Source organism: Balaenoptera ricei, chromosome X (genome assembly GCF_028023285.1).
Source record: "Balaenoptera ricei isolate mBalRic1 chromosome X, mBalRic1.hap2, whole genome shotgun sequence".
Taxonomy (NCBI): Eukaryota; Metazoa; Chordata; class Mammalia; order Artiodactyla; family Balaenopteridae; genus Balaenoptera; species Balaenoptera ricei.
The window spans coordinates 91,007,102-91,151,280 of record NC_082660.1 but is presented as its reverse complement, the minus strand read 5'-3'; the positions used below and the strand labels follow the sequence as shown (position 1 = coordinate 91,151,280).

General features: G+C 40.8%; 1 protein-coding gene across 2 annotated transcripts; it reads left to right on the top strand.

The window, feature by feature from the left end:
* The first annotated feature begins 30,251 nt into the window (after nucleotides 1-30,251).
* PCDH19 (protocadherin 19) lies at nucleotides 30,252-133,637 on the top strand. 2 transcript variants are annotated; one of them, XM_059910294.1, is made up of 5 exons: nucleotides 30,252-32,398; nucleotides 36,003-36,330; nucleotides 85,089-85,147; nucleotides 92,344-92,513; nucleotides 132,761-133,637. In XM_059910294.1, exons 1-5 carry the CDS (start codon nucleotides 30,252-30,254, stop codon nucleotides 133,348-133,350), a joined length of 3,294 nt encoding a protein of 1,097 aa, XP_059766277.1. In that variant the 3' UTR covers nucleotides 133,351-133,637. The 2 variants fall into 2 exon arrangements, with proteins under 2 accessions (XP_059766277.1, XP_059766276.1); XM_059910293.1 differs by having other exon boundaries at nucleotides 92,341-92,513.
* The last annotated feature ends 10,542 nt before the right edge of the window (nucleotides 133,638-144,179 follow it).

Genomic DNA, 144,179 nt, shown 5'->3' with positions numbered 1-144,179 from the left:
TGAGAGTTCCAATCTGACTCTGCCTCTTACTGTAGAGTCTTGGGCAAGTTTTTTTTACCCCTTGTGCCTCAGTTTCCTTCTTTGTAAAATAGGGATAATAATACCTCATGAGTTGGTTGTGCAGAATGAAAAAGATAATGCATGGAAAGTCACTGGTAGAGCATTTGGCACATTAATAAATGGTCCCACATGTTGTTATCATTACAATGAATATAACAACACAATTATAATAAACATTGGTAAAATAATAATTTTTCCTAAGATCACACTTCTCAGGGAGCTATTTATCCACTTATGCTACAGATATGGCACTATTAGCTATTGGATGGTATTTTTCCTTGTACCTAAAACAACCTCCATACATTATTACACACCAGATCACTTGAGTTGCAGTGATTTTGTGAGAGTGATGCAAAAGAACCTGGAAATTTATCACAGGGCCTGGTATATAGTAGCCCTTTAATTAGTGGTTGCTGTTATTTATAAGCCATTATTTCTATATTCCTTGGTTGCCTAGCATTGTGCTGAGTACACAGGTGTTCAAATAATGTCGAGTGAGTGAATGAATAAATGAATTTAAAACACAAAGTGGTCTTGTTCAGTTACAGCTAAAACAGAGCCAAATGAGTTAATACTGGACTTTGTCTCTGACTATATCCCCCTGTCATTTGAACCAACCTGAGAGGAGAAACCATGCCTTCCCTTTCCTTTGTGTCCTACTCCCACCCCATTCCCATTGGTCACTGTGCTTAGTTCAATTCTTTGTACAACATGAGCAATCAATAAATATATGTTGAATAAATTACCAGTTCACATTGTCTAGAGGCTCATTTCTAATAGATCAAATTCCATGATACCTCAATGACTCACACGTGCATTACTGTCATTGTTCGAAGGGGAAACTGAGTCTGAGGGCTCTGGAAATTTGATGATGGAACTTCATGATGCTGGTTTAAATTTGATACTGGGCATATAGCAGGAACTCAATACAGAGTTGTTGAAAAAAATGAATGAATATTGAATTAATGCATCCTTCACTCTTGCCACTAGATGCTTCTCTTTGTTACCATACGTCTTAGCAGGGAAGTCCACAATATTCATTTCTTTGTTTTTCAAGTGCTTAGAGCCAAAGGCATTGCTTAGAGGCTCCCTTGGGCAATGGCAAGGGACTTGTTGCAAGTCCCTCAACAAAAGCTATTTGGCCTGTGAGTCATCTGATGTTTCATTTTCCCACTACTGTTCTGCCCAAGGCAGCAAGAAACAGAATCTGCTCAGCCTTGGCTGAGTGGGCTTTTGTGCCTGTGGGTGCAGCCTCCTAGAGATCCAGCAGGGTGGGGCTCCACTTCTACCTCCAGAGACAGTAGGCCCTGAAAGTGTGCTCTGATTGAAATTGAGATCTTCCTTGAACTAACAGTGGAACCTGGTTAACCCCATTAGGTCTGTGGCTTGAAAACTATAAATAGAATTTGGGTCCCACCATCTAAAAAAAAAAAAAAGCCTTTTGTTGTCAGGATAACTATGTGTTAGTGGCCTGGGTGAGGAGGAGGCAATTCTGTTTAAGGATGTTAGGCATGATTTAAAGGGTTTTCTATTGCTTATAATAGGTTTTCATTTTTTGCTGATTGAATTTATTTACATCTGTGGCTGGTGTGCAAGCTCCCAGTTGGGAGGGGGTATGTGTGTATGACCTTTTTAACTTTGTAGCACTTTAATGCAAATGAAATTTAAGGGGTGGAGGAGCAAGCAAAACCAACTTAACAACAATGAAATCATTTTCTAAATATGTTTACAATCAAATATCTCTCTCAATAATTTGATTTGTAGGAAATGGCAGAGGGCAGCATTTTATACAGAAGCTTTTCAATAATTCATCCTCTTCTCATTGATGTGCAAGCCTTTGGCTAGGTTGGTGAGTACAATAGGTGCTCTGGCACGAGGGAGAAATTCATTTGAGCCCTGAAATCGCTGTATCCCCTGTCTGACCCACCCATCTAATGCTGCTTGTCCTGTGACTAGAGCCTTTCAACCTTACTAGGCTCCTAGTAAGTTTCCCTCTTACTGGGAGCATTTAGAGATTGTGCTCCCTCCTCATTTAATTTTTTTGGGGATTTATATTTGTACAGTCCCTATTAAGCTACTCAAATGATTATACTCCTCTGTAGAAACTTCTGGAAAATTGACACTCCCCAAAGTTAGCTTTCAGGGTCATGGAGAAGTGGAAAAGAGCGGGAAGTGGCAATTCGGGGAGAGTCTTCTGTTAGTTGAAAAGATAAGCCTCTCACAGTTATTCAAGGTCAAGTCAACTTGAATACACAGAGAGTAAGTTGACCAGGAGGCATTTTAAATCCTCCAAGCTAGAGCTAGCTTCAAAAGTAGTCTTTTTCCTGGGAACTTACACTCTTGTGGTGGCTCCTCACAGAGAGTCTGTTAAGATGGACTCTCTCTGGTTCTTGTGTGGGGATGGGGGAATCCTTTTCAAGCTAGTTCCTGTTTTTTTTTCATGGACAATGGAGCAAGAGGAGGCAAGATAGCTGGAGGAAGTGGGTAAGAAGAAAATGGCATGGTGTGCCCAGTCATCTCTATTAGAGTCCCAGAGTCTTCAGGCAGCAGTGCGCTGAGGCTTTGGCCCTGAGAGAAGACAGTGATTACCTCCTCCGTAATAAGAGACAGGAGACATGAAGTTTGCTATTGTGCTGCTGCTGCTTGAAACTTTGTGAAGCCATTGATCTGACTTCAATGAACCATAATACTATTGATTTGGTGTCAGTTCACTGGTAGGCACTTGAGTGACAGCCTGAGTGGATGTGATGTTACATTTAAAGTGTCCTTTTGTTTGCTTTCTAGTTGTCAAAACCTTTTGATAGAACGTGTGCTGCCAAGTGCCTGTACTGTCCTTATTAGAGATCAAGTGTCAAGAGATGTGCTGCGTCATTAAACAAAATGGGCGGCTCTTGGCCAAATTCTATGGGTCAAAAATGTATATTTGGTTAGCCTGATTCTCTCTGCCTAGCTCTGAGGGGCACAGTGTTGTGCCCTCTTAAGCTGGAGAGGGTAGAAGCAAATCAGCCTTCACACAGCCTCACCCCAATCTTATTGGTGGCTGGGATTCCTGCCATCTCAACTGCATTCCTGGCTATGCCAGGACTGAGAAAAGGTTTTACTAGGCATGAAAACCCAGCAGGTTGAAAATTATCGTGGGCCATAATAAGGGAAGTGGGGAAAGAATCAGTGGAATTAGCCTGACACATTCTCCCAGGTTATAGCTCCAAACCAAGCTTCATATGGGCACAATATGTGAAGTAGTGCCCCAGTGAGGATGTGAAGTGAGAAAAACTGAGATGTGTGAACTGGTGGAGAACATTCCTTAGCGGATTTCAGTCAGTCATTACTTGTTATTCAGTGGTTATATATTGAATACCTGCTAGATGCCAGGCATGGTGCTTAGTACTAGAGATATATTAGTGAACCAGAATGACATGGTGCTAAAACACAGTTTGGTAGGGAGAGAAGGACCAAATGAGTTTAATGAAAAAACCTAGATGTAATGATAGAAAAATGGACACAGTGCAGTGCAGTGGGAAAGACATGGACTTTGTAGTCTGGTAGATCTGCAATTGACTTTAAATGAGCTGTTGTTTGTTCTTGAACAAATTATTGATGCTTTTCTTTGAGCCTTAGTTTTCTCCTCTGTAAAATGGTGACAATGATAATATATACCTAAAAGGCTTGTTGCCAGAATGAAATGGGAATATGCATATAGAGGTCTGACTCAGTTCCTGACACTGGTAGGTACTTGATGGCAGTGGGAAAGAGGAGTGGAATAAAGGTGGAGGAAAGCACACTGACAAGTACATGGAAGATCTTGAACAAAGGTGAGCATTCATGGCCAGTTAGGAGACTTGCAGTAATACAAGTGAGAAATAATGAGGTCCAAGACTACAGTGGTGGCAATGGGGATGGAGAGGAAGGGACATGTGCTTACATTACAGAGGTAGAACAGATGGATGTGGGAGTGAGGGAGATGCTAACCTCCATGTTTCTGACTATGATAATTGGATGGATAATGGCTCTCTTTATGAATTAGGGAATAAGAGAAGGGGGGAATTAGAATAAATTAAATATGAAATGTCTGTGAGACACCCAAGTGTCTATGATATGTCCAGTAAATATGTGATTGGATACATAAGTGCAGAGCTCAGTGGAGAGGTCAGGCCCAGAGATCCAGATTTGGAAATTATCAGCACGTAGATTGAAATTTTAGCTATGACATATTTCATGAAGAGAGAATAGAGTGAGAAAGGAAGAGAGTCAAAGACAGATTCATGGGGCACAATTTGGCAGCCTCATCCTCCAACGTTCAATACTTTTTCTACTTTTCCAGAGAGGGATTTATGGGGTTCTTTATGCCTTTTGTAAAATTTTTCTTTTGTGTAACTGATTTGTGAGTTTTCCATGAAATGCACAGGTAGCTGGCATTTCTATTATGTCTGTTTTTTTTTAGCAGATGGAACACAAAAGTGTAGGGACCTATCATGAAATTGTCAACATCACCCAGCCAGCACCAAACTCAGGGCTCCTTCTAGCCCACCTGCCCATGTCTATTCCTTCTTTATGGTCCTTTTTGAGATGGATCTGTCTAGTCCTTTGAGTCTGGATATGGCATTGTGAATCACTCATACCTTGATCTCCTCATCTATGATGACATAGGTTGTTATTTAGGGTTGTTCATGTTGGGAGGGGAATGCAAAAGTAGGGAATGGGAGACCTCTATTTTTGACCATGAATTGTCACTGTAGACAGAGGAAACAAAAAGAAATCTGTGGGAGTTGACGACACCATACAGTTAGGAAGAAAAGAAAGAGGAGTTGAAGAGAGTAAAGCTGAAATAAGTGAACATGTTGTTGGAATAAAAAGACACTAAGGAAAAAACTGTTCAAAGAACCCAGGGTGAAGTGAGAATCCCAGGAGCCAAAAGACGAAAGTGGAGGAGGCTGTGAGTACATGTATGCATGGCAATAGGCTTGCTTATTTCCCCTTCAGTTTATTCAGTTTGTTAGTGAAGGCCTAGCAGCAGGAGATGTGCAGTCCATTTACGAATGACAAGGACCGCTAATCTAGGGTTTACCTATGCTTGCTGGAGGTGAAAGCCCCTGCTACTAAATTATTTCAAGTGAATACAGAGCTCAAGCAGAGATCTAGTTGTCTGTCTGGGCCAAGTGTTTGAGCTAATGCTTCAGCCCATGACAGTGGAAGTAAAATCCTGAACTGGATTTCCATACTTGTCTAATATAGACTCAGGCAAGAGCCCAGGATGAAGATTGAAGCCTCTGTTTGTTTAAGGAGGCATGCAGAATTTCAAGGAGCTTCATTTCCATGACTGAGCAGCTGAAATGTGACCCCTAATCACACTGTGAGGCTGAGTGCGTTTTGTACTGGCTAGTTTCAGAGGGGAAACTTTAACCTTTTTGGCACTAACCTACATAGAACTCATGCCTTACTGCTCCAGTACTTTTTTCCATCATTCCCAGTGAATCAAGAAATCTCAGCTCCCAGCAACAAGAGGTTAAATACTGGTTGATGCGACTGTTTGCTTGCTTGGTTTTTCTCCTAATCTCAATGCTGGGAGCGGTGCCTGCTTGGCAGATCTGGATCCCTGCACCATCTCAGAACAACTACAGCCATGAGTCTCCAACCCACAGCCTCTCCACAGGGTCTTTCTGCTTGGCAGACCTGCTATGGCCTGGTAAACAGGGCTTACCAGCTAGCATCTGCTCTCTGGAAACTGGTCATAAAGTCTCCCCTCAGGACCCCAACTAACCTGATGTAGACAGACAGGAGGCTTCTGGTAGGACCAATGGGTAAAGGCCTTTGTAGAAAGAATCATTCAACTCCAGACACCCAGATTTTGGAGGTCATATCCTCTTCCTCACATATCTTTTAAAAATGTTCCCATTGTCAACATGGTAAACAATTTCTTACCTATGTGCTTCAGTCCTGGCCAGATTAACACTTAGTGGCTCTAAGTGCTAAAAAGCTTATGATTCTCCCCATATGTAATTCAAAAGTGAAAATAGGCTAAACTGTAAAATAAATGTAAAAAGTCCAAAATTCTTTTGATTTTGACATAATGAGCATCCTGCTTTCTAAATAGCAAATATAATATTATTTAAAATTTTTGTGGTAAATTTAGATAATCTGCCGTTGGCCCCAGGATGACCCTAACAGACTTAGGGGAGACAGGCTACTTCTGCAGAGACTACTTGAACTCCATATGCAGAGATTCCATTTTTCAAAGCTCACAACCTCCTTTTCCATCTCATTTTAGAGACTGTTCCAACAAATATCTCCTTGCAAGGTGCTCCAAACTGATCCTAGTGAGCCTACATCCTTACTCAAATTGGCCGTCTTTCTCTTCTGGAAAGTACCAAAGAAATTCCAACTGCACAGACTGGTTTGAGTCATCTGAGCTAACTGGTTCTCTCTTAATGCTTGATTAGAAAAATCAATCTGGTTAATCAAAGAAGAGGATCACTCTGGCACCCTTAAATCTTCAAATTCACATCTTTCCTTGAAGGTGTGGCTTGGCACCCAGCTGTTGTTTGGGAGAACTTCTACCATTATTTTTACTTGGGTGCCTAATTTTCATATAAAACAATTCTCTCTTTCCTTTGAGTAAAACTATTACTGAAGTGTAAGTGGTTTGGGCTGAAAGAAAGGATGGATTTTCTCAGTCTTGTAGTGTGGCAGAACAATCCATCATTAAGTACAAAGATGGCCCAAAGGAAACTACTAAAGGATTAGCCCAAAGGAGTATTCCTTGATTTGTTCTCTGTGTTGTTTTTTTTTTTTTCATTTTAGTGGAGGTAAAAGTATTGCTAATGGGAGGTACACCTTTTCCCACAGGAGCACATGGAACACCAACAACCAACTTCACTGAACCACGTAGAGAGATAAAAAAGCCTCCAGCAGAAGGAAGCTATAACCAAGAACACTCTGTTTATTTAACTTAACCTTAAAGCTTATTGCTGATTAGCTGTAAATAATGATAAACTTATTGGTATACTTCCATATATGTAGGGTTCAGAGAAATTGAACAGGGCTCACTGTACCATGTATTCACTTGCTAAATGGTTTTGAATACAGAAGAAGCTACTTGAAGTAGCCAGAGACTGATCTCATTACCCTGGCCTTGGGTTTATGTTTACTCAGTGGGAACCTAGGGGGAGTGTTTGGATGAATTCTTATTCTGGAAAAACACTACAAACTCTCTGTTTCACTGATTATGGCTCAGTAGGATTATTTCTATTTAAAGGACAGAACATTTTATTTTTCAAAAGTGATTACCTCTGAAACATCTATTATTTATATTAAATAATGTAATGTATATGTTGGAATGGTTTATAGAAACCCAGACTGTAGTTTTGTAGCATGCAATCTTTTGCTTTCTTATAGTTATCCCTCCTACAGCAAGCAGCCAACAATAAATATTAGTGAGTTTGACTCGTATTTTGGAAAGGGCAACAAACTACCTTGCCATCTTCCAAACTGGTTCTGGAATCACAAATGTGGATGCATACTTCCACAAGTACACACTGTTTCCCTAAAAGGAATATCTTATAACTGTGTGATAGACATGGTGGGAAAAATGATCACTAATTTACTGATAAGGAAACTGAGGCATGGGAAGATTAAGTGACATTCACAGGGTAGTGCCCCCCACTCCAATTAATTTTCACCTGGAACTTGTGACTGTGACCTTATTTGGAAATAGGGTCTTTTCAGACATAATCAAGTTAAGATGAAGTCATACTGGATTAAGATGGTCCCTAAATCCAATATCTGATGTCCTTATAAGGAGAGGGCCATTTGGAGACACAGAGACATAGAGGCCAAAGGGAAGAAGAACAAGTGATGGCAGAGGCAGAGATTGGAGTGCTACAGCTACAAGACAAAGAACTCAAAGGATTGCCAACAACCACCAGAAGGTAGAAGAGAAGCATGGAGTAGATTCTTCTCTAGAGCCTTCAGAGGGAGCATGGCTCTGCCAACACCTTGATTTCAGACTTCTAGCTTCCTGAACTGTGAGAGAATAAGTTTCTGTTTTAAGCCCCAGCCAGTGGTAATCTGTTACAACATCCCTACGAAACTTAATAAGCCAGGGTTGCATAGGTAGTGAATAGTAGGTCCATGGATGTGGTTAGGCTTTTCTGAACTCTAGTGCAGTTTTTCCAAGACGCCTCAATGCCTCCCTGTGAGTGCTTCTTCTCCATCCACTCTCATTATCCTTAGTAAAAATAAGTTAGGGAAATCATTATCTTTGTGATTTATGGCATTTTGTGTTTCAGGGTGTTGTAATTATGGGGAGGTAGGTAACAGATTTGAATTTTAAGAGGACTGCAGTATAAAAATCCCATAGATGCTGCCCAGAGGCAAAACTTGCTATATTGGGCAATCCACGTCGTGTAGAGAACATGTTCCTCCTTTCTGGTTTTCCCCACTGAGACTATCTCAAAACAGAGATGTAATGAGCACTATCTATCTCTGCTGGTAACCTATGATACAATTATGATAATGATAATGATAAACTCTTATTAAGCGCCCACAGTGCAAGGTGTTACTTGCTCAAAACTCATAAAAGCCCTGGTCCCCACTGTCATAGTGTTTATCATAGTATTGGCACAGTGTGGGAGTTGGCATTTTGTGGTCAGTTAATGCTTTATGCTGATCTGCTTGGACAACAGATCACAGTCCTTCACACTTCCAAGTTTTTGTTGTGAGTTCCTCTGCTGTCTCAGGCCCTCATAAGCCCACTGTGCTTGGAGACCATAAAAATTATAGATTCTGGAAAATTTGGCATTGCCGTAATCATCAAATTATTTGAGCCCACTTTTCTCACCAATTTACTGATCACCAATTTACTGATGAGGAAACTGAGGAGTGGGCAGATTAAGTGACGTTCCCAGGAGTAGTGGGCTGAACGGTGCTCCTTCTCTCAAATTCACTTCTACCTGGAACATGTGAATGTCATCTTATTTGGAAATAGGGTGTTTACAGATATAATCAAGTTAAGATGAGGTCATACCAGATTAGGCATGTTGCTTTGGTTGTTCTGAATTATTGGATTTTTATAGGTTTCATTGATTCTAGATTTCCTTGTTATGGCTCATTTAAGCTAGCAGCAGTCCTGTTATGAGGAGCAGCTGGTGATGGTCTCAGAACCACATATCTTAGCGTTGGAAGGGACCTCAAGATACCACCGTGAACCACCTGCTTTAGGGTGACTAATCTATCATTGTTTTCATTTTACAGAAAAAATAATTGAAGAGAATTTCAGTGACCTGATAAAGATAACACATTTGGTTAGTAGCAGATGATATCCAACATTTTTGAGTACTTTATATGTGTCAGGCGTTGTGCTAAGGATTTTATGCACACAATCTCATTTAATTTCCACAATAATCTTATGAGGTATCTCATTTTAAAGAAGAGAAAACCGAGACACAGAAAGATTAAGTAACTTGACCAGGGCAGTACTGCTAATAAGTATCAGAATCAGGTATCTGAATATACATGGTGTGGGTACCACTGTGACCCCAGAAAGTCTGATTCCAGAGCCTATGCATTTAATCACCATGTTATATTGTTTAATGATCAGAGAGAACCAGGTCCTCTTGCCTTGGTGGTTTAGTGAAGTGGTTCCCAACCACTGTGCAGGGTCTATGAATCTGTATATACTTCAAGCATTATCTGTAGACTAAAAAAATGTGATAATTGAATGTTTTAAAATTAATATTGATCTTGTTTGGATATACTGTACATTCATTTAAAAGCATTATTGAATTAAGAATGGCTTTGGCAGCTGCCAGGTGTCTGCTCCTCTGGTGAGACAGGGCAAGGAGACACTCTTCTCAGCTCCTTGCCTGGGTGGGCAAGTCAGGCTCTAGGGACGGCAGAAATCCTTGTTTGAGGGTCCCACCGAGTTCCCCGGTCAGAGTGCTGCAGCTGAGTGGAGCAGCTGCTTGGAACTAGTGCTCAGGTGCTGCAGAAATACTTCTTGGAATCTGACATATCACTTTGGGACCTTTGGCCAGCTGCTCCTGACTTGGCCAAATGAAGGCTCAGACTGTCCCAGTCTCTGAACTGAAGAGAACCAACACTATTAGCATATTTCTCACCACCATGAATGCAAGGTATTTCAATGAAGAGTATCAGAAGGACATCTACAAATCCGAGACTGGCATGTGCAAGTTCTGAGGAATGGTGGAATAACCCAATGAATCTGGGTGACCTTTGGAGACAGCTGAGACAGAGCTACAACAGGGCAGTGGCTGACATCTAACTCATAGCCCATCTTCTCCAGCTGTGTGGCTGACAGGATCTTGGTGCTCCGGCCAGTTGTCAGACCTGAACTTCTGAGGTGGGAGAGCTGAATTTAGGACATTGGTCCACGAGAGACCTCCCGGCCACATGTAATATCAACCGGCGAGAACTCTTCCAGAGATCTCCATCTCAATGCTAAGACCCAGCTCCACTCATTGACCACCAAGCTCCAGTGACGGACACCCCATACCAAACAACTAGCAAGACAGGAACACAACCCCACCCATTAGCAGAGAGGCTGCCTAAAATCATAATAAGTTCACAGACACCCCAAAACACACCACTGGAGCGGTCCTGCCCACCAAAAAGACAAGATCCAATCTCATCCACCAGGACACAGGCACCAGTCCCCTCCACGAGGAAGCCTACACAACCCACTGAACCAACATTACCACTGGGGGCAGACACCAAAAACAACAGAAACTACGAACCTGCAGCCTGGGAAAAGGAGACCCCAAACACAGTAAGTTAAGCAAAATGAGAAGACAGAGAAACACACAGTAGATGAAGGAGCAAGGTAAAAACCCACCAGACCAAACAAATGAAGAGGAAATAGGTAGTCTACTTGGAAAAGAATTCAGAGTAATGATAGTAAAGATGATCCAAAATCTTGGAAATAGAATGGAGAAAATACAAGAAAGATTTAACAAGGACCTAGAAGAACTAAAGAGCAAACAAAAAATGATGAAATTAAACACTAAATAAACAAACAATAAATGAAATTAAAAATTCTCTAGAGGGAATCAATAGCAGAATAACTGAGGCAGAAGAACAGATAAGTGACCTGGAAGATAAAATAGTGGAAATAACTACCACAGAGCAGGATAAAGAAAAAAGAATGAAAGGAATTGAGGACAGCCTCAGAGACCTCTGGGACAACATTAAATGCACCAACATTTGAATTATAGGGGTCTCAGAAGAAGAAGAGAAAAAGAAAGGGACTGAGAAAATATTTGAAGAGATTATAGTTGAAAACTTCCCTAATATGGGAAAGGAAATTGTCAGTCAAGTCCAGGAAACACACAGAGTCCCATACAGGATAAATCCAAGGAGAAACATGACAAGACACATATTAATCAAACTATCAAAAATCAAATACAAAGAAAATATATTAAAAGCAGCAAGGGAAAAACAACAAATAATATACAAGGGAATCCCCATAAGGTTAACAGCTGACCTTTCAGCAGAAACTCTGCAAGCCAGAAGGGAGTGGCAGGACATATTTAAAGTGATGAAAGGGAAAAACCTACAACCAACATTACTCTATCCAGCAAGGATCTCATTCAGATTCAATGGAGAAATTAAAAACTTGACAGACAAGCAAAAGCTAAGAGAATTCAGTACGACCAAACCAGCTTTACAACAAATGCTAAAGGAACTTCTCTAGGCAGGAAACACAAGAGGAGGAAAAGACCTACAATAACAAACCCAAAACAATTAAGAAAATGGTAATAGGAGCATACATATCGATAATTACCTTAAATGTAAATGGATTAAATGCTCCAACCAAAAGACATAGATTGGCTGAATGGATACAAAAACAAGACCCATATGTATGCTGTCTACAAGAGACCCACTTCAGACCTAGGGACACATACAGACTGAAAGTGATGGGATGCAAAAAGATATTCCATGCAAATGGAAATCAACAGAAAGCTGGAGTAGCAATTCTCATATCAGACAAAATAGACTTTAACATAAAGATTATTACAAGAGACAAAGAAGGACACTACATAATGATCAAGGGATCAATCCAAGAAGAAGATATAACAATTGTAAATATTTATGCACCCAACAGAGGAGCACCTCATACATAAGGCAAATGCTAACAGCCATAAAAGGGGAAATCGACAGTAACACAATCATAGTAGGGGACTTTAACACCCCACTTTCACCAATGGACAGATCATCCAAAACGAAAATAAATAAGGAAACACAAGCTTTAAATAATACATTAAACAAGATGGACTTACTTTATATTTATAGGACATTCCATCCAAAGACAACAGAACACACTTTCTTCTCAAGTGCTCATGGAACATTCTCCAGGAGAGATCATATCTTGGGTCACAAATCAAGCCTTGGTAAATTTAAGAAAACTGAAATCATATCAAGTATCTTTTCCGACCACAATGCTATAAGACTAGATATCAATTACAAGAAAAAAACTGTAAAAAATATAAACACAGGGAGGCTAAACAATACACTACCAAATAACCAAGAGATCACTGAAGAAATCAAAGAGGAAGTAAAAAAATACCTAGAAACAAATGACAAAGAAAACACAATGACGCAAAACCTATGGGATGCAGCAAAAGCAGTTCTAAGAGGGAAGCTTATAGAAATAAGATCCTACCTCAAGAAACAAGAAACATCTCAAATAAACAACCTAACCTTACACCTAAAGCAATTAGAGAAAGAAGAACAAAAAAACCCCAAAGTTAGCAGAAGGAAACAAATCATAAAGATCAGGTCAGAAATAAATGAAAAAGAAATGAAGGAAACAATAGCAAAGATCAATAAAACTAAAAGCTGGTTCTTTGAGAAGATAAACAAAATTGATAAGCCATTAGCCAGACTCATCAAGAAAAAAAGGGAGAAGACTCAAATCAATAGAATTGAAATGAAAAAGGAGAAGTAACAATTGACACTGCAGAAATACAAAGGATCATGAGAAATTACTACAAGCCAATTAAATGGGCAACCTGGAAGAAATGGACAAATTCTTAGAAAAGCACAGCCTTCTGAGACTGAACCAGGAAGAAATAGAAAATATAAACAGGCCAATCACAGAACTGAAATTGCAACTGTAATTTAAAATTTTCCAAAAAACAAAAGCCCAGGACCAGATGGCTTTACAGGCAAATTCTATCAAACATTTAGAGAAGACCTAACACCTATACTTCTCAAACTCTTCCAAAATACAGCAGAGGGGGGAACACTGCCAAGCTCATTCTACGAGGCCACCATCACCCTGATACCAAAACCAGACAAAGATGTCACAAAAAAAGAAAACTACAAGCCAATATCACTGATGAACATAGATGCAAAAATCCTCAACAAAATACTAGCAAACAGAATCCAACAGCACATTAAAAGGATCATGCAGCATGATCAAGTGGGGTTTATCCCAGAATGCAAGGATTCTTCAGTATATGCAAATCAATCACTGTGATAAACCATATTAACAAACTGAAGGGGAAAAAACATATCATCATCTCAATAGATGCAGAGAAAGCTTTTGACAAAATTCAACATCCATTTATGATAAAAACCCTCCAGAAAGTAGGCATAGAGGGAACTTACATCAGCATAATAAAGGCCATATATGACAAACCCACAGCCAACATCGTTCTCAATGGTGAAAAACTGAAACCACTTCCACTAAGATTAGGAAGAAGGCAAGGTTGCCCACTCTCACCACTATTATTCAACATAGTTTTGGAAGTTTTAGCCACAGCAATCAGAGAAAAAAAAGAAAGAAATGGTATCCAAATTGGAAAAGAAGAAGTAAAACTGTCACTGTTTGCAGATGACAAAATACTATACATAGAGAATCCTAAAGAGGCTTCCAGAAAACTACTAGAACTAATCAATGAATTTGGTAAAGTAGGAGGATACAAAATTCATGCACAGAAATCTCTTGCATTCTTATACACTAACGATGAAAAATCTGAAAGAGAAATTAAGGAAACACCCCCATTTACCACTGCACCACCAACAACAAAATACCTGGGAATAAACCTACCTAAGGAGACAAAAGACCTGTATGCAGAAAGCTATAAGACACTGATGAAAGAAATTAAAGATGATACAAACAGATGGAGAGATATACATGTTCTTGGAATGGAAGAATCAACATTGAGAAAATGACTATACTACCCAAAGCAATTTACAGATTCAATGCAATCCCTATCAAACTACCAATGGCATTGTTCACAGAATTAGAACAAAAAATTTCACAATTTGTATGGAAACACAAAAGACCCCGAATAGCCAAAGCAATCTTGAGAATAAAAAACAGAGCTGGAAGAATCAGACTCCCTGAGTTCAGACTATACTACAAAGTTACAGTAATCAAGACAGTATGGTACTGGCACAAAAACAGAAATATAGATCAATGGAACAGGATAGAAAGCTCATAGACAAACCCACGCACATATGGTCACCTTATCTTTGATAAAGGAGGCAAGAATATACAATGGAGAAAATACAGTCTCTGCAATAAGCGGTGCTGGGAAAACTGGACAGCTACATGTAAAAGAATGAAATTAGAACACTCCCTAACACCATACACAAAAATAAACTCAAAATGGATTAAAGACCTAAATGTAATGCTAGACACTATAAAACTCTTAGAGGAAAACATAGGCAGAACACTCTATGACATAAATCACAGCAAGATCCTTTTTGACCTACCTCCTAGAGAAAGGGAAATAAAAACAAAAATAAACAAATGGGACCTAATGAAACTTAAAAGCTTTTGCACAGCAAAGGAAACCATGAACAAGACGAAAAGGCAACCCTCAGAATGGGAGAAAATACTTGCAAACAAAGCAACTGACAAAGGATTAATCTCCAAAATATATAAGTAGCTCATGCAGCTCAATATCAAAAAAACAAACAACCCAATCCAAAAATGGGCAGAAGACCTAAAGAGACATTTCTCCAAAGAAGATATACAGGTTGCCAACAAACACATGAAAGTATGCCCAACATCACTAATCATTAGAGAAATGCAAATCAAAACTACAGTTAGGTGTCACTGCACACTGGTCAGAATGGCCATCATCAAAAAGTCTACAAACAACAAATGCTGGAGAGGGTGCAGCAAAAAGGGAACCCTCTTGCACTGCTGGTGGGAATGTAAATTGATACAGCCACTATGGAGAACACTATGGTGGTTCCTTAAAAAACTAAATATAGAACTACCATACGACCCAGCAATCCCAATACTGGGCATATACCCTGAGAAAACCATAATTCAAAAGGAGTCATGTACCACAATGTTCATTGCAGCACTGCTTACAATAGCCGAGACATGGAAGCAATCTAAGTGTCGATCGGTAGATGAATGGATAAAGAAGATGTGGCACATATATACAATGGCATGTTTCTCAGCCATGTAAAGAAATGAAATTGAGTTATTTGTAGTGAGGTGGATGGACCTAGAATTTGTCATACAGAGTGAAGTAAGTCAGAAAGAGAAAAACAAATACCATATGCTAACACATATATATGGAATCTGAAAAAAAAAAAGGTCATGAAGAACATAGGGGCAAGACGGGAATAAAGATGCAGACCTACTAGAGAATGGACTTGAGGACACGGGGAGGGGGAAGGGTAAGCTGGGACAAAGTGAGAGAGTGGCATGGACATATATACACTACCAAATGTAGAATGGATGGCTGGTGGGAAGCAGCTGCATAGCACAGGGAGATCAGCTCGGTGCTTTGTGACCACCTAGAGGGGTGGAATATTGAGGGTGGGAGGGAGACACAAGAGGGAGGGGATAGGGGGATAGGTGTATAAGTATGGCTGATTTACTTTATTATACAGCAGAAGCTAGCACACCATTGTAGAGCAATTATACTCCAATAAAGATGTTGAAAAAAAAAAGCATGGCTTCTTGTCATGATTCATTTTATTAAATCAGTGACTACTAAAAGAACAATGCTCTTTTGGGGGAGTCTGAAATATTTTGATCTGGGAAGGAGTCCTTATATTCATGAAGAAGATTATGAACCACGGTTTAGTAGAAAGAGAGCTCAACTTCGAGTCAGGTGGACCTAGGTGTGAGTCTTGCTTCTGTTTTCTTCCTGGCTGAGTGACCTTGGGCAAGTCCCTTAACTATCTTAGCTTCATTTTCCTCACCTGTAAAGTGGTATTCTATAAGTTATCTCACAATATTTTTGGGATCTCAGCTTTAATAGTGTACGTGAAAGTCTTTTATAAAAAATAGAGTTCTCTAGGTATATAATGAGATCATTATTATTCCTCTGTTATACTCAAGGGATCAAGTTTGGCCCTGGACACTTCCTTATGTTCACTTTTCCTGTGGTCTTTCTGTATACCTTTTATCACTATTGTAATGCTAAGCTGGGGAACAGGTCGAATTCCAAGAAAATAATATCCATCCCTGGCATGAGCTAACTCCACTTTCTAGTCATGCCTGAAATAGCAACTTTTGTGAGATGAAAATTTTATGTGGCAGAGAGGAAAAGAAGATGGCATTCCAGCTCTTCTGTGGGTTTGACTTCACCCTTCTTCTTTGAGTAGGTCAAAGTTATTCTGGGATACCCTACATCATTTTTTCTAGGCTGAGAACTAGGGTTGGAAGAGTGGAGCCCAGCCAAAGAGAGGAGGAACGACTCTGTCTCTTTCTCTTATGTCTCTCCTTTCCTAGCTTTCTAATCTCTTTTGGGTGCACTATTTATTGAAGCATAATTCCAAAAGAACAGGCTAGATCCATATCTGGCCTTTGTGAGTGACATGAAAATATTTTCAGGTCTACTGAGTACACATACTACTGTGAAGTGGCCAGCCAAGGGCCACTGGTGAATCCAAGGGCCCTGTTGAAGTTGTGTCTAGATGAGAGCAGGGACAAGCTTGAAGGAAACTCAGTTACAGCCATGAATCTATTTTAGTATGACTTGGTCACTGCTTTGACTTTCCATTTCCCCTTTGAGCCTAGTCATTTGTAACTGCTGAGATGCTCCGAGACTTAGCATGAAAAGGTTTGCCTCAGTTTCTGGAGCTAGAGCTGTGCTGCCACCACCTGGAGTTGGGGGGGATTTCAACAGCAGTTCTTACCTCACTCCCAGCAGCCAGTCATCTACAGGCAGAATGTTCAATCTGCTCTCTTGTCTAAGAAAAAATTCTTTTCCCTGGAAGCTTCTTGATTCTTTAGGAGGTGCTCGATTATGGAATGTGGTTTGGTTTCTAAACTATTGAATGAAATTTACAAGTTTGGAAGTAATGAATCTTTAAACAGACTTCTTATACTCTTCACCAGCCACAGCTATCCATTATGATTAATGAAGCAGTGCATTAGTAACCTAGGTCTGACCAGTGCTAAGGCATGACTAATCTTGTGGTCCAACTGCTCTTCAACTCTTTTTGTTAACCTCTTGCCTGAGGACGTATAGGTATCAAGAGAGACTGAGTGCCTCCTTGTCAATTACACTAGGAGCCCACAGTCAGTGCTTTATAAGCCCTGGGAAGTATGGAAAAGCTGGTTGGCTGCTCTATCTTCTTATCGTCAACCTATACTGAGAGCCTTGCCAATTATCTCCTTGGTTCCATCTACACTGCTATTTGTGTGTCACCATAGTCCATCTTCATGTGAGCCTTGGCAGAAAATAAAGATGAACTTAAGTGCTTGATCCGCTATGTTCTTTGTTGTCAAGGAGAGAGGAGGGGTTACCTTTTTATTGATAAGTGAAACCTAGTGCAAAATGGGGACGTCTTATAGAAAGGAGTTGTCTTCTGAACTTTGGAGTTGGTCCACATGTCAGGCCTAAAGCAATTGCGTGGGTAGCACCAAGAGAGCTATCATCTGCTGGATCCACTCTCAAAGTCAGACTTGCTTTATGTTCACATGGAAGAGGTTGGTTCCTAGTATTGGTCATCTGGGTGTTCTTAAACACATTTAATTTTCATTATGCCAAGACAAGGCTTAAAGAAAGATGTCATAGGCTTGGAACACACCATACTTCTGGTGTACTCATGAGCTCTGACAGAGGTCGAAATTGTGGGAGTACACAGGAGAGTTCCAGGACCTTCTGTCCCCAAGGGTATGCAAAACATAGCAATACATGGTTTTACAGATATACTGTCAGGGTTCCCAGAATTAATAATTTTCACTTCTACCACTAGGTCTTATACTAACCTCTGCCTCCTGGTCTTTTCCTTATACTGTGTGATCTTTTGACAAAGTTCTTACTGCTTTTACTGAAACTTTCCTGGTCTAATCGCTAGCAAACATCTTGAAGAAAATCAGGTTTGCTCAACAGGCCATCTCTTGGCATTTTGTGAATTCTTATCAATGTAGACTGCCTTAGTTGGTTTTTAGGTCTCATATTAAATGTTACTTTTGCAGAGAGGCCTTTCCTGACCCTCTGTTTTAAAGTTAGTTTCTCCAACTTCTTCTTTGGTATAGTAAGAAAACATGCTCTAGAGCCAGATAGATCCATTCCTTGGCTCTGCCCACCACTAACTGTGTTACTAAAGGCAAGTTACTTGGCCTCTCTGCATCCCAGTTTCCTAGTAAAATAGGCAAAATAATAGTACATACTTCATAGTGTTGTTGTGAGGATTAGTTATGGTACATAAAGCATTTAGAACAGTGCCTGGCTGTCATCATCATCATTCTCATTATCATTTCAGTCCATGTTTGTATCTTTTATATCACTTATTATAACTTTAAATTGTTGTAGGTGTCAGTTTGTCTTTTTTATTTTTCAGTCTCTCTCTCCCACTGTTCTGAAAGTTGTATGAGGGTAGAAACCATGTTTGTGTTTGCTTGTTCATTCTCCTTTCCTCAGTGCCCAGCACATAGTAGGAGCTCAATAAATATTTGCCAAGTAAATTAATGATAACTTAAGGAGTATTTTTAAACTGCTCAAATATCTCTTTCTTCCAAGCTCTTATTATCATAAAATCTCTTTATAACAAGAAGACTCCCAGATCTCAATCAGTAGAACATTTTATTTCAAGGAACATTTGCTACAAACAAAATGCCAGGGCAACATGTTCCAGTCTTCTATGTCAGCCTCTTCCTTTTTATTATTGCCTTTGCCTTCTCCAGCTATTTACAACTAGATCTACTAATGAGACCCACCTCTAGGTCCAGACCCAGAGCCCACTTAAATCATTTGAACCATAGCTAAGGCAAAGTGATTGAGGATTTAGTCTAGGGTATGGAAATTTTGAAGGTACACACAATTAAATAATTTAAATGTGCCGTGCAAACTGTAAAGACACCTTTACCCTAACATGAAGTGTATTAGAGATGTACTCTAGATGTCTGTGTAGCCTCCAAGTCATAGACCCTACTCACTGTACCCTCTGCCACAGCCAGATCTCCTGGAACCAACTAAAGACTCTACCTGTGCATTTTACCTGGAATCATCTGCTGATGGATGGATGTATCCTGTCCTCTTCTTCCCTGAAATATTTTGGTACTTCATGAATTCCTTGGACACAATGCCTTAGACATCCATCTGCCATTGCTGATACCAGCCTCCTCTGAATTGCAATACCTCTGGTCTCAGTGTTGCCACCCATTCTCAGCCTGGATCCTGAGCTCGCTCTAGTTATACTGCCTTGGTATATGTTGTACTGGAATTTGACTTGTGTAAGAATTAGTGAGTTAACCTAAAATGCGGGTAAACTAGAGGAAGGAAGAGGAAGCCAACCTGATTTATTTCCAAGTGAACCACATATCATATAAATGATATTTAGTTACTACCTCATTCAAAACCTTTGATGACTCCACTGGCCTCTAGTATAAGGTTCTAATTCTTCATTCTAGCAATCAAGGTCTTGCACAATAGCCTCTACTTACTTTTCTAACCTCAACTCCCATTACTCTTACAAAGCTTCTGTGAGATCCTAGAGGGCAGAAGCTTTCTCTTTTTTACTAGTAGCCTGGCACTTTAAATTGTATCTGTTAGTACATATAACAGCTAAAAATTATTGAGTTCTTTACTCTGTGCTAGGCATGTAAAACATGAAGTACTTTACAGATATCACCTCACTTTACAGGCATCATCTCATGTAATCCCCCCAACTTTATGAAATAGGTACTACACTAATTTGCCCAAGGTCACCCAGCTAGGGAAATGTTAGAACCAAGAGTTGAGCCCAGATCTGTTTAGCCCCAGAGCTTGTGCCATTAATAACTACATCATATTACTTCGATGGTGTCTGTAGAAAAAATACTTGAGCCAAACTATACTCTTAATTGTTTGCCTAACACAGTGAACTTACTGCAGCTTATGTGCCTCTACAAACACCCTTTCCCTCGCCTGAAAGACTTTCCCACAGCTTCTAGGTCTTTAGCCACTCCTTTGGACTTAGGTTATTTCAATGCTGAGTACTGCTGTTTGGATACATGATAAATACTTCCTTGTATTTGTAGTTCTACTTTTATGATATCCATAGCTAGACCCTAAGCCCTTGGAGGGGAGGATTCACGTCTTACACTGTTACGTATTGTCAGTCTTAAGCATCAAGTATAGGAACTTAGATCAATTAAGTAATATTTTCTGTTGGTGATGGCTTAAATGGGGATGAAAAAAATAAATTGAAGTAAGGCTCATGATTAATTACAGTTGGCAAGAGACCTACATTACATAAGAATGTATCAAAACATGAAAGTCCTTTCATGTGCAAATATTAGTTACTGGGATGAGAAAGTGAAGAAACAGGGAAGAAATAGTTAAATAGTCATCATCATAACCATCATCCTTACAAGTAAATCTGCTTCGGAGGTTGAATTATCCTACCACCTATCTTAGACCAATCTATGGGAACTTCCAGAAATCAGAAATTAGTTGCTTAGGCTGGACATAATTATTTTGCATTTACGGAGTAATTTACATTTATAAAACTGCTTTATAATAATTACAGTGTTCACAGGAGATCAAACAAGACTGAACAGGAAACCTGGGAGGAACTTCAAAGGCTTCCTGATGACCAGGGACTGCCTATGGTAGGAAATCTTTGGTTAAACTCTATGTAGATCTCTTTTTCTCAAGAGAGGATCAGATTTCATTGATCTCCATGTTCCAAAGCTGTTCATGAACCCTGCTGTTCTGGATGTGTGACAGCTATTTATTTCTCAGGGAAAAGGGAACTAAATTAAGCATCTTTATTTTACTCTCCTTGGCTAGAAAAATGTAATGCTATATTGGAACAGGTTAATGGTCCACTAAGTAATATTCAGAGCCCTGAGTTATAAAGGAAGAGAGGCCCATGCGTGAATCTTCTCTAACGTATAAGAAAATATGTGAAATTCAGAGTTGTAAATTTTCTTCTGACTCTTGTAGGTGATTACATCTGCTGGGGTTTTAATCTGGTGATTTCACAGACTACGAGGTCAAGTATGGTACTCCATTAAAAAAATACATATATATATATATGTATTTGACGACATAACTTTCTATTCTCTTTACATTAGGAAGAAGAGTCTGTGGAAGATGTCTTCATATACATTGACACTGAAGAGAGAAACTCTATCTAAATTTTTTTCCCCCCAGATAGCCCTGATCTCTGCTATGGAGCATGCAATTTGATTAGCTTGCTAGTGCTCACTTATATTGCATGACTAACAAAATTATTAATAGCTATAAGATTATTCAGGTCCTTAAAGATGCAGTCACTATGCTTCTCTCAGTGGTCTCTCACAGCAGCAAATTCTAAGCTGCTAAGAAGTTGCACACTGATTTTAATTTTAAATGCATTTTCCATTAATTTAATTGAGCCCACTCTTGCTCTTCTGCAATGGCACCAAGAATCAGAAGGGCTTTCCTGTCTCTCTCACCACACCTCCACGGATGGAAGAAATCAGACGCGGATTTTCTCCCTTCTCATCTTCAGGCTGAGCCTGTCTTTTTCACTTTACGGTTTCTTCCTGAATGACCCTGTTCTTGACCCTGGGCATGCAATCTGAGAGCTGCATGGGGGTGGAGTGTGGGGAGGATGTTATGGAGCTCAGCAGATGGATCCCAAGAGCACAATGGCTTACCAGCCCTTCCGTGATTGTTGCCAAAACGCCTTCCTGTTTTCAAAAGTGTCTTGCCCCCTGCTCCTTTGTTTTGCTCTGTTAGGAGACTGCAGTTCCGATTTTGCTAGGGACCAAAATCTGCTGTTTCAAGGAAATGCAGCTGCTTGCTTTGGTGGGTGACTTGAGAGAGGGAATTTTTCTACCCTCCCTCCCCAACCTCCTTGCTACCCCACCCCCACATGAACTCCACTGGCTGGCTCATCATTTCATAAAACATTGCTTTTAGAAGCTGACTATTTGCTTTTGATTGTTTGGCTGGGGCTGCAACGAAGTCATTGATGGATCTCATTTTGAGCTATCATCTCCTGTCCACTCTTTTCGGTCAGCCTTCCAGAACTGATTGCCTCTTCCCCCAAATGAAACTGCACAGCCAGATGGCAAGGCTTTTTCAAGTTCTACTGTTTCCCAGGGCAGAGAACACGCAGAGCTGCCTGGGCCTCAAGCTGGGCCAGCTCTCCTCTAAGATTGTTGGTTCTCTTACCAGCCTATCATTAGGCACAAGACTTAATTTGATCACTGCTGCCTAGCCTGGTATCCCTGAGTAGATATTGCCTGGTACTGATGTCATTGCATTTTGTGATCTTTGCTGAAAGGGACCAGACACGCTCAGCCCAGCTGGTTTCTCCTGTGATTCAGGACACCCTCTTTCTCTACTCCTCCCAAGTCCCAGCTTTTGGAAGAAAGGTCTTTGGTTCTCTCTGGCCATTCTGGCCTCAGCTGCAGGCAACAGTCACAAATTAATATGCGTTCCCTCCCCACGTCCATTACACCAATATGCAAACTCTTGGACCCCAAATCGGGATGTTTTCCCTGCTGGCAAGCCATTGTTTTCTTCTCATTCAAAAAAGGTGCATAATTTCTCTGCTGCTAAGGTGATTTTTCTGTCACTTCTGCTCTATCTGTCCCCTTTATGGTGTTCTCTCTGTCTACTTCTGGGATCTCCCTCTTTCAGTTTATTCTCCACTGCCCCAGGGCTTGTCAACCTGAACAGATATGGTGCATTGTGCTGTTAGAGGCATACGTGACATGCCTTTGGTACTTACATTGCTAGCCCAGGTACTGTAACTGTAGCTGTCAAACTGGTAGTTCTTCATGTTTATTAGTTTTCTTTCTTTCCTTCTTAAGTTGACATTAAACCAACTAGTAAGTTTCCTAGTTCAGTGATAAATCAGTCAGTGGAGCAGCTAGAACTCCCAGGGAGCTACACAAGGCCTCTCCTGAGTTTTGGGAGAAGCTTTGGAGTAACCAAGAGCAAACCTAGGTCCAGCCTGGTCACCTAGGACGAAAGAGTATACAACAGGTCGGGGGTCCTCACTGAAATCATCTTTTGCCCAAGATATCTAGAGAAGCACAGGAAGCTGGCTCATCAGATTGACTTTTGTGTTCCTCTTTTCACCAGCTCTTTGGCTATTATTGTCTATTTGAACTTAAGACAAAGGGCTGCTCTAGCGTGGAGTTCACACACTTACCCCAGCTCCATCACCGTATATCTCAAAGCCTTGAAAGATCTGATTTGTTTTTTCCAGTCCTGTGGACATCTCCAAAAAGAATCCAGCCTCCTATAAAACCAGGCAACCAGATAGATATTTTTTTTAGTTTAGAAAGCTGATCTTCAAGGTCCATCCTGTAAGGCTGATATTTTGGTAAGGGGTCTTTCAGCACCATCAACCATTCCTTTCAATGATATTTCTGCGTCTTTTCCTGCTCCACTTGAACCACTCCAGAAATAGCAGAAGAGACTTTGAGAGAAGTCTAGGCTGGGAGTCAAAAGCCAATCGTGTCTGGAGCTCTAATCTAGGCAGTTACATATGGTATAGGGGTCCCTAGAATCCACTTACTAGGTTGCAGTACTAAAATGTGGGGATAGCAGTGCAAAAAAATGACTTGGCCTAAAAGAGAGCATCCCTGGTCTGTACATTTTCAATTGTCTCTTCTTTTTAGCATTCACTTTATATTTCAGTTGGTTTTTGAGGTCTTATTTGGTGATGATTTTTTTCCAAGTTGTCAAGAAAGTATTTCTTCTGGTGGTAGTGGGGGTGTGGAATGTCACTCTTACCCTCCTCCTTGGGATGAGAGAAGCAGCAGTGGGAAGGATGGGCATGATCTGATCAGAGTGCCTTTGAAGGGAGAGCTTTCTGTTTTCAGAAGTGCTGGTGGTGGGGAACAATAACAGTTGGTATGAGTTTACACCTAGGAAAATAGTGTTTGGGATCCACTTGGAGAGAATTCACATGAAAAGGTTCAGGCAATAATGCCGTGAGCTCAAATGGTGCTGTCAAAACATCACAGGTAGTCACTGCAGGGTAGTGCAGAAGGTGTTAGAGAGCAGTGTCATTTATTGAAATGTATCTGCTGATTTAGCTTTTGCTAATTAAATAGTCCCCATGATGTGTGTTTATGTAGGGACCAGTTATGAGTTTTGTAGCAGCAGGGGTTTGGCCCTTTGGGAAGTGCCATTCCTAATGAGAGGGGTTAAGCATGGAAAGGACTTGTGCATAATCTGTTCAGGAATGCGGGTCTCGTCAAAATGGGAAGACTTGGACTGATTAATAGCTTTCCGTCTCTTTTTCACCACTGTTCCCTACCTCTCTGTGTTTCTTGGAAAAGGCAAGCATCAGGGTCATGATGAACAATTTTAGCATGTAAGGAACACTTTCTCTACCCTTTGTTTTTCCTGCTACAGCTCTCTGGCTGTCATTATTATCCTTTGTCACAGGGTGGGATTGGGGGTGGGGCTTGGGAGGAAGAGAGGAAAAAGTACAAGGGACTCAAAGACTTTCCTTGTCCCCCTTCCCTTGTCTTCCTGGTATTTCAAAAGTGTCATAAACAGCATCCAGGATGGTGGAAAAGCACCCCACCCCTGCCCAGCAGGCCTACATCCCTGGCTGCTTCTCTTAAGGCCTTTCCTTGTGATGCCTGGGAGTGTGTGTGTCTGTATATGTGTGTGTGTGTGTGTGTGTGTGTGCACGTGTGTGTGCACGTGTGTGTGCTGGGGGCTGTTAACTAGAAATTGGGCAATTACTTTGGGCAGAAGGGACAGAATTTCAGGAAGCTGTCAACATGATATACCTCATCCTAGTTCTTCCATTTCCATTCAGCATTATTTCAGTGGCATGGCTGAAATTTTAAAGATAAAAATATCTTACCAATTTGATTCTGGCCTCAGAACCAAGAGCTGTCTTGGTCCAGAGAGCTGGCCCGGGCTGCACAGCACTGTAGTTGATACCTAGGGGGGCCTAGTGTTTCTCAGCAAAGTTGGATCAAAAATACTGAGGATGGTCACTAGATGTCCCTCTTGTGTCTCTAAAGAGGCTGAGGAGTGGGGGGGGGGGGGCTCCCTTCAGGATTGAAGTAAAGGGAAGCTAAGACTGAGGGAACTTTCTTTTTGTTTTTATTATCTACACCCAGAACGGTTTTATTCAATTAATTAATAAATTCCTGATCATGAAGGTGTTTTCGGCTACTCACTTAGTCAATAACATTGTTGCGGTACAATGATCAAGTGTGTCTATGAGCAAACATTGGTGGAGTATAATGATAAAGTGCGTCTATTCGCAAAAAATACGTTCTGAGAGCAAACGGCGGCGGCCTTAGGGTTATCTGTAGAAGCTGATCGCGGGGGATGGAAGAACTATTTTTTTGGAAGGGAGGTGTCCCTATCACTTTGAGCTTGGGGGTGATGGGAAGGTAGGAAAGCAGAGGCACCCGCCCCTGCCTCTCTCCATACCTGGCTTCCATAAAAGCGGTTTAGTATACCTGGGAGTACTTGGGGTGCTCTACTTGGAAAGGAGGGGCGCATTGAGTGTGAACGGGGAACAGGACCCAGGGAACTACGTGTGATCTCTTTAGCTAAGAGTGCATTTGTCTTTCAAATGCAGAACAGGTCTTTACAATGTGATTGCGCTTACAAAGGTAATGACATTGTACATGAATTGAATTCTCCTATTTATCTTTAAAAGACAGCAGAATATAGACATTCTATTAGCACTCCCCAAGGTAAGAGGTCCTCAGCCCTCTTATCTTGTTGTGTGCATCTTTTCAGATGCCACGGCAATGTTAATCATTTTACCTGAGTAATTCTTCCATTTCTCGTTACCTGGGGGATTGTTAATGGCCGAGACTACTTCTCAGACTCTTTGCTCCCGCTCAATCAAGCCGTGGAGGCGCCAGTTTACTTTTATTGATCAGCGGGTTCCTGACAGCCTTTGCCACAAGGAAGCAGCATCATCCTTTTTTAACTTAAAGGGGAACAGATCGCCTTAAAGTTTACAGCTAAAAGCTTCTAAGCATGGCATTCAAACATTTTAGTATGCAGCTAATTGTTCTGTTTAAATAGTCCAAGCAATATTTTAGAAAGCTGCCAAACGCCGAACTCATATCCCGTGATCAGATAGCAAACCCATTTCAAATGCCTTTTTAGGCCTTTTTAATTAGACCAAGATGCACTTCATTCCCACTCGCTGACATCAAAGGTAAATAACTGTGATAAATCAAATGGAGCCCTTCTCTTTACGGAGCGCGTGAGGTGTGCCCGCGTTGCCTGCCATGTTGTCACTCTCCTCCAGCAGGGTCTGCAGAAAACCGGGCGGGCCGCGGGGCTCCCTCGAGCCACAACTCTGCTGTTCACCCGCACCTCTAAACGACCAAATTAAATGATACTCAATGCAGATGCTTCGATTTTCTCCTACATTTTCTGGGCTGAATCGCATCCTAATGTGAGAGAGTGAAACGACCCCCACGCGGAAAGCGGAGCAAGCTCTCCGCGCCCTCCGCTTGGTCTCAGATGCACGTTTAGGGGGTCTCAACCTCACTCCCGAAATAATTCCTTTCTGTAGGAGGAAGCTGTCTTCTTCTTCCCCTGCCAAGGTAAAGGCTGCTAAACTAGCTCCTTTTGGAAAGCGAAATATTTTTTTAAAGCAGCTGGGTTGCTCTCTGCAAGAAGATGGCAGTTTTGAGAAAACCTATTATGTGTTCAAATGCCTTTTTCCCTTTTCTTGTTTAATGTTTTTTAAAGGGCAAAAGTGAGTCTCATTTTAAGCACACAGACTCGGGCCAACGTCGCTGGGCTAATTATGACTTTGCTCACCCAAGATTCCCAAATATCCGAGACGACTCACTCAGAAGGGAGCTTTACTCTTCCAAGAATTGTGAATTCAGAAGCCGGTCCCCTTCACCCCCAATCTGTGATGGAAAAAAACACCCCAACTTGTTCGGCGAAGTGCTTTTTATTCTTCCCGCCAGTGACCTTAATTAAGAGACTCAGAACGGGGCGGGGAGGAGTCCCCTCTGTCCCCAGGGCGCCTTCAGTCCAGAAGGCAAGCCGAGTTTGGTAGCCCCAGCCACGCTGGCCTCCCGCTTCTCAGCACTGGCACACGCCAGCCACTGTCGCCACCACCGCCCGAGCGAAGCTGGCAGCCCCCTGGGACCGAGGCCCCGCAGGAAGGCTGGGGCGCCCAGAACACCGGCGCCGGCTCCAGCTGCCAGCGACCTATGTGGACTGCGCGCCAGCTCCGCAGCTCCCTCTGGACTCGGGGCTCTCCCGGCTTGGCGCGGCTTGGTGCGGCTTGGCGCGGCGGCGCGCTCCACCAGCTCTTCTCAAACGTACAGTTTATTTATAGGGAGCTAAATTCTCCAGCGGGGTGGGGTGAGGGGCAACGAATTGTGTCCAGCCCTCTCGGCGGCTCACTCCCTGCGCCACAGATCTCATTTGATTAACAAGCAACAGACAAGAGCGAACCGAACCGGGTCAGGGGCCCTGCTTGGGCCGGGGATGGAGGGGGAGCGCGGTGCTGCGTCTGCCGGGGAAGGAGGGATAGGGGTGACGGTCCGGGAGGATGGCTGCCGTGGTTCTTAGCTGAAGTGAAGAGTCACCGGCCAAGAGCCGGATGAATGACCACCTCTGGGGCGCTTTCTCCTTTCCGTTCTTCCTTCCACTACCCGAGAAGGAGAAGAGAGAAAGACAGAGAAACTGACTGACAAACCCAGGGCGAAGAGACAAAGAGGGAGGGGGGAGGAGGCGAAAAAGAATATGAATATGAATATTATATTCAAGATATGAAGATATGAGAGGGAGATAAACACGCCGAGAGAATCAAATCCTGCAATCTCTACAAACACGAGAGGCGCGCAGTTCCTGGGGAGGCTCAGTTGCAGCGCCAGCACGCTCCTCTCCTTGCTCCACCCTGCCTTCTTGCCCCTGCTGGGCCTGCCCGCCTGGCCTCCCCTGACTCCTGCTGCGGCTCCGCGGGCTGGGGTACCACTTGGTCCCGCCAGTGTGTAAGTTTCCGGCTGGCCCCGCCCCGCCCCCTCCCGCGCATTGGCCCCGCCCCAAGCCCGGAGCCCGCTGGGCTGCGCGCTGATTGGCTAACGGCTGGCGTAGCCGGGCTCGGCAGCTCGGGCTTTCTCCGGCTCTCTCCAGACTCCACGGCCAGTAGTTTGCGGCATCGGCAGGAGCAGCAGCAGCAGTAGCGGCGGCGGCGGGCGCATTGGGTAGACGGACGAGCGGGCACAGACGGTAGCACGGCTCCCGCGCGCCATGCCCCGGTTGCCCGGGGGACACTGGCACCCGCGTCCCTAGCCTGGCGCGGGCCCTTGGCGCGTTACGCTCGGCGGCATTCCGGCTGAGCGGATTTATCGGCGATCCGAAACCTCCCACCCCTGCTCGCTCACACTCCCCACTCACACTCCCCACACCACACACTCACTCTTCCTTTCTCTCACACATTCACACACAGCCCGAGACAGAAAGAGACAGCGAGATAGACCTCCCGAGTGCTCGAGCGCCCGGGAGGGAGTGAGCCCAACGCAGCGCGGCCAGCGCCTCTCCAGGAGGATGGAATCAAGACGCTCCCGCAAGTAAACTTTGGCGGCGACATAACCGTCGACCGTGGCAGCTGCTGAGGCGGACCCCAGCGACATGCAACTGAGCTAGGAGGGCTTCCTACCGCGGCGGCGGCGGCGGCGGCGGCCCTCGGAGCGACACCCCAGCCCAGACTGAGGGAGGAGGAGAAGCCCCTGGTACCTGCGGCGTCGGCCCCGCCTCTCCTGGCCGGTACTGTTGTCGCTTTTCCTCCCCTCCTCCCCATTCCCCGCCCCCCGGGCCATTGGAAAGACCCGGACTTCTATTTTCTTGGACAAATTGCCATCGGCCTGCTTTCACAAACTTGACGTGGAGGCTCGGGCTGCGTTGGTAACTGTGATTTTCGAGACGAAAACGCCCGCAGTCCAACTGCTCTGTGGGGGTGGCTCCGTGCCCACCTCCGATCCTGGACACACGCGCCCCTCAAGCCTTCTGAAGCCAACCACACTGCAAGGGAGCGCGCTCTCGTCTCGGCCGCCTCTCTCCCCTCCCCCTTCTTCTGCCGGCCCGGGGAGAGCCATCCCGCTCAGCCGGATACTCTGGCGGCTGCGGCGCTTGACAGCAACTCAAACTCCCTCCTGCGACCCCCCTTTCTCCCCAACAGGCCTCGAAAAGGCCAGCGTGACCCCCCCGGACCCCGGAGGGCGCGTTCCAGGCGGGTCCTGTCTCCGCAGTGATCCAGGAGCACTGGGGGGAGGTCCTTGCGCATGCCAGGTGCACAGACTACGCGATAGCCAGCGCCAGTGCAGGTGCGCCGCGGCGGGCCGGGCAGTGCCTGAGAGGCTGTACCCTCACTGCACTCCCCGCTTTCGCCTCAAGTGCGGTGAGGACTCAGCAGCGCGTCGACCCGGCCGCTCAGACGCCGTCCGACCCGCAGCCCTGCGCCGCTGCGGCCAGTCGAGCCCGGCTAACTTTGAAGGGGGAAAACTGAGTAGCCGGGCTGGAGGGAGGGGGCTCGGGGCCGCGCGGCGCTCCCTCGGCCCCCCGGAGCCCCCGGGCCCCCCGCGAGCCCTCGCCTGGTCCGCCGCAACCTCAGCATTGGAGCCGGCGCGGGTGTCCCCCCCGCGCCGCCGGACCGCCCTGGGCGGGACTCCTCCCGCGGCCTCCGGGGCCCCGGGGCGCGCGCAACAGGCGGCCCAAGTCGGCGGGAAGCTGGAGCGCCGGCGGCGTCGGCCTCGGAGGGGTGTGGAGAGGCGAGGCCAGGCAGAGCCCCGCGCAGCCATGGAGTCGCTCCTGCTGCCGGTGCTGCTGCTGTTGGCTGTACTGTGGACACAGGCGGCCGCCCTCATTAACCTCAAGTACTCGGTAGAAGAGGAGCAGCGCGCCGGGACGGTGATCGCCAACGTGGCCAAGGACGCGCGCGAGGCGGGCTTCGCACTGGACCCACGGCAGGCCTCTGCCTTTCGTGTGGTGTCCAACTCCGCTCCGCACCTGGTGGACATCAACCCCAGCTCGGGCCTGTTGGTCACCAAGCAGAAGATCGACCGTGACCTGTTGTGCCGCCAGAGCCCCAAGTGCATCATCTCGCTCGAGGTCATGTCCAGCTCAATGGAGATCTGCGTGATTAAGGTGGAGATCAAGGACCTGAATGACAACGCGCCCAGCTTCCCGGCGACACAGATTGAGCTGGAGATCTCAGAGGCGGCCAGCCCCGGGACGCGCATCCCGCTGGACAGCGCCTATGACCCGGACTCGGGCAGCTTCGGCGTGCAGACGTACGAGCTCACGCCTAACGAGCTATTTGGCCTGGAGATCAAGACGCGCGGCGACGGCTCACGCTTTGCAGAACTCGTGGTGGAGAAGAGTCTGGACCGGGAGACGCAGTCGCACTACAGCTTTCGCATCACTGCGCTCGACGGCGGCGACCCGCCGCACCTGGGCACTGTTGGCCTCAGCATCAAGGTGACCGACTCCAATGACAACAACCCTGTGTTTGGCGAGTCCACCTATTCAGTGACCGTGCCAGAGAACTCACCTCCCAACACGCCTGTCATCCGTCTCAACGCCAGTGACCCAGACGAAGGCACCAATGGCCAGGTGATCTACTCCTTCTATGGCTACGTCAACGACCGCACTCGAGAGCTCTTCCAGATCGACCCGCACAGCGGCCTGGTCACGGTCACTGGTGCCCTAGACTATGAAGAGGGCCATGTGTACGAACTGGATGTGCAGGCCAAGGACCTGGGGCCCAACTCCATCCCGGCACACTGCAAGGTCACCGTCAGCGTTCTGGACACCAATGACAACCCGCCGGTCATCAACCTGCTGTCGGTCAACAGCGAGCTGGTGGAGGTGAGCGAGAGCGCCCCCCCGGGCTACGTGATTGCACTGGTGCGGGTGTCTGACCGAGACTCCGGCCTCAATGGGCGCGTGCAGTGCCGTTTGCTGGGCAACGTGCCCTTTCGGCTGCAGGAGTACGAAAGCTTCTCCACTATCCTGGTGGATGGACGGCTGGACCGCGAGCAGCATGACCAGTACAATCTCACGATCCAGGCGCGCGACGGCGGCGTGCCCATGCTGCAGAGTTCCAAGTCCTTTACCGTGCGCATCACTGACGAGAACGACAACCACCCGCACTTCTCCAAGCCCTACTACCAGGTCATTGTGCAGGAGAACAACACTCCCGGTGCCTATCTGCTCTCTGTGTCGGCCCGAGACCCCGACCTGGGTCTCAATGGCAGTGTTTCCTACCAGATCGTGCCGTCGCAGGTGCGGGACATGCCTGTCTTCACCTATGTTTCCATCAACCCTAACTCGGGTGACATCTATGCGCTGCGATCCTTCAACCACGAGCAGACCAAGGCATTTGAATTCAAGGTGCTGGCCAAGGACGGCGGCCTGCCCTCGCTGCAGAGCAACGCCACTGTTCGGGTCATCATCCTCGACGTCAATGACAATACCCCAGTCATCACCGCCCCACCCCTGATCAACGGCACCGCTGAAGTCTACATACCCCGCAACTCCGGCATAGGCTACCTGGTGACCGTTGTCAAAGCAGACGACTACGATGAGGGCGAGAATGGCCGGATCACCTATGACATGACAGAGGGCGACCGCGGCTTCTTTGAAATAGACCAGGTCAATGGCGAGGTCAGAACCACTCGCACCTTCAGCGAGAGCTCCAAAGCTTCCTACGAGCTTATTGTGGTGGCCCACGACCATGGCAAGACGTCTCTCTCCGCCTCTGCGCTCGTCCTAATCTACCTATCCCCTGCTCTCGACGCCCAAGAGTCGATGGGCTCGGTGAACTTGTCCTTGATTTTCATTATCGCCCTGGGCTCCATTGCTGGCATCCTCTTTGTCACTATGATCTTTGTGGCGATCAAGTGCAAGAGAGACAACAAAGAAATCCGGACCTACAACTGCAGGTAGAGCCAACTTTTCTTTCTTTCCTTCTTTGTCTTGGGTGAATAATGTGTATCTGTGTCTCTGTGTGAAAATCCCAGTGCTTTTGTTTCCTATTTAAATGCATGCACCTTACTTACAGCGCTTCTTTTTGGAGGGAGGGGGGAGTTTATGTCAGCCCAACTTGATCAATTCTTTTGAACTGACAGTTTTCTGGAAGACAATCATTTACTGTTCGAATGGATTCTGTCACATAATGATGATGAGCAGAGAAGCAATTATCATTTTAAAATTTGCACAGCTGTCTCCATGAAGTTATGGCAGAAGAAATTTAATATGAGAGAGAGAGAATGATTGATTGATTTTTAGCAGAACCTTGAAGTACCGCAACTTGATTTGGGGGCTGTAGCGTTTTGGGGACAGGTACTGAAAGGGAAGGGAGTACTGGCAGCTGCCTTGTCCTGTTGTAGAGAGAAACTCTGAAGAAAGCCTGTGAGTGGGAGTCTAAGGTAGGAAACAGAGTTGGGGGAAGAGAGAACAGGAATGTGTGGGGAAGCAGGTGATTAGAGTTTTTTAGTGTGTTCTTGGCTTATTTTGTATCCAGTCCCCAAACATCTGGCTATGTGAAGTGAAATTCTACCAGTCATCTATATGTTTTCAAATATCTGGTTATTGGGTAGAGACCAAACATCCCAATGAGGAACAGGACTTTTGCATCCAGATGTTTCACTAAAAGTAGCAATCTTCTGGAGTTGATGGTTCTTTCCTCTAATGTGGAACTCTGCTGTGGCCCTAAGAGCTGGTCCCTACCAGTGGATGTCACTATGGGCTATGGTGTTACAGTTTCCCTTGAAATGTGTGCAGGATATGTGTGTGGTATGCCTGAGAGAGAGGGAGGTGGGGGAAGGAGGGAGGGAGGGAGGGAGGGAGGGAGATAGAGCGAGAGAGAGAGAGAGGGAGGGAGGGGGAATAGAAATGTGGAAACTGGAATGACACATAGTAATTTTTTTTAAAAAAAGATTTCCTGATAAGCACTTTGGAGGGTCTTGCTGAAGCCCTTCCTTACAATATCCAATTTAGGATAATACATGTAATTTTTTTTCAGCAGTGTCTCATTGAAACGGTTGAAAAAAAAGTTGTTTCTTTAGTTTGCTGAAAATGAATGATGCTGCTATTTCCAACCAAGGTGTATGTGTGCTTTCAATACACCTACACATCCAGCGTGTCTTTTGTGCCATCTGTGCTTGCATATTAATCAGTCAAAATATGTTCCTGTAGGTCCAATTTGTATTTGACATCAACAGAAATGCACACTTCTGTGAATCAGAGCCCCCTGAATATGTAACAGCCATGCAATTATTGTTTCCCTTTTACTATTCTCTGCGTTACACAAGTTAGTAGACAAATGCTAACCACACATGAATATCAATCAGGTGCCATAAAAGAGCAGCTGCAATGCCTCATAAATGCTTTAATCCTGTTGCTAGTGAAATGGCCATGACTTTTCTTTCCTTCAGCTCCGAGTCATTTCAGATGGGAGAAATGGAAATTAATATTACTCTTACCTTTGAAACCTGTGACTGCCAGTGGCAATTTTTATAAGAGAAAAATGAGGGGTCTATAAAATTTTATTTATATGGAGATAATGATAGAGGGGACTCTTTTAAGCCATTTCCTCAGCATAAAGTAAATGCATAAGACCCTTTCCTTGATGAAAAGAAATCAGGTTTAAATAGAGATACTGAAGGCTTTGCCACCTCTTGGTGATGTATGACTCAAAGTGAGAGCTCTTTCTGAGAGCTTGCCAGGGAGATCATTAAACAGGGAGGAGAGCATTTGAAATGAAAAGAAAAAAACAAAAAAAGTGAATCTCAGTGCTCTCCAACTTCACTCATATGTGTATTTTGTAAAGAGCTCTGTTTCCTGCGCTGGTTTGGGATTAATGAAGTACAGTTTAATTAAATAATTGCTCGATACAGAAAGGGCTGTGCAATGAATGCCTCAGCTGAATAATTGGACGGGGCATTGCCAAACTTACCCATCGTGGGTAAACAAAATGATTAGAACTTCCCATTGATTCTAAACGATTAGAAAAGAAAATCAACCCCAGTCCTGGGGTCTTTGGGATTTTATCTGCTCCCAAGCCCCAGTAGCATCAGCTTGCCCTCACTGCAAGTCTGCCTGAGCACAGAGCGAAAGGGTGAGGGGAACGCAACTGCTCAGCTCTAGGAAGATCCCTGGGACAGAGCAAGAATGTGCCTCTGGAGATATGCAATCTCCTGGTCTGCTCACTTTTTAGAAACCTAAAGTTTAAGAGCTTGTCTTTCCGTGTATTAAGCAGAGGTTTCTTGTTCTCAGCCTCTGCAGAGCCTCTTCCTGAAATGCATTCATTTATGATACTTGCGAGATGATCTGCACTTGCTGCTTGAATTGGGCTCCCTTTTTATATGCAGACAATTAGCTTTGTCGAGGGAGAATACAGGCACAGTCTTTCCCTTGTAAAGATCAACCTGTATTATTTATTAACCCTATTGTTTTGCTGATTATTGCTCAGAAATGGAATTTCCAGACAATAAGCTGAATCATTATGTGCAAAGTAATAAATGCCTTTGAGAATCTGGCTACATTTAAATGTATTTCTTTCGACAAGTCTCTTAATGCTTGGTGTCTTCGGTGCACGTTGCTGGGTCTGTGTCAGTGTTCATTAAATTGAGCTCTTTATGTTCCAGTGGCAGCACAGCTGCTTGTAGGTACACCTGAATGGAGAAGGATGCTGAATGCACTAACCTTTAAATTCCTTTGCAGTAATTGTTTAACCATCACTTGTCTCCTCAGCTGTTTTAAAAAAGGACAAAACAGCAAGTGTCTGCATTGCATCTTGGTTTCTCCCATTAGCGAGGAGCAAGACAAAAAGGCTGAGGAGAAAGTGAGCCTGAGGGGAAAGAGGTAAAAAGTCTTTCCCCCTCCTTCAAATGGGTTTGGCTATCAGATTTCTTGAGGAGAGGTGGGGGTGGGGTGGGGAGCAGAAGGGAGCAGGGCTAGGGCAGGGGGAAGGAGGGTGTGGAGGAGAGGAGCTGAGGATTTGTCAAAGGACAGGGTCTGATTTGCTCCAGTTCAAAACCGATCAGTTCAGTCATCAAGGAACCTGATTGGGGGTGTTCGTCACATGGCAATTGCTTGGAGGAGCTGGAAAGGGGATTCGTTTTGATTTCTTTCTATCTCTTCTTCTGTTAAATTAGGACTAGCTTCTTATTTCACCCAGGAGTTCCTTTGGGTTCCAAAAAAGCTCCAGGTTTGAGCATTTTCATGCTTTCTCTCCCATAGGCTCAACTTTCCTCGTCCCCACACCCCTGTTAAATGGCCACTCACAATGAGAAATTCCAAATCTAAAGTATAGAAACGTTGGGGGGGGGTAGTGGGAGGTTACTATGTTTAATATAAAAACTTTACAGCTCTCAGTTTGTTTTCACATGTAGAAAGCACAGGGAGAAACCTGATGATGTAATGCACCAGGATAAGAAGCTGGAGCGGAGATGGGGTGCAGCCCTCTGAGATGCTTAATGTTTATTAATCGATGCATGGTTTGGGAGGGCGTTAGCGATACATGCTGCCTTTTCTGTCACATAGAATCGCTGAGTACTCCTATGGGCATCAAAAGAAATCAAGCAAGAAGAAAAAAATCAATAAGAATGACATCCGCCTGGTGCCCCGGGACGTGGAGGAGACAGACAAGATGAACGTTGTCAGTTGCTCCTCCCTGACCTCGTCCCTCAACTATTTCGACTACCACCAGCAGACCCTTCCTCTCGGCTGCCGCCGCTCTGAGAGCACTTTCTTGAATGTGGAGAACCAGAATACCCGCAATACCAGCGCCAACCACATCTACCATCACTCTTTCAACAGCCAGGGCCCCCAGCAACCAGACCTGATCATCAACGGTGTGCCTCTGCCCGAGGTGAGTGCAGCTAAGCGGCTCTGTGCGGTCCTCCCAGGCCTCTTTCCCATGCTGCTTGCTGGACCCCATCAGCCTCTATGGTGGCACATTCCCTGGCAGGGGTGGGAGAACTTCTCTGCCTAAGCCCATTTCCGAAGTCAGGGTTTGCTACCAGTGTTTCTTGGGGCAGAGGGTAACCCAACATATTGAGCCTTTGTAGGGGTGGATGTTGGGAGTGGGAGCTCAAGGTCTGAGCCTTTGAAATATCTGTATGGTATTTTGGCGTAATACGAATTGTACCACCTGTTGCAAATACAGTACGCTTGCCAGCCTGTTGTACCAGTACTACAGTTAAAGTGGCTAAGAATCAACAAGCAGTCTTAAAGATGGATGAGCCCTAGAATGCTCGGGGGCCAGTTTCCTAGTGTGAGAGTGATTCAGCCTCCTGAAGCCCCCTTTTGCTTTTTCTTTGGTCATATACGTGCTTTGCTGAGAATATGGATGGGCCGGTTAAAGGGAGGCAAACAAAAATATAAAAAAGCCACATTGCTATTTCTTAATAGTTCTTATGGTGACATTTGACAAATGAGGAGGTTGAAACTGTCACTAATAATGAAAATTTCAGGAATTAACTATGTATTTGAGTTAGCTCTGTTTCTCTTTACCAGGAATGAATGTTTTCAAATGGAAGCATTTTTTTTTTGACACTACATGGTCCGGTGTTTGCTGGCTATTGAAATATTTCAGGGTAGTAGGGTAGTAATGTGGATGATGGTAGGTTGGTGGCTGGGTGGAAGGCTATAAATAACAGCTCTTAAGTTAATTTCATTTTTCCTTGAATTGCTTAAGTCCCTCTTTGGTTGGAAATTTAATGCACTGGGAGGCATATGCCCTCTTCCAGGCCACTAATGAAAGGAATACTACATACTTGGAGACCACTTCACAACCATTGTCTTCTTTGATCCTTACAGTCAGGTATCTTAATAGGTTGTCCTTCAGTAGATGATGAATGGAGGTCCAGAGATGCTAAGGGACTTGTTCAGACTCACAGGGCAGGGATATCAAGAGAGAGAGAGAGGAAGGACTAGATTGCAGGGCTCTATAACTCTGGCGAGTGCTGTTTCGGTGACACTTCCCTGCCTCAGAAATAATTCAGCCTGACATACCTGGGCTGGGATGCATATAAAATGGCCTCATAGTATTTATATCAATTTCATAAGGCAAAGGGTTTTAGGACCACTTTTATCGACTGCTCCTCTTAGTTCCTGAAAAATATTTCTCATCAGAATTAATGGGGCCAAAAAGCAGTGCTTTTCATGAGAAACTGATGATTTTCTTCTAGCAACAGAGACACCAATATTGTCAATCTATAAATCTATAAATAAGGATTTATTGAAAATCCAGTATTATGCTAGGTAGGCTCAGTTATAATTATGAATATCAGTGGATACTACTAGGGACTAGACCATAGACTTTCTGGAGGACTACTCATGGACCACCAAGAGTTCAACAATGGAGAGGGAGAGGTAGTGCTATGTAGTGGAATCAGATACACCATGATTTTGAATCTGGGGGACATGTCTTGCTATGGTATCCCTCTGAATCTCTGTTTCCTCATCTACAAAATGGGTACATCTGTCATGCAAGGTTGGTCCAAGGAATAATATGACATTATGTAATGTAAGGGGTCTGACACGTAGGTACCCCCTGAATCGTAGATCTCTTCACCAGACAGTAATTGGAGGGTGACTATTGTAATGGCCTGCATACCTGAGTGTAACTCCCTAGGCACTTATAACCAAAGAGGAATTTAGGCTGGTTCTGTATAGAGAAGATCTACAAAGTGGTGCTGTTAGAGTATTCATACTGGACTTTTAAACAATGGAGGTAAAAAATGCCAAGGTTTTGGGTTAGGTGCTGACTGCTGCTGCCTGTGGAGATGGACAAAAGAATTGAATCCTGAGGGCTTGGTGACTATGCAATCAATTCAAAGTAGTAGAGAAACATAAGCCCTGGTGTCTATGGGATGTTTTGAGGGGGCAAGAGATATATGACTATGTCTGCATGGTTTACTTGAGAGCTTGGTGTTCTTTCTGAGATTCTCCTGTGGACAAAATGAAACAAAGTATTGCTTCAGTTATTTAGAAAAGCCATTGAAAGTCTGAATTCTGATCCTATCTCTGACTCACAAAGCAAGATACTCTCTTATTTAACAAAGTCATGCAGACCTAGCGTCTAGGGCTAGTCAGGGCCAAGACAGCATATATTAGGCACGGTGAGGTTGTGTATTTCTAATATGCAGTCCTGGAGAGTTCAACTGACAAACCCATTCAGAAAGGAGAGAGACCCACTCACAGCAGAGCATGAATCAGGCCATTTAAACCTGCATCTGTCACAAAGTCCTGCGTGGGGAAAATGACACTTCTCCTTTTCTTCCCATACCAGAGGCCCTTGAACATGGACTAGGTAGAATACTTAGGTACAGTGAAATCTGTAGAGGAGTAGGGATGATTGATTCATACATTCAACTAATATTTGTTGTGTGTCTATTCTTTGTAAGGTTCTGCTGTAGGCTCTGGTGTTAGAGAAATGAAAAAGATGTCCTCTGATCTCAAACAATGCACATTCTAATGGGGGAGATAAGCAAATAGGTGATTTGCGGTATGGAGTGATAAATGCTATTATCAGGTACAATGGGAAAGTCTCCATTACTAGGATAATAATATCAAAATGTATTTCCTACCTTTTCTTTATATTTTTCCTAATTAATTAATAAATCCATCTAAGAAACCAACAGTTATTAAGCAATTATAGCACAGAGTGTTAAGTGCGACCATGTGATACATATAAGATTCTGTGGAAATTTCTGTATTAAATCTTATTATGTCATGTACATTTTTCTCTATATTATTTCATTAAACCATTTTTTAAATTTGTTCATTAACCCAACCCAGGAGCATTTATTGCACACTTAGAACACGCCAGACACTGTATAACTTGCCGAGGGTACAAAAATAAAACACTTGATCCTTGACCCCAGGGAGCTTACAGGGAGACAGACAAGTAAACAGGTCATTTCAGTTCAGGAGAACATCTCTTTACTGAGCACATGTTACATTCTTACTCACCAGTCTGGGACCAAAGGTCACTACGCATTAGGTTCCTTTGCTGGGCTACCTTGTGGACAAACTCACTCCCTTCATTAGCTGCAGCGTCGGTTACAGGGCTTACTGGCAATGGCATTACAGAGGAGTGAGAACTGCTCCCCTCACAGCGCTGCATCACACTTTGAAGTTTATCACCATGGCATTAAATCAAATCACTAAGCATTGTTTGAGTGTCCACTGTGTGCTCAGCTGTGTGGCAGGTACCATGGGGATCCCAAATAAATATAAGATGTAGCATCTGCCTTCAGAGTTCATAGTCTGGTTGGGGAGCTAAGATCACCCACATGATTTCCCTGTAAGCAACACAAAAGGGTTTCTAACCTCGAGTCACTTTGCAGCCTGCCTAGTACTCTCCTGCTCCTCCTTCCCTGGCAGTGCAGCCATCATTTATATGTAGATTTACTGTTGAGCTCTCAAGTTTGGTGCTCATGTGAGGGTAACTTTTGCATCAGTGTGCAGACCTAGCCACATTTGAACATTGTTGGCTCTAGAAACTGAAGGGAACGTGACTTTAAAGGCAGTTAGGTAGGAAAAGGCAAAGGGAATGGAGCACCGAAACATTCAATATTAAAAAACTCAAATTAAAAAATGCCTCACCGAAGAGACTGGATGTTTGACCATTTCACCCCTCCTGAAGGCAGGAAGAGGTCCCACCCAAGTCTCTATTACCAGCAGAAGAAGTGAGTTGCATTGGAACTCAGCCTTTAGAATTATGGAGACCATCTTGCCTGGAATTCTTTATCTTCATTTACCTGTCCTCTGATGTTGGTCAGGAGATCAGCTGTGTGGATTTTGTGGTTTTGTACACAAATTTGAGGAGGGAACGTGGAGAATGCTTTTGCTGTTTACAGAAGACTTCTGTAGAATTAGTGATGTCAAGTATCTCTTAAATATTTTAAATTGAAGGTGAGATTTGCATTCTTTGGCATCCTGGTTTATTTAGCCCATAGACTTAGTGTATATGTAAGTGAATGTGTGTGTGTGTGCACATGCATATGGGTGTATGGGGTGGGGGGAGAGTGAAGAGAGGGGAAAGGAGGTTGAAAACATAGATAATGGAGAAGAAAGTAAGTAGTTTTGTCAGTTTGCTAAGACTTTTCTAAACTTAGTCCAGTTTTTTTAGAGACTCCTCAGTACGGCAAATAATTTTTCTTCCAATCTTATGGAATGGTGGCACGCCTCCTGGGTGTCTCTGTATGCTACAAAGTATTACTCCTTTGTACATCAGCATTCCTGCATTACCCTTTTTGTCACCCAGGCCATGGTCATTGTTGAAGGAAGAAAATGAAACTCATTTCTTCTGCTGGTAATGGAGACTTGGGTGGGACCTCTTCCTGCCTTCAGGAGGGGTGAAATGGCCAAACATCCAGTCTCTTTGGTGAGATATTTTTTAATTTGAGTTTTAAAATATTGAATGTTTCAGAGCTGACAATTCTAAGAGAGTGATAGTGGGCAAGAGCTTCCAGAATTCTAGTCATAGAGTGCATAGGGATTTAATTTTGGTTTCAAACTCCATCTTGAGCTCTCTCTTTTTATTTCTCCTTCTTTCACTAGCAAACTGTAACATCTTTGATACAAGACATCCTCAGGGTGTGTGCGTGGTCTGCTATGGTCACTCACGGAGCAGTTTCATAAGTAGCAGCGCGGTAGCAGTGGATGAGTTTGCAGGACAAGGATGTATGTGGCAGACCGAATTGAATGCTTCCAATTATCCTACCGAAAGTCTCAGTGCATGTTATCTTAGTGCAAATAATGAAACTAAAACATCAGTTAGGCTTTGAAGAAAAATAAGAAAGAAATAGCATGCTTTGGTTCCTAAAAAGAGTTTTAAAAGTTAGGGATTTGCAGTGATTTGAGTGAAACTCTGAGCTAAGGAGCTAGAAAAGCAGCCACAAACCTATGAGGTGTCAGATTCAGAAGTCACTAGAAAATTAATAGGTACAATGAGGCTGGTTAGGATAGCAAGGTAATGACACAAATCGCCCCCTCCAATTAAAACAAACCAACAAATGCCTCAGCAAGCAATTTTATTATTCCTTGTTTTGACAGGGTCTTGGAACCATCTGAGTCTTATCCCTAAGGGTCAAAAGTACCCCTCAGGCTGCAGAAGGAAGCAATGGAAAACAGTGCAGCCCACATCTTTTCAAGCTCACTCCAGTTTTCTTAAAAATCAAAGGCTCCACTCTTACTGAGAGACAGTCTAGGGCCACCCATTGCCTACATTGCATCTTATTGGCCCGTTTCACATCTAGTCTAAGCAGTGCGTTTCCCATGGGGATCCGCTTGCAAGATGTGTTCCAGAATAAACTGTTCCTCTGTCATCTCCATGCAACTGCTGCAGAACTGAGTTAGTTTACATTAGTATTTGCTAATTTATTATTATCATTCCTTATTGGCAATTAACTGGTTACCTTAGAGATCACCTCTCTCCCCATACACCTTCACTAAAGTTGAGCTCAGCCAGAGAGCTTGCTAATGATCCTGAGATTTCTCTCGCTAGGGGACTGGAGGCAGGACATTTTCCATAGAGGGTTCTGAGGCTTTGGAATTCCTCTTATCAGAGGACCACTTGTTTTGGGTCCCAGTAACCCTACCTGGTTTTTCTCTGTCAGTCAGATTTATAAGGTGGGAGGAGCTGCAGACCTCTCCTCCCCTAACCTTGCCCTAGTCTTTGCTGTGGCTTTGGTATACCATGCCCTGCGGCTGAAGCAGTGGGGTTGGGGGATTGCTTGTTCGGAACTGGAAGACTGAAAGAGGATGAAGCCACCTCCTGGCAAAGCTGGAGTCTTTCAGTTATGGTGCTGCAGTGGATCTGAGGCATCTGCTTGGAGTTTGAGATGTTGACCCCTCTGCATGTGTATCTCAGTTTCTAGGGCTTAGGGGAGGCCAAGCTTGGCTGGATCAAGTGTCTCAGATGTGGGTAAATGAAGCCATTTGTACAAGAGGCCTGTGTATAAGAGGCGGGAGGCTGGCTCTGGAGCAGCCATTTTCCCCCACTGAGAGGAGGCTTGATTTCTTGATGTGTGACTGGTTGGCCTTTAATGTGAGCCTCATTTACTTCGAACAATTGATAGGCTTGAAGAGAAAGTCCCAGAGGATCAGTTGTTTGTAGAGGGAAGTGCTCTTCAGGTTACATTTCCTCTTTGGCTGTTGTGTAGTTAGGAGTGGTTTTTGTGGCGGCTGCATGGTGAGGGTCACTCTGCTTCCAGTGGGTGTACCCAGGCTGCTAGTGCCTTCCTATGTCCCCCCAGGGAACCAGGAGCAAAGTACTGCAGCCTGAAACTGGAGAACAGCTCTGCCAGCTCTAGGAACTTGGGCTCCCATGAGGAAATCTCATTTGCCATCATTCAGCAGCATTCAGGATTTTGCTTCAGGATACTGGTTAGGACCACACAGCGCCACAGCACTCCTGGAAGAGGTGTCAGAAGGGACCAGTATTTCTACTCTATAATCATGAAAATGGAGTTGCAGAGAAGGCAGATGAGTCGCCCAGACACACATCATTTGGGGCCAAACTGGGTCCCTTTGGATTGATAGCAGTTCCTCTGGTGCAGTTTCCAAGTGCTTTCTGTCACGTAACAGAAAACTTGATTGGATTCCACAAGAAGACCTGTGGCTATACCTTTGGCCGGTAGTTGTGTTCCTGAAAAGTTGTGCAGCAGGAAAGTGTTTGTTTTGTAAATTAGACCCCATGTTAACCACAGTGGTGGCATTCCATATAGAAACACTGTGCTGGATTCTTTCATAAAGGAAAAAGCCCTTGTGTAATGTGAATAATCAACTCCTTACCAATTTCCTTTGTAAGTCTGGATTTTTCACATATCTTGTTTGCTTAAAGTGCAATTCCTCACATTGGCAAGATTTACAAAGCCTTTGAAAGATGGGCTAATTCATTATTCCCTTGACTTCTCACTGTTTAGCCTTCCTGGTTGAATCTCACTTAATTAAAAAATGTAATTATGTAATATCTAAAATACATGCTGTCCAGAGAAGACAGATATCTCCCAGATTTAACAAATGTTAACATTTCATATTTGCTCCAGATTTAAAAAAATTAAAGGTTACAGCTATCCTCTTCCCATCCTATTCCTCTCCCTCTATCCATTCTTTGTAAGTCTGTAGCTGGAAGAACAGAAACCCATCAGGAATGTTTTTGGTGCATTCTGTCTTAGCCTCTTGAGCTCGCTTCTGAAAGAGATGGCTCTCATTTTGCAGCCCCAGGTCCTAAAAGCTCCCCAAGTCAATATGGGTTTCCTGGATTGAGTAGAGCCTGGGAATTACTTTGGAAAATGAGAAGGCTCTCCTAAATTTGCTTTAAATTCAGCCTTTGGTAGTATATAAAGATGTTAAAAAAAATTCAGCCTTTGGGGACGGAGAAAATTACTTTTTGGAAAGAAAATAAGTGAGAGTGAGAGTTAGACAGATTGACAGACAGACAGGTGTCAGGGGCAGCTATCTTGAGTTTTGAGCAGACCATTTGGGATTGAAGCAGGCAAGAAGCTTGGTGTGAAGCCTGCATTCTCCTTGAGCTCAGTGTTCATGGATTACCACTGGGGCTTCTTCATGTCAGATGCTTAAGCACTGCCTTGATGTGCATAGTCTTCGGATGCTCCATTAAGTCTCTGAATGCCAGGGTGGCCAGTTTTCAGCTTCTCCCACCGGGACCCATCTGGCCACTGTTCTGTGGCAAGCTGCTCTCCCTCACTGCCACCAGCACTGGTCTTGGCAGTCTCTGCTTTCTGGATAATTTTTGCTCGTAAATTTGATTTCCAGAGCATGAAGGGCACTTCATCTCAGATTGTGTAGTTTGCTCTTCTGAACAAAATGGATTCCCTGTGTACGCTGGTGGGAAGATAAGTTCAATCCAGAGGCCAGACTCTCCCTTTAGGGGATTGTGTGTGTGTGTGTGTGTGTGTGTGCGTGCGAGAGAGAGAGAGAGAGAGAGAGAGAGAGACAGAGACAGAGAGACAGAGAGAGGAGAGGAGAGGACATATCTACTTGTCTCACCCACTTATTCTGCCTCTGAGGTGATGGAGCCTTTCTGAGCTGGCCTGATTGTATACATATCTATGAGCTTAGCTTCTCAGAGCCCCCCTCCGCACTGTGACACTCTGCTGGTTATCTCCCTAAGGAAATGCTTATAAGCCTCATCACAGCAGGGTGTGATCCCCCAAATGTGAGGCCAGGGCACCCCAATTTGATATAGCCCAGGGACAGATATCCTGGGGACTATTTTTAATTGAGAGCTCTGAGTAGGAAGCAGCCAAATAAACATTGCTGTGCATACAACCTAGCTTAAGAAAACCTTACAGGGAATCTCAGTTCCTTGGAAATGATTTTCTGAGTCTCAGTTTCTCTTTTTGTCATTTTGGGGCATAATGCTGTTTAAAGTCTTCCTCTTTAATTCACTTGGCTCAAGGAAATCTGGTTTGGGCTGCCTATGTGTACAGGTACTTTGCTATAAAACCATATCTTTTCTGAGTGAGATGTATGAGTAGGGAGACTAGATCAGACTGCATTCATAGGGATTGACTTAACCTTTAAGCAACTTTTTTTTATAACTAAAGATGCCTGTAATCTAGCATTCATATTTGAAACTTGACATGCTTGAGGGATACAGGGCTCTGGAAATGCAGGGACAAGCAGAGGCATCTGGCTATAGGTAATGTTGAATGACTTGTTGGAAGATTGATTCCCTTATCTGTGCTGCCAGGCACAGAGGCCATGGTGAGGACACAGGCACGCTGCCCTCAGAAGACTGCCACTGACTCTGATGTTGCCATCCTGGTCATTTCTTTATTTAGTGCATTTCCATTTTCTCAAGTATAGACTTTCGAGTGATGGAGTATGCTAATGGCAACATTTGTTCCTAAGACCTTAGGGGAGAGAACATGATGGCATTAGTATTAAATAATGTCTTTTTCATGGTGAGATTTTGCCTGATTTTTTAATTGCAAAACAATTTATGATAGTTATGGCTCTTTAGAAACAACTCTCAAATGCTATATATGAAACACCAATTTTCTGTGTGGCTTGTGAGCCTGCTAATGGGATGTGTGTCCTTACATCTCTAGGTCACTCTTTCTAATTTTGCCTCTACTGGTAATTCTTTAGAAACGGAAAAAGGTGTGTGCTTTGTTGCAGCAAGAAATACAATAAGGAAATGCCTGAAATGGAAAGAAAGTTAAACTGCTTTTGCACGAACTCTATGTAGGGGCCTGATAGAGCAAAATCTTATAAAACTGGTAAAACTTGGTGTTTGCACATCTGATCATCTAGCGCCCTCAAGAAGTGATCATGGAAGGTGGAGAAAAACTGAACTGTAAGGGTTCATCCGGAACTGCAAAGGTTTGTGGCTGTGCATGGTGTCATATTTGGAGTCAAATATGTGTGTGACACTTGCAATACCTTGCTTTCCTCACCCTTTGAGCCTAGCAAGCTCCATTGGGACAGTTATCCCTAATGTGTGTGTCACCCCTAGTCACTGTATTCCCAAAGATAATCTAGAAATCTGTAATTCTGGGATAGGGGAGGAGGAGGTCACTAGCAAAACAGGTGAAACAGAGTTAAAAACCTCACAAAAGAGAAGCTTTAGTTTATTGAAATGTATTATTACTTAGGAAACCAGACTCCAAGACATTGAGAATTCTGAAAAATCCAAACAGATGCCAAACGGCACCAATCCTGGAACAAACATATAAGGAGACTGGGTCAGGGGATCTCCAAGTTCTTTTGCAGCTCTGAGTGTAATTTGAACTTTGCAGTATTGGTTTGAAGGGTTTCATATAACTGCATTAAGGTTTGAGTCTATGATGACAATGGCTGCTACAATGGCTACCACAATGGTGGTATTGAGACTAAGGGACTTAGCTATGACAGGTGACACAATAGATACGGCCCTTTAGCTTTTACATGAGGGCAAGATATTCTATGTCTAATGTGAGTTGTATGTACAGCAAAAGTCAGTAGCCTACCTATTCAAATGGGTCTCCTTGTCCAACGTGAGTTCTGTCATAAAGGCAGCAATGAGTACATTAACCTTGCTTCAGTTGGTCTGTACTTGTTCTAGGGGTGAGTAGGAGATACACTTCTCTTGCCTGGCCAGCTAGACCTTTCAGAAGAACACAAATTCACTTAAGTATAAATTATGTTGATTATCACGCTACCGAAAAATTCACAGAGCTGTAAGTCACCAAGACCTCCTTTTTAAGTTAGGTATTCTTGAGAACTGTTTTGTATATCATGATAAATTATCTAACCTTTCATACTTTTGAAGGCCAATATTATGGAAATAAGCAGCTTTTTATTCCATTCTAAGGTCAGTCTAACTAAATTATGCAACTTCTAATGCAATTGCTTGAAGCTTCAACTTTGAAAGTTTTCTCATTGTAATACCTTGCAACAGAGATAAATATTTTTTAGCTACTATTCATGCTTAACACTATATTTCCGTGATTGTCATTTTTTTGGTGGCATTTGTTGGCATGAGAGGCAGTTCACCATGGCTTTGCTTATTTTGCTGTTTGCTATATATAGATAATCAGCAAAGAGCCAGAATTCAATAAAAACATGTATTTTTGTTGTTGTTGTTATTTTTTAATTTCAGGACATAGGAGGCTAACTGAGCCCTACAGAATCAATATATAGGGGGCACTTGGGGTTTTTCTTGAGAATCAAAAATGAGTTAGATTTTCTTTTAAAGCAGATTTGATTCCAGAATTATTAAACTCAATGCATGTTGGAGGCTGGCGGATTGCATTTAGCAGGATTTGGGGCACTATCTGTAACAAAACAATCTACTTCTTTCAGAGAGTAAACTGCTATTTCAGGGGAAGGATAGGTCACTAGGGGAGCTTTTGGGAAGCTCTGTTTTACTTTTAAGCCCCCTAAAGAATATTTTTCAGGGGCTCCTTGAAGGCAGGGCCAATTCTGTGCAATTCCTTCTGTACAGTGTCAGGTGTTATTGTGTTTTGTTACCCGTGAGTTATATAGTTTCTGTGGTGGTTACTGTGCCCTGATCTTAAAGGGTATTCATTTATTCTAGGTAAAGCCTGGCCCTCTATGTGGATTACTTCCAGACGTTAGTGAATGGACTTACTGTTTAGTTAGTTAGACTTCTTTTCAAAAAAATATTTTGGCTTGAAAATATTCACCCATTCATCCATCCACCAAATATTTGTAGATCATCCTTTATTGACCAGCCAGTACTCAGCTCTGAGGGATACAGAGCAAGTATAAGCAGTGCCTACCCTCATAGCTTATATTGTCATTGAGGAGACAAAATGAGATGTTAAACACATTTTAAAAAGTCAATGGGGAAACTAAGGATTATTCACTAAGTGGTGACATGTAATTGATTAACAATGAAAAAAAGTTTTAATTTCACACTATATGTCAAAATAAATTCCACATGGCTTAAAGAGTTAAAACTTTAAGATGAAAATTCAAATAATACAATTATTAAAAGAAAACAAATAAATATACATCTAACCTTGAAACTGAATAGGACTTCAGAAGCGTAAAAGCAGTGTAAATGAACGCAAAGAAAAATACCAGCAGCTCTGGCTAAGTAAAATTTAGAAATGTCTGCATGTCCCAAAATTTCAAAAGCTAAATAAAAAAATAAACTATAAGCCAGGAAATATTTTCAATTTATATAGCAAATAACCTATATTTATTATTTCTACAAATATTTATAGAGTGCTTACTGTGTGCTTGTCACTATTCAAAGTGCTGGGTATACAACAGTGAACAAAACAAAGTCCCTGTCCCCATTGAGTTTATATTTTTATGGGTACAAATAATAAACAAATAAATATATAATATCTTAGGTGGTGATATGTAGAAAAATAAGGAATGGTAAAGGGCACATGCTCTGCCAGGAATGAAGGTTCTCTAGGGAGGTCAGGGAAGATATCTTGGATAAGGGGACATTTAAGCAATGCCCTTCAAATATAAAGAGCTCTTACAAATCAATAAGACAAATACTACAATATAAAAATTATGGGACTCCCCTGGTGGTGCAGTGGTTAAGAACCTGCCTGCCAATGCAGGGGACATGGGTTCAAGCCCCGGTTCAGGAAGATCCCACATGCCACGGAGTAACTAAGCCCCTGCACCACAACTACTGAGCCTGAGTTCTAGAGCCTGCGTGCCGCAACTACTGAGCCTGCGTGCCGCAACTACTGAAGCCCGTGTGCCTAGAGCCTGTGCTCCGCAACAAGAGATTTCACCGCAATGAGAAGCCCGCGCACTGCAACGAAGAGTAGCCCCCACTTATCGCAACCAGAGAAAGCCCATGCGCAGCAACAAAGACCCAATGCAGCCATAAATAAATAAATAAATAAATTATGCAAAGGACACAAATAGGTAATTCATAAAGAAGCTATACAAATGACCAGTATATGAAAATATTTCAATCTTAATAACCAAATAATAGCAATGGAATGCCATTATTAACTTTTAATTATGAACACTATATATACTTATTAAAAAGTCAAGCAGTACAGGAGTGTACAAAATAGAACTGAAGCCTTCACAACTCTCTTCTCACCCGTCCATTACCTCAGGGGAACCACAGACAATAATTTGATGTGCAAGATGTCATTTTTTACTTATCAAATTAGGAAAGATTAAAAAAAATTATACTGAGCATTGGCAAGAGTGTGGTTATCATACGTGGAGTATAATTGATAGAATTGAAATTAATATAATCTTTCTTGGGGTGCAATTTGTTGATATTTAAATGTCCTTGGATATGCAGTGTTTCTTCTTCTGGAAGTTATCCTAAGGAAGTAACTTTAGATTTGCTTAGAAATTTACGTTCAAGGGTGTCAATCTCAGCATAGTTTATAGAAATAAAATATAGGAAATATCCTAAATATCATCAATATCTGAATGACTAAATATATCATGGTACATATATTGCTAGAATACTATGAAGCCATTAAAATAATATTTTGAGGAATATTTAGTGACACAGGAAAATGCTCATGTTATACATTAATTGAAAAAAATAAGTAAACAAAACAGCATGTATAGATTGATTCCAGTTGTTTAAAAATACATATGCAGAGAAAATACACTGGAAGGTAAATTACCAAAGTGTTAATAGTTATCTCAAGTTCAGGAAATCAGGTGATTTTTACTTTTTTTACTTTTTAAATATACTTTTCTAATTTCCCTATTTTTCTATATTGAACATGTATTATCTTTGACATTGGAAAGCAATTACTTAAAAAAGTTAACTACTATATTACACAGTAACTATTAAGGAACAAAGAGGTGGCGTAAACAGGATTGTAAGTTATTATGAGGAGGGACAGATCAATTATGCTTTTCAATTTCATTTTTCAGTCAGATTATACCTTCTGAATTTTTCTTCTTATTTTTCCTTTTTTGGAGGTCTCTCTCAGATGATAACAGGTATGAAGGTTTATATTTAAAAATAACCCTTTTCTTTACAGTTTACATTTTAAGTGTGAGAAATAATGCTATGAAAAATATTTTTTCCTCCTTCATTCTTCTTGCCCATCTGTATACTCTTGCAAAAGTAGACTTATTTCACCAGTGTTAGACATCTGGTTCACAAATTTTATTTTTAGAATGAGGGATTTTGAAATAGTAACATTTAACTTTAATCCGTACAGATTTTTAATACTATAAAAATGATGTGGACTTTTTCTAAGGGCCAGTTTTCACAAAATATATTTTTCAGTGCCCTTTTCAGGAGCAAATAGCCAATTCGAAGGAGAACTTTTTTATACTCCTCAGTATTTGATTTCATGTTTGGGCTTGTTGGCTCTGAGACATAGGATAGCCCTGACAATTTGAAACAATAAAAAGGAGGGAGTTGATGAGTTGGTGGTCACTGAGATACTCAAAATTTCAAATTTCAGCCTTGACTAAATGCACTGTTTTTGTTCCAAAAAAATGGAATGAGTTCAATCCTTTTAAAGAAATGCTCATTTATTTGATTGCCTCCCCATCTAGTAGCCTAACTTTAAACAGCATAAATACTACAAAACGCAGTATCCATTGGGGCACCTTTTACATGATGGCTGTGTAAACTTCTCACATACTCAGTACTGCACTTAGTATGTAAAATGACTATTCAGTGGCCCTGTGTAGATATCAGAACTATTTAGATATTGTAAAGAAAATTCTCATTACAAACAAACAAACAAACAGATGCTCCCCCCACCACCCACCACCATAGTTAATAGATGAGAATGTCATCTGTACAATGTCACCCTGATTGTAGATGAAGTGTTTGCCAGCTACGGGAAAACATCTGTGGCCTAATTCTGTAGTCTGTCCCTTGGATGAATGGAGACTATGGACTTCAGTAGAACTGTATTTCTTATATGTGCAGTCATTTAACTAGATGAGTTTCTATTCAAATTGTGTTTTTCATGTTATAACATGGAGTATTTGATAGAAATAAATAGCTGTTTCTTTCTTGTGAGTGTGGTCACAGGAAGAAGGGACTAAAAATTAAGGGCAATTAAAGGAAACACCATTACCTTCCTCCCAGCCCTCCTCTTTTCTATCTTAGATCTTTAATGAAAAAGTCCTCATTTAAAGAAATACTGAGAATGCTTGAAACGATTATGAGGCAACTTAAAAAAGATTCACATTTTTCCTTCATATGGCTTGAAGATGGGGTTGTTTGGATTAGAAAAGAATTCCCAGGAAATTAAAATATTTAATTGATTTTAAGCCAGGACTTGAAAGAAGTTAATGTGATAAAGCAGAGTGTTCTAGCTGAAAAAATAAAATGTAATACTATGTAAATTTGTATCACCACTAAAGTGAGTATAAATCTCCAGAAGGTGATAAGAAGATTGAAAGCAAGGAATTTTGTTTACTGAATTCTGATCCTATCGGCGGTTGCCTATCAGTGGGGGTTTGGTACTGGCTCTGAAGAAGGCCCTACTAAACACATGCTGCTGCCTAGTATGTGTGTGAAGTTCTGATTCTGAACTTGCCTATGGGCCGTGGATAGGTCTAAAGACCTTGAAGTTCTCCCTACCCTCCACTTTCCACGGCTGTTGTTGCCTAGGGCCCAAGAACAGAATTGATTAGACTTTGTGGTTGAGAAGTTCTTGTTTACCAGTGCCATTATGAGGGAGATTGAGCCACCTAGGGAGATATAGACACACAAAAGCCCCCTGCCACAAATGGTAATCTCAAGGGTTAGTATCTTTAAAGACACACCTGTTAATGTCCTGAGTGAATGTAGTATACTAGCTGACTTTCACTTGACAATTATTAAGAAACCTGTTGCTCTCTGGGGGAAAAGTAGTCTGGGGCCACAAGGCTTGTGAGACCTTTGTTCCCCGACGAAGGATCAAACCCACACCCCCTGCAGTGGAGGCGCAGAGTCCCAACCACTGGACCGCCAGGGAATTCCCCCAGTGTCTTTTTTATTATTGTTCTTATTAGTTACTCATTACAAAATGAATTCATTTTCATTGTGAAAACAATGGAAAATAACAGAAATATTTGAGGAAATTGGAAAATCATCCATAATTCCACCACTCAGGGGCAACCACCATTAACTTTCTGTTCAGTGCCTGACACAAAATAAATGCTCAATAAAAGTTAGTGAATTAATGAAAAAAACTTCCACGGTTTTACTGTTTTAAAATTGGAATCACTTTAGTTGAGATCATTCTGTTTCTTTTCCCATCTTTACATTATATCATAAGAGTTTTTTTCTATATCAGTAGAAAATATTTATAAGCAAGATTTTTTTTAGTGGTTGAATTGTATTCTGTTCTATAGACAGGATTTATTTTACTCAAACAACTTTTAATGTGGATCTTTTAAGTTATTTAAATTTTTGTCATATTATAAATAGCACTGTAATAGATATCTTTATGTATAAATCTCATTGTTATCTCTGATTGTTTCCTTAGAATAAATTCCCTAGAGGTGAAATTGTTTTATCTGAAGGCTTATATATTTTTAAGACTTTTGATATATATATTTCTCCCAGAAAAGTACCAATGTACAGTCCCACCAACAGTGTATAAGAAAGAACCCATTTCACTGTACTCACAAAGCATTATTATAAAATATCATCACCAATCTGATGAAACCATAGGGAAACAGGCAGTCTCATACATTGTTGTTGGGTGTATAAATTGGTACCAGTCCCATGGAGGACAATTTGACAGCATTCTTCAAACTTGCAAATGATATATTTTGACCCAGCAATTATGTTTTTAGGGTATTCATCCCATAGATATGCTAGACCATGTGCAAAATTATGTAAATACAAGATTATTCGTTGATGTATTATTTGATATAGCAAAAATTAAAACAATATGTATGTCAAGCAATATAACCCTTTCAAAAATGAATGTTTTATGTATTGATAGTGAAAGATCTCTAAATATATTGTTAACAAAAGGAAGATTCAGGAAAATATGTAAGCACACTATCATTTGTGTGAAAAAGGAGAGAAAAAATGTACATTTTATTGTTTTATATATGCATGAAATTGTATGAAACGATGAACAGGAAATTATTTAGAATGGGTACCTGTTGGGAAAATGGCAAATGAGAGTATAGGGCACAGGAATGGGAGGGAAAATTATTAGTTCTATAAATGAAAATAGGTATCTAATTTTAGTTTAAATTTGTATTTCTTTGATTTTTCAAAAAAAAAATTTCCCTTATATCATTTGTTGCAAAGACATTTTTCAGTGCGTTGTATGACTTTTAATTCTGTTTATGCTTATTTTTTATTTACAGTGTTTTGGAATCATTATATAGAAAAATATATCACCCTTTTAGTCTATGATATCTTTTGTTCCTTTTAAGCTATGAAACTGTCTTCCAACCCCGAGATTATATATATATACAGTCGTCCCTCAGTATCTGTGGGAGATTGTTTCCGTGGATGCTCAAGTCTCTTTATATGTCATAGTATTTGCATATAACCTACACATCCTCCCGTTTACTTTAAATCATCTCTAGGTTATTTATAATACCTAATACAAGTAAATGCTATGTAAATAGTTGCCAACATGTGGCAAATTCAAGCTTTGCTTTTTGGAAATTTCTGGATTTTTTTCAAATATTTTTCATCTGTGGTTGGTCAAATCTGCATATATATATCACATTTTCCAATATTCTTATGAATTCATTTTTTCATTACATTTTAAATTCATTAGGAATTTATTGTGGCATGTGGTTGGAGGTGACTGTAAAAAAATATTTTTCTAGATGGTTAGTTGGTTGACTTTGTATCATTTATTGTTTATTTCTCCTCCTTCCTCACTGCTTTCTGTTGCTTCTTAAAAACATCATATATTAAGTTTTTATATATACTAGGAACTTACCTGAGTTGTTCATTTTTTCCCACTGACCTGTTTGTCTACTTTTGTACTAATACCACACTGATTTAATCACTGATACTTTATAATGGATTTTAATAAATAGTAGGATTTGTTTCTCCTTATTTATCTTTTCAAAAAAAACTTTTAGTTTTTCTGTATTTTTTTGCAGATAAACTTTGGAATCACGTTAAATTTAAAAATGATTATGTTGGGATTTTGATTGGAAATAAATTTAGGAAGAACTGATGTACATATAATGTTTAATACCTTTTTATAGGAACATGATATCTTTTCATTTAGTCATGTTTCATTCCATTGTCATCATTAAATTTATATAGTTCTCCTTACATTTCTTGTTAACCTTATTTCCAGCTACTTTATAGTTTTGCTGTTATTTTGAGGGGGCTCTTTTCCCCATTACATTTTCTAATTGGAAAGCTGGTAGAGTATGTAGGAGAGCTCTTGACATTTGTAGCTATTTTGCAGCTATATTTTGTATCTAGCTTTTTTTTTTTTAGACATGGTTTTCACTTGGGTGAAAAGTTCCTTTTGGGGAGACAAAAAGGCAGGGCTTGGACTTATACATCTAGGCATAGAATAGGCAGGATAGTGGAAAGAGCTTGGATTCTGGATGCAGACTATTAGAATTCTAACTACGCTAGTCCTTAGCCAGTGACTTTAAGGGAAGTTACTCTCTGAGCCTCAGCTTCCTCATTTGAAAATGAGAATAATACAACCTACTTCATAGATTTTTGTGAGCATTCAGTGTGAGTATTCAAGTACCTGGCACATAGTAAGCCTTTCATAAATATTAAGTAGCTATTATTATCATCATCATCTCTTTATGCCTAAGAAGGCATCTAGTTTGTACCTCTCTATTTGGAAGGAAGCAATCAGATTCTCATGTCCCTAACCATGTACTGTAGAGGGCAACACAATCCAATTTTGAAATTAAGGAAAACTTCCATTTGCCTCTATTTAATTATTACAAATAAATTCCACCCCAGCATACGTTTTTTGCTATTAGTTACATGAAGTCCCTTTTGCATGACAATATTTAGTTTTTTCATTAGCGGCTCCTTCAAGGTTTCTCATTGCTCTTTACTATGATACTCATCTCTAGTTCAACTGTGAAGTTGGAGGAGGTCCTACATGTATCAGAGTTAGCTAGATGTGCTGGCAGGAGAGCAAAAAGCCCTTCTCTGATGTTATCTCCTTGTATTTTCTTTCCAGAGTCAGTGGATATCAATTTAGGCCTTAATCTGGCATTTTTCAACCTTTCTCCTGCGTGACTCTGTGCTGGGCATCTCCATTAGCTAGGAAGCTCTGGAGATGGCAATTTCATGGACCACTGGCTTGGGGTTGTGACTTGCACTTCAATAAATACTGCCCCAAGCCTTTCTTCTCCTGTGACCTGCTGCTTCCGCAGACCTGGGCTCTGTTTCAGGGCCACTGCTTTTTCTTCTCTCTTTCATGCAAGTGACTTACAAATGAATTTTAAATAGCCAGTTCATGGTGAGGAAATTTTGAGCTCACGTTCCCAGGACTGTGCTCTGTGCCAGACATGCCTTCCTTCCACCCAGGAAACCAGTTCCTGGTGTCTCTTTTTGAGGGATATTTTATACTCTTTTCTCAATTTTTGGGAAGGAAGATAAGGGCCTAGGACAGGCGCTCCAATTCCACTTTGGCCACTTGGGGACCATTTTATACTTTTGGGAGTTTCAGGGAAATGCCAGGAAGTTAGTGGGGGTGGGGGTAGGAAGGGAGAACAAAGCTTGATTCTCTATTATAATATTTAATGTGAATGAAAAGTGTGAACCTGGCAAACATGGCTTTACTCTGAGTGAATATATTTAACCTGAATGGTAAGTGTGAACCATGGCAAGCATGGTCTCACTCATTCATTGCTGCCAACAAAACAATAGGTAGCTGGGTGCCACTATTTCCTAATCAGGTTGTAAGTAGCCCTGATACACTAGTTTGCTTTTTTAAATGACTAGATATTGTTCCCTACAGAGTCAGCCGTTGAGTATCAATCACTTTCTGTTTATTTAAGTACAGGCTGATCTTTCTTTTTTTTTTCCTTTCTAGCTTATAGAGTTGTAATCCATGTGCGTACAATTAAAATGATATCCACATACAGCTCAGGGTTTCCTGCGAATTTGTAGTGGCTTTTGTGCATAAGGAAGGTTGTTGCTTTGCTGTAAACCACAGACCCAGAGTAAACCTCAGCTGTGCTGTAGCTATTTTGGACAACAAGTTTCTAGTTGCTTGTGTGTAATTGCCCATATTACATCATCCTAACCATTGTGAAATGTGCAAAATACAAAGCTTATCTGATGATTCATTTCAGGTGGATAGTTCCTTTTAATGTAATTTTAGAAGTGGTTCCCTGCACAAAGCAGATTCCCCCCTTTGCTCTTGCTTTCTTGTTCAGGCACAATGTAATTTAATGATTGATAACAATGTAGCAGGGAGAAGTGTATCATATACATTGTGCTCCATAACCTTGACAGTCTACCTAAAACATTCTATGGGATGTAGTTTCTTTTGGTGCAAGAACGAAGGGGGAGAAAAATTTCCTCTACATCAAATCAAGTAAGCATTAACCCCAAATGAAATTTAATTTCCCTATGGCTGAGTGGCAGAGGAAAAAAAAATCTGCTTTCAATGACCACAAGGAGCTTGGGTACAAATCACTCACTGGTTTTACCGGGGGTTCAGTTTGTCAGATTATGCTGTCTTTTGTGATGGTAAATGTATGCCATACAGAAGACTTTAAAATGTCTCTGTTGGTGGATTGCATTAACCCATCTTTAAGTCAGGTAGGTGAAATTCCACTAAGCTAAGACCTTCTGGCATTTTCTTGCCAATGTTAAACATTTGCAGACTAGGTAATAGGTCATGTTTACTCATCTATTAGTAGGAAGGGTTTTTTTAAAATAACATTTATCTTTGGCCATGGACTTTATATACTGCATACAGAGTATAATTTGGTGAAAGGCCTTATAGATAATATTTCAAAGTGGAAAAAGAAGATTTCTTAGAACCTAAAAGTCAGAAATAGATCAAATGATTCTAGGCCTTTTTATTGCTGAATAATGGACTATGTAAATACTGTATGTGACTATTAGATCAAATGAGAATACATAGAGTTCAATATTAATTGGTTAAGCATCAGCTGATGGCCTGTTTGCAGGATACAATGAAATTATGTTATCAATATGTTTTATTGATTCCTTGGTTTGCAAAATTAAATAAACATAGTATAAGTACTTGGAGTGGTAAGTTGTAGCAGGGAACAGGATTTTGATTTGGAATTTGAAAACAGAATTAGAGATAATTGAAGCAGAAAGCAGGCTGTGGCATAAGATTTCTGCCAGCATTTCTTGATGTAACTAAGTATATCTGGGTGTTTGGGAGGAATAAGAACCAAAGAACAGAGATTTTGGGGGAAGTGTTCCAAAACGCTTTTTAAGGCTTATGTCAATATTAGAAAATCCTTTTCTTGAATAGTTTAGCTTGCTTTGCTATGGATATATTCATTTATTTTATCCTATACTTTTTTCCCAGTGTTTTCTTAGTGTTCTAGATACTGGTTAAAGAGCAGTGACCAAAACTGACATAATCCCTGCCTTTGTGGAGTTGGGAGACAAAAACCCCACTATAAGATCATAGTGCTATGAAAGAAGGATCATGTTATTATGAAAGAAAATGGGAGAACCTGACCCAGTCTGGGGGATTAGGGAAGTCATATTTGAGTTGACACTTGAAAGATGAACAAGAGTTGGTGATGCAAAAAGGGGTGGAGATGGGGTGATGGTTGAAAGCTGAGAAAAGGAGTAGCTTGTATGAAGACCCTTAGGTGGGAAAGAGCTTGGTGGAGCTGGAGTGAGAGGGCCGGGGGAATCAGAGCAGGTGGGTGAGTGGGAAAACATCACATGCTGTGGCTGGTGAGGTGTGGATCTGGAATGAAACCCTCGGCTGAATTTCAGGGAGTTGTTCTTTCCCCCCAAGGTGGTTTGAATCTGACTGCTGACGTCTGGAATCCCACACATAGCCGTTGGTTGAAAAAGTGAAAAGGGGTTGAGGCAGGAGGGTGGTGCACAGAGTCTACTGTGAATTCTGCAGAAAACAAATTCATTTCAGAAAAGTAGCCATGGAAAGGATCGATTTTAAAGTAAAGAAAGAAGCAGCCTGCAGCCAGAATCAGATGGATGGTTTGTAGTTCAAGCCCATTCTGCTCGATGGCCTTTTGTGTTCATGCTGCATCCACACACATTAGTGAGTGGTGTACTGATGAGCTCTGTGACATAGTGTTTGTGGCACACTCCAGGCTTATCAAGTTACATTTACGACATGAATCAGTAGTGTCGAGGCATTATTTATGATTTTATCTTCTTTCTCGGCTGCTCTTGATAGAGAAGAAGGCAAGGAATTCCTCCTTTTCATCTTCCCTCTGGATAAATAGACAGCAGGTCCCAGAGAAGAAAGAACTCTTTCTTTCCCTATGTCTCGGCTTCTTTTTCTCTCTGCCCTTTCTGTTCCTTCTTTTTTTTTCTGTGAAGTTCTGCCCAATAGCCAGTAGAGGGCGCACAAATGCACGAAAATGCAGCCTTTATTCCTCTGGCCACAGTAATTTCATTGTCTTTTATCTCTTCATCTTTACATTCCTCAGAGATAGGGATGCATCTTGGCCTTTTCTCTTTTAATATTTTCATCAAGGGTAACCATTTCCCCACCTATTTTGTAAAGGTGGGAAAAAGCTACTGTTTAGATTTTTTTTAAAAAAGAGAGAACTGGACTGTATTCCTGAGATCTGGGAGCAAACTGTGTGTGTGCGTGTGTGTGTGTGTGTGTGTGTGTGTGACTGTGACAGATCTCAGGGCTGCTGGTACCCTCTGTGACTCATTTGGGAAGGACTCATTTTGCCAATAACAAGGCAGAAAGTCTGGGATCCTCTTCTTTGCTTTCCCTGGGTTGTTGTCCTCATAGCAGCTGCCCTGCTTCCTGACATGTCTTAATAATGAGGATGATGTGGCCAGGGGGAGATTCACCTTCTTCCCCAAATATGACCTCTTCATTGAATTTGCTCCTTGCTGAAGTCCAAAGAGGATTGTCTCCTTTTAACCGTGTGCTCTGTTCACTCTGCCCAAGGTCAGAGAATCCAGCTGGAGCCTGTCTGCCTCCAACATCACTGGCCGTAGAAAGCAAACCACATATGCCTGTGACAGTTCTGTGCGTGATGTGTGAGAGGCAGAGGAGAGCTAGTTTAAGCTCCTCCGAAGATGTCTTAGCGTGGCAGTGCTGACGAAGGTGGAGACTTGTTTGTGTCAATGACATAATCGGAGAAGACATCCAGAGCCCAGCTGCAGGGAGTGAGGAGGTGTGCAGCTTAGTACTGACTTCTGACAAAAGCCCACGCACTTCACATTCATCTGCCCCTAGTGCCAATCTCCTTCTGATGTCTTAACCTGACTTTTGTTCTGCTTTGCTCAAATGATTCTGGTGTCACAAAGAATTGCTTGGCCGGGGGTAGTTATACTGGCTAGCACACTGATACAAGTGCAGGGAGCTTTATAACTAACTAGTTTTGTAATAACTCCACACGAGGAATGAACAAGGTTTAGTTTAGCATATTCTGCCTATTGTGAAGCATCAGGCACAGTTATAGCTTTCTCATAAATAATAGTGATAGCTCCGAAAGGCCATTTTCCATGTAAATTTCCTGACTGTTAGCGAGTTTGGAAAAGAGCTGTGTTGAAGAACAGGTTATTTAAAAAGCAGAATGATTTCCCAATAAAATACTTTTCAGCTTTTCCCCTTGGGGCTCTGGGCTGCCCCCCTTGTCTCCAAGATCCACGTGGGCAGATTGCATGTTAGCGTATGCGCCCAGTAGAAGTATTCTTCTTTTCTATGCCAGCAAAACACTAATACTTTAAACACAAAGGGCATTTAACACAGTAACTGTTTCTGATGGAGTGAGTGGCGCTGCCAGCTTGCTCTCTCTTGGATGGCTTCCGTACGATGGGAGCAAGATTGGGAGTCAGGCCCAGGCTACTACTCCTTGGTTTGTGTGCTATAAATGAACAACTTAAAAAAAGTGTTTGTATAGTCAGGGTCATTCCTGCCCTTTCTCAATAGACTTGCAATCCTGGTTTGAATACTTATCCGGCTTGGTTTTGTGTCTTTGGAACAAGGGAAACTTCCAGTGACCAGTTTGGTTAATCACTGTGCTTATTCCCTCTTCCCTACTATTCCGTATTGGGTTTCCTTCTACTCCAGTACATTGGATTTCCAATCACATCAAACCCTATTAGGCTGCCATCCATTCATAGTAGATTAGATTCCCTTACACCTCACTGCCTAGCAGGATTTTCCTCTCCACAATGTGGAGAGTATTAGGTTCCCTTACATGGGTCGCTGCTTGTTAAGTTGTGTTTGGTGCTGCGTAGTATTGAATTCTCTTTCCCATCAGCAGTCACTGGGTTGTTAATTACACACTTGCAGATTCACTTCTCTTGAACCTTCTCTAATCTACAGCTCTCCATGAGCTCTGACCGCACACTTCAGTGCCTCAGGCAGCCCTATCTGCTCACGGGTTCGGTTCAATTCAGCTGTGTGGTATTGAACACCTGTGCATCAGAGTCTGTGCTAGAGGCTGCAGAGTTTACAAAAGTGAGTGGGGAATAATCCTTGCCTTCAAGGAGTTTACAGTCTACTGGGCGGGGCTAGGACAGGGCAGTACATAAGATGAAAAACTATGTGCATGAAGAGTAAGTGTTGGTTTTACCACTTCCCTAGTAACAGTTTATATTTGGCCTAATTAAAGCACCTTAGAAGGCAATTTGTTACTTATAATGCCATTATTGCCACCACTCTGTTCCATAATGAAAAAAAATTATGAAGCACAATTGAGTGAAAAATGGACATTTTACCGGGTTCCACTGCAGGTATTGGCAGAATTGCGATAAAACTCTGGGGTCTCTTAACACACTCAATCCTGCTTCCATATGTACCTAGTATTATATTAGAACTCATGCGATTCTAAGAGACTCCCATCAGGCATAGAGTAATAAAAATTCATATGTAGATTACTCTCTAACAGGCCTTGACATTACATACAGACTAGAGTCTATGTCTTTTTCTTTTGACACCAAAATATGTACAATTTAATTCATGCCTGGAAGGGAGGGAACCAAAAGGAGTGGAAAATGGAGTCAGTCATGGTTTCCCACAAGCAACAGCAAGGGGACAGGTGTTACCAATTGTGATCTTAATGCTCAAGAGTCTCAACCTGGTGGCAAAATCACAATCTGTGTCCCACATTAGTGTAAATATTACCTAATTCCTTCTTCGTATAGCTCCTCATTCCTTGAACACTCACCACATGCCAGGCAAGGTTCCAAGTGCTTCATTGTAGCATCTTAGTAATTGCTCACCATAAATGAACCTTCTCTGCATTTGCTGTCGATAAAAAAATCCAAGTTTACTGACAACAAAGGCATGTGTTTTGTATCTCTGCCAACTCAACCAGAGCGCTTCATTAACGCCAAATTTCTAATTTGATGTGAACAGTACTTAGAGCACAGTCTGAAGCCTGAAATGACAAATAGTGATCTCAGAAGGAATGCAGTTTAGAAAAAGACCTAGCTAATAAATACAATTATTTGATATAGGAATGAAACAAAAAAACAAAACTTTGGTCTAATTATTTTTTTCTTTGACACCAAAATATTGTGCCATTTAAAAAAATCCCTGGAAGAGAGGGAACCAAAAGTAAAGCAAAGTAGAAAGAGGAAGGAAGGACCAATGTTTTTGCAATTGACTCAATCTTTTCTAACTAGTCAAATTTATAGTACCTCTAAAACCCAAGTATGATATCTGTATTTCCTATTCTAATTGTGGAGTGTAAAGACATTTTATTAGTATGGAAAAGTGACAGCGACATTCAGAACTCATTTTTCAAAGATGTGTTACTTTTCAAACATGTGGACCATAACAGTGTTTCATTAGAATAATAAAACATTGATCTTTCAACTGAAGTGCCTTACCTCCTTACTTGACCAAGCTCATCACCAGTTGTCAAGGGGACTTTTCTGAGGTTTGTCCTTACTGCATAGGGCTTAACATGCACATCTGGACGCAGACTTTATTATCCCTGAACGCTGTTCCTGAGCCTTTACTGAGCTCCTACTACGTGTAACGCAGCATACCTACCCTCTCAAACACTCTTACCAGGGTATGTACTTCCATAACTCAACTATTTCATATTTCATCCCCTTTTGAATCCAAGACTGTGACCATCACTTATGGATTATGGCTTCAGAGGAAGAGTCGGTTACAGTGTACCCTGCTATTCTTTGGACAGGTCTTAGTTCATAGTACAGTTACCACTTTCCCCCTGTTGCTCCTTTTTAGCGATAAAGACCATAGAGTCAGTCACTGCCTCAAATTTGGCCACCTCCTTCCACATTAATAGCGCAATGGTGAACATTCTGTACATTACCTGTGACTCACATAATCACCATGCAAAATGCATCATTCATAAATTGTTTAGTGTGACCTTTTGCACAGTAGCACTAATTATTATTATCACAGAAGCCCAGTAAACTAGACTGGTAATTATCAGGGATTTATTTGAATGGACAGCTAAGCTATTCTTGGCAAGTTAGTCAAAGCAGTTGTCATGACAGCCATACAAATATGTCTCATGAATTGGGTTAATTAGGGTAATTAATAACTGTTATTTGGCCCCCTTTTCCCAAGGTATTGCCTATGCATTATCAAAAGGGGAGAGGTAAAATTTTAGAAAAAGTTTGCTTTCTGGAAGGCAAAATCGATTCCCCTGTTTCTTCCATAAAGCTTTCTTCTAAGAAAGCTACTTTTTTTTTTTTTTTTAATTAATTAATTTATTTATTTTTGGCTGTGTTGGGTCTTCGTTTCTGTGCGAGGGCTTTCTCCAGTTGCGGCAAGCGGGGGCCACTCTTCATTGCGGTGCGCGGGCCTCTCACTGTCGCGGCCTCTCTTGTTGCGGGGCACAGGCTCCAGACGCGCAGGCTCAGTAATTGTGGCTCACGGGCCCAGCTGCTCCGCGGCATGTGGGATCCTCCCAGACCAGGGCTCAAACCCGTGTCTCCTGCATTGGCAGGCAGATTCTCAACCACTGCGCCACCAGGGAAGCCCCCAGAAAGCTACTTTTTAAATCAGTGAAAACCACCCAGCCTCCAAAGGTGGCTCCCCTAGAGAAACCCTTATTTTAGGGAATCTTCTCCTACTTTTGGAGGTTTCAGAGCCAGCAAGCACAAGCCACACTGGAAAAAAATGTAGTTAAAAAGAGGAGCTAAATCGTCACTTCCCTGAGGCTGCTGCTTTCCTTTTAGTCACCTGTGAGAGCCCCCAAAGGACCGTCCCTCTGGCTCCCACTTTTGGCAGAGCCCTGCTTTGTTTTTTTTCTCATCTAGAACTTTCTTGCCTTGCTCTCTAGCCTGTTCATTGTATTGGTTTTCTTATTTTTCCCTCACAAGGATGTTGCCCCTCTGAGGTTTTCCAAGTTTTAATTTTGTTGGAGGCCTTTTTTTAATTTAATGCCTTGGGGACTATCTAACATTGCCTGGTGGTGGTTTTGCTCTTTTTTCAAAGAAAGGAAAAGGGGCTGGCTCTGAAGAGCTTTCTCCTGGAAGAGTAAGGGGAAAAAGTCCAAGTTTCTTCTCTGTGCATCTCAGCATATTAAGTTGTTTTCCTTACTATAGTGCAAAGAAAAGACAAAGGGAGACGTTAAAAATGAAACCAGTTTTCCCCAATGAGATCATCCTTTCAGAGGGTACCATTGTTCGCAACAAGAATTCAAGATTTTTTATAGTGCTTTTGAATAGCAAATCGATTTCCCCCTGTTTTTCCCATAAAACAAGGAGAAGGGATCCAAGGAGGGAAGGGAACTGAGGACATTAATTGGACACTGAATCTACATCAGTTCTTGGGCTTGATCCTTTCTTATATTAACTAATGATAGTCACAACAGCCCTTTGAGACTGGAAACAGTATTATCCTATTCCTATGGATGAAGAAACTGAAGTATTTAAAGGTTAAGTAATTTTCCTGAGGTCACATATAAATCAGGGCTTGAACCCAAGTCTCTCTGATCCAGAGTCCCTTCTTCCGCAGAAAGCTAGCAGAGTTTTCCAGAAAAGCGAGAGACTCCTAGTAGTTCTAATACAAATTCCAGATGCCTCTTTGGCATCTGGAATTTGCTTCTCTGCCTCTTTGGCAATTGAGACTTCTAGGTCAGGGGACAGCATCTGGCTGACCCATAAAATTTGAGTTGGGGGACAATTCTAGGAAAAACTTTTAGTAGAGGGCATTAGGCTAATACTTTAGAAATGACTGCAGCACTTTCTTCCCGTGTCGCAACGGAATCTCATTACCAGGAAAAGGCAGTTTCCTTCTCTATTTTACCTACAGCTGCCCTGTTAGGAAAGAAAGGCATTGTGCTGTCTGAAGTGGCTTGGTGATGCTTGGAGGACATAGGACACTTGGGAAATGGAGGTGGGTGGGGTCCTCTAGTAAAACAGGACCATGTTCTGACATCTTAGGAAGCCGAAAACTGACAAAGGGGGCTAGTGTAGGCCCATTTCTCTGGTGTGCCCTTACAAAATTTAGAATGCGTATCACACATTTACTATTAAAATTTTTTTTTGTATGTGTAGCCATTTGCCTAGTCCATAAAGAACATTAATTCATTCAACAAGTAGCTATTGAATACCTACTTCATGCAAGGCAGTGTTTTCAGGGTTCCAGGAAGAGCGGTGAACAAAACAGACAAAAATTCCTAACATCATGGAATTTACATTCTAGTAGGGGGAAAGAGGTAATAAACAAAATAAATAAGTTAAATATATGATATTTTAGAAGATGGGTGTTATGGAGAAAGACAGAAAAGAGGGATTGTGAGCATTGGAGAAATTTTGCAAATTTAAATACGTGGTTAGGTAAGGCTTCAGTGAAACCTATTTTTATTCCTTTTCACTTCACACACAGACTCTTCTCCAGCCAGGCACATAGTTCATTCATTCATTAGTACCTACCCTACCTACTACCTTTGTATCCTACATGGGATATGCATTTAAGAACAAAACAGATATTTCTCCTACCCTTATGGAGCCCAGAGTATAGTACAGGAGACAGTAAAAAATGGTTACGCAGATAATTACTTGCAATCATGATAAGTGTGATGGAAAGCAGTACAGGGTACTAACATGTACCACACATGGAGGCCAGGACACAGCTACCAACACTGTGAGGCTAAAGGCCACAGACAAACCACTGAACATTTGGTCTCACTGGATTATGGTAGGAAGGACCATGATGACATGATTACAAAGCATCAAGTCTCATTTGGTTATGGTTGTATCTAGGGATCCATGAATTTGTGATTTCAAATGTCTGATTGCCATAATTGCATATAGATACCTTCAGCCTCCAGCCTAGCTAATTACTGGCATTTGATTTTAAACACACACACATATATACGACTGTATTTTTCTGGAAAACAAATTAATGACTGTTTGATGTGGTGAATTTGTGGGGCTACTAGAAAAACTAACTTAAAAGGAGGGAAAGCTTTAATGAAGTAATGGCTGACTTTCAGAGCAGAGTGCCTATTTGTTTTTTCTTCTCCTTTCATTGTGCCTGCAAAGATTCAAAACCCCCTAAAATGAAAGACTGTAGGATAAAATGCATTCTTTTTATTTTTAAACCATGGAGAGCAAAGTATTTTCATGAAATATTTTATTCTCCTACGAACCAAGGGCTAATATCCTGGAACTGGTACTTTGGCTCCCTAAAAAGACCAACAAGACAAGCCAATTACGGCCTCTGAAACATTTTTATTTTTAGTTCCTTGTAATAGCGATTCATTCTCTGCTATGGTACATTAACTGGGAAACAAGTTGAAATGAGAGTTTGGGCACCTTTAGAATAATTGACTATATTTACCAAATTCTTAATAGTGTAGAAAGGCTAGTGGGTGGAGAATAGAAGAGCAAAAGGAGAGGTGAGGGGAATGTGTGTCCAGGAGAGCATGACTTATAATAAAGTTATGACTTTTAAATTGACATCTGTGGAATATAGTTTAGCTAACATTTTTTCTTTCCATTTATTCTTCCAGTAGACAACAGTTTGGTTATTTATGCTGATGTCTGCCTTTATGTGCTATGTGGTGTTACTTTTTTTTTTTAATGTTCCCTGCATTGTTGGTACAATTATTTTTTTTTTAATATTTATTTATTTATTTGGCTGCACTGGGTCTTACTTACGGCATGTAGGATCTTCATTGCTGCGAGCGGGATCTTCGTTTGCGACATGTGGGATCTTTAGTTGTGGCATGTGGGATCTAGTTTCCTGACCAGGGATTGAACCCAGGTCCCCTGCATTGGGATCGCAGAGTCTTACCCACTGGACCACCAGGGAAGTCCCCAATTCATTTTTTAAAAATTGAAGCATAGTTGATTTACAATGTTGTGTTAGTTTCAGGTGTACAGCAAAGTGATTCAGTTATACATATATACATACATAATATATATATGTATTCTTTTTCAGATTCTTTTCCCTCATAGGTTATTACAAAATATTGAGTATAGTTCCCTGTACTATACAGTAGGTCCTTGTTGGCTATCTAATATTTTATATATAGTAGTGTGTATATGTTAATCCCAAACTCCTAATTTATCCCTTCCCCCTTCCCCTTTGGTAACCATAAGTTTGTTTTCTATGTCTGTGAGTCTGTTTCTGTTTTGTAAATAAGTTGATTTGTATCACATTTTAGATTCCACATATAAGCGATATCATATGATATCTGTCTTTCTCTCTCTGGCTTACTTCACTTAGTATGATAATCTCTATGTCCATGTGGTGTTACTTTGGTGAGCAGGAGTATTTAGCTGTTTACAAGTGAAGAGTGCAACAGGCAAGGCTATGACACTCTTCTCCATATTGTCAACTCTGGCAGTCTCCAATTGTCCTCTCTATCTAGGTAACCTATTAGCTGGTAACCCTATTAGCTGGCCTGTTCGCTTTCCTTTTCAGGAGAATTTCTTTTGTTTGGGAGTTCTGTTACTTTCCCTTTTGGTCTACTCTTCAGTGGCTCTGCTTGCCTATCTGGTGTTTTTTTTGAAATGTCCAACCCAATGTCAATCTGGAGTGGGATTGGTAATGCCAAAATGGAAGGAGTCTTCAGGAAGGATAGAAATGTTATGAGGAGAGCAAGTTGAGGTTAAGTGGATTGCTAAAACAGATAGGATCTTAGGCCTCATTAATGAAGTATAGTTTGCCGATTACGGAAAGGATTAGCTCCTCTGAACTCTTTGCTGCTCAGATTACATCTGGAGTATTATGTTCAATCCTGCGTCACCTTATTTTAAGTAGGGCACTGACAGACTAGAGTAAGCTTCAAAGAAGGTTAAGAAACTGATCAAGGAGACGTCGTTTGTGGAACAACATTTCTATTGCTTCATTATGATGGAGGCAAAAAGTCAGTTGCATGAAGCCAACATTATCATTGGTCTGCACTGGGAAAATGTGTTGAAATGAAGATACTGAAACCAAAATGTCACAAAAGTATAAAACATTCTTCTTCCTAATGTGTGAACTTTGAATTAGTTACTTTGAGTTAAAATATATAGTGTTTGAACCCAGTACTAGCTAATTGTTCGACCAGCACAACAGCCTTTACATACTCAGCCTGGAAGATCAGTTCTCAGGTATAAGGCTAAAACCTTATGGATCCTTGGGTGATCATGGGGATTTCCCTTCCTCTTGTGGAGTGCTATATTTAATCTTCTCATCATTAAAAAAACAGCACTGCCAGAGGCAAGGTCCTAGAAAGGATGGACTGATTGCTAGTATGCTGTCTTCCATCTTCTCGACATCCTTTGCAGCTTTGTAGTGGTGTGCTTTTAGTGGAGTTAGGAAGGAGTTAATATCTTGGAATAACCTTGAGTGTTGTTTGTTTTCCTCTTAGGAATATTGAGAAGGTGAGCATGTAGTGGGAAATTTTGAGATTTTCTGGTTTATAGGCTCTTTTTCTAAAAAGCACTTCTAATCATCATCATCATCATCCCAAATGACAGAAGAAATATTAACTTATGAAAATAAATGTTCAAAAGGCAAATTTTATGAAATGGTTGACCTCCATAGGATCCTCATTATTTTTAGAACACGTAGGGAGAGGTCACTCATACCTTTATTTATTAATTGTCTATCTTCTCATGCCTTATTCATTTATTTTTTAAAGCACAGGGGAGAAAACTTGTGAGGGAAGAGATAAAAGGAATCTTTTGTTTGCACAGAAACACAACATGTACATTGTTGGCTTAAGGCCTGTAGTAGACAGAAAGAGTCTGGCTTGAGAGTCATCCAGAGCAGAGACAGTGTTTGTGAACAAGCCAAGATTTCCCTTGTTTCCTCTTGTGACCTTCCCTCACTTTGAGGTACTGGATGGGATCAGGGCTCCAGGGATGGCACTCAGTTACCTGGTGATAGGGAGGAACTAGGGATCCAGCAGGACCTGGAAGGCAAGAGGGTGACCCAAGAACTTTCAGCTTTTTCTGGAAGAAACGCACAATGTCAGGCAATCAGAAGAGGAAGGGAAAAAGCATAAAATCCACATTCTTAGACTCCATAAAAGGAGAAAAGAAAGTGCTCACTCTGCTCCCCACCAAATGTGCAAGTTTTATGGTAATCTCTTGTAGGGTTGAGAGCAAGGGGGTCAGCCATGCAAGGAAAGTGAAGGTCTCCACCTGCAGGCTGCTGTAGGAAAGAGCTCCATCTTTCCTACCTCTGACAAGTGCACTAGGGCACCTTTTAAGAGACTATCCAAGCTAGAGTCGACTTGTCTCGGGACTCATCTTTATGCAAAGGCTGCAAAAAAGAATTTGAAGGTCATGAACATCTGACCACTGGAGAAAACCTTTCCTGGCTCAAAAATAAGTCTCTGTGGTTTAATTAGCTACCCCTTCGGACATTGATTTTTTGAGCACTTGTACTGAATGTAACTTGTCTTTCAAACTTTACAGAAGAGCCAACCCAAATCCAGTTGGATTTGTGGCTGTAGGGAAGTTGCTTGCTTTTATTAAGCACGGCTTATGCTCTCTTTCTCACACACATGACACTCACACGTAGCTTGCAAAATCAAGAATTAGAGCTAGAGAGAAGAAAACTCTTCCCCCCAAACAAATGATTTCACTAGTTCCATCCCCCACCTTAGATTGCATGTGTCTGAAAGCAGTTCTGATGTCAAGTGTCACCTAGAGGAAACTTCTTCTCTGTTGCTCTCTCCTCTGGGCTCCCACACATATATACCCTTGTCATAGCACTTACAACATGGCATTATAATTCTGTCTTTACTTACATGTCCCCAACACTAGAAATGTGGACTCCTTGAGGGCAGGAGTGGAATCTGATACATCTCCATACCCTTAGCATCTACTATGGGGCCTGGCACATAGTTTTAATAGTATTTGTTGAATTGAATTAAATTATTTCGGGCCTGAGCTGTGTATTGCTTCCATTTGTTCTAAACAGTAGTCAAGGGCAGCCAGGGAGCATAAGGCAACTCTTTTCAATTGTGGGGAAGGCTCTGAATGATCTTTTTCTTTTCCCTCTATCCCCCCTCCCCCATTACTCCCATCTACCATTTTTCACTGCTGGGTGCTTATAGTTTGTGCAAAGAAAGGTCTTAAACATAGCGCTGGATTTTCTGTGACTTTTATGTCTTTCGACCTTGGGCTGATGGCTTTGTCATTTTACTCAGCCTTTATTTAGTACAGTCAAATCTGATTAATTGAGACTAACTTGAGGGAAGGCCAGTCGGAATTATAGATAGAAAAGAAATGCAATTTTATTACTTTCAAGTTCATAGAGCAATAAGAAGTAGACTAACAAAGCCCTTGCCAGGAAGTTTTGCCAAGTAGGAGTCCTTGGATCTGCTTTAATGAATAAATAAGAATGATGTGCAATTAACATATTTATTGTTTGTAAATTGCTTCTAAAGTGCTTAAAAACAATTTATTCTCTTGAGTAGTTTAAACACTTCCCTTGTAATCTTGTTTACACCATAATTTGCCCAGCAAACGTTTTTAAAAATAGATACAGCAGCCTAGCTCTATCAGAATGATCACCAAATGTGAATTAGTGACATCTGAACTACAAAGGTATGTCTCCAACACGGTGAAGCAAGTAAGCCTGAGAATATGATGCTTTGAGGAAGTGGGCAGAGCAGATTCCTCCTTTCCTGCTTAGTTGTTAGTCACAGAGGCAGGACCTCAGCCCTATTCAGAGAAGAGAAAAGCTCCCTCACCAGGAAGCAACACTTGCTATCAGTCTAGCCCCCCTCAGTGGTCTAATGCCAGTTCCCACTGAGGCAGTAAAAATGAGCAAATTTACCTTTTCAATAATTTCAGTATGAACAAACAATCCCCAGTGGGCAAAACTAATAGAAGATACTGTATTTTGATTGCAGTTTATCTCTAGCAATTATAGATGAGCAATTTAAGTGCCAACAAAGCAAGTCATTTGCTAGAATGAGGCTGTATTTCACCGAGCTTTATCATTAGACTTTTTTCGGATCACTCAGCTAAAGACAGTCTGTTTCCTTGGGTGGATCATGCATCCTCTTTCTGCAGTATCCTGAGGAACAATTACTTTTCTTAATGATAGGATATTGACAAAAAATGATTTACAAACATCATTTGCACTAAATTTTACTTTTCCCTCCCTTTAGAAATTTTGTTGACAGAATTTACAGCATTAGGTTTTACTCTTTGGGGACTTCTGAGAAGAAATAACAGGAAGGAGTTGGGCAGGTGGAAAGGGATGAGCCCTGGCCTGGGTGCCCGAAGAGATGAGTTCTAAACTTCTGTCTGGGTTTCTAATAACCAGCTGTGATGCTTTGAGGGTGGTGGTGAGGTTCCCTGGGCCCATTTCCTTGTCTTAAAAATATTGACTGTGGGTGCATGTGTGTGTGCATGTGTGTGTGAGAGAGAGAGACAGAGAGAGACAAAGAAACAGAGAAACAGAGAGACAGCGAGGGAAGAGAGACAGAGAGAGATTAGATACTCTCTAAGATCTTTCTGAGCTTTAATGCTCTCTGAGTATCTGATTCTGTGACGGTCATGAGGCCAAAAGGGAATTTTTCAAAGCCTAGGGAATAGCATGGTTAGACTGCAATAATGATTTCAAGAATCTTTGCAAATGACCACATTTGGCAGAAAAGCAACTGAGGGCTCTATCATGATCTGAAGAAATAACTAATATTGCATAAAAGGATGTATTTCTTTGTGATTTATGAAAGCTAGAACTCAGAAGAGACTATAGTTTGAAAGCAAAAGCAGTGTTGGCCAACTGGGTTTCCATTTCCTACTGTCTATAAAGTTAGACTGGGTGGAAGTTCCCCTGGTCTGGGAAGCAAGAGTCTCAGGTTCTTGGTCTGACTTTGCCAAAAATTGGCTATTAATTTTGGATTCAAAAACTCTCTGGGCCTCATATTTTCCATCTGTTAAAAAAGGAAAATAATACCTTGCCTATGAACTTCTTAAGACTGTTGTGGTTATTGGAAAAGAGCATAGGGCAAGGCTGTGTGAAAAACAGTCACCATACTGAAACAAGGTGCTATTTAAGAAAATAATTTTTTAAATTGGGCCATTGAGAGACACAGCCCTACAGGTGTTTCTCACTGTATTAGATTGTAAAAACTTTCTTTAAATGTGTAGATTGTATCATGTTCATCATGATGTATATTATACACTGTCATCTTAGTGTTAATAAACATACCATTCTAATTTTTTAGGTTCACAAGTGATTCTTTGGATGAATGAAAGAGATGGGTTTACAGGGGTGGGAGACAGAAGGGTAGTTTTAACTTAAGCCAGTCCTCCCTACAATCTAAATTCTTGAGAAATGTTGAAACAAATACAAGTCTAGGACGCACAGTAGCCTTTCTTAAAAGAGTTTTGCAAATCCTTACATTTCATCTATGGAAGAGACAAATGAGCTCTTCCTATCTGATGGACAGGTCTAACATCAGCTGTTAGCTGACTAGCAAGTAGTGGGTGAGTACCTGCTCTGTGCCAGGAATGGTGACAGGCACTGAAGATACAGACACTAAAGACGTGGTCCTTGCCTTCAAGGAGTTTCCAGTCTCATGGGGCTGACATATAGGTAATAAAATGTGTTACATGATGTGATAGAGGTAAGTCTACTCCTTATATTTCCTTAGGTCACCAAGGGCATCACATTTCAGAACTGGAGCGTCCTGAGTCACAGGCCAACAGTCTCTCTAAGGCAGCACTGTTCAATAAAACTTTATGGGATGATGGAAATATTCTATATCTGTGCTGTTTAATACACTAGCCACTAGCCACATTTGCCTACTGAGCACTTGAAAGATGGCTACTGTGATTGGGGAACTAAAAATTTAACTTGATTTTTGCTAATTTAAATTAAATTGCTACATATATCTGTGCTATTGGACATAGTATCTATGCCATTGGACAGCACAGCTCTAAGGAATGGTAGAATGAGCCCACAGTAGACTCCAGGGTGGTCCTGAGTTGAACTCTCTCATTTCTTTGGAACTTAGAAGGCCCTGGTCAAGCTGCTCCAGCCCTTTAACCATGTTTTTCTATCCACACACTACACTAGGCTTTGAATGGCTCCTTTCCAGCTGACTGCTCTGAATTATGCATGCTAATGTGCTTTACTTATCCCTGGGATGAGGTTTTCTTCCTTCCTTCCTTCCTCCCTCCCTCCCTCCCCCCTCTCTCCCTCCCTCCCTCCCTCTCTCTCTTTCTTTCTTTCTTTTTTTCTTTCTTTCTTTCTTTCTTTCTTTCTTTCTTTCTTTCTTTCTTTCTTTCTTTCTTCCTTTCTTTCATCTTACCTTTCCCTCCCTCCCTCCCTCCCTTCCTTCCTTCCTTCCTTCCTTCCTTCCTTTCTTCCTTCTTTTTAAAAAGAGATTCCATGACAGTTCAATCATAACAGAGGAAGCAAATGGGGCGAAGGAAAACTCGTTTATAAAGGATTTTAAAGTGTCTCAAATCTTGCCTTTCACATAATTTCAGATGTTATGAGGTCGTTTCAACTCTCTTTAGATGAGCTTTCTTTCTCTCTCTCTCCACACACACACACATACACACACACACACACACACACACACACACTCCAGCTAAGGTGTTGAATCAGCAATTAGAAAAGTTGGGTCCATGTATATATATTTTTATCTCTCATGCCAGAAAACAAGACTGTTCACTGCATTATTTCTTTTTCTGATAGTACAGATAGGGGGAGAATTAGATAAAATATCCTAGTAGGAAACCTCAGAAAAAAACTATTCATGATGTTGAATGGAAATTTAGTTGCAAATAGAAATGAGTATTCAAGAGAAATCGAGTTTATAACCTGATAATCACATGACCTGTCATTTGTCTGGCAGTTCACTTTTAGAAAGCATCTGCACATTTATTATTTTATTTGATCCTAATAAGAACTCTGTAAGATAGTTAGGACAGGTGCTATTTCCATTTTATAGATTAGGAAATTGCAGGTCAGAGAGGTTCAGTGATTTCTGCAAGGTCACACAGCTATTTTTACCTTGAAGGCTCTGTATTTGGAGGGTTTCTAGGACTTTTCTTTGAATAGTCTGTGTTCTTTTCTAAGCTTAAAACAACCTGCAGAAACAATCACCAGGGTGACTTATGGCCCTAACTGAAGCTGTGTCGACCAGGAACAAGCATTTTTTAATATGGAGACACAAAAACACAACCCTCTTTCCCTCACAAAAATTATATGTAATCTGCGTGTACCTGTGTGTGTGTTATGAATGAAGCTATGACTGCCCACACCTGTTTGTACTGGTTGAACCCCAAATAAAATCTTTCTTTGTTATCAAGTAGACACAAGTATTGGGCAGACCAGGATGAGGAGTGAGTGTGCTAGAAATGGAGAAAGAGCTGAGAAAACCATAATTCAAAAAGGGTCATGTACCACAATGTTCATTGCAGCTCTATTTACAATAGCCAGGACTTGGAAGCAACCTAAGTGTCCACCGACAGATGAATGGATAAAGAAGATGTGGCACATATGTACAATGGAATATTACTCAGCCATAAAAAGAAACGAAATTGAGTTATTTGTAGTGAGGTGGATGGACCAAGAGTCTGTCATACAGAGTGAAGTAAGCCAGAAAGAGAAAAACAAATACCATATGCTAACACATATATATGGAATCTAAAAAAAAAAAAAATGGTCATGAAGAACCTAGGGGCAAGACAGGAATAAAGACACAGGTGTAGAGAATGGACTTGAGGTCACAGGGAGGGGGAAGGGTAAGCTGTGACAAAGTGAGAGAGTGGCATGGACATATATACACTACCAAAATAGAGAGCTAGTGGGAAGCAGCCGCATAGCACAGGGAGATCAGCTCTGTGCTTTGTGACCACCTAGAGGGGTGGGATAGGGAGGGTGGGAGGGAGGGAGATGCAAGAGGGAGGCGATATGGGAACATATGTATATGTATAACTGATTCACTTTGTTATAAAGCAGAAACTAACACACCATTGTAAAGCAGTTATACTCCAATAAAAATGTTAAAAAAAAGAAACCAATGCAGCCAAAATAAATACATAAATAAATAAATTTATTAAAAAAAAAAAAGAGTATTTGAAAGACGGGCCAGGAGAAAGCTGGGGAGGGAGGACACTAAGAACTGTATGGAGAAAGCAACATAGAAGTTACTTGTACAGGTTGAGTGGTAGGACTCCCAGGCACAGTACAGTGTTATGTTTCTGACAGCATTAAGTTTTTTTTTTTTTTTTTGACAGTTAAGTTTGGAATTGTTCCTGGTTTTTGCTGCTGGGAGTCTGATGGGAGAGGGAGGGTGAGGTGTTCCCCCTCATTATTTCTTAATCTTCCTGCAGGAGGAAATTGCTCTAGTTGTGTTCACTGCCCTTGAACCTGTCATGTTCAAGCAGGCTAGGGTATTTTTTTTTTCTCCCAAATAGTACATCCAGTCAGCCAGTCTTAATTACTTCTGTTTCATTGCATTCCTCAGAATCCTAATGAGGTGTGGCCTAGTGGTGTGAGCGCAGGACCTGCAGTGAGAAATCTTGAATTCTAGTTGCAGATGTGACACTGCTCCTCTCCAGCAGAGGGCAAGTCTCTTAACCTGTTTTGTCCTGCTGTTAATGGGGTTACTAATATTTATTTAGCTTATAGTAGCAGGAGAATTAACTAGTTAATGTTGGTTGAAAGGGAAAAAAAGAAAAAAAAAGAAAAAAGGGCAAGTTTTTGTGTATCGTGTTCATTTCCAAATGCTAATTCTTTCAGGATGATATTGACAGGAGGCACCTGCTCTGTTGCACTTATCAAGCACCTCCTGGAAGTCTTGCTGGATGGATGAGAAGCAAAATTCTGTGCTATGAGCTCTATAGAAAATGTAGCTACCTTCAAGCCCAGTTTCTAACTTGGGTGTCTGTTTTCTGCCCACCTAAGAATATTCCTCTATCTTATGGTTTCTCAAAGGTTAAGTACATTTTTTTCTCTCTCCTGAAACCCTTTTTAAACTTTCTGAAGTTCTTTGTGATAAAAGGTTCCATATACATACAAGGTGCTTTAGTAATTGTTGTTCTGTTGGTGCATTGCATAACTACATTACAGATTTCTGATACTCTGACAATTTCAAACTGCTCATAATATTAGCCACTTTTCAAGGTGTAATTATGGATTTACTGTGCATGGTTGCCAGCACTCTTATGTCAGATAGTAGCCTTTTGATTAATCTCTGTTTACAAAATCAGGTCAATTTCCAGCCTACCCTCACCACCCCCACCCTGGCATAAAACGAGAAGTTCTGTTAGGATTTGGGAGGACGGGTCGGGGTTTTGAAAGAATGAGTAAACATTTCCATTACTTCCTTGAATCAGTCCTCTTCCTATTGCTTCTCATTGATGCTTCATGAGGTGATGCCAAAGTGTAAGCTCTGTCTTGTCTCCAACACTGATTTGCTGCAATGCTTGTTTAAGTCACTAGAAATTGGAGGTTACTGTGGATTTCCTTCAGTGCCTAATAATTTCGACAAAACCCAATGCCCTTTATTTAAACTCCAGTCATAATTAGAGGGTTGCCAATGTTAAGCAACCGATGGAGTCTGATTTTGAGAAATGTTTATTGTGCCTCATTAAATTTGAAATTAGTACTTAAGATCAGAAATAAAAAATCTGTTTATGTTTTGGTAGTGGATGCGGTGTGTGCACACCCTTTCCTCTATGCATCCCAGTGAACTGAGACACCCCTGTGTTTGCCATGGTGGTAATCAAAATAGCTACACCAAAAGAGAACTATGGAGGATTTCATTGATGACAAACAAGAAAATGATCTATTGAGTTGCATCTGACTAGAAAACATTAATATTAGAAGCTAACACATTCACTATTTCTAAGATGGTGTATAACTCGGTTGTTTTTTGTCAGCATGATCACACATTACTGGCTTGAGCAACAAGCCGGTACAAGGGAAATGAATTTAGAATGATATGCCAAAGGCTGTTACTCCTTCACTCTTAAGTAAGCTTGTGGAGACAACTGGGTTGTAAGTGATGTATAATATAAATAATGAGATTGGGGCTGGAACTGGATTTGGGGGTGTTGTTTTGGCCCACAGGCACAGGGCCACCCACTGCTTTCCCTCCAAATATTCTGAAAGTTTTTCAGCTGACAAGGCTTGCTCAATAGAAATTGTACTCTGCAGGCAGTCAGGGCTCTGTAGCTGCTAAGTAGTAGAGAATTGAGACCAATGAAATAGAATTTAGCAGAAATGGACCAGCTCAGAGTGCTGGACCTTCTCTAAGCCAGGAGGGCTCAAAGATAGGCTGGATTCAGGAGAGCTCATACTGTGGATCTGTGGGCCATTGCTTGTGGGATGTCTTATATTGGTTTCTTACTGTCAGTTAGACCAGCTTTACCAAATCATAGCTTCTGAAGTTGAAGCTACCCCGTAAGTCATCGCTAGTCATCTTAGGTCACCTTGTAAAGATGGTTGTAAATGCCTCTAAAGGACAATTGAAATGGTCACCAAGGTTGCAGGGAAGAAAGTGGCTCATTCCTGGATCCTTCGGGCTATGTGACTGGGTCCTCCATCTAGGTCTGGAGAACTATCTCCAGTTAGTGTGTGCCAAATTTTTCTTTTGTCTATCTGCTACACTATACTCTCCTGACCCACTCATTAAAAGTAGCCAAGAAAGTCATTCAGAGAAAAATAGGTATAAAGCAGGCTAATCACTTCCCTGATGTTTCCATCTTGTGTTTGCTTTCCATCTCAGTAGTGGGTAATGCCAAGAACAGTGTTCCTGGGGATTTTTCTTGTTTCTGTGACTTCTTCTAGCTGAGTCAGTATTTAACGCGGCTGTAGCACTTAACCTGTGTGTTTGTTTTCTTGGCTGTTTAAGGGGGGGAGTAACAATTGGCACCTGCTTGTAAAGTACTTTAATATTTGGGGATGAAAGGCACTCTGAGCCTGCAAAATAGCTTTAATGTGTTGTAGTTACATATTTGGGGATGGTGATTGGACTTCAGGGTTTGTTCCATTGGTGAATGTGGTTGATAGCTATTTACTTCTCAGGTTGAATTTCGTTTATGTGGGATGAGATAGTATGACTCATGTGATTGGGTTAGTCATTTTATTTAAACTACTTGTATCCACACCGAAGTCTTGTTGATTTTGCATTCCTGTGTAGAATAGGTATTAACTGGTTCCTCAGAGCTTTTTATAAGCAGATATTATTTTAAAGTGCACTGTGCCCCACAGAGGACTTGGAAAAGGGTCCCAGAGCCTTATTCAGAAGCCTGTTCTTATTTATATAATGGGATGGTGCTTAGCCTGGTCATTTAGTAGGCTCTTTGCCTCTGAATTGCATGGATTCCCGAAGAAAGCTGCTAGGTTTCTCAAGGAGGCCTTTGTAGTAAAATTTGCACTGGGTTGCTCTTCTAAAGTCACAACTTTGACCCAATAAAAGATGAGGGTGGAGAAAAGTGATTTCCCTATGCTGCCTTTGTCACCTCTAGGTAGTCTGACCACATCAATGGTGCCAGTAGAATTTTAGCAGTGATGACAAAAGGCCACCAAGAGGGGAACTCTTTCAACTTAACTTGGATGTTAACCAAATGGGCTGTGTTTCCCACTGATAGCCCTGTCCTGAAAGCCATTGGAATCCTAGAGTTCCCTTCCACATGCAGAAAAGTAGCTGCCACGCTGTCAGTCTGTGGCTCAGAAGTCTACAGATAAGGCAAAGCCTTATCTTATCACAGAAATTTTATCTACCCCTGGTTTGGAAACAGTATCATGTGTCACTACTGCCATTCCCAGAGATATGGCAGGACTGATGGATGATGGGCAGGAAGCACCTAACTGTGGCATCTTATCCTTGGCAGTTATATCCAGACTACTGTGTATTTATAAGGTCATAGTTGAGAGTGAGGACAGAGAACAAACTGTAACTACAGAAGACAGTGGGCAGAATGGATACTTTCTGAAGAAACAAGACCACCTTGGCCTAATAGAGTTGGTCACCTGCTTTTACTGCAACGAGAAGCTTCATTCTAAACCTCTTCCATTTCTTCTCTGGTCTTTCATTGATGGATTCATTACATGAGTACTTGCTAAGTGTCCAGCATTGTGGCAGTGACACTTCAAATGAAAGCTTCCAATCCAGTTGGACGATGAACTGACATGCTACACACTGAAGTAATCATAGAACCTGAGGAAATGCATAACTACATCACAAAGTCTGTACACTAAGTGCTGAGAACATGCTAAGCTATGTGGGATGATCAGGGATGTAGACATATTAGAAATGAAGGAAATGAGATATGAGGGAAGTAGAGGACTTGTGTTGGATGACTGCTTAGCTAAAGATTTAATTTAGATTTAGTGCTAAATGTAACAGGGAACCACTGAAAGGGTTCTTTGAGGCCTTGAAAAGAGAAATGCTGTGATGAAAATAGTGGGTGAGGAAGATTATCCACATAACGTTTTGCAAAATGGGCTCGAGGAAAAGGCAAATGGAATTGAAGAAGTAGTGGCACAAGGTGATGAAAGCTGTTGAAGTAGAGCCAAAAGGACATATACACATGCTATTTCTAAGAACTTCTTAAGTTTTATAACTCATTTGATAGGAGAGGGATGTGGTTTGTATTTGTGATATGGGTTTGTACATGTAACAAATATAAAGGCCAAATCCTCCTATGTGCATCACCTACTACCATCAAGCCATTAGGATGCTACTTAGTTCCGTAGAGTTGCAGTGTAATTCTCAAAGTTGCACTCCATAGCCTGTGTACAAGTATATGCCTGTGTCTGCAGGTGTATGTGTCTCTGTGTGTGTGTGTTTCATGTTTTTCTGAATGGCTGACATTTTAACCATCCCCAGCAAGAGGTCTATCAATTTGTGACCTCCTTACCGGTACAGCCTATATCTTTATTTTCATCCTCAGGGTTTGGTGCATGTATTTTGAATGGATGAATGAATAAATGAATCAGTGCATGAACAAGACCCATTTTGTTTTAGAATCCTACAATTTGAGGGGGCTCGAAGGGAACATTGGCATCATTTGGGTTATTCTCTTCATTCCCTAGATAGATAAATTAAGGCTTCAAGAGGGATCAAGTGATTTATTCAAGGCCATCAATGAGTCAGTGACAAACATGAGGAGGGAATTCAGGTCACCCCACTACACCACCTTGCTTACTATAGTCAAACTGCGTGTGTGTGTGTGTGTGTGTGTGTGCGCGCACGTGTGCGCACATGTGTGTGCATGAGAATTAGTGCTGGTGTGTCCATAGGCATGGCTAGTGGAAGTTTATTTAGCTTGTTTTCCAGTTCAGGGTAAATATGAGCTTTCTAGTGATGGCAGCTCTGGGGATGGTGCCTTTTATTCCATCTTTACTAATTCCTCCTCCAGCTTTTGTTGTCTGGATGGATGTCTTTGAATATACATTCTAACTGGAGGCATGTTGGCTTTATTTTTATATAGAATTCACATTTTAACTTTTATGTGTTGAGGATAGTAAGGAGGAAAAAGCCATTTGTCAATTCATTTTCTAAAAATGCCTTTGTGAGGAGATGCTATTTGAATATCTAAAGCAGCAATCGCTTTTAGAAAAAGGTTATGCGTCTTATCATTATTGATCAAGAACCAGAATTTAAAAATCATTTTGCTGTGCATCTGATTTAGGATTCCAGTTTTCCTATTTGTATTGATAAGATGACTGAGTGAAAAATTAAAAAAAAAATTAGTTAGCAGATCGCAGTTATAATGCTTTTCAGTTTGATGGGACTTTTAAAGTGTAATTTAAAATGGCTGTTCATTTTCAGATGAAAACCTTAAGGTTTGATGAATCTCTGTTTTCATCTCAGCATCTGTAACCTTTTTAAACTTTGTAGCATGACCTGGGGATTTGTGCCGCTGGGCAAATATTCTAGTCCTGGATATCTGCATTTATTGGGCTTGTTTCTCCTTAGGGCTGAAGTCTCTCCTGGCGATAAATGTGGTGCTGAGAGAGTCGCAGTCACTCTTCCAGAGACTAGGGCACAACTCAGTGAACTGTGAAAGTAATGCAAAATGACAATTAAAGTAGGGCATTCTGGTACCTTGGGGGCCTGACAAAGTGGAAGTATTTGACTTCAGATGTGCCAGACTCATTAACATAATAACATATTACCCACCCCAAAGTCTCTCTAGAAGCCTCCCATATCCAGAAAGGAGCTGCGAATAGAAAGTAGTTAGCAAAGAAGGCTCCTGAGCAGGTAAAAAAACAAACAACAACAAAACCCAAAACATTGCACAGAAGTCCCTATAGTAAAGATCACGTCATTTCCCTCTTAGAAAAACATCTCAGCTCTCTACCCAGAACTTAACTCTCATTTTCTACACTGCTCTAACAAATATAATTATATAGTTTCCAAGACAGCAGAGTGGAAATATCAAACTTGAAATGGAAGAGTGTTTTATAGCAAGTTGGTGGGAGACATATGTTAAAAATTAAAGGCAAGAACTCAAAAAACACAATGCTTTGGGGTCAGTGAGTGTACAGGCAAAACCTGCACGGTACAGTGATTTATGTTTAGAAAGGTTCTTCTAAGGAACCAATAAGGAACTGTGTGATAACTTTCAAAAAGAAGGCAGAATGGGTAGGATTTTAAATCAAAGTTTTAGTCCTTAGAGGAGAAAGCACTAAGCTATCTAAAAAACTCTGCTATCCAGAAGTATTTATTCTTTAGGTTTTCAGAAAATTAAGATTGTATTAAACCTAAACAAAGTGAGAAGTCTGCCCTCAGTGAATCCTAGGATAAGGAATTCTAATTAGAGAAGGGATTTGGGAGAAATATATTAAATGATAGGAAAGTGACTCTTATTTACCACTGAGACAGAAAATAAGTTTGCTCTAGACCCATTTTTTTTTCTAATGTCAAAATTTAGGTTTTTCAGAAACAAATATTCTTGTCTCTTTGTTGTGTTCCTGTGCTAACTTGGCTGTATCATTAGAGATGGGGACATTTCCTAGTGAAATTAATGTGACATTTAGAGAAAATTTCCCCTCTCAAATGTTTCATGTTATTTGCCATTTAGAATACTTAGAGAGGGGATTGGAATAATGTCAAGCAAATTTTGATTAAATAAGGCTAACCAGGAGCCAATACATTCATGCAAAAAAGAAAAGCTCTTCTATTATTTCTTAAAAAGTGTTTTTCTGTTGTCATTCTTTATCTTCTATTGAGATCACCTTGGCAGATAATCTGACAAAAGAGATCCATCTTCTAAACAGCTGGGCTTGCCTTAGAAAACACAGCACATCAGGTCAAAGCCTGTGGCCCGTCTTTTGCTCAGGAGAGTTCTCCACTCTGGATGTCTGTTAGAATTACCTGGGAAGCTTTAAAAAAAAAATACCAATGCCTGGGCCCCATTCCATGCCAATTACCTCAGAATCTCTTGGAGTGGGACCTTCACAACAGTATTTTTTAAAAAAATTCCCTAGTTGATTCTAATGTGCAGTTAGGGCTGAGAATCACCAGCTTAAGGCATGCAAACTATTCATTAAGAAAAGATTATTTCCTTCTTCAGGGTGGTCTGAGTCGCATTGTTTGCTCTACCTGAAGTGTGAAAAAAATTTACTCTTTCAATGCACAGGAGTTGGGTTTGAGCACACGCCTTGAATCAGTACGAGCAAGAACACTTGATGTTAGTATACCCTGACCCATAAAAGGCCATCTATGGCCAGTTAGCTCAGTTGTTTGGATTATAGTTCTAATGAGGCCAGAATAGTATATCCTACCCAATTAGAATGATTCTGTTGCATACATTGTTTCCATAACGCTAACCAAGCTGCCTCACAAAGAAACCTGAGACTAATTAAAGAGGCAAAAGACAATGGATGACTCAGCATAGTTCCATCCATTATGGGAAAATCAGTTCTAGTAATCTGCCTCATCAACAGTACTTCTAATTGCATGAGGATGCAGCATGGGCCATCTGTCCGTTATGGTTGGTGCTGGTTTGGGGAATGGAATATTTACATTTGAAGGCCAGGACCCACGAGAATGGGAGGGGGGTTTACTCTTTTAGACTAGGAAAAAGGAGAAAGATAGGAAGGTGATAAGCTTCAATGATACTCTCCTACCTACAGTGGCAGATCATGGCTGGCTTTTCTGCCCAGGTTAACCCATCTGTATATCACAGCAAGGGAAAGAGAATTGTTAAGCTTTCCATAAGCAAGCCTTTTAGACTTGTGTCTTCTTTTAACTCAGTGCCTGTGAGTGGGAATCCTCAAGGTGAGATATATTATTCCATTAGGACCAAGAAGTAGTAGTCACCAGGGATAAATTTGTATGGTTTTGCTTATTTGCTCAAACAGAGTTCTGGCACCATGCCTGGAGGTCACATCTCCACAGGGCTCTATATTTGATGCACAGTGCACACAGATTGGACACCCTCATATGCAAGTCTATGTAAAATATTCTACTTGAAAACTGGCTTCTTTAACATGACAACATCTTGGGATGTTGCTCATGCTTTCCCTGCAAAGCCAGTATCCTCCTTTCTTTTACATCTGTTTCTCTATCTATTAACTTTCTTGAAAAAATGATTTAGGAAGTTTGGAGGCTGAGATGGACTGTATACACGTTACTCTTTTATTGCCCGAATGTGGTCAAATCCCTGATCCTACTCACGGATCCAGGTTCTGTAGAAAGCAGAGGATAAGGGTTTCCATCATTCCCACCATGAGTCATGATAAATGCACTTGAAATTCCCCTTTGGATTTGTGTTCTATTATGCCTATTTTATAGAGGAGGAAAATGAGACACGTAGAAATTAAGTAATTTGTCCCAGGTTGTACAAACTAATAATTAAAGTCCTGAGTGCTTAATCAATTCCCTGTTTTATTTGGATAGAATGCTTTTTGGGGGGCGGTTAGGAGATTTCCATTTACTAAATTATATATTGTACTGAATATCATAGAAGAGCACATTTACCTAACACCATTTTTGCATTTTATGTTGGTATAAAAATCAGTTCAAGAAGTGCTTGTTGGTTGACTGACTGATGGACAACCTCTTCCAGCATTGTATTCCCCATGCACCTTCAAGTTTGCTTCCTCCTTCTGTAATTATGTTTGCAACAATTTCAGCCTCCGTTTTCTTACGAACAAATTAGAAATGAACTGACCCTTTTGATTTTCACTCTCCCAATCCATTCCTTCCAACAGCACAAAAACTTACTGTGGTTTTCATTAAAGGGGATTTTATCCTCTAGATAAAAGCAGTGTGGGTGGATATTATACAGCTTATCTTCAAATAAGGGGCATGTGGAGGGCACGGGCATGCCTGAGTAAGTACAGGGTAGTGATGGGATTTAGTTTTCTTCTCCATACGTTCTTCCTTCTTTCTCTCACCTACTCGCCACCCCTATCCCCACTTACTCTAGATACTTAGGGTCCCTATCCTGACTATTGGCTGTTTGGTGCTCATGTGGTAGTTAGATCTGCTGTCACCTGTCCTGTTTTCCCCTCTACCAAATTCTGAGCTCCTTGAAACGTAAAGCTGCATCTAAGAGCCTAGCGCAGCTAATGTGAGACACGTAGTCATCGGAAAGGAATGTACTATTTTGTTAGCTCGACAGCTATTGTGTTTCCTTTCCCAGGCACTTTCAGTTGAAGTGATTTCAGAAGGCCCTAAGGAATGGTAAGAATGGTGAGAATTTCTGGTAGACTGGCAGGAGAGCGGAGGAGATGTGTTTGGGCATTTTCCAGTTTATACAATGGTTCAAGGAGAGTAGTACTTTAGTGTTGGAGGTAAGATCCACTTTACTGGACTTTCAGTTACTTCAGTGTTGACTTTTCCCTGTGTTCCCCCTTCTAAGGCTGCCCCCCCTTCAATCCACCCCCAACCTCTGGATGCTCATCAGCTGTTATCCCATCTCTTTCATCTGGCAGGTATTCTGCATTTGCTTTTGTAAAACCATTGCTCAGGCAGTCTGCTGTAACCAGATTAGACAGTGGTGTTTTAATGATAGGAACTTGCTATGATAGGTTTGCTTGCAAACTTCATGTTTCACATGAAAGGCTTTGGCACCCCCTGTGGACTGCCCTTCATCCTGTTTTAGGCATAATACTTGTTTGCCTTTATGTCTGTGATAAAACGAAGGCCTTCCTGTATAACCAGTGCTGAGCAAAATGTCTTAAAACAAAGGGAAGTGCAGTTTAAATCCACAGTGATTACCTTGCTTGCATTTCCATATCTATGGAATACATATTTTAACATGTTAATTATCTACTACTAATAAAAATACCTTTGAACTTCCAGTCAATTTGATGGGCACAGAATTGTGTCCACTGGGGAATGGGAAGCAATTAGTTTCTGTAAAGATTTTGGGTCATGCTGTATCCTCCCTAAGTGGTTGCATGGTCGGTAGCCAGGCATATTCTAGGGGATGTTTGTGTCAAGTTCATCTTCATCTGCCTGGGAGAGCTGCCTCCACAGAGCCCCCAGGGCCCCAAGGAGGTGGCAGGCATTCGTCAGGCTGTTGCACCACTATGGCCTTGGTTTCTGATTCATTCATTACCTCTTGCCCAGTAGAAAAATTCCTCCTAAGTAGGAGAGTTTAGCTCTTTTCATGAATCATCTCTGTAACCTTTTTAATCTTTTTTTTTTCCCCCACTGCAGACTGAAAACTATTCTTTTGACTCCAACTACGTGAACAGCCGAGCCCATTTAATCAAAAGGTATGTTGGTTTGCTTGCCTATTTCTACAACTAAGCTTGACTGAATATAAAAAGCAAAAAGATTAAATATTTTTAATGGTGCCGTTTTCAGATTTTGAAATGAAAATGCCTATCTGTTTATTGTAGAAAATTAGGAAAATTCAGAAAAGCGTTAAAAAAAACTAAGTAAAAATCACTGGTAATTCCGCCACCCAGAATCACTGTTGGCATTTTATCATGTTTCTTTACATAACTGTATACAGAAATAATTGACAAAATAAAATTGGGGTCATATTAAAATACAGTTTCATGTGATGATTAAGAAATCTAATATTAAAATTTTCTCCTGTGGAACTTCTAGAGAATTTCAGCATGGCTGTTATTTTGACAACTTTGAAATCATTTTAAGGCTATTTTAATGACAGATAAACTAATTCCTTATCTTTAAAAAACTTTATAGATGAGAGAGGGAAAGAAAAGATATTTGCCTAATTCAATAAATCTTGAAATAGAAGTATTTCAAATGAAGCGTTCAAAGTTGAGATTTGTGTGAATGGTTGGTCATAACTCAGTTATCCATGGAACCACAGTGTATGTGAATACAGAGCTGCATACTGCCAAGGAAGATTTCTATCTGGTGTGGTGGGCACCAAGGTGCCCAAGGCAGGCAAGGCAAGGGGTTCAGGGAGTCCTCTAAGGAGAGAACTTGTGCAGAAAAATTGGTACTGACCATTCAGATGATGCCTTTATTACTGTTTGATGCAAATATCCTCTTGAATGGTCCAGTGGTTATTCTGCAGCTAAAATTGAACTCTGTGTGTGATTGTTAAAATAATAGAAATGAAATAGAGAAGCAAGCAGGGTATGTTAGAGCTGCAGTAGAGATCTGAAAACTCTATTATTTGCTGGCTCTAATTCCATAAATTTACATCACCAGAGGTGTAGGATTCGAGGAATAAACTAGTTTGTTGTACAAACAACTTTAATTCGGAACTAATTTAATTCACGATGCTGCAGTAACCCCTGAAAACATGCTAGGTTTATCTGTATCGGTCTGGAATCGCTTGTGACCTTAAGTGTCGATCGTTAATTATCTGAAAATGGATAGCCCAGTATTAACAGTCATAGCATTGTTTGGAAGTTTTTGAGGGGTTGGGAGGAATCCATTTTGAATATTTCCTTGGCCCACAGAATAAAAACAAAAGGGGAGGAATTCAAAATTATCCGACTGATTTATTAGGAGGGAAAAAGCCCTCTTTTTTGTGTACTTATTAGAGTAACCACAGCAGAAATTTGCTTTCTTTCTGCTTCAGAACTGTTATTTCATAGCTCCTTTTTTAAACTTCTGGTAAAAACAGTGACTTACCTTATCCTCATTGATCCCTTGGGCTAGCTCTGGGTACCTGAGAATTCTACGACCAGGTTAAACTCATAGCATAAGCCGGATTTTCATAGCATGGCAGAAAGCTAAGACTCCTGGGGACCCTCACCGTCTTAGGTCAGACCTGAATATCCAATGCACAAGGCAAACTGATGAGATGAAAACTTATGTTCGAACATTTAGCTTTCGGGACACATGTATTTCCACAGCAGCTCTGGGACTCACTCGAACTTCTGATTTTGATTAATTACTTTATTTGTTTTTGTTTGCAAACATGGACACACAAAAGGCACAACCTGGACTCAATAGGATCTCAGTGGAAAAATCTCCTGATGTTGCCTGAAATCAAAGATAGTGGCTTTTTACCAGGGACAACCTTGATTAAGAGGAAACATCTGAAAGCTCAGGGACACAGGCATTTTTGCCAGGTTCTGTTTTTGGAACCCTGAGGGCTTTAGAAAACCACAAAGGCCTTGGAATTTATAGGATCAATTGAATTTAGACAAAGCACAATACCTGGAAAGACACAGGGAATCTTGTGTGCTATGCTTTTTGGGGGGGACTAACGATTTTAAATGTAAAATGTGTGGAAAATGTTGAGAGTAGTGACTAGGTGATAAAACCACACAAACCATGTTCAAATAGCTCACAGTGATGTTTGAAAGGCGTTTCGCTGTATGTGGTTTCTTGAGGATCCATTTACATGCATGGAAAAAGCTCCTGGCCAGGACATTCTGAATCTGATTATCAGTTTTAATTTTATTATCAAGTCCTTGTTTCTTTAAATGCCAATCCAATTTCAGGCCAACTTTGAGAACTTCTTTTCCTATCCATCTTTTCTTCCTCTATTCACTTTCTACCCATCCAAGGATGCTTCTTGGATCCTTCTTTTTGGCATTCTCCAGCAGCTGTTAACTGTCTTACACTCAGACTTCTTTTTCTCTCTCTAATCTGTCTACCTAAGGTAAACCAAAGGAAAGCCAGAGGACAAGGGGTTTCTCCTAGCACAAATCAAGGTTGAGAAGGGTGAAGAGTAGATCTGGAAGGGTAACGGAAGATATATGGCACATTCGCCCATAATCTTCTGCACTGAGTAATCTAGCGATATATTTCTGTAGTTTTTTTTTTTTTCTTTTTTTCAGAACGTCACCTGTAACCTGCAGGTATACCCAAGATTTATGTCAGAGTCCAGATTAACAAGCCAAGACAGTTAGGATTTTTTTCTGGATGGATTTCCTTCCTGCTATGTTTGTTTCCTTGCTGTCGTCTCAGAGCAAGGAAAGCCAGCAGTGCTACTTTGCCCCTGCTGCAACACTTTCCTCGTGCCAGTTTTCTGTGCTGCTGTCTGATACCCGCTTCTGCAGTGCTTTTTGAGCAATATCAAGCAGTGCATGTGGCTATAGCTCAAAGAAAATAAAACAGAAAATGAACATGGTACTGAAGCAGTGTGGGGAAAAAAGTGAACATTGGCTCCTAAACCATGCATAGTGCTTTCCTTTTCCACCCAAATTGTCCTGGGGTTTTGCAGCACCTGGTATGGTACCTCGTCTATAACAAATGCTGGTACATGTTTATTGAAGGAATGGAGGAAAAAAGTTGAAAAAAACACCTCAGCATTTTTCCATTGAAAACTAGCATTAAATGTTTCTTTAAACCTGCAATTTCTGGCCTTTTATGTGCATTAGAATCTCCTGGGAGGCTTGTTAAATGCAGAGTCTCTAGCTCCATCCCTGGAGAATCTCCAGTTTTCATGGGTTCCCAAGGTGATTGTGATACAGGTGGTCCAGGAACCACTCTGGGATCTTCCTTATGTTTCTTAAATATAGTTTCCCTTCTCTTTTGACTTTCACTCTTTTCTCATTCTCAGAAGGCATTTCCTGGGTATGTGGTGTGACCTACTAGGAAGATAAGACCTGTTTCCTTTCAGATTTTTCTGTCTTTTGGAAAGATTTCTAATATTTTAAAGGGTAAATACGGGTCAGAATGTTATTAACGTTCATTCACCAAGAATTTTCTGAGTAATTATTGTGTGCAGAATCTTGTTCTAAGTTTTCTCAGACAAACTTGTCCCTCTCTTGGCCACCAGAGCAAGTAATAGAAACATTTGTATTTGCAATACCATTGCAAAAAGAACCCTAATTTATTGTCCCACAAAAGTTGGTTTACAAGTCGTTCATCTCCCAAGAAGTACACAGGTAATAAAGCAAGTGGAATCAGCATTTTTTAGGCCTGGCTTAAATTGTTATTTGTTTTGGTTGAGTGGCCAGTTACCAGGCTGTTTTACAATTTGCAGCATCTTGCTTACTGTCTTAAACTGCCTTACAGAAATCCATTCATTAAGCCACTAAATGTCCTTACAGGATGAGAGAGAAAAAGTGGTACTTAGACAGTAAGTGGTACTTAGTTTGTCAGATGGGCAAACTGAGCTTTAAACAAGTTAACTATTCTAAGGTTTGGGGGAGGGGGTTAATACTCCTTGCCTTTTCTTTAGAGAATATATGACTTATTCTCACCTTACCAGTCCCTTAAGTCCTAGTAGCCAATTCTTCACTATCTTATTATTTCTCTTCTTTCTACCTAAAAAACCAAAAGCTCCAAGGTGGTTTATAATATTTAGATGCATATAAAAACGATGATCAAAAATTTAAAAGACAGATCCAAAACCAATTACAAGAAGCTAAATAGAGATCCCTGGCATGTAACTCACTGCAATTAAACATTATATTTTCCTTGAAGCTTTTGAGAAGCCAAGACAGAAAGGTAAGTATACAGAGCGTGTCATTCTCATTTTTCAATAAAGGAAGGATACACATTTGACAGGAGAATTTTTTTCCTGTCCTTGAATTTTAGAAGAAATTAACATAGTGGACAATGTCTGACTATAGTTTATAGAAGATATAGAAACATTCTTTATATATACATTTCCTATGTCAATCCTATAAAAAAACTATGGACATAATATTTAATTGTAACTCAATGAAAGCATTACCATATATGGGAGTAATGATCATATTAAACAATAACCATTTACTGAGCATTTGTGTATACCTGGTACTTCATGTGAACTATCTCATTGTGTCCTCAAAATGGCCTCTTGAAAGAGGTTTTAGCAAATGAATTTTATTATTTTATTTTTTTAGGTTTTTTCTTTTTTTCTTTTTCTTTCTTTCTTTTTTATTTTTTTAAATAGGAGTATAGTTGATTAACAATGATGTACTTAGTTCCCCGACAAGGGATTGAACCTGGGCCCTTGGCAGTGAAAGTGTGGAATCCTAACCACTGGACCACCAGGGAGTTCCCAGCAAATGCATTTTACAGACAAGGAAGTCTAGGCACAAAGACATTAGCTATCAGGCCCAGGTTCCCATAGATGAAGTGGCAGATTATGGGTTATCACTTGTTCTAATGACTCCAAGTTCAGTGCTCTTTCCACTACAATCAGGAAATCTAATATGCTACAGGAAAAGAGTTTAAAGAACCTAGAGCAGTGGTTCTCACCCGGGAGTGATTTGGCAATGTCTGGAGACATCTTTGGTTGTAACTTCTGGGAAGGGCACTACTGGCATCTAGTGGGTAGAGGCCAGGGATGCTGCTAAATATCCTACAATGCACAGGACACCCCCCGCTCCCCAACCCACAACAAAGAATTATGCAGCCCAAAATATCAATGGTGCCGAGGTTGAGAACCTTGCTCTAAGGAATGGTTAATTGCATTGTCCTTATTCTACACCCCTCACCATCGTATATCTCAAGCAAGTTTTAGCAACTGCTGAAATGCAGTCAATTCAGGGTTGAATTCTGTGGTTTAAGGTAACAATTTTGCATTGTGGATTAAAGAAATTTTCACATGCTTCAGATAGCAGAAATGCAGGTCAAAAAATTATTTGTTATAAAAATGTAGGAACCAGTAATACCATCCAGGCAGGTTTCCTTTCTCCTGAGGTGCAGGGGTGCATGTGGGCAGGACCAGATTTTTTTTCTAAAAAACAAACTTTGAATCTGTTCATGCTGTGCGATTAGTATTTACAGGAAGCCTCCAAATCTGTGCCATAAAACTAGAGGTGGTGACACACTTTAAAGCATGTGTTTCCATTTGGTCTTAATGACCATAAAAGACTCATAAGATGATTGATTTTTGAATAGAACTGCATCCTGGTGGGTCCACAGGGCTGAGTAGCTGCATGACATAATTTGGAGGAGCTGAGTGAGTTGGCCTATTGAGTGATTTTAGTTTTAATACAGTTGATGCTCAGTTATTCTTTCTGAAAATAATTAGCAAACAGGTCAATGCTTCACCCCCTTCTGCCCTTCATTTTCTGACAATTATGGCTTTCCAGTTACTGCCCTTTTGATCTTTTCCTTTTCATATTCAGGGCAGCAAGCATTCTACATCTAGGTTGGTCATATGTTAAAAATCTGCTGTGATTTCCTTTTGACCAAGTGTGGAGAATGACAATGTAGCCATTGTGTCCATGGCATAGCTCTTCATCGTATGTACTGAATGTTCTTATCAAAGCTTCAGAGAGCCAGGCCTGTGGATGTTCAAGGTTGAGCAGATCAAGCGAGTTTGCAGTGTCATCTCCACAGGGCTCCCTTTTCAGAGGTAGGGTAGGTCTGTTGGGACTTGTCCTAATTCACAAGCGTGCCACTCTCCCTTGTTGAGACAACAACACATTTTCTTGAGTATGCCTTTGCAGCTTCCTCACTGACTAGGGAATGGATTCCCCATTCACTAGGTATTTCAGATGCATAATTTATGGTCCATGGTGGAGCACAGCTGCAGATCCTGTCAGGACATACAAAGTATTAGAGATAGCAGATGGGGCCTCTATGGATGTACCTAATGTATTGTTCTCTATTTCGTGAGAAATGGTGTGGGGTTTTTGGGTAGTATGCTTAGTGCATTGAATGGTGGATTGATTTAATAGGTGCAAGAAAAATTTACACACAAAGTCTTGAGCTGCAAGTTGCCATGTTCTTAGCATAGCTACACTCACAGTTTCCTTAGAGTTCACTCTCTGGTTCTCACTTTTGTCTTACTTTCCATGCATGAAGGCTCTCTTCTTCTCAGCTCCTACCTCTCCTCTTTTTCTTTGACTCTGTCCCTCAACCTTTCTCAGTTAAAACTGACCTGAGTTCTCTGATCCTGATAACCCTTTCTATTTGAATTGCATTACCTCAATTTCTGCCACTTTCATTTTCACAGTTGGTTAGTAGATATCTTTGGAGAGGTAGTATACATAGTGTTTAAGGGTCCAGGCTCTGCAGCTAGACTGCCTGGGTTTGGTCTTAGATCTGCTAACATTTTAACCAGCTGTGTGACCTTGGACAAGTTATTTAACTTCCGTATGCCTCTCTTTTTTTCACCTGTAAATGTGAATATTAATAGCACCTGTCTCTTATAGAGTTGTGATTATTAAAATAGTTAACTCATGTCAAGCACTTAGAACAGTGCCTCATGCACAGTAATCCCTCAGTAAACATTAGCTGTTATTATTTTAATTTGATTGTATAAGAAGAGAAAAAAACCTTCTGAAATGATGATATTTTTTGCAGGTGGTTGTTTCAGAGTTGTAGCTTCTTCCGCCTCACCCGTAGCGATGCACTGAAGATAAGTGAATGAAAGTATTAGCTGCATCAGCATCCAGTAGTGGGAACCTCTCTACAATGTTAAGTTCCGTGATCTTTAAACAGAAATTTCTCTTCCTCCTGCCCTGTTGGACAATACAGTTGCTGTTGGCCTCACCACAGAGCTGACATCATCCTGGCTCTGAAAGATTTTTAAAAATCAGATCTATCACAGTTATAAATTATCATTCTTTCTTTAACCCAGCAGCTCCACCTTCAAGGACTTAGAGGGCAACAGCCTGAAGGATAGCGGCCATGAGGAGAGCGACCAGACTGACAGTGAGCATGATGTCCAGCGAAGCCTGTATTGTGACACTGCTGTCAATGATGTGCTGAACACCAGTGTGACCTCCATGGGATCTCAGATGCCTGATCATGGTAAGGGCTGATCGGCTGTAAGTTGCAACCATAGATTCCAAAGAACCCAGGATGTTTGGAGGCTCACTGCATTACTTTACTGTAATGAGTGTATTTTCCTACAGGGTTTTGAGATGTCCTGACACCTGTCCAGACTCTTCTTCACCCTCCCTGAGTGGATCCCCTATGATCATATAATGTTCAGGCATTTAAAAAGCTAACTACCTATACATATTGCATACATACTCATCAATCATAACTGCACTGCACACATAGGAAATTAGCAGATGCCTTCTCACTAGGAATAAATGCCTCTTTTTGCTTTAGTACATGAATTGGACTGATCAGTTGAGTTGCAGAGAACACAGCACTTATGACACCAAAGGGGTGAGTTTTATTTCCATATCAAGTTGGTTAACTTTACCCAGAAAGAGACCCTGTTCTCTGACCACAGATTGCGTACTTTTTACTGAGGAGAGAGTACAAAACTTCCCATTTTGTCTATGGGGCTGTGATGCCAAATCCCACTGATTTTTTTTTAAAGTATTTGTTATTTATTTATTTATGACTGTGTTGGGTATTCGTTTCTGTGTGAGGGCTTTCTCTAGTTGTGGCAAGCGGGGGCCACTCTTCATCACAGTGCGCGGGCCTCTCACTATCGCGGCCTCTCTTCTTGCGGAGCACAGGCTCCAGACGCACAGGCTCAGTAATTGTGGCTCACGGGCCCAGCTGCTCCGCGGCATGTGGGATCTTCCCAGACTAGGGCTTGAACCCACGTTCCCTGCATTGGCAGGCAGATTCTCAACCACTGCGCCACCAGGGAAGCATGCCATTGCATCCCAATGCATGCCATTGGTCATAGGAGAGACCAGGGTAAGAAAACATGGCTGACTTAATGTAACATTCTGTGCATGTCAAAAATGCCTCAAAGCACATGTCAGGAACGGCATCCTCATGTATGAAGAAGAGTCTATTTTTGGGAACTCAGCCACACATGCTTTAGCAAGAGGAGCCAAGCATAAACCAGGCTATAAAAACATTAGCAGAGTTCAGCTAAGGCAGAATGTTCAGACGGACTTGGGCACAAATGTCATTTTCAATGTTTTACTGATGCAAACATGCTAGGCAAACAGCCTGTCTTTTTCAATTAAGAACTATGAATTCAGCTTGGTGTTTAGGCTCAGTGAAGGTTCAGAATGCTTGGCTATGTCTTGAGAGAAGCTAGACGCAAGCTCAGCTGGAAGCCCCACTGCTAAAAGACTTAAAGATGAGAAAAAATATGGTGATTATGTGCTGGTCTTCAGCTGTTTCATTTCACTGTAAACATCATTAAATGCTTTTGTTTTGGTCTTGTAAATGAATCCAAAGGAAAAAAAAAATGTACGATCCACAAAATAAAATGTTTTCTATGGAGAAAAAGTTTGTCACTGTAGATTCTATTAAATTGTTTAATCCATCCCCTCCCCAGCAGATCCAAGTGTCAAAGTCTATAATATATATGTCACTACCGATTGTGCACTGCTGCCTTCTCTCATTGGTGAGTGGTGCCATCCGCAGAGATAATATACTTTCTGGGTGACCTTACTAAGACTAAAGATGAAAAAATTAAACATTTATATAACTGAAACAGAGACTATTTGATTCTCAGAGGATTAGCAGCGTGTCACAGGATACAGACTGATATGTATCATTTACTAGTCTTGTGTCTCAAAGAAATGCTTTTTCATTTGTATCAGAAAGGGTTTTAGTTAGATGCTCTCTAAAATGAAATGACTCCAGGAAAAGAAATAGTCATAATTGATTCTCACTTTGTGCCTGGCTAGAACAACATCTGTTTTAGTTTTTTGTCACATGTCTGTAGGAAAATAGTACCAGTGGACTGCAGCTAATTTTTCTGAGGGAGTGTTTCTTACAAAAGGGATGTATTGTGTATAGATACTGTAGACTTGTAATAATGAGATTCTAAAGCAAATGTGTGGCATTATCCCAAGACTCTCCTATGTTTAAGATGGGGACTACGCACACACACACACAAACACACACACGCACACAATTTTTTGCTCTTCTGTTTTGGCAACACTTTTACATTTTGTTTCTCAATATTCGATTCTTATCTATGTATCTTCATTTTTTCCATTATTCTAGCAGTGGCTAAACCTTGAACCAACCCTCGGGTTTGTTCTTTTCAATTTGGTTGAATCATAAAAGTTTAGTTACAAAGGGAATTCAGGCCTTGTTTACATCTCTGGCTCTACCTTATGATATCCCAGTACTACTGAGCTTTCCATAATGGTACTTAATTGTATCCCCAATCAACTCTAGGCTAGCCACATAGGTGGTGTCACCAGTTTACTTGGGTTGAATATTGCTACCTCAAACAATAGCAATGATTCAAAAATTAACGTTTTCTAGCATTTTCTCAAACTTGGATTCATATAATAAATGTTTTTCATTTTATCCTAAGGCATAGTGGTTGAAAGACAATCACTGACTGATTGCATTTTGATTGCCCCAACCAAACACATCTGTGAGCTGGGTCAGGGTGGAGATATGATGGAATGGCAGGAATCTTTTCTTTCTGGATTATTATCAATCCTGGTATCACTCTTGACAAGCCTAAAACCAGGTCAGTGGGTTGATGAACTGGCTGAGCTGAATTTCCTGGTTGCCAGGTGACTGAATTACATTTATCATCTGCAGTGCCTTTGAATTAATATGTCTCAGCTTGTCCCCCATACTGTAGCTCTTCTCATGGCTTCCCAGAAAAGAAGGTGATGGAACATTCTTTATCCTGTACTTCTACTGGCATATGGCACTTTTTTGCAATGCTATCTCTCTATAGCTCTCAGCGTGCCTTGAGAGCAAGTAAGTGTTATCACTCAGCAGATTTTACCACCTGATCTGGTTCCTGATGTGATTTGGTGCTGAGCTGGGGAGTCGCACTCAAATGTTTTAACCATTGTTTTCCCTGCCTGAATTTGAGTTATTTGGTAAAATTACCACCTTCTGGCAGGGACAAAAATTTCTTCCTATGCAACTTCTGCAGGCAATCTCTAAGAAGAATAGCCAAAAAGTAGGGTGGTCAGAGATGCCAGAGGCTCATGGGTTTGTTGCACAATTGGGGGTTTCACTGGGCTTGAATCTCTTCCTATCAGGGTTATTTTTGGATTGAATAGTGCTGGGTTAAGAGGCTTTTGTCTCCTTGCTTCTTTGCATGCCCATTTGTGATGACTTGGATATCCCATTATGCATACTCAAATGTGTAGTCCTGATATGAAATTAGAGTTTATAGGTTCATGTCTTAGAACCGTACATACTAGTCCCAAGCCCAACTAATTTGTTTCAAATCACACTCAATCTCTTACCTTATGATTTTAATTATTGATTATAAATTCATCAGCTGAAAAGATGACTCTAATTGCTCTAATATGCACCTAATTTGGAGTTCACTACAACACTGAATTGGTTTCCCTCCCATGCTAATTGATACCAAATGGAAGCAACATACAGAAATTTGTGATAACATCTAGCTGATTTTGACATCTAAAATCACCAATATGCAATATAATGATTGCTTTATTTCTGGGAGTGTAGGTTCTTCTGCATTTTCCTAAACTTGTTTATTTGCTAGTTTCATCACCTGAATATCATTTAACATGTTTGTTGTGTAAAACATGGATTTGAAGAACTTGATCTGTGCCTAATGTAACCACTGTTGCAAATTAGCCATGAAAATATTCTGTAGACTGCATACTATGCATATTCTAGTTTCAACCACAGGTGTATTAAGACGTTTACACTTTCAGCACTCTACCAACAATGTGTAATTTAATTTCCTCTAGGCTTTTAATGAAATTATGATTCAGTGACTGAACATCCTTTCCTTATCCTCTTACCTATCCCCCGACTCACCTCTCACCTCACTAAATTTCCAAACACTCATTTCAATTAATCTCTTAGCAAAATAGGGAGTTCTCAATGGAGACTATTTTGTGACATTGCAAAGCAGTGTGCTGCTGGGCTCCAGAAATGGTAGCATGAACCAGATGTTCATAGAGTAATTGAAAATTCCATTTTATCAGGATAGCATTTGCTGTCAAAAAGTTTTATCTTTACTTCAACAAAGAGGTTGATTAGCTCCCCCTGGACCCTAATTAGCATCTTTCAGGCTAGATATACTGTTTTGCAATTCATGTGGTTATTTCTCCCCTGGTTTTGCTCATATAGAATCTTTAAAAGATGTCTTTAGCCTCTTGAAAATATACCAGGTAAAATGTTTAATTACTTGAACACAGTAATGTATATGTATACAGTGTTTCTATATATATGACTTGCAGGTTTTTTTCATCTTGCCTCAGGTATACAGCATTCTAACCAGACAGGAACAATCCATGCATAGATATATATTATTCATTCAGCAATATTTTGAGTGCCCACTATATGTCTGGCTCTGGGAATGTGTCAACTACTTCTGTTATTGACTGTGAAAGTTATCTTTTTAGCTTTGCTTATCCGGGTTTTACTGGGGTGACCAAGGTCAGCTCAATGATGAAATGAATAATTCTTTCTGATTTTAGAAATCATCATAAGAATAGAGCCTGGGACTAATAAAAACCTTATTAATATTGTGCCAATAAAGCAAAAGAAACAATAAAAGAAGACTTACAGTCAAGATCTTATTTTTAGTAAGAGTATCACGGAAGATTCTTCCTCGATGTTCTAATTTGAACAGTGTCACAATGTTAAACATTTTCTTTTTAAATCCATCTACTCTGAGATTGAACTTCCTGCTTACTTTTAGTTACTGTCATTGTAAGATGGTTGGTTTAATCTCTGACATGCCCAGTTACCTTGCTGGTTAAGAGGTACTCAGTGATACTCAATACCCAGTCTCCCTTTCATTCTGACATCCAGGACCTTTATCCATTCTCAGTCTCAGCAATGGCTGGGTAGGTGGGAAGAGAAGTGACAGGTGGATGCTTTTGTTTATTTCAACTACATTGCTGCACCAGATAATTGGACTCCTTCCAAAGCATTATTTACATTTTATTGGCAAGGTGGCTGCTAGAATAAAACGTTGTCCTTAACTAATGGAAACATCCATGCTCTTAGCAGTTGTTTACTAGCATTATTTTGGCCTGGGCCTTTTGGTCAGAGAATTCTTTTAGGACAGCTCTGTTCATCTGCTTTGAAATAAAAGCACTATTCCTTTTCTTAATATAATAATGTTTTCCTGATCTACTTGGAACTTTTAGTTGTCTCATAGTCATTGTCTATTTTAAAATTTATTATTATTAATAATTACCTGTAGTATGGGATTCATTACTCACCACGAGAATAAATGCCAAGGGCTTTCTTTACTGGTTGACACTAAGAATTTCTATATTTCTGAGCACTCGGAAAGCATTGGAGGATGGAGGCTATATAAAGGGAGCACACTGAACAATTAAGGGTTTCATTCTCTAGGAGTTTATGACCCAATAGCACAAATGGTCCAGTATGGAATAGACTGCAGAGGATCAGTGAAGAAATTAATTAAGATTATTTGAGCTGGAAAGCAAAGTGCATTTCAAAAGACAGTTTGGTGTAATGGGATCCCTTTGGAGGAATAGTGGAAGCCAGGCCCCGACATAGTATGCAAGATAAAATTATGCTCTATGTGGGTGATTTGCTAGGTGAATTTTTTTCCAATTGCTTCATGATGAAGCAAGTTCTATAGGCCATGATAAGTAGGGACACTGCCAATAGGACAACAGATGAGAAGCAAATCAAGTTGTTGTATAGGGCTAGATCATATGGTTGATTCACATACTCAAAAAGTCCATTGAAATATCAAGATCATTATTTTCTTTGGGTCTCTCAATCTATTTAACATTATTTCTGTCCTATCATAAGATGGTTAAGGACCATAAATAAACTCCATCAGGATGGGAAAACATGAATCTGAACTTTCTGTTTAAATATTTATGAAGTATTTTTTCTGTAATCTTCCCTTTAACCCTTTTATTATGAAATAAATATGAAGAATTGAGTCATAATTTAAAAAGTAATTTCAAGAATACCAAAATCATGTATTATTCCTTTATTGCACTATAGGCAAAATACTTGTGAGATGGCTTTCCTTTCTTACTGTAGATGCTTTTTGTCATCCAGGATCAGGTCTTTGCCCCAGGTATTTTTGGTCTCTGTCTTCACCAGATGGCTCATTGCCTGTTTGTTCATTTTGGGCTAAGGAAAGCTAATTTGACACATCCACTTTTGAAATGTGGCTTGACAAGAAAGTCTTTTCAATTTCTATTCCTACCCCAAGGCTTACCCCCAATAAAACTTCAGCCATGGAAAAATCACCAGGCACCAAATTGAAAAAGGTTTGAACTGGCCTTTAGAGCCATCAGAAAAGTTACTTTTTAGAGACTTACACACAGCTTAAAGTGGGTAGACAAAACAGATGCTTTTGCAGTTGGGCAGAATGGAACCCCCTCCCCGCCAACTAGTTATTCTGCCATGCAGAGAGAATACAAAGCAGTTCCCCACGGCTTCTCGTAAAGAGATTATCAGTGAGATACCAGTCTCTAGAGTTGTTCTGGAGCAAATCCTTTGGGAATAGACATTTGTGTGCAAGTGACAGAGTCAGAAGGGTGTTGTGGGATTTTAGGTTTTATGCTGAACACTGGACTTCACCCCAAAACGTGCACCCCAAAGATCTACTCTTGTAGTTAGAGGAATAGGTGAGATGGTAGGTAGCAGAGGTGATTTGAAAGGCACTGAATTCAGAAGGGGCCAAAGGAGTTTGTCATAAAATGAACTCTGGGTGAATTCATTCAAAGTTTTGTCTCATTGAGGTGGCCTCATGAGAGACACTTTGTCTTTTGTGGGTTCTTTGTTATCAGAAATAATAATTCTACTCCATTATTCTTCACAACGGTGTAGACAACAAACTTGTAAACTGTTAAATCTGAAATAATAGGCAACACCATCTTATTGTTAGTTCTTTTAAATCTTAATAATATCCATTTTCATGGCAAATGAGACACTTTATGTTCCTGTCTTAGTTGAACGGGGAGATTTTCGGTTTGGAAGAAGTTAAAACCTTAAAAACACATTCACCTCCCCCTACCCCAGTTAGCTAAGCCTTAGATTCTTTCTAATTTGTGGTTTAGTAACTAGACTCTAAGTCATGCAGGAGTGCAACTGTAATCTACTTTAAAATAAAAGCATAACCTATTATATTGCTTCCCTTTTGATAGATATCTGTAAACAAACACTGCTATAATCACCTGGAGAAACTTGGTGACCTTAGTTGATTACAGCAAGGCAGCTTCCTAGCCATGAGTTTGCAAATTCAAATCCAGTGTCAGAGATACATTTTTCCAATGTGTGGCCGCTTTCGCCACTTCTAAGCTCATATAGTCACTCCTTTCTGTCCTTAGGTTGGATAATAACAGATGTTTGACCACTTGCTTTCTTCCCTCCTCTTTCACCCTGTGGAGTTTCCAACCTGTGTGAACAATAGAATCTTTCCTTTTTAATACGTGTAAAAGGGGGAAAAGAGGAGTGGTAGAGGTTCCAAGATACTCAAACTGGTCAAACTGTTCTAAGACATCACCACCTGCTGCTTTTAATCATTAATGAGGTTGTCAGTTGCTCTAATCTGGGAGGTGAACCAAAAGAATGGTTTTGATTTTAATTTAATTTAAAAATCAGCTTATTGGAAAAAAAATGCCTCCAGCTTGTAAGAGTCAGGTTGCCCACTGTTGATAAACTAAAGTAAGTCAGATGCAGAAGCTGAACCATGATTCATATGCAAATGTGAACTATTTTAAATTTGGGGAACTATTATTATTATCATCACTAGCTAGAAAATTTAGTCCTTTTAATTCAAGGACCCATTTTATTTCAGAGACATGCTTCATATAAATATCTGTTCCATTTTTTTTTTCTGGAAGAAAAACTGATGCACCAAGAATTTGAAAACTTTATTCACGTCAGAACACAAATCAATGGCAAAGTCCAGAGTGAAACCCAAAGTGCAAATTCTTTTGCTTGACTCACTGCCCATCAAACTGTACATTTTAGAAGCTGAGTGATTATCTGTGAGTACTCTATTAAGTTTGGGTTTTCTTACACTGGATGATTTTGCTTAGCGGCAAAATGAGAATTCAGAAATATGGTGTCTATGCACAAACTGGATCTTAAAGACCTGGAGCCAGACCTTTGTTTGTGCCAACTGTCAACTTAGAAGGTTTCATTATGCCTCTCAGAGCTTCACCAAACACTTTCAGATTTATAATTGATGTCAACTGAAGTTGAAGGCAAAGAAAACCTGCCTTATTTGACTGCAGAAAATGTTACCTTACTGTTGGGCCCTAGTTAGCTGTAGGGTAGGTGTATCGAATCACACTAGCCTTCTGCTAACACAGCAAGTGAGCACTTCCTAAATTCAGCGGATAATCAATCTAGGCAGCTAATGAGTTTGCAAACAGACTGAGCTGCTGGAGCTGGCACCAGGAAACCACCATTCCAAACTAACCATCTCTTATTAACCTTTTGGTGTTTCCTTTGTGACGCTAATTAGAGACTCATAAAGCTATCTGCTTTGGATCTTTCTTTGGTTTAAAATCCAGTTTTCAAAGAAACACAGTCTACTTTAAGGCTTCCATTAGTATGGTGCCCCTCATGGAGGAAAATGACTGACTTGCCATTTAAGTAAGGTTTGCTTAATTAAACTCTAATGTTCCAGCAATTAAAATGCCAGAAAAAGTTGCTTCTGTAGTTGGTATAATTTATAATGCTCTCCAGATTCCGGTGGTATTGAAGTGGGTGGCAGATGTTTCTACCAACATTATAGGTTGATGGTCTGAAGGTATCCATTCCCAGGATGTAACCCTGTCTGCCAGACTCCCTGTCTGCCTTCTGCATTGAGCTAAATTCCTCTTGATTGCCTAAGGGCCTTAGAGGTGTGTTTTGCTTCTTTTCTGCAGGATGATGAGCCAAGGAATGAGCATTGTACTGTTGGGAGGGGGGAAGTCTTCTATATTTAAAGAGCTGTTTAAGTCAAAATGATAGGTTATCAACTGGCCCTACCCAACATTCAAACGATTACATTTGCATGATGAAGATGAAGGAGCAACATTCCTTTCTGCTATTGTCCCCCATCCCACTCCCTCGTTGATAGTTTCCACACCCGGAAATAAGTGTCACTGAGGAAAGAGCATTGTGAGATAAGTGTTCAAAACCTGTTGGACTCATGTCTTCATCCTGTGCTTTTGTTTATCCATCTACAGCACCTTTAACTGCCTCATTTCTCTCTCATTGTCGTAAAGAAAAATTATCTAAAATGAACAACTTACATGATCCTAGGGGACTGAACCTTTAGATGAGGAATTGGCTGTCTATTAAATAAGTGAGATTTGCAAAGTTAGACATTGTTTTATTTAATTTAGAAAAGTGGTACTTTTTCCGGAAGCCTAATGTTAATTATGTAGGATCCTTTAGAGATTAAAATACCTATACCAGAAATGCAGACACAGAACCTAATATTCTACCTGCAGCATTACTTAGAGCCCCTTTGGTATCTTAATTTTCCACTTAACAGAATGTTTGAAGTCCTGAAAAGTCCCCAAAATCATCGTGAAAGGGAGTTCATGTTATATCATTTATCTATTACAGCAACCCTGAGAGGGAGACAAGTGTAGAATTTAAAAAAGTTAACAGAGGAGTGACAGCCATTTAAAATGAGGCTCAAAATCAGAATCTTAGCTGATTAAGAAAGGTAGACAAGGTTAGAATGAGGAGTTGAGAGAAATGAAATAAGATACAAATATCTGTGGTTGAAAGTAAGGTTGGCAGGGACAGGAGAAGCATAATCCAGACAGACTATCTAGCTAATCCTCATAGGTAAACCGGAGAATTCTAATTATCATTAGAGTTTTCCAGACAGACAGTGTCCCATCAATTCAGGCTACAACTAATATAAGCAAGTCCAGCTTCTACCGTGTTCCACTTTCCTCAAGATCGACACCACTAGTCTGCCTGTAAATCTGAAGGCAAGCATAGCATCATAGTGACTACAGATTTTGGAATAAGACAGATCTAAGTTCCGTGCTTATCTTTGCTTCTTAATAGCTATTAACCTTACTCAAATTACTTATTTTTTGGAACCCTCAATATTCTCATCTATGAAATAGGAGTAAACATAGAAATTACTTATCAGGGTGGTTGTGAGATGATCCAGGTAAAGCATTTAGTGTTACTTCCTGGCACATAGTAAGTGCTCAAAAATAAAAAGTGCCATTGTTACTACAGAGATTCAGTCAGTGAAATATCTACTTTCCATGATTTCAGGGACACCACTGTCCAGAGCCTCTCATCTGCTTGCTGCTATCTATGATACCTTTAACAGAGGGTCAGGCATTTCATTTTACAATTATAGCTCAAATTTCAAGCAGCCCATGGGAAGAGGGAATGCATTTATTCAAATTCACACTAAGTTGTAAATGACTGCTATTAGATTGTTTCTAAGTTTGGAATTTGGTGTGTGTGTGTGGGTGGTTTCTAGAATATTGAAGACTGAATCTCAGCAGGTGGGGGGAAGCACAGAAAAGGAGTGCCAAAGATGACAACCTCATGAGTTCACCCAGAGCTATCAATGTCCAAATGAGTGCTGGATAATTATTTGATTTACTCTCTGTGAAATATCTGAATGCTGAAAAGCTGCCTTCACTATCACATCATGTTTCTGAATTAGCCCAGACTTTGGTTTGAGAAATTAAAGGATGTCCACTAAAGGTTCTTATTGATGCTGAAAACTTGGCCTCTGTGCACAGGTGCCAAATAGAATCTTCGAGACAGAGTTTTGGGTGAAGTAGAAAAGAATAGCTTTGTTGCTTTGCCAGGCAAAGGGGGACATAGCAGGCTCATGCCTCAAAATCTGTGTGTCCCAACCCGGGAGGATTTGGTGAGGAGTTTTATAGCAATGGTTCAACAGTGGGGTTGCTGATGAGGATCTGGGTGCGTGCAGGGCCTGCACTCCTTTAATCTGGTTTCAGGTGGTCCCCTGATGAGTTTCTCTAGATTATTCAAACTGTGATCTTCTCTGGAATGAAGAATGCTAAAATCTTCCATTTGTTGGGGGTTTTAGTTCTTTACAGAGCTCAAAGATATTGTTATGTGTATCCTTGAGGCGGAACCAGGACCGTGCCCCAAGGCTGCACTACTGTTTCTTGGCTGCTCCTCCCTTGTCTCTGCATCCCCTCCCTTCCCTGATTAGCAACTGTTCTAATCCGCCCTTTGAAACTCAGGGAAGGTCATGAAGGCTGGAGTCTATTCCCTACAAACAAGAAATGGGGGACATGGAAAGGCTTCTGTGCCCAGGAGCCCCACAGTGTCCTGCTTGGTTTCATTGTGGAATTTGAAAGAGAGGTCCATGTTAATCTACATTACAAAATGCACGTATTCTTGCACACCTGTGGTGAGGCAAGCAAAGTTCTAGTTCTTTTCTGTTGGCATTGACTTTGCTTTGCTTTTCCTCTGCAAAAATGTGCATGTTCCAACCCCCAGGGGCTCTATCCTTCCCTGCTCTCCTTCTCTTGCCTCACTGCTCTTAAATGGCTAATGGGACATCATTTTGATTCTTTTGTTTGTTTGTTTGTTTGTTTCTATCTCATGCCCAGACTTTCATTAAAAAATAAATGAGGAGATACATTTTTCATTTCTAGTTCTCCTCTAGAAGTCACCCTGCAAAGGATCATTTCTATTCTTTTTTTCTGCCAGTGGACTGAAAAACGCCCAGCTCCTACCTGAAAGGTCATATCTCCTTGTCATATGAATGAGCTCACAGCAAGTCCATGGGGACAATGTCATCTGAGCAATGATGGGAATTTATGTGCCTTTGGATTTCTGCCTCTTTTTTGTAATGAAAAAAATGAATTTGTTAATGATAGAAAAAAACTCAGCCAAAGCCCCTTATAAAATCCTCTCTATATAAATGCCAGGAGAGGGCCACTCAAATACACAGTTGATAAATGAATTTTCTTTTTCTTTTTCTTTTTTTTTTACTCATGCCTTGCTTAGAGCTGTTTGTCTTATATTAAGGTAAGTCAGGTAGCTCATCTTCACTGGTTATAGTGTGTTGAATTTAGCCGGCAGGCTGTGGTTTTGTGGCATAAAATGCTTTGGTTTGTAAGGGACCTTATGACATGTTTGTGTTTGCCAATAAATGGAGATGGAGAGAGAGAGAAAGACAGAGAGAATGAGAGAGGGAGAGAGTGAGAACACATACAGAGACTAGCATGGAATTAGGGATATGCAAAAAAGACTTATAACACAGGAACACACACTGTGTTTAAAAAAGGCAGATTCTGAAAAACAAAACCAAACTTCCCTAGCTTGAACATAACATTCTATGATCAGTGTAACTGGAAGGACATAATTTTTGCCTTTCTAAAAATCCAAATCCACATGATATATGCAAAATGCTAAAAAGATCATTATAGCCCTAAAATGATTTAATACCATGTTGCCCAGGGGAAAGAGAATTGTAGTTTTCACTCTATTATTTATTCATCACAGAGCCCTGGGTAAGTCACTAACCTCTCAAAATCTTAATTCATATATTTATTGAGAGGCTGATGAGCAATGTTGCAATAACATTGCTAGGATCAATAACCAAAGTGCTATTTATATGTGTATAATACTTTTTCTTGGTACAATATAATTGTGAGTCAGCTATTTTTTTTTCTCTGCCCTTCTCCTGCTTGACCTTTTGACCTGAGCACTCTACTATCAGCACAATCTAGTTTAGCAGATAAACACTGACCTGAGAGTCAGGGGATTTTGGTTCTCATTATATTCCACAAATTCATAGCTGTGCAACTGTATGCAAGTTACTTGTCCTGTCCAGTCTTTGGGTTTCTCATCTGTAGAACAGAGGCTATTGGTAGTACCTACCTTATAGGGTGATTGTAAGGATTAAATGAGATAATGCACGTAAAAAACTTAGATAAGTACCTCTTTTATAGTAGACACACAAAGAATCATGGTGGTAAGATGAAGCTAATGAAAACATTCTCCTTCTTGGCTTACTTCCCCTCTTCACTTATCCATATCTCTTTCTTACTTTAAAATCCTCTTGGGCAAAATTTAAGTCCTATAAGAAGCCATTCTTGACTGATCTCTCCTTTACTTGGCACCTCTTCAACAACTATATACACAGTTTATATCACATTAATTTGCATTTTACCTATTTTTTTAAAATGTAAAATGAGGGGGTTGGTAATTGTTAGGACCTTTCAACTTCCAAGCTCTTTTTATTCTGCATTTTGGGTTCTGGGCACAATCTTTTTAGATTCCTGAGCACACAGCCATTTGCCAATGGATCTGTAACGAGTGCCATACTCAAGTTAACAGACGGTATGGTGTGCTTGCTTTGAGGGGTAATTGCTCTTTCATCTTAATTTCCTCCCTTTGGCGTTCCTTTCTTGAAAACTACTCAATGGCAATGTCATGAAGCATGGGGTAAAAATCAAACTGAAGTAGCAGGTCACTTGTCTATTTCAGGAAAAATTACATTTAAAAACTAAGGACCAGTGAAGTTCTACCAAGGGAGAGGCTTTTCACCCTAGTATTAGAGGCCAAATAAGTCTAAGGACACAATGAACTTAGAATGTCTGTTCATTCCTCTTTTCCTAAGCAAGTTGGCTATACCTAGTTGATAACTGTCTTCATTTTCCTTAAACAATGTTTAAGACTCCTACTCCTTGGCTACCATGTCACACCTCTCACAGTCAATCTGTTCTTCTTAAAATCTAATACTCTAAGCCAAATCTGGTGTCCTTTCTTCTATGGGGTCAGTTGTAAACTGCTCACTTTACTATAGCCTTTCCCTCCCCCTCCTCCTCTTCCCTCCCCCACCTTTTCCCCTTGATGTTTCTTATTTAGTTCTTTCTCCAACCCTCCCCCTTTTAAGCTCAGCCTAATTCCATCCTCTTTTCTTCTAGGGACAGCTTCTCTTTCACCATTATATTTTTATGAAAAACAGAGATATTTTCAATGACATCGAGTAAGAATTTTTTTGGTTGTAGTGGTTCAGTGTTCCTTTATGGGAGATTTTTATGGCTTCTTTTCATTCAGTAGAGTTGCCTTCTTTATTACTTTTCCCCTCCTCCCACACAGCTCATAGCACACTCCTATGACTAGAGAAGACCCTTAGTGAACAAATGTTGATTAGTTCATTGCTCTGAACACTACCAAACAACAGATGCCAGCCACCAATGTTTGATCCCCAGGGCAGTTCTCATCCACCCCATTCTACAGATGCCGGAGGTGAAATGATTTACTCTAAGACAGGGCAAGGATCAGAAGAGAGTTTGTGTTTCCTGGATTTGTTATGTGACTCCAGGGCATTGTTCTGTTTTTCCATTTGAAATCTCAAAGGCTATTGGGCTGGCAGGAAGTTTTCATTCCTGTTATGAAAGGGCTACCTCCTCCAGTTTAGAAGAGATGTTGCTTAGGGAAATTGCAGCAGAATATGGCAGTGAAGCCAGAAAGATCAGGGAGTCAGAAGCATGACTATGAGATGGGAGGAAAGAAATGTCGTGCCTAACTAGCCCAGGGGGCATGTTTGATAGTACCTGGGTGTGTCTACAGTATATCTATATAGATATTGGCCTTTCACTTTGTTTCTTACATTTTACTCTTTGAGTTGGTCTGCTGTGTAATCTGTGTCACTGGCAATTCCATTGACCACAACACTTCAATTGAATCACAGCTTGAGTCTTCTTGAAGTTTCCTTCCCTCTAACCTTGATGATTTCTTGCTCATGTTGGGGCTTGAAAAAATGTCTGATGAAATTCAAATCTTTAGCTTCTGTTCCCCTCATCATTTCCTCTGATCTGGGCTATTCTGGGTCAAATGTTTTCATTAAGATAAATGTCCTAAGTTTTATCATATGGTTTCATTCTTTTTCACTTATTGGACTGCAAGCTTGCTGAGACCCAATCATTCTAGATTGGCTTGTTCTTTGTGGTACTGTATGGACATTTTGGTGATAGTCATTTCTCAAAGATGACCTAAAAAATATTTTCCACATTGTTAAAACACTTTGTGATCATTCTTCACTAGAGTCTGTCATACAGAGTGAAGTAAGTCAGAAAGAGAAAAACAAATACCATATGCTAACACATATATATGGAATCTAAAAAAAAAAAAAAAAAAGGTTCTGATGCACCTAGGGGCAGGACAGGAATAAAGATGCAGACGTAGAGAATGTACTTGAGGACTTCCCAGTATTTATTAAGGTGTTTTCTTTTTTTTTCCTTTTTATTGTGGTTTTTGTTGTTTGGGGAAGAGCCCTGATTCAGGCATCTGGATTCAAGTCCTGGATCTGTTACTAACTCCATTTGTGATCTTAAGCGACTTACGTCCTCATTTTGGGCCCCAGTTTCCTCATCTGTAAGTGAAGAGTTTGGACTGGAATGATTTGTAGGGCTCATTATTGCTGATACTTTATGACTTCAATTCATTTAGTATGAAAGGATTATTGGGGAAGTAGAAGGCATGTTGGCTGGATTTTCCTTTGTATTTCTAAAGACCAAGCCAGGATGGGAAATATGACTCAGTCATGGGACTTTGGGTTGTAAAAATCCTTCCATTGTGGCAAGTGAAATTAGGGTGAAACATTGGTGAAGATAGCTTGTATTAAACATTCTGAGTTTCTTCCTCCTCTTTGACTTTTGTTTGCATGTGTTTAGCTTAACTCTGCTTTCAAGTGCATGCATTTTTGTGAAAATGGTCCTCCTTTCCTTTTACACCCGATTCATGTTCTCATCTTCCTTCTCCCTTACTGAATCATCAATTTCTGAATAGTTTGCAATTTTCAACTTAATTAGGTCTTTCCCCTAAGTGAAGAACACAGCTGTTCCCTCTCTGATGTTTTGGCAGCTGCCTCTGCCTTTCCCAAAATGGAATGATTAGCTCTTTCTTTCAATTTCTTAGCTGTTCATTAATTCAGGACTACTAGCCCATCTCCTGGTGATGGAACTCCCAAATCTGATGACCAGAGTTGTTCCCTTTGGTGCCTTTCAATCTTTGGGGGTCTTAATTCACATGAAATTGGGAATTTAGCAATCTTTCAGAGCTCCATTTGCCTCATTATCTCCAATGATTCTGTTGTTCAGCCTTTTGAGATGCTGATTCATCTATGAGGAGAACCTAGGCCAATGTCCCTAATGTGGTTTTGATGGAGAAACAGAGGGTAAGAAAGATCCTAAATATACTTTGTCCCTGAATTAAATGGCTTTCATTTGTCCATTTCACAGACTCTCCACTTCAATTCCTAAGAAACCTTCTTGCCCATTGGTTTTTTTGTTTTACTTTTATGTACACCTGTATTTTAGAAAGCGGTTGCTGTTTTTCCCTAGGTGCTTTGATGTTATCTGCCCCTCTGGTCTTTAATTTTATGATGACTCACTTCCACTGTTAACTGTTGGAAATTGCACTTATCATAGCTTGCCCTTACATCTAAGATATCAAGTCAGCTTCTCCACTCCACTCCATCTTCCCTCTCACATTATGTTCCCTGTTAATCAACTGAAAGCGTTTTGTATTGTCGGTCTAGTACTATCGTTCCAAATGTGTGTGGTGCAGCCTATTTTTGCTTTCCCGCCCCAAGTGCCTCATTCAATTTAATTCCTCATACTTAGCATATTAGGCATCTTGTCAATATTTCCTTTCTGAGGTCTGTTTTTTAAATTTGAATGCATTCTGCGTGTGTGATTTTTTTTTTCCCCCTTAAGTGATGAGCTCTACTGCAGCAGAGAGTCAGAATTAGCTCTGTGCCTAGGAGGAAAAAAAGCACAGAGGGAAAGAGCATTGCTCACATTCTCAGAAGGAGTATGAGAGGGCGAGCCCTTGGCAAAATTGTGTCTATCGTGCCACTATATCTGTCTGCTCCTTCCCCTCCACTTGGGAACACTGGCATCTAATACTCCCCTTGGGTTTTCTTAGTTTCTGTCACCACTCAGGGCCCTGCATTCTCAGGCTTTGTTTCCTACTTCCCACATATACACTTATCTGTTTCACGTTCCATTTCCCCAAGGTCCTAATTATTCCAAGGGATCTGCTAAACTCATTGGTCTCTCTTTCCAAATAGCATTTGATATCTTAATGTGATGATAATACAAGGGAATAGTTAATGGTGGCATTTGGGCCACCAAGGCAGCCTGATGAGGGTGATCTCTTTAACTTGGGATCTTTCCCAGCATCCCTTCCTTTATATCCCACCAGTAGTTGGCTACATGGTCTAAGGATAAGGCCAGCTTGGACTCCATCTATCCCAAAGAGTTAGAGCTTCTTGACCTAAACATGTATGGAGTTCTTCCTTTGTGCCAGGTACTCTTTAGCTTGGTTTACATGCATTTTTACTTTTAACCATCCCAACAACCCCAGGAGGTCAGTGGGGTTATTCCTATTTTACAGATAGAAGAAAAAAAACTGAGGCACAGAGAATAATTTTAAGTAATTTCCCGATAGGGCTATTAAGTGGTAGAGCTGGGACTTGAACCAGGCAGTCTTGCTCCAGAGCCTACAGTCTACACTCTATGCTACACTGCCTCTGGGAGAGAGGGATGGTGCCTTTTTCAAATGCACACTTCACTGAGAGAAGCTGGCTTCAGGTGTGCTGCAGGGTGGTAAGCTTCCCTTTGGCAAGGAGCAGATTAAGTCTTGAGTTGCACCAGTAGATCTGACTTACATACACCTCATTCTATCTGGAGAGAAGCTTGCCTTTGGACACAGTGCTGCATCAGAATGGTTTGCCTTTGCTTTTCTGTACCCCCAAAATTAGCAATGCTAAAAATTTTCTTCACCAGTCCCTATGACTTTAGGTCCTCAGCAGGAATGGTTGTCAAATGCCTAGGACCAAACTTACACTCTATCTGTTCTCTACTTTTGGAGCTGATGGAGCTGTGTGGAGGGTTTTCCTTGGTGTTGGCCAGCAGGAACATGACAAACTCAGGGTGGGGGCTCTGTGAAGGGGAGAGCAGACTCACCCATACTCTCAAGGGCCGGAATGGCTAGAAACTGTGCCTCACTAAGGTAGTGCCAGTCTCTCCACTAGAAGTAGTTTTTCAGTGTAGTCACACAGTGAATTGTTTTCTGACGTGAATGGTTGTGTTTCCTGTTATTACTGCTTTTCCTTCTGGACTGAACTTGTATTGGCTGCTGCTTACTTACTAGCAGACATAAAGCCTCGCACCTGTGGGATGCTGCAGGAAAGGGAGTTTTCTTTCCTGGTAGCCGTTACCCCAGTGCTGGGAATTTAATACATGCATTTATTCTTCTTTAGATAAACAGGATTAAATGTAGAATGAAGCAGGGAGCAGTCTTAAGCAGTCTGCATTTTGCATGATTTTCAGGGTCTGCACAGTTCCAGCTGTGTAAACATGATTGAAGAACTTAGGTATTATCTAATAGAGGAGGATTGCAATTTGGGAGAGGCCCACCATGGCTGGGCTGGAGCCAGACATTCTTCTCCCCCCTCTAGTCCACACCCTGTGAGGTTGGCTTGCTCAGCTCCTAGAGTCAGAAGTGAAGATGGGGCAGCTGGTGTTAATTATATTGTCTTATAGCTTCTTATCAATAGGGGATGAAAACTAGGCAAAGGTTAGGAAAATCTGAAGACACATGCTCAAATATTTTCCGGTTATGGTGCTAGGAAACAAAGAAATGGAAGATGTTGGACAAAATAAGGAACCCTCAAAGATTAAATATGACAGTGAAAAGAAAATGTCTAGTGAAATTGTAGCTGCATTGATATTCAGTTTGATTCTCTCCATGTTCACTGGAAGCAAAGGCAGAAGAATATTGCCTTTGGAAAGGACTGATTTGTTCTGATATCTGGACTCAGTTTTATTCCTGAGATTTGTTTAAATAATGACTAGCTCAATAATGCTAAAGACTTTTAATATACGATCACTATTATTGTGAAAGGAACTGTGGTTTCCCCATAGCAAATAAAAATATTATGGATTATCCAATTTTTCCATCCCCACCCTCCACCCACGATTATGTACAAAGTTGGCTCTGCCCAGTTCAATAGAGTCTGGAATCTAGTAATTGTTCTATCCTTCTAAAGAGGCACATGGACATGCATATTCCTGAGCCCCGAGGTATGGGCTTTCTGAAGATGCCAGGTTTCCATGCCTTGGGTTTTCCAGGTTATTCTTGGAGGAGGGTCAGTGATAGTTAACACAAGGCAGTTGGCTTTCCTCTGGATATGAATGTCAGGATATGGTCCTGATCAAGGAAGAAAATAAAGCACTACCCTTTAAATGCACTGGGATGCTGTTGCATTTAGGGATAACTCAGATCCACTCCTGATACAACTAGCTATTGATAAACTGTTTTCCTGAGCAGCTCACTTCGAAGTAGTGTCTCTGAGATGGAATATTCTTTTATAGGATGGGAAGCCTCTGGTTTGAGAAGAAAAGATAATTTGATAGAGCACTGAGTTTGAATCATATGGGAAGTGTTCAAGAATAGAAAGGGAAGGAAAATTCAATAAATTAACATTTGATGCAATATTAGGATGTTAGGGAAATAAGAGACCCACTAGAGAGTTCTAGGCTATAACGTATACACATGCATTCCTTTGTTCACTAGCTGTGGGAGTCTGAAGAGGCAGAAACAGGCCTCCAGACTAGCAGCAGGGCATATGAGAACCCTTACATCTTCCATCATATTTAACCAGGGGTGGGAGGGGTAATCTTGTCAATACTGTGCATGTGGTGCCCTTGGAACTCGAGACTGGGATGCCTATTAGTGTTATGCTGAATGCTGTAATTGTGGCATGGGCAGAGCATCCCATAAAACTTAGCTCCTGGATACTTGTCTGAACCATTAGGTACGAGAATTATGGGTGCCATAATAGCACTGGAATTCCTGAAACTAAACAGGAAACACATTTGGCTTGTACTTCATCTACAATCACTTACACTTAAGCTATTGATAGTTGATTGGGATCTGTAGACTGCTGGGCTTGCGCCTTGGGACTTCTAAGCATATGTGATGGGTGGAACAGACAGGGAGGCTGTAGATTTTGGCAAGCTGTAGTTCCCCTTAGTCAGGCTGACTGTATCTGACACTAGAGATTCCAATTCACCAAGATGAAGCTTACCACTTCTCTAGGCCTTGGCCGATGGCCCAATGATACTAATGTGAAGGACAGGAGAGGGCCAGTGATAAATTAGACTGCGTTTCCAGTGAGCAAATAGTTGAGTGGTTTACTGAATACCCTTTTGATTTTTTTTGGCAGACATAAAATTCACGGCAACATTTTTAGAATTTGAGGGAATTGTAAGTCTTAAAATTTTATTTTATAATAAATGTTAACCATTCAGTCTCCTAATAGGGAAATGTGGGCTCTTTTATAGGGTGTGCAGACTATGTAGTTGTACAGATAATATTCCTCTCCTCAAGTTTTTCTTGTAAGGGGTTCTGGTAACATATCCGGCTAAGGAATTTCCAGACACAGCTGTTTCTAATATTCCGAGGGGCCCCCACAGAACCATCAGGCTTACTCTGAAGGTTTCTTGGTGGGAAGTGGGAAATGTCCAAGGGAACAGGCCTTTTTCATATTGGTGGATTTTCTGTCAGAGATTTGGCCACTGCTGTTATTTCTGATTGCCTCCCTGTAGCTTCCCTGGAGGTGTGAGTTTCTAGGCAGAAAGATTTGATGTGATGAGGAAAGGCTACAAAGCTAAAGGAAGAGAAACAAAGTCTGAGCAAAATGGTAAGACAAGAGGATATTTTGGGCAGGACAGAGATGTGTTGATTACTGTGGAATGGAGACAAGGGAAATGAGATGAGAAAAGAGGAATGAGAATTAATTCATGAGAGCACTTATTATTTATAGGTGGGAATAAAAGGTCCATTGAACTCCAGGGGAACCTTCCTTTATGCAATGCCTGTGAATATGTTAGAAATTTTGTGAAGACAATTCCATCTTAAATGCAATGGGGGAACCGACAACCTACCTTGGAATATTCTATCTGGTGCATAGTCAATCTACTCTTTCCCTGCCTTGGACAGTCTTTGGGGTGTGGTCAGAAGAAAGTAAATAGAACAGATGAAAGATTTCCTCTCAGGACAGTTCAAGAGCTTCCTTAAACAAAGGCGAGATGTCAACGTCCCCTTTTACTCTCCAAACAACCTTTCTGAGAACCATCTTGGCAATTCTCTGGCTTCTGCACAGTTCTAAGTAATTTCTGAATCACTTAGGTACCCTGATTAGTTTTACTTTTGAAAATAAAACTTGGTTTGTGTTTTAAAAAAAAATCATCTGGACAGTCTGTGTTTAGTTGGGTGGTGCAGAAGAAAGGCGGGCTCTTGTATCAATCTTTATTCCCTCTGTAAACACAGATGACCAGAAGGGAAGGCTGTTATTAATGGTAATGCAGACCAGAAAAACGGCTATTATTTTCAGTCTGTTGAACAGTACAAAAATGCTTCTCAAGCACTGTGTTCACATGTTTCTTTTTATTAGCCATCACACAAGGAATTAGACTCATTTCAAACCGTTCGTTTTCCCACTCTTGTCTCCGTAAAATCATTACTCATGAGTGGTTTCTTTGTTGAAATACCGCTGACCTCCCATATTGGAATGGATAACAGGGTGTTAAACATATAAACCTTTCAGTTTGCATAAACTCTGGAAGAAGGGGGACAAAGATTCCCCAGGAGAATAAAACCATGCGTCAATGTCTTTGTTACTGTCCTATAAGTATCTCATCCAGGAAGCTATGTCAGCATTACAATTCTGTGTTATGTGTGTATGTGCGTGTGATTAGTAACAGCAGAGAGCTCATTGATTGCCAGCAGGAGGTTTTAAAATATAATTCTGCATCTGCCCCGTTCTTTTCTCCTTTCCAACCCTTTTCTAAACCCCGCCCCCAATCCAGGACCATTAGGATAGTTAAAAGAATTGTGTCACGTCTTCATATGTGAGCAGATGACGATCCTTAGCTCTTCAGCTAGTCGCTGTTTGCATTTTGCCAAAGCTGATTATTTTATCTGCGGTTTTAATAACAAGCTAGATTATTTGCTGTTCACTAACTGAGGGAAGCAAAGAAAAAAGATTTCAAAGTGGAATTAAGGGGATAAGAAAGCTCTAGGGCCAAAGAGGTCTTTTTCTTTAATTATTTCAATTTACTCTTAGAATATTTTTATGCTAGAGTCCAACATCTTAGATTAAACAAGTCTACACCCTCCTTCTCTATAACTGCCAAATTGGAATCTCAGAGAATAGAAATCATGCAGGCTTGAATGAAGCATCAAATTCTCTACTCCCAGTGCTGTCTTGTTTTCTGAACATAGAACTAGACTCCTCAGGGCTTCTTAAGCCACAACATGGCATTCCTTCATTAGCCCCATGTTTCACAGACCCAGTCATGAAAGATTGGCATTTTAACCAACAAGGGGCAAATGCAATAAAATTGGAGTTCAGAAGAGGCAATGTTTTGGAAAAACAGATTATTCCAAGGGTGGAAAGATACATGATCTGTACTAAATGGACAGAGCATTTAAATTTACGAGACTGATTTTTTAGTCATCTTTTGATTTGTTCCATTTGATTTTTTCCAGCTTTATTGAGATATGATTGATATATAATGCTCCATTGTTTTAACTTGTGAATGGAGATGAGTATTCAGGATGATGAGGACTGGTAGGGGTGCTGGTGAGTGTGTGTGTATCCGTGATAGTTTTTTTATGGCCATAATTTAGGATTACTGTGCATCAGCTCTTACATAGATTTTTCTAGAGCCATGTCAGAATGTCTGAACTCAGGTCATCTCAACCGAAAATCTTCTGCTACTTCTGTATTCAGAGTTCAAGCCAAGTCAGAAAAAGCCCTCACAGCTGTGGCCCAAAGAGTTTTTAAGACTTCCTCAGTGCTTCAGATGGAGCAGCCATTCTTTCTTTCCAAGTAGAGTTGGATAAGCTGAAGGTCAGGGGGTCATACTGGAGCCACCATGTGCTGAAGGTGTAAAGGATTTTTTTCTTTCTAAAATGAGCGGCAGGACTAGCTTCCTCAAAGAATATATTAATTGGCCTTGCTTCTGAATTTGTCTAATTGCTTTTGAGGCGACACCCTGAAATATACAGCTTGTTTTCTCCTACTAGTATGATTAAGTGGACAACTGGAAAAAGAATAATTCTAAGTAATTCTAAGGAAAAGAGCAAAAGAATAAAATTGAGCATTGTCCGTGAAAGATGGATAATGACAAGTAAACAGAAGGTGGCGTTTGATCCCTTCAATTATTCATAAATTCCAGCACAAATGTTAGGCCTGCACCTCAGTGACATACTTGCACTTTATTTTAAGCTGATTTCTACCTGGTTTTGCAAACAAGGATGTAATGATTTTGGTTATTTCTCACTCTCTCTCTGCTGCTATTTTGTCTTTTTCATATACTGGCTTCTATCCCTTTCACACTATCTCCATCATCCATCTCACTCCCCCGTCCAAGATTCATTCTCTCTCTCTGCCTCTCTCTCTCTCTCTCTCTAATGTTTTAGGAAAAAAGATTTCTAACATGGAAAAGTGATATTTGAATAGATTCCCCTAAGGCAATCAATTTACTTTTAATTTGTCTGGAAGGAAGCTTTTCTTTGTTGCTATGTGGAAGGATTGAAACTGCTGTAAAATTTATTAGCTTCCAGGAAGATATTTGAAATGAATATTTTTTAATGATTGTACTGTTTGCTGTACCCAGAAGCAGTGTCATTGCAATTACAGTATTCCAGATGGTTGCTGAAGTTATGCTGAAATATCAAGATAATGCTAAACTTTTCTATGAGGCTTTTGTTGGTAATGAATAGTCCAACCTAGGGTAGTTAATAGATATTAATCCCTCTAACACTCTTATTTGCTTCCGGTGACTATTTCTAGTGATTCTTACCTATCTGATGACATGACACCCACTATCTTTTTGAATCATTGCAAGAAACAGTGATTGGTTTACTGAACACTTTATTTTTCAAATGGGAAGGAAGTGATTGGAGAATTACTAATGTTGTCTCTTAGCTTCCCCACCCAGTAACAAGAACATTTTGGCAGTCGAGAATCTTTAAAGAATTTAGAAGTTACAGCTGCAACATTTTTCATTGACTCATGTATAGCATTGCCTGTTCCACTAAACTGAATGTCCTGGGACTTGACTGAAGGAAGTGTCAGTTCCTGTTAAGAAGAACACCAGCTGCTGGGCGCCTTTTTTTCCCCACCAACATTAAATTTTCACTCAAAAAGGGAAGGTTTTTTCTTGGCTAACATGCCCTGCCCCTCCTGCTTTCCGTACCAGCCTTATTTGTGACATCCTCACTACGTATTATGTCCAATACCCAGAAACTTATGACCAGCATAAAAGTGGCATTTTTTCTCATGCTAATGATGTGTCAGCAATTTCCTTATTTTCAAGGAAAGAGTGAAACTAAGTTGGCAATAACATTAAGTTCAGTGCTACTTATAAGCATCATCTAAAGACTCTGTCTTCACAGCGGCATAACTACCTGTAGAATGTGTCAAACGGTCTGTCTGTTTTTCATCTACACAAAATTAAACAGCTGGTTCGTACTCTTCACAGAAGTGGTGAGGTATTGTAGGTGTCCAATGGATGTAGACTAAAAGACTTAATTCTGTGGACATTGTAGAATGAAACTCTCTTTGCTCAGAGTTGCAGTATCTCAATGTTCCTCCTTTGGGTGAATAGTTCAGTGGCCTTCTGCGACACCTCATAGTTTACTTGTAAAGCTTTTTCAAATGGTTTCGAAGCACTTCGATGAAGTCCAGTACTTTGTCAGATAATTTGCTCCACCATAGAAGCCAAAATACAAAGATTCTAGTCTAGCCAATCTTTGCTTATCTCAGTCACTGTCAGCGCCTCTTATTTCTCAGTCTCAATTTTCCAGGCAGCCCCAGCTTCATTTCTTTACTCCCCATGCATCAACACAAATGATTTATACTTATACACATCTTGAAATCTCTTCTTTATGGATTGAATTGAATTGAGCCCCAGTACCAAAATGAAAACTCCAGGAACTATTGTGATTGCCCAAATTGCAACTTAGATTGTATGACTGTACATGCTATACTCTCATCTATCATAAATATTAAATTCTCAACCACTTATACTTTAATATGTTTTAACTTTGTCTCTTCGACCAGCTCAGCACTGAAGATTCCATTGAAGATAATTCAATTGCTTTGCATTCTGGAAGGGGCATCTTTTTAATCTATTTTCATGTTGCACCAGGAGTAAGTGAATTTCAGGTGCATAGACCATGAATGAGGGGAGAGACCTTTGTGCCATTTGGCATCACAGAGGCCAAATATTGGGTGGCACTTGCTAACTGATGCTGATCTGTCAAATGGTCTAGGACAAGTTTGGGGTTCATCAGTCTTTTCAGCCATCCTCTTTATTGCAAGCTAAAACTAAACTTCACAGAATCCTTGCTGTTTAACTAGTTAGCCATCCTGAAAATGCCAACCTATGCTGATCAGAGCTGACTTTTCTCTCTGTCTGTCTCCTCTCTTTTGGCAACAGACTTTGCCAGTCTCAGGAACTCTGTTCCTATATCCTATCCCCCACCTTGCCTTTCCTGAGGTATCTCTGCCTCCAGACATTTCTAGTCTTTCTTACCCCCATCAAACTCTCCTCTCCTGGTACCCTTTACCCAGGGCTTTGCTCTATGACCAAAGGAAATCTGATGATATCAGTTTGATAGTGGATCCTCTTATTTTAACAGGGACTTTCAATACCTGTATCCAGATGAATGAAAAATGTGGGAATTTCTCTCCATGTTACAAGGGCTGGTTTTTGTATACTTCTTCTTTGGCATCTGTCACATAATACCACATAAGCGTTTTGAATGCCAATCACAATTCTGGCATCCTACCCCTTCTGCATGTTGTCTGCCTGGCCATAGTGCTGTAGGTAGGGCTGCTAGCTAGCAGGAGGCTAGGGAACAGGAGAACAGAAAGAAGGCATTAGGGAGAAACCAAAATGGCAGAAGATGCTGAAAGAAAGAGAAGAAGAGAGTGAGAGACAAGGAGCTGTTTGTAGTCTACATAATTTGTGATTTACTTCTTGTCACACTGGAATGGCTGCAGGATAGCTTGGTGTCATTGGTTCACGAGTCTCTAGAAATGTCCCAGCCTTCACTGGTGCACCCTTGAATATTTTACAAATGGAGCTCCATCTTTACTTGCTGAAACTTTGGGTCCTTTAGGAAGTGAGTGTAAACTCCTCCCAGAATTACAGCTGGAAGAGGGGAAGACTTTGGGAAGTTGTGATTTTGCAAAGTCCTGAGCCCTTATTGAATTTTTGCTAGATGCTCAAATGGTATCTAAATACCCAAAAGAAGCTTAGTCCTTAATATGTCAATCAGATCAAAACTAAGATGGAATATCTGAAGCCTAGATAGTGCTTCCTGCTCTCTTTCCTTTCTTCCCTCTTCCTTCCCTCCCTCCCTTTTCCACTGAGCCCATTGCTACTCGTTTGCATTGTTAAGTTACAGATAACGGATGGATGTTCTTTCTCCTGACTCTTTGCAGGCCTTAAAATACTTTTAAGAATTATTTCCAGGATAATTCTTTCCTTTGGTAATTCCCAGGCATATTTGACTTGAGCAGTAGTCTCTCGATGGGTATTTAAATTAGTTTTGCCAGGAAGAGTCAACATCTGTGGTGGGTATTTGGACAACAGATTAATTTCATAAAATAGACGCTTCTGCTTATTGTGTTGTTAACTTATGAGTATTAACTATTAACTATTAACTATTGTTAGAATTAAAAACTCCAGGGTACATGGCTAATGTATTTTCAACTGGACATCAGAGCATAATAGGTCTCTTTAAGATCTGTATATAGTGTGCAGGAAACCACTCAGAGGCCAAGATGACGTTTGACTTCAATGTTTCTCAAGTGTTCATTTACTTTATTGCCTTCAGCAAAGCTACATAGTTTCTTTTTCAGGTTTCCTTGGTGTTTCTACTAAATAGAATATACTAGTTATTTCCACTTTTAGGAGTTGTATTAGTGGCACAGTATCTGGTGCGTTGACCAAGATTCTTTGTTCTGTTGCCATCACCTTTTTGGGTACCTTTTTCATTCAGTTAAATTAAACTGTTATTGAGTACCTGCTTTCTGCTGGGCCCTTTGCTAGGTTCTGTGGTTCTGTGGGCATGGGAGGGAACAAAACAGATATAATCTTTGCTCATTTCGAGTTTACAAGCTGGCATTGAATATAGATATTAAACAAGTAACTACAAGTATGATGAGTGCTATATAGGAGGTGGTATGGGACCTACCTTAATCTAAGGAATCAGGCAAGGATTCCCTGAGGAAGTTACATTTAAGTGGAGACTTTAGGGATAATGTATCAGATATGAATAGTGTTCAACTGCTGGTAATAAACATCCCCTTCCCTCACTAAGGGAAAGAAATCAGTGAATGAAATAAGAGAGAGGCTTAGTTTTCCTCTTATTTAAAAAAAGTTCATGTCTAGTGAGGTAGGTTTACCTCAGTCACTGTCCTTATATCTTTTTACTCTGCTATTCATAGGCACATGGCTTCCATCCTCAGAGTTGCCTCATGGTAGTAAGATGGATGCTGTGGCTCCATCTATTACGTCTCCATTCCAGACAGGACAAAGCAGGGAGAAATAAGGACAAAGGTCCCCCAGTTAAGTCAGCTCACCTCTTTTAAGGAGATTTCTTGACATCCTGCCTCCATAACATTGGCCCACTCTTAGTTACATTGCCACTCCTATCTATAAAGAAGACTAGAAAATGTAGTGTTTTAGCTGGCACATTGCCAGTCCTAACAGAAGTGGGGTTCTGTTTCTAAATGATTCACTTTGTTATAAAGCAGAAACTAATATACCACTGTAAAGCAATTATACTCCAATAAAGATGTTAAAAATATAGATATGGATGTTTGGTAGGCAGTTTGTTATGTCTGCTTCAGATGAGTAGGAGTTAGCTAAGTCAAGAGGGGACACTTCTCAACAGTTGTGTTTTATTGATTAGGTGCATGTGATCAATTTTAACAGCATTTAACCTCTTCATAATCTTTGCCACAATCCCTTCTATTGTATCTTACAAAAAACGGCCCCACTTTGGTCTTAGATTATTTTGTTTATGGGGTGACACAGGGTAAGCTAAGTGGATATATATGAGTACAATCCAGGAAGCTTTTCTGATTTACGCATCACTTGCTTCTAAGTTATGTTACTGCTGCTACTTAGAAGTAGCTGACTACTTGAGCTCTCAGGAACTGGAACTCACTTTAACTTTCCCTTTCTGCCTCATTGATTGCAGATCATTTCTGAGGAGGTAACACATTGCTCTTGTAATTCTTACCTTGAACTATTTTAGTGTTGGAGTTTTGTCTCTGATCATTGGGATCTTTGAGTTAATACACCAAACTCTGAATCACGGTAAAGAACTGCCAGCATTATTGAACACATCCATTGCGGCTGAACATCTATACAAACCCAACAGAGCCTCTCAACCCTTCTATTCCACCAAGACTTTGAAAGTTTTAGCAAAGCCTGAGATGGTGTTTTCATCATTTTCTTTTTTTTACTTTGGTTGGGACCTTGGGTAGGCTCTTTCTAGTGTGTGGAAGCATATTGTTTGCCCACATCTGAAGAGACAGCTGTTTCACGTCCTGAGGAGGGTAGTAATTGCTGCCAAAAGTTTTGCTGTTATCTGCACAAAGTAACATATTCTGTTCTTTTACTATTTGAATTACTTCCTTATCCATCATGACTTAGGTGTTGTGGCCTCTTATGCCTCCCATGTTCTCATAAGACTGATGCTTTAAGATTTATTTACTTTTTCTTTTGGCCAGAGGTTTTGGGAGTCTCTTACCAAAGTCCCTAATGACAGATTGTGACCAAAAATATATTTATTACTATCTAGATTGAAGAAACTTTATTTTTTCTCTATATTTTGTTTATTTATTTTTTTGTCTAAAATAATCTGATCTGTTTTGAACTAAGGAGTTCCATGGCCTCAAGATTTGTGTCCTCTTCCAAACTTATGGACTCTCTTCATTTATTTATTTATTTATTTGCAAATCCTAGGAACAAGTTCAGAAGCAGGGAAAACCAATTTGCAAATTCATCATTCACCCCTAATCATGTGTGTATTTGAATTAAAGACACCTGCTTTTATTCATCTGTACATGTTAGTGTGTTTAAATTTCCACAACTCTGTGTGGATTTTAGTCTTAACACTTTGCTTTGCCTAGGCTCAGGGTAATACATTCAGAGAAAGATGTAGCAAGGTATAGAGTCACAAATAGGCTCATAAGAGGAACCTTAGCTGGGAATTAGTGAATCGTTAGCTTACCTCTATTTCAACTGGAGCCAGCATCTTGACAGTTAATTTGTGATGATACAAAATGGTTCCTGTCTAGTCACATACCTCCATCCCCAGCCACAATACTACATGATGGCAGGCACATAATCTCTAACAGTTCTAGGCAATTCCAGAAGTCGTCTCTTTGCTTTTTTATATCTGGTTTGTCATCATTGCTATTCTTAAGGGACTTTGTGTTGTGACTTTCTAACTTTTGTTTTTTTTAACATCTTTATTGGAGTATAATTGCTTTACAGTGTTGTGTTAGTTTCTGCTTTATAACAAAGTGAATCAGCTTTATGAACACATATATCCCCCTATACCCTCCCCCTTGAACCTCCCTCCCACCCTCCCTATCCCACCCCTCTAGGTGGTCACAAACCACCTAGCTGATCTCCCTGTGCTATGCAGCTGCTTCCCACTAGCTATCTATTTTACATTTGGTAGTGTATATATGTCCATGCCACTCTCTCACTTCATCCCAGCTTACCCTTCCCCCTCCCCGTATCCTCAAGTCCATTCTCTAGTAGGTCTGCATCGTTATTCCCGTCTTGCACCTAGGTTCTTCATGACCTCTTTTTTTTTTTTTTTTTAGATTCCATATATATGTGTTAGCATACGGTATTTGTTTTTCTCTTTCTGAATTACTTCACTCTGTATGACAGACTCTATGTCCATCCACCTCACTACAAATAACTCAATTTCGTTTCTTTCTATGGCTGAGTAATATTCCATTGTGTATATGTGCCCCATCTTCTTTATCTATTCATCTGTCAATGGACACTTAGGTTGCTTCCATGTCCTGGCTATTGTAAATAGAGCTGCAATGAATATTGTGGTACAAGACTCTTTTTGAATTATGGTTTTCCCAGGGTATATGCCCAGTAGTGGGATTGCTGGGTTGTATGGTAGTTCTACTTTTAGTTTTTTAAAGAACCTCCATACTGTTCTCTATAGTGGCTATATCAATTTACATTCCTACCAACAGTGCAAGAGGGTTCCCTTTTCTCCACACCCTCTCTGCATTTATTGTTTGTAGATTTTTTAATGATGGCCATTCTGACTGGTGTGAGATGGTATCTCATTGTAGTTTTGATTTGCATTGCTCTAATGATTAAAGGTGTTGAGCACTCTTTCATGTCTTTGTTGGCAATCTGTCTATCTTCTTTGGAGAAATGTGTATTTAGGTCTTCTGCCCATGTTTGGATTGGGTTTTTTGTTTTTTTGATATTGAGCTGCTTGTAAATTTTGGAGATTAATCCTTTGTCAGTTGCTTCATTTGCAAATATTTTCTCCTATTCTGAGGGTTGTCTTTTTGTCTTGCTTATGGTTTCCTTTGCTGTGCAAAAGCTTTTAGGTTTCATTAGGTCCCATTTGTTTATTTTTGTTTTTATTTCCATTTCTCTAGGAGCTGGGTCAAAAAGGATCTTGCTGTGATGTATGTCATAGAGTGTTCTGCCTATGTTTTCCTCTAAGAGTTTGATAGTGTCTGGCCTTACATTTAGGTCTTTAATCCATTTTGAGTTTATTTTTGTGTATGGTGTTAGGGAGTGTTCTAATTTCATTCTTTTACATGTAGCTGTCCAGTTTTCCCAGTGCCACTTATTGAAGAGGCTGTCTTTTCTCCACTGTATATTCTTGCCTCCTTTATCAAAGATAAGGTGACCATATGTGTGTGGGTTTATCTCTGGGCTTTCTATCCTGTTCCATTGATCTATATTTCTGTTTTTGTGCCAGTACCATACTGTCTTGATTACTGTAGCTTTGCAGTATAGTCTGAAGTCAGGGAGCCTGATTCCTCCAGCTCCGTTTTTCTTGCTCAAGATTGCTTTGGCTATTCGGGGTCTTTTGTGTTTCCATACAAATTGTGAGAGTTTTTGCTCTAGTTCTGTGAAAAATGCCATTGGTAGTTTGATAGGGATTGCATAGAATCTGTAGATTGCTTTGGGTAGTATAGTTAGTCATTTTCACAATGTTGATTCTTCCAATCCAAGAACATGGTATACCTCTCCATCTATTTGTATCATCTTTAATTTCTTTCATCAGTATCTTATAATTTTCTGCATACAAGTCTTTTGTCCCCTTAGGTAGGTTTATTCCTAGATATTTTATTCTTTTTGTTGCAGTGGTAAATGGGAGTGTTTCCTTAATTTCTCTTTCAGATTTTTCATCATTAGTGTATAAGAATGCAAGAGATTTCTGTGCATTAATTTTGTATCCTGCTACTTTACCAAATTCATTGATTAGCTCTAGTAGTTTTCTGGTAGCATCTTTAGGATTCTCTATGTATAGTATCATGTCATCTGCAAACAGTGACAGCTTTACTTCTTCTTTTCTGATTTGGATTCCTTTTATTTCTTTTTCTTCTCTGATTGCTGTGGCTAAAACTTCCCAAACTATGTTGCATAACAGTGGTGAGAGTGGGCAACCTTGTCTTGTTCCTGATCTTAGTGGAAATGGTTTCAGTTTTTCACCATTGAGGACGATGTTGGCTGTGGATTTGTCATATATGGCCTTTATTATGTTGAGGAAAGTTCCCTCTCTGCCTACTTTCTGCAGGGCTTTTATCATAAATGGGTGTTGAATTTTGTTGAAAGCTTTCTCTGCATCTATTGAGATGATCGTACGGTTTTTCTCCTTCAATTTGTTAATATGATGTATCACGTTGATTCATTTGCATATATTGAAGAATCGTTGCATTCCTGGAATAAACCCCACTTGATCATGGTGCATGATCCTTTTAATGTGTTGTTGGATTCTGTTTGCTAGTATTTTGTCGAGGATTTTTGCATCTATGTTCATCAGTGATATTGGCCTGTAGTTTTCTTTCTTTGTGACATCTTTGTCTGGTTTTGGTATCAGGGTGATGGTGGCCTCGTAGAATGAGTTTGGGAGTGTTCCTCCCTCTGCAATATTTTGGAAGAGTTTGAGAAGGATAGGTGTTAGCTCTTCTCTAAATGTTTGATAGAATTCGCCTGTGAAGCCATCTGGTCCTGGGCTTTTGTTTGTTGGAAGATTTTTAATCACAGTTTCAAATTCAGTGCTTGTGATTGGTCTGTTCATATTTTCATTTCTTCCTGGTTCAGTCTCGGCAGGTTGTGCATTTCTAAGAATTTGTCCATTTCTTCCAGGTTGTCCATTTTATTGGCATAGAGTTGCTTGTAGTACTCTGTCATGATTGTTTGTATTTCTGCAGTGTCAGTTGTTACTTCTCCTTTTTCATTTCTAATTCTATTGATTTGAGTCTTCTCCCTTTTTTTCTTGATGAGTCTGGCTAATAGTTTATCAATTTTGTTTATCTTCTCAAAGAACCAGCTTTTAGTTTTATTGATCTTTGCTATCGTTTCCTTCATTTCTTTTTCATTTATTTCTGATCTGATCTTTATGATTTCTTTCCTTTTGCTAACTTTGGAGGTTTTTTGTTCTTCTTTCTCTAATTGCTTTAGGTGCAAGGTTAGGTTGTTTATTTGAGATGTTTCCTGTTTCTTAAGGTAGGATTGTATTGCTATAAACTTCCCTCTTAGAACTGCTTTTGCTGTGTCCCATAGGTTTTGGGTTGTCGTGTCTCCATTGTCATTTGTTTCTAGGTATTTTTTGATTTCCCCTTTGATTTCTTCAGTGATCACTTGGTTATTAAGTAGTGTATTGTTTAGCCTCCATGTGTTTGTATTTTTTACAGATCTTTTCCTGTAATTGATATCTAGTTTCATAGCGTTGTGGTCGGAAAAGATACTTGATATGGTTTCAATTTTCTTAAATTTACCAAGGCTTGATTTGTGACCCAAGATATGATGTATCCTGGAGAATGTTCCATGAGCACTTGAGAAAAATGTGTATTCTGTTGTTTTTGGGTGGAATGTCCCATAAATATCAATTAAGTCCATCTTGTTTAATGTATCTTTTAAAGCTTATGTTTCCTTATTTATTTTCATTTTGGATGATCTGTCCATTGGTGAAAGTGAGGTGTTATAGTCCCCTACTGTGATTGTGTTACTGTGTATTTCCCATTTTATGGCTGTTAGCATTTGCCTTATGTATTGAGGTGTTCCTATGTTGGGTGCATAAATATTTACAATTGTTATATCTTCTTCTTGGATTTATCCCTTGATCATTACATAGTGTCCTTCTTTGTCTCTTGTAATAGTCTTTATTTTAAAGTCTATTTTGTCTGATATGAGAATTGCTACTCCCGCTTGCTTTTGATTTCCATTTGCATGGAATATCTTTTTCCATCCCCTCACTTTCAGTCTGTATGTGTCTCTAGGTCTGAAGTGGTTCTCTTGTAGACAGCATATATACGGGCCTTGTTTTTGTGTCAAATGTTGGTGTGTTTAATGTTGTCCCAGAGGTCTCTGAAACTGTCCTCAATTCTTTTCATTCTTTTTTCTTTATTCTGCTCTGTGGTAGTTATTTCCACTATTTTATCTTCCAGGTCACTTATCTGTACTATTGCCTCAGTTATTCTCCTATTGATTCCTCCTAGAGAATTTTTAATTTCATTTATTGTGTTGTTCATCATTGTTCGTTTGCTCTTTCATTCTTCTATGTGCTTGCTAAATGTTTCTTTTATTTTATCCATTGTATTTCCAAGATTTTGGATCATCTGTACTATCATTACTCTGAATTGTTTTTCAGGTAGACTGCTTGTTTCCTCTTCATTTCTTTGGTCTGGTGGGTTTTTAGCTTGCTCCATCATCTGCTGTGATTTTCTCTGTCTTCTCTTTTTGCTTAACTTACTGTGTTTGTGGTCTCCTTTTCACAGGCTACAGGTTCGTAGTTCCCTTTGTTTTTGCTGTCTGCCCCCAGTGGGTAAGGTTGGTTCAGTGGGTTGTGTAGGCTTCCTGACAGAGGGGACTGGTGCCTGTGTTCTGGTGTATGAGGCTGGATCTTGTCTTTCTGGTGTGCAGGACCACATCCGGTGGTGTGTTTTGGCATGTCTGTGACCTTATTATGATTTTAGGCAGCCTCTATGCTTATGGGTGGGATTGTGTTCCTGTCTTGCTAGTTGTTTGGTCAGCAGTGTAGCTTGCTTGTCGTTGATTGGAGCTGGGTGTTAACGTTGAAATGGATGTCTCTGGGAGAGCTTTCACCGTTTGATATTACGTGGGGCTGGGAAGTCTCTGGTGGAGCAGTGTCCTGAACTCGGCTCTCCCACCTCAGAGGCTCAGGCCTGACAGCCAGCTGGAGCACCAAGACGTTGTCAGCCACACGGCTCAGAAGAAAATGGAGAGAGAGGAAGAAAAGAAAGAAAGAAAGAAAGAAAGAAAGAAAGAAAGGAAGAAAGAAAGGGAGAGAGAGAGAGAGAAAGAAAGAAAGAAAGGAAGAAAGAAAGAGGAGAGAGAGAGAAAGAAAGAAAAAGAAAAGAAAGTTATTAAAATAAAAAATAAAATCAAATTAAAAATTTAAAAAAGTAATAAAAAAAAGAAAGAACGAAAGAAGAGAGCAACCAAGCCAATAAACAATTCCACCAATGATAACAAGTGCTAAAAACTATACTAAAAAAAACTCCAAAACAAAACAAACCCAACCAAAAAAAACTGGACAGAGATAACCTAGGGCAAATGGTAAAAGCAAAGGTATACAGACAAATTCACACCAGGAAGCATACACATACACACCCACAAAAAGAGAAAAAGGAAAAAAAAAATATATATAAATTAAAAAGAGGAAGAGAGCAACCAAATCAATAAACAAGTCTACCAATGATAATAAGCTCTAAATACTAAACTAAGATAAACATAAAACCAGATACCAGATTAGATGCAGAATGCAAACCCCAAGTTTACAGTTGTTCCCATAGTCCACTGTGTCAATTTTGGGATGATTCGTTGTCTCTTCAGGTATTCCACAGATGCAGGGTACCTCAAGTTGATTGTGGAGATTTAATCCACTGCTCCTGAGGCTGCTGGGAGAAGCCTTTCCCTTTCTTTTCTTTGTTCGCACAGCTTCTGGGGTTCAGCTGTGGATTTGGACCCACCTCTGCATGTAGGTCGCCTGAGGGCATCTGTTCCCCACCCAGACAGGACGGGGTTAAAGCAGCTGATTAGGGGGCTCTGGCTCACTCAGGCCAAGGGGAGGCAGGGGTATGGAATGCGGGGCGAGCCTGTGGCGGCAGAGGCCGGCATGACATTGCAACAGCCTGAAGTGCACCGTGTGTTCTCCTGGGGAAGTTGTCCTTGGATCATGGGACCCTGGCGGTGGCAGGCTGCACCGGCTCCCGGGAGGGGAGGTGTGGATAGTGACCTGTGCTTGCACACAGGTTTCTTGGTGGCTGCAGCAGCAGCCTTAGCATCTCATGCCCGTCTCTGGGGTCCGCGCTGATAGCTGTGTCTCGCACCTGTCTCTGAAGCTCATTTAGGCGGTGCTCTTAATCCCTTCTCCTCACGCACCCTGAAACAATGGTCTCTTGCTTCTTAGGCAGGTCCAAACTTTTTCCCAGACTCCCTCCCAGCTAGCTGTGGCGCTCTAGTCTCCTTCAGGCTGTGTTCACACAGCCAACCCCAGTCCTCTCCCTGGGATCTGACCTCCGAAGCCCGAGCCTTGGCTCCCAGCCCTCACCTTCCCCAGCGGGTGAAAAGACAAGCTTCTCAGGCTGGTGAGTGCTGGTGGGCACTGATCCTCTGTGCGGGAATCTCTCCGCTTTGCCTTCTGCACCCCTATTGCTGTGCTCTCCTCTGTGGCTCTGAAGCTTCCCCCCGCCCACCCCCCTGCCCATCCCCCCGTCTCTGCCAGTGAAGGGCCTTCCTAGTGTGTGGAAACATTTCCTCCTTCACAGCTCCCTCCCAGAGGTGCAGGTCCCCTCCCTATTCTTTTGTCTCTGTTTTTCCTTTTTTCTTTTGCCCTACCCAGGTACATGGGGAGTTTCTTGCATTTTGGGAAGTCTGAGGTCTTCTGCCAGCATTTAGTAGGTGTTCTGTAGGAGTTGTTCCGCATGTAGATATAGTTTTGATGTATTTGTGTGGAGGAAGGTGATCTCCACGTCTTACTCCTCCGCTGTCTTGAAGTTACCCCCTCTCACTTTTAAAGGACACTTAATTTCCTTACTAAACTGAAGTTCTGATTTTTAAAGGTAATTCATCTGCATTGCATTTATGAATGTAGGTTACCTTGGGCTGGGAAGATATTCTTTCTGTCCATCTATATTCTCCATATTTTCTTTCATATTTCATATGTCTATAAACACTAAAGCTAAGTTAGATTTTGTTTCAATAGTATGGACACTAATGTCACTGAGTGTTGTTTGATACTAAAATGATAAGCAGCAAGTCACTGCCCTTGGTAAGGATTTAAGGAAATAAAGAGATCAGATCTAAACCAGGAGTGAGACATTGTGAGTAAATGAGTCTTTCAGATTCAAGTCTTCACTTGCATGGTGTAAGAGCAGTGTACCTAATATGTACACATAATTAACCGAAGAAAATTGCATATTATTCTAGCTCCCAAAGGGCTGAGGTGGGCTTAGTGAGATTGGTGTGTAGGCTTAGACCGATTGCGTTCCTGGGGGTGCTGAGTGAGTTTACCTTTTTCTCTTCCCAGAGAGTGATCTATTCACTTAGGCAGTGGGCAAGCTGAAAGCAAGCACTGTCTTTGCAGAGAAGCTTCTGAGATGACTGAGTTCCCTGCTCTGGTCTTTCTCAATTCATAAGATCTTAGAGGTATCTACTTCTGGGGTCTCTGCCCTCTGTGTATGCTGGGGATCCAGGTCTCCTTATGTTGTTCATTTGAAGCAGCCTACCATAGGGAAGGAGCACTGTATGTGGATTTGGGGTGACACATGAATGGCGTTCTCTTAATGAATTGTGCTGAGAAAAGAACTACCCCTTCAAATTTTAAGATAGCTACTTGAAACTAAAAAGTTAAAAGAAACTTAAGAGAGCTTTATGTTGAGCCTATTGAGAAGATTCTACTAGATTGTCATTCATCACTGTTCTGCTCTGGGAGTATGAGCAAGTGGCCTGTAATATCAGTCTGAAGGTCAGCTGGGATTTCCTCTTCATAGCTGGTCATATGGCTGTGGTTCCATGGCTCAAAGGTTAAGGCCTCTCTGCCTCTGTGCCCTAACTTGTGGACAAAAAGGATAGGGATCCCACAGCCTTCCAGACGTTTTTTTCTTTTCTTTTTTTTCCTGATTTCCAGGGAGCTCACTCAGAGTTATAGAAATGGAAGTTAGTTATTGAACTGTTCCCCCACTTGCACCTCCTTACTCCCCACCTCCAAACAAACACTCAAACTAATTCTTTAGAGCTATTACTCTAAATAGAGTTATGAGATAAGCCTCAGAGGAAATGTTGAGGAACAAGCATCTTTTGGGGAAACTCTGAAGGTGTGAATTCTTTCCTACTGGAGGGATCCTGGGGTCTCTTGGGGAAAACACTAGATTTGGATGAAATTGAATGTGGGTGGATGAGCTATAGACTCTTCCACTCATAATGTTTGGGTCTACATAAAGTGTTTCCCAAGTATATCCCAACATGTTTCCCATACTTTCATACTTTCTGCCTCCCAGGAACATATGTGTATGTTTTTTTAAAAAATATTTGTTGGAGTATAGTTGCTTTACAATGTTGTATTAGTTTTTACTGTACAGCAAAGTGAATCAGCTATACGTATACATATATTCCCTCTTTTTTGGATTTCCTTCCCATTTAGGTCACCACAGAGCATTGAGTAGAGTTCCCTGTGCTATACAGTAGGTTCTCATTAGTTATCTATTTTATACATAGTATCAATAATGTTTACATGTCAGTCCCAATCTCCCAATTTGTCCCACCCTCCCTTTCCCCCTTGGTATCCATATGTTCGTTCTCTACGTCTGTGTCTCCATTTCTGCTTTGTAAATAAGATCGTCTATACCAATTTTTTCAGATTCCACATGTATGCGTTAATATACAATACTTGTTTTTCTCTTTCTGACTTACTTCACTCTCTAAGAACATATGTGTTTTGAATAATGATAAGTCATCAGATGGCAGCACTGAGAGTTTTCAGGGAAGAGGCAGAGAAAGGTCTTTTGACAAACCCTCATTTTGCAGAGGTGGCCAGGCAACCGTGACATGGAACTGTGCTGGAGATTGCAGAAGCATTGTCCTGTGTATGGGGAAGGCACTTATCTTCTTGGTGATAATGCTCATTTGCTATTTGGTTGCACCTCTGCAAAATTCTGAAAGTTTCATTCTTCAGTACTGAAAGGGGGCTTAAAATGGCCATCCTAAAGATAAGTCGGCAAATTGTGTCCAGGTACATTGAAGGAGGTCTTACCTTTGGTTGGCCTTTCCATACTTTAGACTAGGTTAAAGGCCATTTCCAGAGTTGTGTTGAAATCTGGACTCAGCCTGGATTAGGCCTTGATGTTTAGCTGCTTCTAACACTTTTTCTCCAAATGATGAAGTATACACCCAATTCAACCACTATTTCTTGAGCCCCCTCCCAAGCGCCCCTTTACCAAACTAACTTTCGATGATTGAGGAAGAGCAGTGCCTCTTTGCTCCGTCATTTACTCTTTAAAAAAATCAAGAAACAGACTAAAACACAGAAATACAATTGTATAAGGAAGGTGTGTTATATATAGACTAATATCAGGCAAGACCCTGAATTGCAGACTTCTTCCTGCAAAAAAAAAAAGCAGCCACAGAGCATATTTATAACTTTTTTTTGACATGTACTTTTTTGTCCTTGCGATCTCTTCTGGTCTCCCCACCTCCTCCGATCCTGCCCCAAGGATTTCTATAAATGTTAAGCTGCTAATATTTTGATGCATTGTGCAATGTGATGAAAATTTTCATTAGGTCATCCTCATGCAAGAATGTAACAAATATAAATTGATCTGGAAAACTAGAGCTGTAAACCAGACATTAACAGTTTTCCAGTGGACAGGTAGACGTTAACCCTGGGTCCATGCTTTAGTGAAGCCCCTGTAGAAAGCCTTTCTGAGAGCCAAATTAAAACCTTAACTCTAAATGAACCGATATGAAAAGAGCAAAGCATGTCTTGCCAATAATTATGAATGCTGTTTGCTGAGATCTTCTATGATAGGGTTAAAGTAATCCATGAAAGAATTATTTTAAGAAATATGACCCTAATGAAACTGCAGATAAGAAAGATAAGGAGGGGTGGCTAGTTGGGTATAATTAAATGATGTTCAATCTATGAGTGATGTGTGCATAAGGCCAATTGAACCTTCTGGGTCACATGTAAGGAAGAGATCTCAATATATTCCTTCTGATGGGAAATGAAATTATGTAAATGGTTTAGTGAGGAGATTGGCTGGTGGGACTGGTGGTCAAAAAGAAGTGACGTGATTGGGTTTTCAAAGAAAGCAGTGTTACTAGTCTAAAATTAAGCATTGCCTATCATTAACAGGTAGGGTGGGAATGTGGTTGACAGTGCTATTGCTCAAAAACATGGCCAAAACTTCTCAGATATACCGACTGTTGGATTCCCTGCTTTGCCTCCACTCCCTCTTCTGCTGGAACCAGTTTCAAACACAGTTGATTTTTAACAGGAGTTGTTGATAAAAATGCTGACTCTCAGCACCTTTACAGTCAGGATAAACTTCTTAAAAATATATTTTTTCATCACACTGTGTTTCCCTTTCGGTTTTTAGTTTTGTCAGCAGTGGGAGCGGCAACAAAAATAAAAATAAAAAAGGAGGGGAGGGTATTGAGGGGGAGATCTGCAGCTTTTTAAAAATCCAATTCTTCACACTTGTCCCAAAAGGCAACAAAGGACTATCTAAAAGTATCATTTCCCAGAAGGGCCTGTGGGTACCTAAGAAACCAGAACACTGGGGACTAACAATGATTCCTGGGAAAAGCTGATGAAATTGACATTTTATTTTCTCCAAACAGATCAGAATGAAGGATTTCATTGCAGGGAAGAATGCCGGATTCTTGGCCACTCTGACAGGTGCTGGATGCCCCGGAACCCCATGCCCACCCGCTCCAAGTCCCCTGAGCATGTGAGGAACATCATTGCACTGTCCATTGAAGCTACTGCTGCCGATGCTGAAGCTTATGATGACTGCGGCCCCACCAAGCGGACTTTCGCAACCTTTGGAAAGGATGTCAGCGACCACCCAGCTGAGGAGAGGCCCACCCTGAAAGGCAGGAGGACTGTTGATGTGACCATCTGCAGCCCCAAAGTCAACGGCGCTATCCGGGAGGCAGGCAATGGCTGTGAGGCTATTAGCCCTGTCACCTCCCCTCTGCACCTCAAGAGCCCTCTGCCTACTAAGCCTTCTGTGTCTTACACCATTGCCCTGGCGCCCCCGGCCCGCGATCTGGAGCAGTATGTCAACAATGGCCCTTCTCGTCCCTCTGAAGCTGAACCCCGTGGAGCTGATGGCGAGAAAGTCATGCATGAGGTCAACCCTATTCTGAAGGAAGGTCGAGACAAAGAGTCTCCTGGCGTGAAGCGTCTGAAGGATATCGTTCTCTAAATCAGTCTTGGGGAAGAAGAGAGAGAAACCATGCTGGCTAGCAAAGAAGCAGGAGCTGATCGTTTTAATTGCTCACCAATGGTTGGTTCTTGAGTGGCTGTATTTCAGAGCTTTCCCCAAATGTATTGTTTATAAGTGACTATCATTCTGTGACAATCCCTCTCGTTTCAACAGGCAGCAGGGGTGTTCCATTGGAGCAAATTAGCTTTGGCTTGAGTTGTTCATGGGGCCTTGATGTTGGGGAAACAGAGACAAATTCAGTTGTGAAAAGTATTATGTATTAAGTGTTTGGATTTATATATTTTTGTATGTCAAAATTATAATAAAAATTACCATTGTTTGTGGAGGATTACATTTAAAAAAAGCAAAAAAAAAAAAAAAAGCTCTGGACACCTTTAATAGGCTCGCCACTGTTTTGTAGTGTAGACAAGTTAATGGTCATTTATTGTGTACTATTCATTGATTCAGTGATGTGAAATCAAGCCCCCAAATGGTTGTTTCTGAAGCTCGAGTACTTTCTGATGCCGCTACTTTGCTGTGGACACCCCTGCTTTAAGAACCCTTTTGCTAGCTGTGCTATTGTCATATTTGATATTGCAAATTGCTATGTGTGTGGTGATGGCAAAAGGCTTTTAGAAGTTGGTGTTTTTTCCTTAAAAAACTAAAATAAAACTACAGATAAAAACAAAGTGCAAACAACTGAGACAACAAGTGAATGAGTAACACCACACATATGGATTGAGTACTTGGAGGATACTCACTCACAGAGTCTACCCAGGGAGTGGTTGCTCACCACGTTGCAGGGTATTTTTCCTGACTTTCAGTCTTCTGCCCAGATCCATGATAGATCATTGCAGAAAGACATTTTTGGATATTCTGCTATCTAATTTGCAGCTGTCAGAAATACTGTGCTGAAAGTTTTATGAGATCAATTTTTCTAATTTTCAGGCCCTGAACAGAAAAGTTGCTCCTGAAGTTATCAGTTTCCAGGCTTAGAAATTCCTTATCTCCAGTCATCTAAAACTCAAAAAGACTGAATCTATTTTGAGTTCTAAATAAGCATCTTTCCAGGCACACACTTCCTGATTCAGTGTTTCCCCGTCACGATTAGAATTAGACTGCAAAGCATGTCATGGGCTGGAATTGAGAACTCCATGTTGCTCTGTATCGTAGGATTATAAATAGGGATAGAGTAAGCAGTACAAAGTGTACATTTAGGAAAAGACAGGTAACAGGTAACAGCATCATTAATTCAATTACTGTGCCTTCTGAATGGAGACACTTGGACACTTGAACTCGTCTTTTTATGACTAACACTTTTTTTAAATTAAAAATGTGAACAGGAAACTATTAAAAATGCTTTACATTTAGCTAACTCTTTGCTGTAGGCTAGGAATACACCTTTTTTATTAACAAGTTTGTTACACACATTCTTTTTTTGTTTGTTTAACATTCCTCGAACTCCCCTGTTTATTAACTGTCTATTAATATTCACTAGCCAACATAGTATTCTTGCAGCCTAAGAGTTCATTATTTAAAAATAAACAAATATGTCACCTTTGCTCTGCCTTGGTCTTAAAAGAGTTGTTTCTAGAGAAACAAGTTTTGTGGTTATGTTCTCATTTGTTTCATTTTTTGAAATTCAAGAGTATCCAGCAAAAAAAGGCTTAGAGGTTAGAGCACTAAGAATGCAAAAGAGGATTTATTTTCTTAAATTTAGGTAGATAAGTCTGCTCTTTTAAATGTTTTAGTTATTTTTGCCTGAGTTCCTGGCGTTATACATTACTAGGAATATTTTCTTTTGCAGGAGGGAGGGTTTTGGGGGGGGTGGGTAAGGCAGTGGGGATGGGGTTACGTAGGGGAGAATATTTCTGAAAAAGAAGTTATAATGAAGCTACAAATTCATCCTTATTTCTTATTCAGTGCTGAATACTACCTCATGCAAAATATTGGTGTGGCTGCAAATTTCCCTCTGAAACTGACACAATTAGAAATCAATTACCATAGCATCTTCATTTTGGCTCATTTTATTCTCTTGCTTTTTTCCCCTTTGATTCATTTCATTTTAGTAGTAGATTTTGAATTAGGTATTTATTTCTGTTTGCAAGTGAATAGACTATTTGATTAACACGTTAAAAATTAATTTTTTTCCATTTAAGTTATGATGGCTGCCTGTAGAATTTAGACTGTTCCTCACCTGATCCATCCTGATATCATGTTGTTAGCTACCACCTCAAGGTCGCTTTCAAGTCAGATTTGACAGTTTTTGTATAGGTGTATTTCTTATTACGCTCAGTCAGAATGAGGGAGCTGAAAAGATTGTGGCAAGTGGGAGCATTCAATGTTATGTGGCTATTGAGCCAGAGGGGCCACTGGCTGCCATGTCTCTACACTAACCATTTTAAAACAGCCAAGTTTAAAATGGTTAGTGTAACAGTGACATTGATTCTGCTTTTCTCTTGTGTTTTTTCTCCTCCATTTTTTTTTTCCAGAATTCAGTTTTAAGCGATAGACCAATCCTTTTTCCTTCTCAAAAAACTTTGTTCACAATGGGCAGTCAGACATTTTTTTGGCTTCCAAACCCTTTATTGAGCATGTTCAGAGAATTCCCTTCATTAAGAAAATATCTTTTTTTCCCCCTCTACAGTTGTTTGATGTATACATCCTCCCAGAAGCACAAGTGCATCCTAGGAGGGCTTTGTAAGCTGGCTTTATAGGCAGGCTGTGGCTGCAAATAGGAATTTTGTGTAAGGATCCTAAATTTCTCTTTTGGCTCATGTTTTTCTCCCCTTCTTTTGAGCATGTCTGATGAAAAGCCACAAAGGCCAGAGGGCCAAATATTCTCTTCTTTTCCTCTCTAAACATGTTACACATTTAAGTATGAGGCAGCAATTTCAGTTCCTAAATTGTAGGGAGTTCTATTCCATTTATTCTGATGTCCCTTTTGGGGAGGAGTTGGTGTTGAGACGTGACTTGCTTTACTAATAACTGTTTTGGGCACGTCCCTGAGCAGATGAATGTCTTCATGCAATATAAATGTTTTAGTTTGCATTGATTGATTGCTTTTCCCCAAATATGGGAATACACTACATACAAGGAATAGGAAGAAGGGAGCCATGATGTGTGGAGTCTCTTTTTTCTTTTCTCTATACTGACTAATCTATGAACCTGTTCAGAAGGAAACTAACCATCCCCTTGATTCTCTTAAAGCTAGTAGAGTAAATTATGGCCCACCTTATTGCCCAAATAGGTAATGGGCCAAGGGACCCCGCAGTTCCTGATTTTCAAAGTGTAGTCCCTGGACCAGCAACACCAACATCACTTGGGAACTTGTTAGAAATGGTAACTCTCCATCCTCACGCAGACCAACTGAAGCAGAACCTCTGGAGGCGGGACCTAGCAATCCATATGGATCAGATGCCCACTAAAGGTTGAGGACTAGTTAAAGCACGGGTTGATGGGCCCCGCACTTAGAGTTTCTGGTTCAGTAGGTCTGGAATGGGGCCTGAGTCTTTGCTGATTTCAAAATTCCCAGGTGATGCTGATGCAGCTGGTCCAGGGACCACACTTTGAGTATCACTGCTCCAGTGTAAACCTGCCTAATAGAGCTAATTGTACCTAAGGTGCCCATTTAAACTGATTAGTTGGTGACCCGCTGACCACTAATCAAAAATATTAAAGGAATACAACTTAGAACTCTGAAAATTGGAACCACCCAGAGTGTCATCCCAATAGTGTTACTTCAGCATACAACTGATTGTCTGAAGGGAATTCAGTTGAACTTTTCGTATAGCTCTATCATGTTAACAAGCAAAACAAAAGCAGTTCACTTGAAGCAGCAAGGATAAAGGGCAGTTCTGGGAGAGGCAAGGGTGTAGCGATAGCTTGACTGGGCATTCAGGGTGGGAAAAGGATTATTATTGTACATAATAGAAGTTCTGGCTGGGATTCCAATTCACTTTATGGGGATCATTTTGATGTTGAATGTTCCCCAAAGCATCCTGACAAGTCTGGTCCACTTGGCTCTTTACCCAGGGTAATAAGACCCTGCCTTTGAAAAACTGGCATAAATGAGCTTAAGAAGTCCATTGTATACAGTCCTAGTGTTTGCCTTCTTGGTAAAGTTACATTTAAGGATGTCATTTCATGAGTCAAATTGTATCTGCTGACACTGAAATGTATTGAGATGTTGTTCTTTAGTTTAAGTATGTAACAAAGTAATATTCAAAGGGGATGTGTGGGGGTGGGGCTGGGACTGGGTGGCTTTATATTGATATGAAATATTCCAGAGCAAAACACATTGTCCTAATGAAGTTATTGCAGCTCTCTTTGTTTTCTTGTGAGGCTGGAATTGGCCTGTGGGTCACATGTTGTGCAAAGTGAATTAATTTCCAATAGAACTCATATTGCTTTTGTAAAACAAAGAAAATCAACCACCTTGTCTGAAATATATATCGTAAGGCGCTCTTGGTAAGGAACAACCCCACAAAAACTTGATCTTGATTGGAAAGCACTGTAGGTCATTAGGGAAAACTGATGATGCTGATTGTTGCTCCAGCTGTGTTGGCAATTAAAGATGACCTTGTTACTAACTGAAAGTTGCTGTCAACCTTAGCAAACAAACCAGCTAACACCATTACAGCACTGGTTAAGTAGATTTTTACTGGCACTGGCTGGCGTTCAGCTGAGGAAGGCTAGGATACAGACTTTAATGACCAAGAGCCAGACTAGCTCGAGCTAGAAATTCAGCAACAAATACCTCCTTGTGCTATTTGAATGCTAAGGTATTAGTTGCAAAAGGCTTACGCCTTCGCTCCTCTAGTGAGGGGAATGAGCCTGATGACACTATTACTGTTTACGTGTCAAACCAGGGTGGAAATTTAGAGGGATGCAAGTACAGTATGTCTCATTAAGCAGTCTCTGTTGCTGACTATATGAAGATGAAATTGTTGTATATGCTGATCTGTATGTTATGTACATTTTCACAGTGATTGAATCATTGTAAAAAGAAAAAAGACAAAAAAGAATCACCACTCTCTCTATTTTATGAAGATGATAAAGCAGCTTTATTAAATTATTACAGTTATGTTTTAGATGGTGTTATCTGCCACATTGTTTCCTTTTATCTGGTGGTTCTCTGTTTTCCCCTTAATGTGTTTTCTCTGCTTCAAAAATTTAATGCATTTTAGTATTAAAGGCTATTACGGAAAAATGATAGTTTGGTGAAATGTGTCTCGGAGTGTGTTGGTTGGCTGGGGCGTGGGGGTGACTATAAGGTCCAGGAGGGAACCAGCCCTGGGTGGGCTCACTGATGTTCAGACCTAAAGGATTTCTTTTGCCTTTTTCATTTCACACAATCACCAACTCTCCAACTAAGAGGGGATTCTTCCTTCAGCCAGGCTCCAGTCATTTCCTCAGTACCTCTCTCCTTCCCACCCCAGTCAATACCTTTTTCTGAGGAGGGAGACCCATTCATATCTGGAGTGGTAAACGACTTTCCTGGGTGGTACTTTACACAAGAGCACTAAAACCATTCTTTAAAATAAACCATTTCAGGCCAACTTCACAGTGGGTCTTCTCTGAAGAATTAATTTTAAAAAAGGTGAGAAATAGTAGAGGCTGACAGCAGGGGACAAGAGAGTTTAAAACAAAGATGACCTGGCTGCCCCTTTGATGCCTTCAGGTTTGAAAGAAGCAACAGGAGAGGCTCTGACTTTGCACATAAGAAGGCTGCAGTGAAAGCCCTGACAAGCTTTCTTTATCCAAACTATTATTCTCTGAGACTTAGCACTTGCGCTGTAAGTATTCATTCTGGCTGCAACTGGCAGGAAAAAAAATCAGAGTGGAGGAAAAAAAGGGAGCATGGCAGACCATTTCCAAATACTGCCTTTAGTGTTTAAAGGCTAAGTTGCTTCAGCATGACCTACTCTCTCTGGACAATTAAAAATAATGATCTCAAGGAAATCCACTGCTTCCCCGGATCTCCATCTTCCTGTTATCTCTACCGACATGTATTAAATTGAGATTGCATCTTATTTCCCAGAATTAGCCCTAAAGCCGCAGCAATAGCCAGCTATTTGGTTCTGCAGTTCAACAGAAAGCAAACATGGACACGGGGGGACACGCAAGTCACATACATTGGTATAGGTGCAGATGTTCACACAGACTCACAGATGTTCATAAAGGTGTATTGGAGGGAGGCTGGTCTGTCACTTGCTTGGAGGGCATTATGTCTTAGAAGGCCATTATGAGTGCTTCTGGGTTAGTCCACACTAAGAGGGCAAAGAAAAGTTTTTTGACTCTCTTCCATCTACCTTTTGTTTTTTGGTCCCCAAAGAAATGGCAACTCCTCCTTTAAAATTAGATCCTTCAAAGAATGAGCAATAAATAAATAAATAAATAAATTCTCATGTAATGAAGGGCATTCACATATGCAACATAGGTATATCCAAGGTCATGGACCACTACTGTGTACCTCTACCTAACATGGGAGAGTGACCAGATTAGAGGCATAACCTCAAAACTATTCAAATTTATAAAACACAATAAAACAAATCATTAAAATAATCCCCTCTTCATTTTGGATAACAGAGTGCTTTTGACTTACCTCAAATGTGTCACTGGTTTGCTGTGTTGGGAGTCAAGAAACCATGTTGGGAATTGATGCCTAAGAGGGTGTTTTCTGATAGGAGGTGTCAGCTGCTCCAGGAACAAAGATAGCACTAACCATTTTTACTATTTTGGTTTGGGGGTAGAGATATGCCTGAGAGAGGAGCATCTTGGATGCACTGCCACGGCTTGTAAGGGGATCAGACCCTTAACCCCCAAAACAAAATTCTCCGGGATGGAAGCAGAGAGGTGTCCTCTTAGAGTTTTGGGTCCTTAACCTTCCTTCATGTTGGCAAATGACCTAGTTGCACATGTCTGACACTGCATTCTTGTACTGCTTTTGAGGTGGAGAAGGAGGATAGGTGGGAAGTGATACAAGATTCTCTCCATTACATGCAATTCCTGGCTCACTGGCCGTAACCCCATCCCACTCTCTCAAGGATCAGTGCACTGCAGGGAGTCCATTGGGCCCTGTTAGGAACACCTGCTGTTTCTGCCCGGAAGTGAGGCGGGAGCTGGGCTAATGGTCCCAACACTTCCCTACTCTCCTTTTCTGTGTGTTTTTGTGTCTTGACTTTCCTCAGGTGCCCAAAGCCTGAATTTCTTTTAGCTGTCTAGGCTTTCCAGTATACCCCATCTCCCCAACCAGAGGTCTCATCTCTCTTGTAAGGGTCTCCCTACTTCCCTCTCCACTTTATCTCTAACATTTAGCTGAATCCCATCTCTTCTATGATTTTTCTCGGCTAGGGTTTAAGGGAGTCAAACGTTTATTGAGCACCTATTATGTACCAGATGTTTTGCAAACATCATCTCATTTTATCCTCACAGTAACTTTATGTAGTAGATGATGCTATCTCCATTTTATACACAAGTAAATTGAGGCTTAGAGAGCTTAGGAGACTTGCCCAAGGTCACACGACTACTAAGTAGCAGAGCTACAATTGAAAACCATGTCTATCTACTTAGAAATTATCACTCTTCTCAACTACTCTTAAGGGACAAATAATCAACCTGGTAAGTTCTTCCTTACTAGAGTATTAACAATGGATGCTAATATCTTAAGGCATTTATCCATCTGAAAAACATATCGACATTTTAACTGAGATTTTTGTGAACTCAGTGTCATGGTCCAAAGAAGTGATTGCAGCAGTGGGATTTTTAAGCCAGGGGTCTTTTGATCAGCCTCATAGGCAACTCCCTACTCCTTCTATAGCCAGTACCTGCCTTTCAAGTTGCATTAGTCATGCACGACACAACTATGGCTCCTTTTAGAGTCTGTGCACACTAGCTAGTCAACAGCCCTGGAAATGAAGGTCTGGTAACCCTATGTTCATCTGTCCCTCTGGGTTTCAAGCAATCTGTCAAGGATGTATTCATGTGTGTTACAGGTCAGCACAGCTGGAGTCGATCCCAATATATGTTTACAACAGGCCTTGGTGACTTTTTTAGGTCCAAAAAGTTGGTTGAAAGTGAGGTAGGTTGAAGGCTAAAACAGGGTGGTAGTGAGGGTGGGGATGGGCGGCATACTTGAAAAGAAATTGAAACACAGGCTATTGCAAAGAAAGATATCAAGGAGTCAGAAAAATTAGCTGAGAAAAGTGGCTGCATCAGTTGTGAACACTTGGCCACCAGGCGCCTAGGAATTTGTTCCCATGCCTGCCTCATTGTTCAAGTGGGGTCGAAGAGGTGTTGAGAGGCCCCCAAAGGCCCTTTATCTGGTCCTTCTTAGTCAGCAAGGGCCTTAACACGGAGCTAAACTAGGAAGTGAAGTCAGACAAAGAAAAATGGGAAGGGAGGAGAGGAATGATCCCAATTACATGCATGAAGTTCTTGGTAATGAATATACCAGTTTCCCCAAAAGGAGGCCTTGACATAAAGAATTTAAAGACAAACCCATTTTAAAATTCCTGTTATTGAAATGATCTTGTCCAGTTTGCCTCAGTGGTCCAGAGCTTAGTCTGGGATATAGTTCTTTAGGATTTTGGATGTCAGAATTGAGTTACAGGGAATGCTATGCATTGAGTGTCAGAGACCAAGACAGAGGCATTTTATGTCCCCAAATTAATACAGAGGAGCTTTTCCCCAAATATCTGATAAGCTTTCCTCTGCCACCACTGTGATCCAGGCCACAGCATCCCTCATCTGAATGACTGAAATAGTCTCCTAATTTGCCTCCTCTCATCCACCCTGCCTCTATTTATCACATTCTTCACACTGTAGCCAGAAAGATAGGGCTTAAACAAAATGCTGGTTAAATCACAACTCTGCTTAAAACCTGTCAATGGTTTTCTTAAGATGAAGTCCAAACTCCTTAATATGGACAAGAGTGCTTTTCAATTTGGGGGGATTGCGCCCCCCATAGTAAGAAATGCATTTTGCATGATGACTCAGTATCACACACACACATAACTAAAACAAACATTTCACAAACAATTATCCTTGTTACCTGCAATGCACTCAGAGATTTTCTATTCAACTCTGTATGCCAACGATCAGCAAACTTCTTCTGTAAAGGACCATATGGTATATATTTTAGCCTTTGTAGGCTGGATGATCTCTGTTGCAACTACTAAACTTTACTGTTGTAATGGTGTGTACAAGTATTTTGTTTACAATTCCCAGGACTTTGTGCATTCCCCAAAGATCCCCCAGTTTTCGCATGCAGAGCAACTCACCCCCAATCCCGAGTAGTAAGCGCTCTAACTAGAGATATTTCAGTATCATACAGTGCCTTACTCATAGGCCCAGATCTTGAGAAGCTCCATACCAGTGTCCCCTTTATATGTCATACTTCTTATTTTCTATATTTCTTCCCCTTGTAGTACAACTGAAGTGTTTACCTAACCTCAATTAGCAAGCAATGAGCTAGAAAATAATTTTCACGATCACTAAAGAGAGAAAAAAACCCCAATCAATCAAAACAAATTCTATCTCTTTCTCTCTTTTTCTTTCTCAATATATACAATGGTCACATCTATGTATGCAAATAAGTACATACATATACATGACAAGTAAAGCACAGTTTAACATAAATTCAATCTCCAAGCCAACTTCACAAAATGAATCTTTTCAAAGAACACACCTCAGAGGAAGAAAGAGACACTCTTGTTTCATAGCACATTAGCTTGAATTTTCAGATGATGTTACCTACACACTTCACAAGTTTTGAGGAGAATATTGAAGCTTGAATCTTATAGTTAGCTGTATAGTTTTTTCCTACATTTTTTCTCTCATTTTAGTGCTTACCATTGTGTCTGAGAAATTGAGCTAGCTGTTTTCCTCTTCAGCCTGTCTCTGTCTTTCTTCAAGGATTAATCCATCTCTGAACTTCATAAGAAATCTAGCTGTGTCTACCCTCCTTCTCTCTGAGCCTCATGTACCATAACTCTACTTCTGCAACCCTAGGCCCATTGCACATAGCACAAGCTTTGAGGGGCCTCAGAAAGCATTACCTCTGAGTGCTTGCTGAGTACCAGACTTCTTGAAGAGTGGTTTGACAGTGGGATGGACATTGGGGAGAATAAGTGGAAGACTCTTGCTATAATTTAGGCATGAGGTATGAGGACCTGAATTAGGACAGTGGCAGTGGTACTAGAAAGAAAACTTGGCAGATCTTATTATGTGATTGGTGGTTAAAGGGCAAGAATGAGAAAAAAAGAGCTGTTAAATGGGAGAATTTATAATGGTCTGATTATAGGAAGATGATGATATAATACCACTTCCTACCCTATCCTTCAACCTACAGTCCCACCAACACCAACACACACCCACAGAGACATATATATGTACCTACTGTGGTTTCTGATTCATTCATTTAGCCGACAAATACTAATCGAGCACTCACTATATGATAGGTAGTCTGTTAGGTGCTAGGGATGTACTAATGAACAGCATAGACAAAAATCTTTGCCCTTATGGAGTTTACATACTGTGAGGAATACAGACAATAAATAAGATAAATGAGTGCAATATATGTTATGTCAGATTGCGATAAATGCTAAGGAGAGGAAAACAATCAATCAGGGAAATAAGATACTCTTGGGTGTTACTGAAATTTTAGTTAAGGCAGCCAGAGAAGGCCTCACTGAGAAAGTAATTTTTGAATAAAGACCTAAAGAAACAATTAGTAGCCACATGTGTATCTGGTCCAGAGATAGGAGGCATCTTCAGGTTTGAGCAGAGCAGTAATCTGGCTCAGAAATTTAACAGTATCACTGTGA

Excerpts from the sequence above, each read along its gene's own strand:
- PCDH19 (XM_059910293.1), top strand. The coding sequence starts at position 30,252 with ATGGAGTCGCTCCTGCTGCCGGTGCTGCTGCTGTTGGCTGTACTGTGG. Across the intron at positions 32,399-36,002 it reads ATCCGGACCTACAACTGCAG|AATCGCTGAGTACTCCTATG; the intron begins GTAGAGCCAACT and ends TCTGTCACATAG. Across the intron at positions 92,514-132,760 it reads ATCTCAGATGCCTGATCATG|ATCAGAATGAAGGATTTCAT; the intron begins GTAAGGGCTGAT and ends TTCTCCAAACAG.